This window comes from Indicator indicator, chromosome 1 (assembly GCF_027791375.1).
Source record: "Indicator indicator isolate 239-I01 chromosome 1, UM_Iind_1.1, whole genome shotgun sequence".
In the NCBI taxonomy this organism is placed as follows: Eukaryota; Metazoa; Chordata; class Aves; order Piciformes; family Indicatoridae; genus Indicator; species Indicator indicator.
In genome coordinates this window covers 117140925-117285103 of record NC_072010.1, presented here as the reverse complement: position 1 = coordinate 117285103, position 144179 = coordinate 117140925, and the positions used below count along the sequence as shown (strand labels likewise).

General features: G+C 42.0%; 1 protein-coding gene across 1 annotated transcript; it reads right to left on the bottom strand.

Moving 5' to 3' along the window:
* Window positions 1-59595: 59595 nt before the first annotated feature.
* Window positions 59596-132380, bottom strand: UMODL1 (uromodulin like 1). The gene is made up of 21 exons (XM_054394522.1): window positions 132377-132380; window positions 105866-106108; window positions 100146-100252; window positions 96593-96785; window positions 95487-95627; window positions 94584-94703; window positions 92676-92930; window positions 90883-90995; window positions 88896-89115; window positions 84583-84720; window positions 83311-84045; window positions 80004-80116; window positions 74442-74655; window positions 71614-71751; window positions 69285-69730; window positions 68501-68643; window positions 67147-67383; window positions 66157-66316; window positions 62859-62947; window positions 62687-62696; window positions 59596-59763 (listed from the first exon to the last, which is right to left on the bottom strand). Exons 1-21 carry the CDS (start codon window positions 132378-132380, stop codon window positions 59596-59598), a joined length of 3987 nt encoding a protein of 1328 aa, XP_054250497.1.
* Between the last annotated feature and the right edge of the window lie 11799 nt (window positions 132381-144179).

Here is a 144179-nt window from a genome sequence, read left to right as displayed (position 1 = left end):
AGCATGATGCACCCTGCAAAAGGTACCTGGTCACCAGGAAGCCTCCCACGGAACCAGAGCTGTCATTACCTGTGAGGGAGCCAAGCTGCAGGCCCTGAACCACACTCAAATTTGTTGCAGTTCTCAGAGTGGCAGTCTGCCAGTTTGCAGAGGTGACCACCCTGAGGTCCCTAGTACAGCTAATAGAGGCATGAGAGTTTTGCACATGTAACCCTGCAAATCATTTGGCACCATCACAAACCTCACAGCCCTAGCATTCGGTAGTGCTTTACTTCTTCAGTCAGTCCACAGGCCTGATGTGAAAGCCTTTCACCATGAGCCTTTTCTAATTCCTACATATTTGGCCTTTAATAGACTGTCACGTGTCAGACAAAGAGGCCATATCTGCTAGTCTGGTCCCTTGTATATCACTGATCCTTCAGTCATGCTCAGTTTGGGAGCCAGTAATAGCTCTCCTCTGGACAGATATCCTGGTTTTGTTTGAAGGTACTAAATGAAAGAAGGGCAAGGTTAACTTTTATAGTTTATTCCACCAGTTTGTCATTTGCTGTAGAATGATTTGTGCAGTATTTATGTGTCTACTCCAGTTCTCAACTGTTTACCCGTGTAATTAACCAGGTTAAAAAGCCCTTTACAGTTTGGCACTTTTCCCTTCCCTGGTCCCAAGAAGGCAGACACTTGGACATAATAGTCAAGTTGTATCCAATCATCTGTTAGGTAAGCTAAATCCACTGAACATTCTGGGGCTTTCTGTAAGGCAGTTCCTCCTGCCATCTGATCATCTGTGGCTCTTTTATATACCTATTTAATCTCTCTTTACAGTAGTTGATGCCAAAATTTGATGTAGCATTCTCACGCTGATCACACTAATGCCATGTTCAGAGTTAACATTATTTTACTTCTGCCCTGCTTAGGCACTGTTAATCCAAACATCCCATTAACCTTTTTTGGCCATGCCATAACCGTGGGAGCCCATGCTGGTTTGCTTATTGTTCAACTATCAGATCCTTTTCTGAGTCCGTTTCTGCTGGGATACAGCATCCTATTCTGTAGTCATGACCTTGATTCCTTGCTCCTGAAAGTGTATCTGTGTAGTCTTAGTCAGTGCTTAAATACATTTCACTTGAGTGGGTCAAGATTATCAAGAAGTCAAGACGGTTGCATGCAACAGTTGTAGCCTCTTTGTTTACCATTCTGCATAAGGCACACACCTTAATCAGCAGAGGAGTTATATTTGGCTCTGAATCACTGATGCAAGTGCTTAATACTATCTCCAGTGCAATCTTAATCAAAACATGCCCATTAGAAGCTTCCCCCTAGTGATATCTGCCTTGAGGTATGTTAGTTTACCAGTTGCTAAACTGTTTATCTTATTTTATGGTGTTGTATGATACTGGACAGATTGCCATAGGACATGAAGTCAAACCTCACATGTGCACATGCATTTATTTTCTTAAATTGAGCTTGTACCTGCCCATAGAAAAGGGCTGACCTGGCTAGGGCAGACTCAGGTAAGGACAATCTTCTCAGTGCATGCAATTACTCATCTTCTTTGATATGATAATTCATCATTAAAGCCATTCTGTTATTTTGCCTTGGGCTGGTATCACAGACACCAATTTAATCCAATCCAGCCCTTGCTCCAGCCATTTATGAATTCTGGTGCAGCCTTTTTAGGAATATTGACATTTCTTCAGGACTCCAAATTTTATTTGATGTGTTCAAGGTTCTCTGTAGGGATGTTTTTGGGAATCACAACTGTAAACTCTCAAGGACAAAGTTTTGCAAGTTTAGTGCCAGCAAGTGCTATGTAGCATAAGTTTCCATCCTACAGCTTGAAAACCTTTGCCTTCAATGTTTTACTCATGCCATGAAGCCTCCTTTCCACATTTTATTAAATTAATCTGCTGTTTTCTGCAGTGCTGTGAGTCCTGTCAGGTTCATAGTGGGCCTGTCCCATATACAGAGCACTGAAACTCTTCTCTGGTTGCCTTGCTTATGAACAGGCAGGCTGACAAAAGTGGTCCCTCAGCAACTACTGGCTTACAGTTTTGAGACAGAAAGCACCTACCTACCCTGTGTTGGACACTATGCTTTGAAATGCTGCCAAATTGATACTTTTCAAAATTCCAGCATTGCTTCACTACTGACAGCTGCAGAACACAGCACATCTCCCACATTAAAATCATTCTACTTTTATTTCCACCAAGGTGGAATCTATGTAGTGTGTGGACAATAAATTGTCCCTCTGCTTCCCTTTTCTATTTTGAACCATTCAGATCTACTTTCCATGTCACCTGTGCATACCCTGTGGACATCTGGGGTTTCCAGATGTCCAGCACCCTTGGTGAGAAGCTCCTTGAAATTGTGCATGCATATGCTCATAGCATAACAGATGCAGCAGGCTGTGTTGTTAAGGGCAAGACCACACCTGGGCATCCAAAACTAACACAGCAATTCCTCAAACTCTCCTCAGATAACTTTTCTGAGAGGAAGAGGACAGACTGGAAGGACATGGCAATATATAACCCCACAGTGGATGGAAATGTCTGTGTATCATTTTATTCAAGATATACTTCCAGTTTTGTAGCAGCCTACTAGCTCCTTCTTGAGAAAGGGAGGTGAAGGGGAGAAGAGGGTTAGAGAAAGGAAGAGTCTTCAGGCAAGTCATGAATGGAAGTTTTCACTGCTCAGCTCCCTGACAGCCTAGTTGGCCATGGTGGATTGGAGGCCAGCACCTGCAGCCTCCACAGCCAGAGACTGAGCAAGCTGACAGCAAAACAAGCAGGATCCTGCAGAGCCATTTCACTTTGACAGTCTTCCTGTGTAAGGATTTTGTTCTGAAAAAATGACAGCTAGTTGTGTATTCTGAGCCCATGTCAGGTAATTCCAAAATAGAGCAGCCATTTCACTCTCCTTTAAGCCCCTCAACAAACTGAGCTCTTTTAAGAGCTGAGTAGTCAGCTAAAAAATTAAACAAATCACTAAATGTGGTGCTTGTAACCTTAATGAAAGAAAGAAGAGTTAAATTAATCATGAAATAATTGCAAACTACATTGCACAATGTAGAGGATGAGAAAGGAGATTGTTTGCAGCTACCCTTGGAGAGATCATTTAATAAAAGAGAACAAGACATAGACAATTGCAATACAGGCTGTAGGACAAAGCAGGAAATTCCATTTTCTCATATTTAAGCTATCAATCACTTCTGACATTGCACAAGTAGAATTCTCAGTGACCCGAGAGCTTCCTTTGCTAGAAACTTTTTTTTGGCAGTGACAGCCTAGACCATATTTTCCTGAAAGTGAACTGCAAATATACCTGGCATACATTTGCACCACCATGTTGCAGAAGGCATTAAGGACAACCCAGCAAGTTCAGAACTGTTATAAAGAAGCAGGGACCAGGTATTAGCAGGAGAATGAACCACACAAGGAAGAGGGAGCTCTCAAGCATGGCATGAACTCTCATCTAAGTTTTTCAGCACTTTTTGTAGAAATGAGTTCACAGAGCTGTTCAGGGAGCCATGTGACCACACCCATTATTAATAACAGGCCAACTACAAGGCTCATACAAAACATAAAAGAAGAGAAGGAGGGATTTACCTGGTTTCCATCAGACTATCAGATGAGATATCTGCTGCTGCTAGCTTTCCTGTCTGAGGCATGCAGGTTGCTAGCAGCAAGAATCAGAACAGGCATCTCCTGGCAGCCTTGCACAGTAACAACACATCCCTGCTTCCTTGCTGCTCTGAGGGCCCCATGCAGTAAGCAAAATGAGTTTGCAAGGTTGGGTGGTGTTCTGTCATGAAGCAATCACAACTCTCCTTAACTAGTTTCCTTAGATCTACCAGTATGCACTGACTAGTTAGCATTTAAGGAATTTTCAACTTTTGCTTGCTTTCTTTTTATCTTTTTTTTTTCTTTGACCTTTCTCTTTCTTTCTCACTCTTCCTACATAACCTGCTCACAAATATACCTTTGCTAGGACCTGGGTTGCCTAGTCATTGCTGATACACATGATTTGACTGCAGCTGTGCATGCAGGCTGCATAGGGTGGAAGGCAGCAGCACTGTGATGGAGACAAGGGCACATGCAACAGTGCACTGGTGCTGCTGCATGCTGGGGTCAATGTGCCTTCTGACAGGCATGAGGTCAATATGCATTCTGACATTGGTGAGAGGGATATGGGGTGGAAGGACACCCAGGATGTATATCCTATCCCACATGTCTTCCTCCAAGGTCAAAGTCCTCCATCTCATTTATACTTGGAGCAAAGAGGGGAGGAAAGAACCCAGTCATGAATGGTGCTGTGATAAATTGACCATATGGGCCATTACTGGCAGAATCCTGGAAAAGAGAGAAGGCTTCTTACACCAGCCGTGTGCTTGCAAAGCCACATGCTTCCAGTCAGCTGCTGTTGCTGCTGAACTCCCAAGGCTTGCAAGCATTGCTACTCTTTCTCCATGACCCAATATAATGCTCTGTCTAGGCCTGTATTGCCAGAGATCTGCTGACCCCCTCACCAAGTGTTGGCATGATGGACAAAGCTGGTACCTTCTTTCAGGGCATGAAAAGTGGGGAGAGGGGTTTCTTCTGAGCATCTACAGCTGTCTTGTATTGTAGATGTCTATGAGTCAGTGTTGCTCTAGGTTCCCTTCAGAGTCAGTGGAGAGAAACAGTCATTCCTGGGTGATTTAATTTCATCTGAAGTAGACACCTAAAACAGGGCAGACGAATCACATTCTGATGATGCTCATTTTTCTCTGTTGACAACAGCCCAATGCAAGACAAATGACTTCATCCCTGGCACATGACCCAGCAAATACAGCTGCATCTCTGGGAAAGGATAAAGCCATATTTCCTGTGGAGAGGGCTCCCTCATGGACAGCCCTGCTAGGTCACAGCCCCACAGTCCCCAGCCCTAGCCGAAGGTGAGCTCCTCTTCCCAAGCCCGCTTCTTCTGGAAAGGCAGAAAGGAGAGCTCAGAGATTATACCACCCATCCCTTTAGCCCTGCAGGACTGTTCACTAGCTCATGGCTACAGGTTTATAGCCTATTACTTGTTCTACAGGATGAGTGACAGCAGTGACTGACCTGAGGCAGGCAGATAGCATCCAAGCCAGACAGGTGGCATCCTGTTGCCATATATTACCTAATGATGCATTCTTATTTCCTTGTTCTAGGATCGATTTCAGTGAGTATGTCATGGGTTTAGGCACCATTCAACAGAAGTGATAGAAAAGGACCTTTTCCTTAAACATTAATTAGGAGTTAAATCTAATGGAGCAGTATTCAGGCTCTTGTATGAGAGACCAAGCAAGCAAGCAAACAAGAGCGAGCAAGCTCACTGATAGCTGGCACTCTGCATCTATCCATTTCCTTAGACAGGAGGAGTGATTAGACATCTGAAATGGCCTTAGAGATAGCTAAGGAAAATGGCATTTGGAATATCACTTTTTTTAATCACCTGAGAGATAATTACATTCTTGATTCATAGAGTGTTTTTTACACAGATAATCTGGCCATGCTTGTAGAATTATGTCTCTTTTTTTTTTAATATTAATTTACTTAAATTGCTGATTCAGTGAATCCAAGGTAAAAATCTTTTTTAATATTAATTTACTCAAGTTATTTTTAATATTAATTTACTTAAGTTGCTGATTAAGTGAATCCAAGCTAAAAAAATCTTCTTGAGGAACAGCTGAAAAGCTTAGGAGTCTGTATGCTGCATAAACCTTCTCAGTGTGAGAAGAGAAATCAAACTAAGGTTTTGCACGTACTTGATGTACAATTAACCTTTTGTTCATAAAAATAGAATCTTTATTGTTGTAATGAGACAAATAGATTTAGGAGCTCTGTCCTTACTGGGCCACGATAACAACGAGACAGTAATTTGCATTGCCACAAAAGCAGTGTCAAAGTCCAACAAACACATCAGTCCCTTGACTCAGTCTGTCTGCAAGGGACTGCTCCATGCTCTGCCTGACCTCTGAGCTGACTTCATGCATTGCTGATGTGCCACTCTCAGTTCTCACTTCGTCTTGCACCAACCCAGAACATAATAAAGGTAAGCAAAAGAGGAGTGGGTGGACAAAACAAATCAAAACATTTTTCTTTGGGTGTTTTCACAGAGTTCAGGGCTATGCTTCAAGCTAGTAATTAAGTGCCCAAAGTGACATGTAGGATCACACTGAGATTGTGCCTACAGACACCTTTATCCCTTCCCTTTTTGACTGTAATACCCCCATAAGCTTAACCGTGTGTGTTTCTGGAGAGCTGCAAGGCATTTTGTGCCTGGGACAGCATGGCCAAAGAGTGTGCTGCCAGGGCACAGCCAAGGAGACTTGCAGGGCAGCAGGAGCTCCTGTTGCCTGTCCAGCATCAGCTCCTGTTGCCTGTCCAGCATCTCATTGCTCCATGTCACTTTGAATTTGTCCATTTCTCAACTCTTAGGCCATCCCGTGTGCTGGAAAAGAAGGCAATCGGATGGTTTTAAGACAAGACTGAAGTGCACTTGAACATTGCAGAGGCCGCTGAAGGTGAAATGAGTTTCCAGGTTGCCCTGTGCCGCAGACTGAGACAAAAATTCAGGAACTAGTGAAGATTTTCCTGCAAACAGGTCTGGGAGCAGCTGCTGCAGGTACTGGGAGCACCATCTGGTGGCCACTACTGCGCAGTGCAGCAGTTTCTTGATCTCATACCTTCGTGAATGGATTTTATGACCTTGTCTATTCGAGACATTAACAAAATTTTTGGAAGCTCAGGTGCAGTGTTATACTCATTCGGTCTCATAATTATATATATATATATAAAAGAAAAGCACTTTCTTTATGGAGCTGCAAATGTAGGAGAGGGAATAATTTCCACTAAAAGACCTTTGAAGTCCACACCCTCCTGTTTTCTAATTAAATTCATGGGGTTTTGGGGTTTTTTTTCTTAACTGTGCACATCTGCTGTGGGATCATACAGCTGCACTGTCTCACTGGAACATCTTGAACCAAAGTGAAGGGGCACAGAACTGCAGAAAAGTAGGATGAACTTGCCTTCAGTGACATGAGTAGTCGTGTAGACAGTACCGTGAGCCCTTGGCAGGTGTGTGTCTTCCTAAAAGCACCCTGAATTGTTTCTAATCCTGCTTAACCTTCAGTGATGTTAATGCCAGCACTGGATCATGGTGAGCTTAGAACAGGGCTGTGGCAGTTTTAGGCTGTGCCTAGGAAATTTTTCCACAGATTGAGTAGAAAAGCAGTAGAATGTAAATAAATTACCATTGAGTGTAAAAGGGAAAATAATGATAAAGTCTAAATAATCCCATTGGTCTGATACCTAACACAAAGTTAATTGTATAAACTATTTCTCTTTTTGGTTTCTTTGCTCTGGCAGATACTAACTGGTTGCTTGCTGACCTTGGCTGTGTTTCTTTGTTGTGGCTAAGTACTAGCAAACTACGCTCTGCTCTTCTCTTTTACCTTGTGTAGGGTGGGGGAAGGGAGCAGGGAGGGGCAAGCTGTTGATAACCCCCTGGTTTTGCCCAGGGGGGTTCTTGTGTTGTTTATAAATTGTAAATACCTGTAAATATAGTATATTTCGTACATATTCATTGCATTCCATATTTCTAGATTGTAGTGTGCTTCTAAATATAGCTTCATTTGCTTCCATCTTGTACTGGTTTGGGGCCAGACAGATCGTCTCTTGCCCCAAGAGGGACAAAAGAATGAGACTCACACAAACGGATTGGAGAGTGATGGAAAGTTTAAATGGAAAAGCAATTGGTGAAGCTACAGAAGACTACAAAGGATAGTGCCAAGAATATCCCAAAAGAATACAGAACCCCTCACAGAATTCCCAAAGCTTCCCAATCCTTCCCTTCTTCCCACCTGAGGGTAAACCCAAACCCCCCAGGGCTCTTTCTTCCCCCTCCCGCTGCTAGGCAAGTCTCAGGCTGGCCAGGTCCGAGACTGCCCCCCCCCCCTCCATTCTCCTCCTGGCATTAGGCCTAGACAGGCCTAAGAGGCCTTGAGGATACTCCCCCACCGTTACCCGATAAGAGAGCATCTCCCAGGGGAGCAGAGAGGGAAGAAAGAGCAAGAGAATGACTCTGCAGATGGCTTTATAGGGCGCAGGATTTATGGGTAGAAATACGCCGTTTCCTGTGTCCACCCCTATTGGGTGAGCACCCAGGACACCAGAGATGTATCTCATGCAGCAGTGGCAGGGGGCACCCAGCCTAAACTGCCACACATCTGAACTAGTCTGGCAGTTTTATTTTGGGGGTAATTTCAATCCACCACAAGGGTTTTTGCAACACCAGTATCCAAAGCTTATATTTCTCTGAATTAAAAAAAAAAATCTATTATTGATACCATTTCTAGCACAATTTCACTTATATTCAAGCATGCAAAGATCAAGTGTCCCCAGACAGCATGAGTAATTGAGAGATATGACCTACAGCACAAAAGAGCTTCAGCTGCTCAGAGCAAACTTTTAACTGTGGCCACAAGACAGCCAAGTGGATGTCAGCTGGCCAAATCCTACTTCCTCACTGCAAGTTTTCTAGCCACGAGTTGAGCACAGCCTGAATTTCTCAAATGTTTGTAAACTAAGTCGTTTTAAAGAGCTGGTTAACACTGGAGATAATTGGCAGATGGGCATGTTTATACAGCAAAATTTTAAACCCAACCCCCTTTCAGCAGTAATGCTGTCTGGCTCTGCTCAAAGTGGAAACTGGGTTTCCAGCAGGCAGATGCACCGGCTTGTTCCAATACATGCTATCTAAACCTACAGGCTGTTCATTTGGATTTCCAGAATGCAGTGTCCTGGGACAATCCAGCTCTCATAAAGATGAGTAAAAATGATCTAGGTCTGCTCAGATTACCAACAATAATGTTTCTATCGCTAGATTATTTCCACATTATTGCATTTAAAGCAGATGTCAACAGTTTTTTTTATTACAAAGTCAATCGCAAGGACTTGCAACAGTCCCTAGTGAAGCCAGGCAATATTATGTGCAGGCCATGTGGACCTAAGGGGCTGTCTGCCTGATGTCTCTGCAGCTTGTGCATGCTTCCTGGCACCAGCTGCCAAGATTCTATCCAGACCTAGATCCTCCAGTTTATTTTTCCAGGCCATGCTGAGTGAATGCATGCACTCCTTGGTCTATAGGTAAGTGTATACTTAGGATATCCTGAAGTCCTACAGCATCCTGCTGCTTTTCATACCTGGAATTCTGCCTCTTGGTATTTATTCAGTATGCTGCCCCTGAAATTACTTTACAGTCTTATGAATGTGAAGAGCTTCCCTTCCATCATTTTGTATTTCTTCACTACTTTTCTGCCTTCTCCTCTTAATTTTCCTCACCTTGAATACTGCACCCAGTTCTGGTGTCCCCATCATAACAAGGACACAGAGCTGTTGGAGCAAGTCCAGAGGAGGGCCACAAAGATGATCCAAGGGCTGAAACACCTCTACTATGAGGATAGGCTGAGGGAGCTGGGGTTGTTCAGCCTAGAGAAGAGAAGACTGGGGGGACCTTATAGCTGCCTTCCAGTACCTGAAGGGATGCTACAGGAAGGCTGGAGAGGGACTTTTCATAAGGGTATCCATTGACAGGACCAGGGGGAATGGTTTTAAAAGTAAACCTTATCTGACACACTCATCTGAATGACAGCTCAAAGACTCACGTGGCACACCTTGCAGAGGTTCACATAAGCAAAATTTATTGTCATCTGGCTGCATTTCCCCTGTCTCTACAAGAAATGGGTGACACATTAAGCTACAGTTGGTGTGCACTGGTCATCGTTCTCCTTTCAGACTAACACATGTGGCATGCTGTCCTGCAATATATGCTTTCTAACATTTTTTAATTTCTACTTATTTCTTAGTTTATTATCTTTCACATTTATGAACTTTAGTAATTTTACTAACTTTTACTGCTTTGGGATGGAAATCTCACCAGTCCTACAGGTGAGCTGTCCCAGAACCTACCTCCCCTCTGCAAAACCAGCATCTGCAGAATTTCTTCTGTCTCTCCTCCTGTGTGATAGACCATATACGTGGTGAGAGACTCTGACCTTCTGTATCATAACAAAGTGGTAAAACACATGCAGAGGGCTGTGGTGCTTACATCAGGCTTCAGTGAAACATGAAACAGAAGAGCTCCAGGTTGGTTGTCAGATGGGAAATAACAGTAACACTCAAGAACGAAGTACAGTCTTACATCCCAGAAGATGATGGCCCCAGTAACCCTTGTTGGCTCTCTTCCTCTCACAGCCAGGTTGCCCAGCAGGCTCCACAGCAGTCCTATTACCAACCACATGACAGATCCCAGCATGGGAGGTGTGTTTGAAAAGTCTGGGGGCACTGTGTAAGTCAAACTAATGTTCAGGCTGGTATTTCAGAGACAAGATGTGTCTGAGCTGACAATCAGTCTACCAGCCCATCTGTCTATTCAACTGTTGATCTTTCAGAAAACTTTTACAAATGTTGGCCAGTTGCAACTAAACTTGAAATTACACTGATGCTTCTAAAGAGAGGCCCAGAGCTCTCAAGTATACTGAGGTCACTGAAGTACTGTAGGAAGATAGCAAACCTTTAACAACTTTTCAGAGGGCTATGTTTTGTCTTTGAGTTGGAAAGAATGTAAACACCTTGTGACTGAAGAGAAAGACTAGGCAGAGGTTGACTGGATATGTTGAGAGGCTTGTTTGTCAGTATTAACCTATTGTATGCTTTGCTTGGACCCATGTCAGTGAAAGGAGAGACAAAGGGGATGTGACAGCTCTGTGTTAGACAAGTATGTAAGCTGACTATATGTATGTATGTAAAACAGTAGTAGGCTCTGCTTGTGCTTAGGCTTTTGCTTTGCTTTGCTTGTGCTTAGTGCTTTGCTTAGTTACACAGGCAATAAATGCTTTTGCCTTTCACAATAAGAGTTTTCTCATCTTGTCTTCCCCTGGAAACATCTTGGCATGCAGCCTAAGAAGAATAGTACATGATGCCATTATAAAGTACAGTGAAAACTGGAGGCTTTTAACTCTGCTTTTGATAAAGGAAAGCTCAACCATTACCCAGACTGTGCCATCTTTTACACAGCCAAACACGTCTAGGGGATGAGAGCAAGGAGGAAAGACTAGAGGCACTGTGGGACAAAAGCTGGAACCATGGAATGACCAGGGATTGGGCCAGGGATTGGGGCAAGGGAGGTCATGGAGACAGGAAGGTGATTGCTACAGTGATGGAGTATAGAGCATGCAGGAAGCTAGGCCCTAGAAAACTGGGCTTGTGTAATTCTGCTGTTCAGACACCAGCTCATCCCTATTTCTTGAAACCAGAGCAGCCCAGGTTTTTCTGGGTAATAATGTCAGTCAGTTCCAGGGAAAAAAGTGTGAGTCTGAAACAGGCAAAGTGCCTTTCCTTAGTCATATAGACCCTGACCCACAAAGATGTCATGGCCACTGGAATGCCACTGGTATCAACAGGAACCAGCTACCTAGATACTTTGAGTATCTTACCATCAACCATTTATTTTCCTGTTCCATCTGCTGGGCCTGCATCAGTCTAGGTAGACAACATGCAGCAGCCTGTCAGGTGCTGCTTTGGGAAGGAGGAAGCAGTCCCCAGTGGAAAGGGGAGATCTGGTTACTCCTACTCTCATTTTCAGAGTTCTCAGAGTCAGAGTATGATGGTAGAGAGATTTTTGTTGGAAGGTAAAACAAATAAGATTAGATCCATCAGATCTAACTTCTCTCATGCAATCTAGCTCAACGAAACTGTGCCTCTGTGTAATTGTGTACTGGACCAAGATCAGCTCTGTTGTTGACAGCGCTGGCTACCCTCCCCTCTTGCAGGTAGAAGAGACCCCAAATTACATGAAAAAATAAGAACAGCAGATGCCTTCAGAATGCAAAATTGTAAAAATAGATATTTTATTTGTAAACTATTTCTTGAGAAAATAATTTAAAATACCACTTTTTGTCAGAGAGTTTAAATATATTTTGCATGAACAAGTCTCAAGATTCCATAGTCTGCTGTACATGGTCTCAAGATTCCATAGCCTGCTGTACATGGTCTTTATTTCAACATTATTTGCAAGGACAACAGAAAGGTTTACTAACAATGAAAGTTTTCTATTCATAGCAGACCCCCCCAAAAAAAGGGAAAGAAAATAATATCAACATAAGCAAGAGTACTCATTTGTGTTTTCAAATAGCTTACTGGAGAAATTGTATTTACTGACAGAATACCTTGTCAAGTGACTACTCAATGAATGTAACACCAGAGCTATCTATATTTAAAAGGCACATGAAATAAGTTTAACAAATATGGATCACACTGACTTTCCATCAATGTGGTGGGCTGTGACTCCATAACCCACACCTGAGCAGAAGGACAGCCAAGCTGATACTACATGGAAGGAAAAGGAGAGCAAGTCATGCAAGACCCTTTTTCATAGGTGTCTAAAAAAAATTAAATAAATATTCCAGACAGGAACACAACTTTGTGTGCAAAGACACCCCGGGTACTCATCATGCAACCTTCCCTTCTCACCCAGCACAGCTCATTGGCCTCACACAGTGACACTGCTGCTAAACTAAAGACAGAGGAGCAAGGTTGGATGTGACTTCCCTCATTAGGGTAATGATACAGCCTGAACCAATTCAGCCTTTCTGCAGTAAGGCCAGGGCGTAAGATGGCTTCATCCTTCTGCTTAATCAGGGTCCTCAGCAAGGTTCTTCTAGGAGCCATATGGTAGCACAGGAAGGGTGGTATGAAAACAAAAAGGTTCTTGTGTGCTGCCACTCCACGGAGGTCCTTTGTCTGCTGATGTCCCACAACTTGTTACAGATCTGGACACCCTTACTGTAACCTGTGCCAACTAACCATAACATAATTTGCAAGACAAAGGGCCTGAGCCCTTTGAGGGGCATTAGCCAGGATATTCAATATCTCAACATGAATGCTGAGCATAGGAATACAGACAAAATGCACAGACACAGGGAGAACATGTTTGAGATGAAATACATAAATCCTACGCAAAAGATGTAAAGCAATATATTGCCTTTTATCATTTGTTCAACAACATGTTCCAAGAAGAAAAAATACACCTCGGGAGAAGCAGATTGTAACTTTACTGGGATTGCATCTAAGAGGAGACAAAACCAATTAGGGACTATTTCTTTTCATTGTTCTAAAGCACAAGGAAGGCTTGTCCCAGTGCCACAGAATCCTTCAGGTTGCATTTAGCAGACTCTCTTTTGGGATTATGAAAGCAAGATAAAATGACACTAAATGACATAAATGACATGTTCTTGCTCAACCAACCATTTTTGACAGGTGAAAATCATTGAGTGAAATACTTTGGCCCAAATTGATTTTGTCTCCCTTCCCCCATCTAGTCACACATCAAAGCTATGCAATTAGTGATTTCCAATTAAACCATACCTGTGTGTGACATGCTATAAATTCAGGCAGCAATTAGAGAAATTAACCTTGAATTCAGAAGCCTCCAGATCAAACTCCTACTCCACCAGAGGCTCCTTCAGCAAGCCCATATAGCCCAGACCTATCCAGACTCCTAACCAACCTGCATATGCTATAACAATTAATTTCCCCACGCGTCTTCATGTGGTGATAAAAATCACAGGTGAGGTGAATCACCCTTGGCCAAGTGCATAAACCCCAACAGGATGATTTCTGTGCTGGGCTGTGTATTCAGGTGACTTGCCATAAGTACTAAGAGTAGTCACTGCCTTTGCTGTGTCATCTAAACAGCATCAAATATTGAATAGTTTGGATCCTGTCTATCTTTATAGTCAATGGTTAGGCACCATTGCAACAGCTGTTGTGGAGAGTTTGAACAGAATTTTCACTGTGCCTCAGCCTACCACAATGTACAACAGGGAAATTTCCTCACTCTATGTGGACAGCAACGTTAACAGGGTGATTCATTGAGAGTTGTTAGGAGTTCAGGAATTTGGGGATCGACATCAGGAAGAGTTATCTTAACATAAAAAAAAATAACAGACTTTTAAGACAGATATATGAAATTTTGCCCTTACCCAAAATACGTAAATGAAATGGATGGCTTGTATTACATGTGCTTGTAGGCAAAATTCCCCAGGATTCCTTTGGATTCAACCACATATTTACCTGATCTCTTCTTCATATAGATGCAAACAGATGTTACTAGAAGAAGCAATACTAATGCAACTCCAAGTAAAACTCCAAGGACAATCACTGCCACTTTCCAGGAGGAATTTGATGACTGAATAGAGAAAGCTGGAAATTTAAAACACATTTTAGAAATATTAGCTAGAAACAGGAAAAAGTACTTTTGAATAATATTAAAAATGTTGTTGTGGTAAGGATTGGTATGTGCCCAAAGAAGAGCCATGAGGATAATCAGAGGGCTGGAGTACCTCTCCTATGGAGAAAGACTGAGAGAGTTGGGGTTATTCAGTCTGGAGAGGAGAAGACTCTGAGGAGACCTTATTGTGGCCTTCCAGTATCTGAAGGGGGCCTACAAGAAAGCTGGGGAGGGACTTTTTAGGGTGTCAAGTAGTGATAGGACTAGAAGGAATGGAACAAAAATAGAAATGGGTAGATTCATATTGGATGTTAGGAAGAAGCTCTTCATCGTGAGGGTGGTGAGATATTAGGACAGGTTGCCCCACCCCTGGATGCTTTTAAGACCAGGCTGGATGTGGCTCTGGGCAACCTGATCTATTGTGGGGTGACCCTGCCCATGGCAGGGGAGTTGGAACTGGATGATTCTTGAGGTCCCTTCCAACCCTGACAGTTCTACAATTCTACGATTTGTCAGCTAGAAAATTTTATGGACCTCTCTCTTTCTGAAGGTTCTTGTGATCTATTGGTGACATCCATGATCTATTGGTGACAGCCGTAATCAGCTCTGCTGATTGGCCTGGTGGAAAGTATCTAGAAGGCTCTGGGTGGAGAGAACTCCAGTCTGTACCTTTACAGAGTCACTCCAAGGTATGAAAAAGGGCTGTGAAATAGAGCTATGCATAATTTAACCCCCAGTCCTCCTTGTACTCACAAAAGCAACTTTGTGAAATTAATCAGGACCTAGTCTGTCAGCTGTAATGACGCCTGCCTGTGTCTTGTTCCATAAGACAGTCCACTGAAAACAAAATCTGAAAGGCCAGAACCAGAAAGCTTCCTGATTGCCAGGTACAGGCTATGAAAGGCCAGTAGCACATATAAGTATACCTCATCTCCATGAAATAGACGTGTGTAGTAATGGTGGGAGAGCACACAGACTAAATTAGAGTGCTAGGCAGCATTTTGTGAAGAGAGCATATTACCTGGGACAGAAGGAGCATATATGTTGAATGAAGAGCCCCCAGCTCAAGGCAGTAAGCACATTAGCACTACCACGAGCATGGCAGACGTTGTATGTTTGATTACTATCCTTCTGTACAATTTCTGCTTTCCATCTCAGCCTCTTGTCTTTGTGTTGCTCAATCCACACCACTTCTGGCCAAGGAAGCAGGGGCCAGAGGTTTTCAAGGGTTGTCCAAGAGAAGAGGACAACCCTTTCATGATATCTATATCTAGAGAGAAGTATTGTGGATGCCAATGCAGAAATCTCCTCATCCTCTTCACCACTTAAACCAAATCTTTTAGGATCAGTGTGGAAGATACAAAGGGGATAAATACTGCAGCAAGAAGCTCATCTAGTCCTCCTTTTATGCAAAGAGAAATCATCTTTTGAGTCTGAAAGTAGGTAGGTGTACTGGCTCTTTAAAATAGATCCATAATCTATGTGATATATGGACTATGTGTTCTGTGTTTAAATAAGTTATCTGAAATACTTGAATCTCTTAAAAGAAATAAGCTAATGTATCAGCTTTTGTGAAGAGCTGAAGAACCAATCCTTTAACCCCCACCTCATCACAGAGAAGCCATCTCAGCATCACTTACATTGTACAGTTACATCAGCTTGGTCACCAAACTTGCTCTTTAACACTTCATTTAATTGTGTTTGGATAACCACCACATCCACAGGCTCTTGGGTTTGCAGTACAGAAATAAAATCAGCAATCACACTCCCAGGTTTGAATCCAAGCACAACGATATCAAAGTGGTCATCGTTCAGCTTCATGCGCATGTCTCCAACAACCTGTTGTAAATTGAAATTGATATTGGTTTCATGTGGCAGCCAACAGAGGCAGAGCAGGAATGCTCATATCAGGATACTTATCTTCTGCTTTTATCCCTTCATAGTAACTGCTTTGGAATAACAAACAAATGATTAATGACAGTAATTTTTATCTCTACCACTAAAAATTGTACTGAAGGAGCATTCAAAACCAATTGCATGATCTGTGCTTGAAAATATGAAATCAAAGTTCAGCTTCCGAAGCAATCATCTGTTGAGCTAGCTATCAATGAATAATGCACTGAAACTAGTTATCCTCCTCCACAGCCTACAAACCCATATGGGTCCATAACTGTGCAAAATTTAGAATCTACAAAGTGCACCTAGCATTTCTAAAGTAATCTTCAGTGTCCCTCAGCTTTTTTAACACTTGCAACTAAACTGGAGGACATGGTCATGCACACGCTACCAGCACAGAGCTTGACATTGGAGGTTCAGAACAGATTAAACGTTTTTTTCTTTTCTCAACAGGTTATCAAAATCAGAGCATTTACATATCAGATGTTACAGAGTAACTATGCCAAGAGAGACAAGGGTCTGATTTGTCTCTCAATCATTCTGGCATAAACTAACAGCAACGATTTCAGCTTTATGCTGAGGTCTCCCAAAGTGCAATCTTGTCCAGTGCTTTTGTGTAGATATAGGGCAAGAAGAAACAGTCCTCCCTTCTAAGTAAGACTGGTTGAAACTTTTCTGTCAGGACTCATATTCGCAGAAAATTAGGTGTTTGATTCAACCCACTAAGAAAAAGGTATCTTCTTGCCGTGGTTAAATATGATGTTTTTACCCCAAAAGCCATACCTATTTTTCATAGACAAAAACAAATGTTGCTCTGAGTCACCACTCAGCTGTCTACATCCATCTTCCTCTGTGAGATAAACTCCCACCCCAAACTACACTTTGCAACAAGTTCTCTGGCCAGAGATCCAAAAATGCTTTCCTTTTCCTCACCACAATGAGTGGTCTTGAGAAGAAACCTGGCCTATGCAGGCAAAAGTGTAAAATTTCATCATGCCAGCTACAGTGTGGAATTTAAAAGAAATAGTTCAACATTCAAATTGCTAAAAAACCCCCAAGAAACAAATAAAAATCCAGCATGGAAATTGGCTACCTTTTCAGTCATGTCAGTACAGCATCTCTTTGACCTTGCTATTCTTTTAAAGAAAAGTAAGGCAACAATCATCCTGTTGTGTTGCATAAGGCCTGAGTGAAATCTTTGTAAAAGACAGTAAAGGGACTCCTGCTGCATTCAAGTCAGGTTGGAGGAAGCCCTCTTGAATTCACTGAAGTAAATTTTTTGTCCACGAGACGGAGATGCTAGCAGTCATAAGTTAACTCTGAATTGGTGTTGTGAGAACAAATTAATTACTACTTATGAAATCAGTGGAGATTATTAGCTTAAAGATATGCCAATTACACTAAAAATAATTTCCTGTGTTAGTTAGTTAAAAGTGCTCTGTCCAAATCTCACAGTAGTTTTGCCTTTCCAACAGGTGTATATGTATTGGGATTCCTGAGGGGTGTGGAAATTCTTAGTCCTTTAACATTGTGCTGAAGATGGCTGAGCAGCAGAATGCTCCTTCTGCAGCTACTGTCTCTAAGCTTCCACTTTCTCTACTCAGCTCCTCCCTGATACAGACCCCTCGATGCTTTCTGCAGTTCTGCAACTAACTGCTACTGTGAAGCAAATTGAAAACGATCTGGTCTAACAGTAAAGGTCCTATATTTACATACTTCTAAAGGTCCTATATTTCTAAGTATGTGTTAAAATGTTAATTTTGCTTACTATTGTTAGTTTTCCACCTCCACAGGCTTTTGTTCAATAAGGTGTGGAAAAAATAAACAGAATTTTATTTTTGTGGAATTATATGTTCCTTTGTGCTTATAAAAAGATAATTTTGAGGTGCCTTTCACTAAATATCTTACATTTGAAGATGAATTAGGGAACATAACCCTCCTCCTTGGACAAGATACTTTCTGTTTTCCAGTCAAGGCAGGTCTTGTTTTTCCTATCCTGTTTTATCAAAGAGGGATTATCTTTTTCTCCTGACACAATCTTGATTTAACAATGAATCTAGGAAACAAATGTTGCTAGTTGCAAAACTTTTTTTTTTGTTGGTTGGTTTGTTTTCAGTTCATTCATGATTGACAAAGAAGATTGCAGCAACTTACTTCTGTTTTTATACTTTTAAGCATTGCTTTGTAATCTTCACTATCAGAGTTATAAAGTGCATGATTAAACCTCTGGTTTTTTAAAAAAACACTGCAGGCAAATGCTTGGTTATCTAGAAAGAAAGAAAACAAAAAGTGAAACAGTTAGGTGAATCCCAGGGGGTGACCACACAATTGAGTTTTGAACTTTGTTATCTCCTGTATTTATAATATTAATTGATAAAAACTGAAACTAATAATGTTAAACAATAAGAACCTGTATCCTGTGTCTCATGCACTGGCTTTTAAACCTTCAGAGCTGAATCTCTTCCTCTTCAAATTTGTCAGCCATCACAATCCTCACAACTTCTTAGTCATTCCTGTATTATTCAGAATGCATTCCACTCCCTAATTCAAAAGCCATTCTCCCATTGATTTCAGCAAAAGCAAGCTCAGTCTATTAGATTTTTGCAAGGCACTAAGTATATTCCTGTGTAGGTGTATGAGCCCTAAGCCAAAATAAGTGTTCTTTACATAGAAAAGTCCAGACTAAAAATAGAGCTGGAAACTAACACTGAACTTTGATGAAGGAAGCTTCCTTACCAAAGAAGTGTGAACTTCAGATGCTATGTGAATTGACATAATAAAGCAGATGGCAAAATACTCCTGAAAGATACTATGTTGTGGAATGATATCCCATAATTATGAATAAACAAGTTTTTAAATTCTACAAAACTTACATGAGCATACAAGAGATTTGAAGTCATCACAGCCAGTATTATGTGGTGAGCAAAACTCAATTGTCCTGAAACAGGAAACTGAATCTGTAAAATAAATTTTAAAATCAAGATAATTGGCTGTGTGCATGCATGACTGCTGCTATCAAGAAAATGATGAAACAGATGAAAGCATTTAATCATGGCCAAGGAATCATCCAAGCAGCAGGGAGCACCTTTTGCCCAGGGAGAACTTAGAACTGCAGGTTATAAAAATGGAGCATATCAAAAGCGAGGCAGGTGGTGGGTGGGTAGGTGGCATTTGAGAACTTTACTGAAATAATGTTGAGAACTCTAACTCCTTGTGAGAGTTAAAGATAGAGGTTGTCCTATGCTTGTACAACTCACATAAGCTAGACAGAGTTTTCAAAAGTAAGTCACCTGCAACTTCATTCAGAAACAATATGCCCTGTGGAGTCTCAAAACCTCAGGATATTTGCCTGGACTGCCTGATCTGAATTGTTTCTAATGGGTCAAAACATCAGAAAAGGATGGTGCTGCAGTCTTGGTACTGGTGTCTCATAGGGTATGGCTCCTAGTTCTCTCTACAGAACCAGGCATAATCTTTAACAGAAGAAATTTTCCTTTAGAGGGATATCACGTGTGCTGTTCCTTGAGAATCAGTCTGGGTATAGAACTTGTACAACATTTCCCGTATAGGTCTTGCCATGAAATGAAGGAGTTTACTAATAAAATTTGTTGATGGCACAAAGCTTGTAGGTCTTATTAACACAGAGAAGAATTTGTGATGTCTTCCAGGAAGAATTGGATTAAGCTGGTGTTGGAGCAGAATCATTGAGATGACTTTCTCTGAAATTTGGGGATTAATACTAAAAATATCTTCTCTAACCTAGCAGCACAAATGCTGAGCCTGAGCTGATCACAGTTGTGACGCAGCTATGAAAAAAGCCTGTGCCGTCCTATGGTGAATCGATCAATACATTCCCAGCAGAAGTGGGAATACTAATAACACAGAAAGCACACTGGTACTGCATTGAGTGGAGGACTCTCTGTACTGTCAGTTATCCATGTTCAAGAAAGTAGGGTGACTTCTGTTTTAAAGTAATGAAGAGTGTTGGAGATCTCCAAGGCAAAGAATTCATCTCAGGCAATGAAACTAGGAAACAATGGGTCGTGTAGTCTAGCAAACAATGGGTGAGAGCACTGTCTGTAGAAAGCTTTAGAACTCTGTTAGAGAGGGAGAGAACCATGTGAGAAAAGGGAGAACAGAGAATATTTAACCTAGAGGGAATGGTAGCACAAAAGCAAATGAGTATTTCTTTGACATGAATACTTTTAGGCTGGCAATTTGATAAGGGTTTTCAGAACATTCAAGCATTGCAGTGTTGGAACTACTTTTCATTTGGAATAGTGGAGGACTAAAGCCTCTCAAAATGGTTTATAAATGAGTTGATGAGAACCCTCTATAGTTTTACCTTATAACTACATAGCTATACTTAACAGACCAATTGTTGTAAACCTTGTTAAGAGGCAGGTATGAATCTCAGGCTCAGCACCACTTTAAAGACTTCACACAGTTTTTGTGGGGGCAAAAGGAATCTTTTTTTCACAAGTTTCTGTCTGCCTGCAACATACATTGCAGAGTCACCCATGACATGATGACTATCTGCACACAGACATTTCAACTAAGAAGATCCTGCTGAGAGCTCTGGATCTAAAATGTTGGATATAAGTCATATGTACAGTCCCCAAGTGGCTTCAAAGGAAAATAATGCCACCTAGGAGGCTCTGTACATGGCATTAAAAAATCTTAGTTAAAAGCATTTGTCTGAGAGAAAGGAAGTCAGCATCCAGGATTAATTACTTCCCAAAAGATACTTTCCAAATGTATCTGAAATTCTGAGGGAAAAAAGTATAGCATATGTTCTAATTGTTATGCTTACAATGATACAATTAAACAGTCTGTCTTAATGTCTGTATCCTGGGATGAAATTTAAAAGGTAACAATGACAATTACAGACTGTCTGCATTCACAAAAAGCATGTGCAGCCTAAACTTCACATTGCCAGAACAGTTCCTGTTAAATTTACAACCAAACCATCCTGACTTTTGTACAGAATTATCTCGTTCAACAGTATAGCATGATCAGAAATTTTACAGAGTAAGCACTTAGTCTTGCAAGCTGTTTAATCCAAGTACTCCTATCCAAGTAAGAGGATTGAGTCAAAATAAATAAAGATGACTTACAGGAATAATACTCTATGAAATCAAATCCAAATCATATTGTAAAAAGATATTCTCAGAGTATATTCAATAAAAGGAATGCCAGGATGGTTGAGCAAATACCTGTGCGGACACTAACTGAACTCTCACAAGAGGATGCTGTCACTGATATTTTGTACACACGACTGGGAAGTAAATGTTCAAAGATCATTTTTGTCTCTTTTGTATTCGTTATATTTATCTCCTGGTGGGAGATGAGGGAGACGGTGTAGAGGCTGTCTCTCCTGCCACCAGTCCAGCTCAGTTGTATTGCTTCACCAGTCACATTCTGGACTTCGATAGACACTGGCACTGCAAAGCACAAAAGGTTTCGTACAATTGAAGGCAGTTCATTTTACTTCTGCAATGCTACACATTTAACATTGAAACAATAAAATGCAAATGAAACCAATATATATTTTTTCTGAGTTTTCTTAGGGTGATTTCAGCCTTACACCTTATTCTCCCACAACAGCAGAACCAAACTGTTTCCTCTATAGATGCAACTCATAGATTAGTGTACTTTACTTCATGGCTCCAAAACTCAAATGAATGACCTTCTGCTTGCTTCTAGTCTTTCTCATAGCAGAAAAGGCAGCTGCTCTGATGAGCACGAATGAATGACCTTCTGCTTGCTTCTAGTCTTTCTCATAGCAGAAAAGGCAGCTGCTCTGATGAGCATTCTGAAGTGTATTGCTATTTGACTCATACTGAAGTCATCAGGAGGATGGGTTACTAAAATGTCACTAGGAAACCATAAGTTCAGAATATTAGTTAGGAATTTAATAAATATGCTCCACAATAACATTAAGAAAAATAACCTGTCACAGTGGTTTATCACTGGAGGCAGGCACCCACTGGAGCCTCACTGAGTCCAGGAGGGCTTTACCACAGAAACTACCTTGATTAATATTTGTACAGTTACATATTTTCAGTGGTTTTCTGAAATTATATCCAGAGATATTACTCCACAGCTGGTTGCACTGACTCATGTGCAGGACCTTGTACTTGGCCATGTTGAACTGCATGAGGTTTGCACAGGCCCACCTCTCCATCCTGCCAAGGTCATCCCAGATGGCATCCCTTCCCTCCAGCTTGTTGAACACACCACAGAGCTTGGCATTGTTGGCAAACTTGCTGAGGGTGCACTTGATCCCACTGTCCATGTCACTGGCAAAGATGTTAAATAGTGCCAGTCCCACTACTGAGTCCTTAGGAACACCACTTGTCACTGGTCTCTTCTTGGACTTTGGGCCATTGTGAAAGGCCAAGTTATACCTTCTCAGGCATGAGCATATCCCCTACTGAATTCCATGAGAGCACTATGACTCCACATCAGAATGGGATTAACCTCTCAGATTTACATTCAAACTAGAAGAAAACTACTATGCTCTAAAAATTAAAATCATGTTCCCAGGTTTTGGGGCTTGTTTGGGCTTTTTTTGCTGCACAATAGAAAAAGGCTCCCCTCTTTTCTGACTTTTCTGACTTTACTTTTTTATCCATTCTGACTTTCTTTCCTGACTTTACTTTTTTATCCATTAAGAAATGATCAAAGATTCATTATTACATATTTTTGAAGTCAGCAGATGGCCATTTGGTAAAAAAAAAAAAAAAAAGCACTAGGAGAGAATTACAACTGAAACAAAGAAGAACCAAGTTAGCACAAAAAAAAAAAATTGATGGAATGCTCCCAAGGAAGGAACTGCCTCTAATATTTTATAAAAGAGTATACCATAAAAGAAACACATCACATAAATAATAGCAGCAGCTAAAGTTCCCATTGTTCTGATTTAGGCTGGGATACATCTAATTTATCTCCTTAGTAGCTGGAATAGCCCTGTGTTTTGGATTAAGGATGGCAGTTGGGGTGGATTAAAAGGAGTGTGGTCAGTAGGTCAAGAGAGGTTCCCCTCCCTCTCTACTCTGCCCTGGTGAGACTGCATCTGGAATATTGTGTCCAGTTGTGGGCCCCTCAGTTCAAGGAGGACAGGGAACTGCTTGAAAGAGGCACAAGGATGATTAAGGGAGTGGAACATCTTCCATACAAGGAGAGATTGGGGGAGCTGGGGCTATTTAGCTTGGAGAAGAGGAGACTGAGAGGTGACCTCATTCATGTTTATAAATATGTAAAGGGTGAGTGCCAAGAGGATGGAGCCAGGCTCTGCTCGGTGGTGCCCAATGACAGGACAAGGGGAAATGGGTGGAAGTTGAGGCATAGGAAGATCCATGGAAACAAGGGGAAAAATTATGTCAGTGTGAGGGTGACAGAACACTGGAACAGGCTGCCCAGGGGGTTGTGGATTCTCCCTCTCTGGAGATATTCAAAACCCACCTGGATGCGTTCTTGTGTAATCTGGTGTAGCTGATCCTGCTCTGGCAAGGGGGGTGGACTGGATGATCTTTTGATGTCTCTTCCAGCCCCTGAAATTCTGTGAGAATAATGTTGATACTATATGGATGTTTTTAGCTGTGGCTTGGAATTCAAGGACTTTTTTAACTTCCCATGTGTTGTGGGTTTAAAACCAGATGTCTTAACCATGGACATCCATCAACTGAAGGACTAGATAGTCCAGGGAGGTGGACACCAGAAACTGTAATCTTTTGTTATTCCATCCCATCATTCTTCCATCTCCCCTATATAAATGGGCATCACAGGCTATTCTGCCCTTTTCCTCTTTCTCTTTTTAGTGCACCAAGCTGTTACCTCTCTGGTATCTTTCCTGGGGGAGTTGAGGCTTTTGACCTTGAGCAGCCTGGCTAATTTTTACTGTGTCAGTTGGGCCTGGGTAGGGAGCTATGGGGGAAGATGGAAGAGGGGCATTGAGGTTTGGCATTGAGGGCTGGGGGTTTGGCCTGGTTGGGGGGCAGGTTTTGGATGACGTTAGCCTAGTGAAGTTTTGGTAAAGTCCAAGTTGGAGAGAACTAAGCTGAGGCTGAATATGAATTTGTGTATTTTGTATGTTTTTGTACTGTTATATATAGTTATGACTAGTGCTTCCATTTAAATTTCCAATTTATTCCAATCCTGTGTGAAGTGTTTTTATTTTACTCCTTTGGGAAGGGGTAAGAGAGCTTCTGTCCGCTCTAAAACCAAGGCACCATGTGCTGCTGGCGTGCAGGCATGCAAGAAGCTGGGAGGGAACATAGTCAGAGCAGAGCTGAGGAGGGCCAGGAAGCTGAGCCCTTCTGGGATTGTGGTTTTAGGATTTTCTCTGCTCCAGGATTGAAAGCCAGGGAAGGGCTGGGCATTGCTCAGTAAATAGTAAGCAATTGTTCTGTGCATCACTCATTTGTATATTCTATTATTATTATTACTATTATCATGATTTTTAAAATTTTATTTCAATTATTAAACTGGTTTTATTTCAACCTATGAGTCTCCTATCTCTGCCTCTCCAGTTCACTCCTCTCCACCTGCCCAGGGCAGGGGGAGTGTGAGTGTCTGTGTGGAATCTGGCTGCCAGCAGAGTTCAAACCATGACACTGACTAATATAAATTTGCCTATACAACATAAGTGCAGAGCATTTTACCTCTTTGTATAACCACACAGTTTGCCATTTCAAATATACATTTGCAGTTTTTGAGGAATTTATGTTGTGCACTGATTCGCATATGGGGATTAATTTGCCTCCTTAAAATATACACTGTAAAAAGCTAAAATTCCAACTGAAAATAATAGGAATGAAAGTAAATCATACTGCATTTTTCCAACAGTTAAAAAAAAAAAGAACTTAGTAGCATGTGTCAAAATACTCACAACAAGTTAAAGAAGGATCAACAGATGTTGGTTTCCTAAAATCCGTCGTAAATTCAGTCACCAGTGATGTGGCAGCCAAAGAAAGGGAAGTACTGGCCTTGGGCTCAGCAGTTGTGCTGCTTCCCTGGTCTGTGATGGCACTTTTGCCTTCATCAGGTAGAGCTGTAGCACGACTTGCTTCAGAGGCTGTGGACACAGCAGGCAAGAGGGTCCCTGTGGAAGATGAAGTATTCCCTGCCTCCACCGTGACCTGCCCCTGTGTAAAGGGTCTGGAGGTGAGCAGTGCTGTCTGTGTCTCTGCAGTGCTGACTGATGGCTTCATGCTGAGTGAGCTGGGAGCTGGGCTGGATGTCATGGTCTCTGCTGTCACAGCCCCTGACCCAGTGCTTGTAATGCCAGGCGTTGAGGAAGTAGTAGAGGAAGCAACTGCTGTGGATGTGTGGGATGTGGCATCCAAGCCTCCTTCGGTGATGCCACTGGTACTGCCCTGCAGCAAGCTGTGAGTGGAAGCTGAGGACCCTGCTGGAGTTGAAGAGGCATGAGTAGTCACTGGGAAGCCAGGACTGAGAGACTGAGAGGCAGCACTGCCACTTGCTGTGGTAGTAGTGTTGGACGTTGTTGTTGGCAAGGTGAGGCTTGTTGCCTCACTCCTGGCTGACACCCCAAGTGAGCTGTGCTCCAGAGCTGGTGTGGCTACAGTCTCTGTCCTTCCTTGTCCATCTGCCATCCTCGTTGTGGAGGGAATCACCAATGCTGTGGCAGGGAGGGAAAGGGATGTCTTGGCATTGGGCTCAGTTGTCATGACAGTGCCCTGCTTCGTGATGGGACTTTTGTCTTCAGATGGAGGAGTCGTGGCATGGCTTGCTGCAGAGGCCATGGATGCAGCAGTCAAGGGATTGCCTGTGGAAGATGAAGTGGCTGCCACCTTTGCTGTGGTCTGTCCCTGCATGAGAGGTCCGGAGGTGAGTAGCACTGCTGGTGTTGTCACACTGCCAGCCACCGTGGGCACAAGGCTGGTCTGGGTGATGCCTGAGTCAGGGGATGTGCTGGCAGCAGAATTCAATGGCTTGGGGCTGGTCATGGTCATGGTCATGGTCTGTGATGTCATGGCACCCGACCCAATGCTTGTAGTGGCAGGAGTCCTGGAAGAAGTAGAGGAAATGAGTTCCATGGATGTGTGGGTTGTGACATCTGAGCTCGCCTCAGTGGAGCCACTGGTGCTGCTTTGCTGCAGGACAGAAGTAGCGTCTGAGGAGCTTGGTGGAAATGAGGAGTGGCTCATCACTGGCAAGTTGGGGCTGAGGGTCAGGGAGGCATCACTGCCGCTTGCTGTGGACACATCAGTGGCAGTGGCGTCAGGCGTTGAGGTGAGGCTTGTCACCTCACTCCTGACTGACACCGCAAGTGAGCTGCCTTCTGGAGATAGTGTTGTGGCTGCAGTTTCAGTCCTACTTTGTCCACCTGCTGTCCCCATTGTGGAGGGAATCACCAATGATGTGGAAAGGAGGGAAAGGGATGTCTGGGAGTGGGGCACAGCTGTTGTGCCAGTCCCCTGCTTCGTGATGAGACTTTCATCATTACTGGGAGAAGTTGTGGCATGGCTTGCTGTGGAGACCAAGGATGTGACAGTCAAGGGATTGCCTGTGGAAGATGAAGTGGCTGCCACCTTTGCTGTGGTCTGTCCCTGCATGAGAGGTCCGGAGGTGAGTAGCACTGCTGGTGTTGTCACACTGCCAGCCACCGTGGGCACAAGGCTGGTCTGGGTGATGCCTGAGTCAGGGGATGTGCTGGCAGCAGAATTCAATGGCTTGGGGCTGGTCATGGTCATGGTCTGTGATGTCATGGCACCCGACCCAATGCTTGTAGTGGCAGGAGTCCTGGAAGAAGTAGAGGAAATGAGTTCCATGGATGTGTGGGTTGTGACATCTGAGCTCGCCTCAGTGGAGCCACTGGTGCTGCTTTGCTGCAGGACAGAAGTAGCATCTGAGGAGCTTGGTGGAAATGAGGAGTGGCTCATCACTGGCAAGTTGGGGCTGAGGGTCAGGGAGGCATCACTGCCGCTTGCTGTGGACACATCAGTGGCAGTGGCGTCAGGCGTTGAGGTGAGGCTTGTCACCTCACTCCTGACTGACACCGCAAGTGAGCTGCCTTCTGGAGATAGTGTTGTGGCTGCAGTTTCAGTCCTACTTTGTCCACCTGCTGTCCCCATTGTGGAGGGAATCACCAATGATGTGGAAAGGAGGGAAAGGGATGTCTGGGCAGTGGGGCACAGCTGTTGTGCCAGTGCCCTGCTTCGTGATGAGACTTTCATCATTACTGGGAGAAGTTGTGGCATGGCTTGCTGTGGAGACCAAGGATGTGACAGTCAAGGGATTGCCTGTGGAAGATGAAGTGGCTGCCACCTTTGCTGTGGTCTGTCCCTGCATGAGAGGTCCGGAGGTGAGTAGCACTGCTGGTGTTGTCACACTGCCAGCCACCGTGGGCACAAGGCTGGTCTGGGTGATGCCTGAGTCAGGGGATGTGCTGGCAGCAGAATTCAATGGCTTGGGGCTGGTCATGGTCATGGTCATGGTCTGTGATGTCATGGCACCCGACCCAATGCTTGTAGTGGCAGGAGTCCTGGAAGAAGTAGAGGAAATGAGTTCCATGGATGTGTGGGTTGTGACATCTGAGCTCGCCTCAGTGGAGCCACTGGTGCTGCTTTGCTGCAGGACAGAAGTAGCGTCTGAGGAGCTTGGTGGAAATGAGGAGTGGCTCATCACTGGCAAGTTGGGGCTGAGGGTCAGGGAGGCATCACTGCCGCTTGCTGTGGACACATCAGTGGCAGTGGCGTCAGGCGTTGAGGTGAGGCTTGTCACCTCACTCCTGACTGACACCGCAAGTGAGCTGCCTTCTGGAGATAGTGTTGTGGCTGCAGTTTCAGTCCTACTTTGTCCACCTGCTGTCCCCATTGTGGAGGGAATCACCAATGATGTGGAAAGGAGGGAAAGGGATGTCTGGGAGTGGGGCACAGCTGTTGTGCCAGTCCCCTGCTTCGTGATGAGACTTTCATCATTACTGGGAGAAGTTGTGGCATGGCTTGCTGTGGAGACCAAGGATGTGACAGTCAAGGGATTGCCTGTGGAAGATGAAGTGGCTGCCACCTTTGCTGTAACATTTTGAGTGGTGGTAGCTGTTTCACTTGTTCCTTCTCCTAGTGTTGTTGTAGCTTCTGCACCTGTTAGCATTTTAGAAATGTGGGTTGTGAATATTTGCCCCATAGTGTGAAGTTCTTTAATGCTCTACTAAATATAATTTTTTCATGTATGAAGTTTTCAATTACCTTTCTCATCTTCATTTTTTTCCTTTCCTTCCTCATTTTCAGTTACATACTTTCTTTGTTATGTTACCTCAGTATTTCTGTGCTGTTTCCTTTTGCAGTTGTGTAGAATTAAGGAGCTCTTAACCATACTCTTTTCTTGATAATAATTTTCTCCTGTGTTATTTCAGAGATTATATTACCTTATTACATGCTTTGCTGTTACTCATTCACATAGTCTTCAATTTTTTATATTTTTTTCTTCCTCTAAATACACTTAGGGACATGGATTATTGGTGCAATTGGCAGTGTTAGGTTTACAGTTGAACTCAATGATCTCCAAGGTCCTTTTCAATTTAAATGATTCTACTATGTCTCTAAACTAAAATGTCTAATGAATTAATGATTTTTTTTCATCATCATTTTCTCTTCAGCTGTTTGTGTTTTTTAATATTTCCATTTCTTTATTCTGCAGGGCAATTATGTCTTTCTTATTTACTAGCTATCAGACAGGAAAGAAAGTTTTTCTTTAGGGCATCATCTTAAATCATAATAAACACAGAATGGTCAAATGATTTAGGTTTGAAAAGACTGTTCTGTCCAACCATTAACCTAGCCTGGGAAAGTCACCATTAAACCACGTCACTAAGCACCACATCTACACATCTCTTAAATACCTCCAGGGATGGTGACTCAACCACTTCCCTGGCAGCCTGATCCAATGCTTGACAACCCTTTTAGTGAAGAAATATTTCCTAACAGCTAACGTAAACCTTCCCTGGAACAATTAGAAGTAATTTCTGTCCTATCACTTTTTACATAGGAGAACAGACTGACCTTCACCTTTCTACAGCCTCCTTTCAGGTAGTTGTAGAGCAATAAGATCTCCCCTCAGCCTCATTTCCTCCAGGTTACACAACTCCAGTACCCCTAGCTGCTTCTCATGAGACTAGTTCTCCAGACCCTTCCCCAGCTTTGTTGTTCTCTGGACACACTCCAGGAGTGTGTCTTGTAGTGAGGAGGTTAAAACTGAACACAGTATTTGAGGGGTGACCTTACCAGTGCTGATTACAGGGGCATGATCACTTCCCTGGTCCTTCCCCTAGACCAGGGTGCTCAAAGCCCCATCCAACCTGGCTTTAAACACAACCAGGGAAGGGCATCTACACACCCTCTGTGCAATCTGTTCCAGTGTCTCACCACCCTCACAGTAAAGAATTTCATCCTTACGTCTAATCTAAATCTAAATCACTGTACTCCCTGATAAACAACTCCTCAGCTTTCCTGCAGGCTCTCTGTAAGTACCAGAAGTCCACTATAAGGTCTCTCCAAAGCCTTCTCTTCTCCAGGGTGAACAATGCCAGCTCTCTCAACCTGTCCTCAAAGGGAAGGTGCTCCATCCCTGATCACCCATGGCCCTCCTCAGGACCCACTTGAGCAGATACATGCATTTCTTAAGCTAGGGGCCCCAAAGCTGGACTCAGGGCTCCAGGTGGTGTCTCACAAGAGTGGAGTAGAGGGACAGAATCACCTCCCTCAATTTGCTGGCCACACTTCTTTTGATGCAGCCCAGGATGTTAATAGCAGTCCTTAGCAACACTTTGTTATTATTCTGTGTCTTTGATTTTGGCTCAGAGAGGATAGACTGGAGGAGCTCTATCAAATTCTTAAGAACCCCATTAATTCACTTCTTTTGACTCTACTTGCTTGTAAAACTAAAGTAGTATTTTCATATCATTCGGTGCATACATAAACATTTGCAATATAAACATACTTTTACATTGCAAAATTCCTCCAACAGACTGATATATTTCCTACATCCCAACACAGCCTGAATGTAAGACCCTGTGCTTGTATCCCTTGGATTATTAAGAGCAAGTACTGATCACTCAAGAGACTTCCACTCCTCTGCATTGAATTACATGAAACTTGACAACAAGAATAAAATAACTCAGCCCTCTGAATTCCTAGATCTTATTTTAACAAACTCATGCAGTACAATGAGAATACAGCAAAACACCATCTAGTCCATGCTTTCTTATCAGTCTTTTCCTAAAAGATCAATCATGGGAGAAAAGCTGGAAAATAGATCACCTATTGGTCTCATAACTAAGCTTGAGGCTGAAAAAATAATAAAACCTCATCAGACACTGTGTATTTCATCTTTTAGATGAGATTTTTCCAAATGCCTTGCTCACATTCTTTTATCTACTTACAGCTTTACATCCCTACTAAAGTATTTGTTAAAATGCTACACATTCAAGAGAAATAAAAACTGAATAATCAACTCTTAAAATTGCATGCTATCGAATTTTATATCAATTTGTAGCCTTACAGCCCCTCCAGCCCCCCAGTTACTGTTTCAAACTTATCTCAGGGACATCCTCTAAATATCTATCGATGGTAAATAATCAAACAGATTTTAACTTACAGAGATAAAACAAGAAAATGGTATGCCAAAGGTAATTCCAAGTCCCCATGCTGAGTCTTCAGCTCCTTGCAGTACTCTTTCCATTTGTAAAACTGGCATTTTGAAGTGAAGGCTTCGGTCATTTAAACAGGGGTGGGACTGTGTCGTTACGTCTCTGCCTCAGCTAATCCCTCACACAAGTGGGATCACAGCCAAGGTAATGAAATTCTCACACCTGACCAGTACTGTAATAAAATCCAAAGTTTTTTTTTTGTTGAAGTATGTTTGCTTTACTTTAATGGAGAAAACTCTGAATGTGGCCCAACGCTAGGGAGTCAAAAGACAGGCAGAATTCAGTGAGCAGTGCATCACACTTGAATATCTTTTTCTTTTTTTTTTGTCCAGAAATATTATACTCAGATATAGTCTCTTACTTTGTTATTAACAATGTTAAGAATATTATTCTCTTATTTTATTCAGAATGTTTTAACAATATTAGGGTCTGAGCAATGCATGACTGAGATACAGAGCTGAGGAGCCCTGAGTCCAATAATACTGCTCTGAGCAAGAGAGATGAGGGTTTTTTCCCTTCACATTTTCCTGTATTTTTAATTATTTAGGAGTAAATGTTTAACTATTCAATTCTATCTTATATTTTTATTGTGTTAGAATGGCAAAGTGCCAGCAATGCACCAGACATCAGCTTTTGGTTTGATAAAAGGCTGGAGGGGCTGTAAATCTCTGCTACTTCACCTCTTTGAACTAGGTGGAAAATACTGGATAAGCAGGACCCTCATTCTTAGCTGAGTTTATCCACCTTTTTTTGTTTGTTTGGTTGGGTTTTTTAGCAGGTAAGCCCCTCCTGGCTATAGGCAGTTGATACTAAGAGTCACTGCTGGTTGTGTGCTTTGAGTCACAACTTTACCCTAAAGACACCATACCTGCCTGCCTTCATCACAGAAACCCCAGGTCTCCAAGTGCCCAGACAGACCCACTTGCTATCAACGAATCAAACAGTCATGTCTTTCATCTTTTATACCATTTCCTGTGTCAAGTTTATGCTGATAAAACCTTCATTAAATCGTTTTCAGTGAGATTTATTTTTTTTTTCAGCCGCACTGTGTGTAGAGGAATGCTGCTAAACAGAGCACTTGTGGTTGTTTGCAAAGGGAAGGGGCTCCCTCTTACTCTGCAGTGCACCAGGTGTTGATACTTGCCCCTCTGAGGGATGTTATCAGTGCTGGCACAGCAAAAGCATTGAATGTGTCTAAGTTTCCTGCAGTCCTGGAGTGGAGTGAGGTGGAGTTGGGTGAAGCAAATCACAATGAGGCCTGAAGGAGGAAGACCATTATTTTATCTGAAATTTTTTCAAGTGTTTAATAGAATACACCATGACCTGGCATACCTCTAGTTACATAAATTCTAGATTTTAACTCCAACAGCTATGTTCTCTAAAACTGGATTCGTTTCAGTTTTACTTTGACAAAGGATAAAGAAGAAGGAACACAGCCCTTGAAATTAACCCAGGAAAATGTGTTGTTGTTCTCTGCTGGGATGTGCCATGTTTGATGCAGATACTCCTGAGGCAGTCAGGTGTTTTCTGAGCAATCATTTGCATACAGCTGTGACTGAAATGTTTAAAGAATGCGTATGAGCTATTTCCTTTTACTTAGGAGGCCAATGTCTTTAGGTTCTTCTCTCTCTCTCTTGGACTCCCATTAACCTAATGTCAGTCTTCAACACGTACTCAACTTGGGCACTTTTGGTGGTATCATTCTACACAGGAGGGTAGTATTTGGTTATAATCCAGTCCCAGACATCAGTCTGCAGTCCTTACTCATCTGTGAACAACGTGAAAGCATCGATGCTCTTAAAAACTAGAGCCTTCTGTTCCTATCATGATAAGAGCAGGACATGCCACCCCCTGTTCATAATCAGCATCATCCTCTATGAAATGACAGAAATAGAAAAACAGCTGCAAATCTGTTTAAGTCCAGTTTGCAACTACCTTAGAAAAATAATCACTGTTTTTTAGTGCATAATGACACTTAACTCATACAAAGGGAGAAGTTCTTTATGAACCAAAAGAACACCCCAAGTTCAGATTTAGCAGTATAAACCCCATTTTTATTAACATACAGCAGATGACTTTTCTCTTTTTCAAGGGAAAATATACAGCACTGTGACTGATTTTGTCATTACAGCCAGTTGTCAGAGCTGAAGTCCCGGTGAGCCTCTCAGGCACTCTCGATTCCTGTTTCTCTTTTTATACCTGTGGCAATTTTTGCCCCCAAAGCAAACTAACTTCTAATTCAGCTTGCCATATATTTTGCAACAGAAGTTATTTTTCTGGCAAAAGCAGAACAAGTTTTATCACGTGCCTTAAAGTTAGAGTTCTCAGTATGAAATCGATGACTCTTCTCAAATTTTTTAAATGCCTTTTGACTCATCTCACCAGCTTACAAATTCCACGTTTGGCTGACTACCTACTTCTTCCATGTATTTTTTTAAAGCTTGTGAGGAAACTTGAATTACACCAAGAGGTAGGAGGTGAAGATACACAAGGAAATAACAAGGTGTACTAGGAAATAACAGAGAACAGATGAATTATCAAAGGCAGTATGTTTTATGAAGTCAAAGGGTATAACTGGGAGAAAAACAAAAGTCTTGTGGACATCTAAGCCTCTCAGTCAGCTTGGGTCACAAGCACTTTGGGGAGAAATGCCACTTGCTTCACAGCTGAAAGACAAACATTTTGAGGCACTCGGTTTTCTAATGTAGCCTTCTACCAGCTATCATCAAACACTTCCAGACTTTCATTTGCCCATTTACTGGGGAAATCAGAATTCAGGACAAGAGGAGAATATTCTTTTTTGACTTTAATCGTGACGCAGCACTTCTTTAATCATGTTGCAGTAACATAGCCAAGAACCTCCAAAAACAAGCCAGTACTGTCAGTGAGGATGTGTATTGCTCTGTGGGTGTTGGAAGTGAAAGAAAAAGGGGGGGTTAGGTAGGAACTGCACTTTCCACATGTTTAAGAATGTCTGTGAGGCCACATCACTGTGACTGCTAAAAATCAAAATCTGTTCTGCCATCTTCTCAGAGTAACACAAAAAGAGGTCTCTAATCAACCTGTTCCCATACAGTCACACCTGCAAATGAACAGCCTTAGTCAGAAGCAGGATGTACCTGCACTGTCACAAAGTACAGCCACAATACAGATCACACACATTCAAACCCTCTGTGCTGATTTGAGGCCAGACAGATCCTGTCTTGCCCTGAGAGGGACAAAAGAATGACACTCACCCAAACAGATTGGAGAGTGATGGAAAGTTTAAATGGAAAAGACATTGGTGAAACTACAGAAACTACAAGCACGGTGGCAAAGATATCCCAAAGTGTACAGAGTCCCTTACATAACCCCAAAGGCTTCCCAGCACTTCCCTTCTCCCCACCTGAGGGTATACCCAAAACCCCCAGGGCTCTTTCTTCACCCCCACTGCTAGACTAGCCTCAGGTTGGCCAGGTCTGAGAGATTCCCCCCTGCCCCTTTCTCCTCCTGGCATTAGGCTAGACAGGCCTACGAGTCCTTGATATGCTCCCTCACCGTTACCCGATAGAGGAGCATCTCCCACAGGAGCAGAGAGGGAAGAAAGAGGAGAATGACTTTGCAGATGGATTGATAGGGGGCAGGATTTATGGGTCGAAATACACCGTTTCCTCTGTCCACCTTATTGGGTTGGACACTTGGGACACTGGAGGTGTAACTTATGTGGCAGTAACAGGAGGCACCCAGCCTGAACTGCCACAAACTCCTGTTTTGTATGGTCACTCCAGAAGTTTTTTGCTGTAGAGATCGAATGTTACTATCTTTTTATTGCTAGCTGTGGGTCATTGACATTTACCACCCACATTCTGTGGAAGAAGTGCCCTGTCACAGAATTTTCTCGTCCATTTTTAATTTGTGAACTTCATTTCAGAGAGTTCATCCCACCCAAACAATGCATCATTCAGTGGACATCATTAGGTTTGTTTCAACGTCAGCCCATTAGATATTAACTCAGCGATGGCTCTTAAGTTTTTATTTCATGTTTGCTTTCTCATTAATCATGAATGGAAATGAGTTTCTTCCTTGTTCAAAACTGCTTTCAGAAAAACTACCTTCTCATTGTGGAATTTCAGTGTCAGAGAGTATGTGGGCTGTTATGGTTGGGACCTGGTACTTTAGTCCAGTTCCTAATTGCAAAATAAGAGTAAGAATTTTCCAGAGTAAGAATTTTCTGGAGACTTTGAGTAAAAGGTAAATAATGTTGGGGATTGGACACAAAATAATAATAACTGACAAGTTTATGTAATTCCATTGGTGTGGTGGATAGCTTATACTTTGCTTCACTGCCATTTTCTTCCCCTTTTTTTTTTTTTTTGTTTTTGCTTCTTCTCTCTCTTTGTGGCTTTTGCTTTGCTTGCATGGCTCCCTTATCTCCCTTCTGACCTTCTACTGGCTCAACTGACTCATATTGTGCCTATGAAGGTACCAGGGAGAGTAGGTCGGCTGTGTACAGCCTCCTTTGGGGTGGGGGGAAGAGCTGAATTTGTATAAGGGACTGTTTCTGATGGTTGTTGAATTGTGAATATATGGAAATATATCCAGTATATATTTATTGTCTTTTACACTTTTATATTTAGTCCACTTTTTGTAAATATAACTTCATTTTGTTTCCAAATCTTTCTGAGCTGGTCTGGTGATTTATTGTGGAGGTAACTGTCTGTCCTGGGGATGAATCTCCGACTGTTGGGAGGGGGGCAAATTTATTTTCATTAGCTCCCCTATTTGCAACCAATTCATGCGTTTCTAATTTGGTGTGACCCCAAACAGCACAGATATGCTGTGTATTTTCTACTGGTTGCAAAAGTCCAAAAAACATTCAAAGTGTGTGTGTGTTTAAATGTGCACTCAAAACTTATTGGCCGTGAGATTTTAAAGTGTTTCAGAGGAAAATAAGTAACGTTGAGGAGCATTAAAAGTTAATTTGGTATAAGGAAATTAGATGGTATTAGCATTAGGTGTTCAAAGAGTACATGATATGTTGGCCAGAAACCTAGACAGCATACCGTTCTCCAGCAGGTGCCCTACTCCTGTATCATCCAAACTGAAGATTTGGTTGAAACAAGATGGATTTCTCCTTGCCTCTTTGCATTTGGTGAGAAAGCACTGGCAGGCCCCTAAGACAATCCAGTTGATAAGAAAGAAGGAAATTTGTCTCTTGTGCTACACCAGACTCCCACATACCTTTAGAATAGGAGTTCACTAAGGCTCACCTATGCTTCACTGCAGACATGCCTGTGCCTGCTAGTATGTAGAGGAACTACAGAAAATGAAGTAATTTATGAGCCATTAGGCCACAAACCACACTGCCATTTCTGAAATGATCTGGTAATGCTCCTTGACAATGAATCACAGTGGGCTTTCTGCACAGCCCATTTGCATATTGGATAAATGGTGAGACAGTTCTGAGGTACGCTTTGTGAAGACGATGACCTACTAAAAAAATATATTGCATACACCTGGGCTGTTTGGGCCTTTGTGCAACATGGAGGGAGGGAAGGGGAAGGACACTCCCAAGTGACTAAAACACCTTTGTGGCTCCCTGACCACAGAATCACAAAAAAAAAAAAAATATTACCTAATTCAGAGAAACAATTCATAGGAACTTTGAATTCTTTTGACTTCCATCTCTCCATACCTAACTATTCAATGCTCATCCCTATCAGGCTAAGAAAAATTGTGATCTTGTCTTGAAAACTGTAATGAAAGAAACAAAAAGGAAACAAGAGCAAGAGTTCTTCTGATACTTCTATTTGCCTCCTAGCTTTGGAGAACTTTGAAGCTCATGCTGAGATGCTTTTTGCTGCATTATAATGATTGAAAATTCAGGACAGAATGTTGAAAATTCAGGACAGGAATGATGAGGACCTATGTTTCCATGTGAGCTTGAGGCTTTACAAACAAATGTCATCAAACAAGGTGTGTCAGGCTTGTGATGAAAGAAAATGTGTTTCCTAGAACCACTCCTGGTTAAAGCTAGCAAAGCATAGTGCCTTCTGTGGATAGCTAACATGCTATGGTGCTGTAACAGTTTGAAAATGTCTTTTTAATTTTTTCCTTGCAAAGTTCAGAACAGAGAAAGTGAAAGAGCATAAATAAGTCACTATTGGGTGTAAGAAAGCAAAATACTGATTGTTCTAAACACTTCCATTGGATAGATAGAAATGTTTAAGAACTATTACCCAAAACAAAGTAGGCACTCTGCACATTCTGCGTTCGGCAGTGGGGGCAGTTGCTGGGCTGTCTGGCTGCTGTTTCTTCTTCTCTTCTGGCTGAAGATAACACACTGACCTTGGCAGCTAAGTTAACAACTTTCTGCTTAACTAACTCTGCTTCTCTGTCCAGGGGGGTCTGGGGGGAAGCTCCTGGTAGAGAGAGGCCCCTTTGGGAGGGTCCCCTTGAGGGGAAGCAAAGGGAGCTTGGTTGTGCTTTTCTGTTGATTGTATATATTTGTAAATGTTGTGAATTTTGTATATTTGTACATATTCATTGCATTTCATCATAGATTTTAGACTCTGCTTGTAATTACAGCCTTCATTTGCTTCCAGACTGGGCTAGCCTGGTTACTTGTTGGTGGGGAGGGAATTTCAGCTCACACCGACACAAGTGCTGAAGGGAGAGCTGCAGAGATAATGAGTTCACTTCTGTGGTGGATTGAAGTTGACCCCAAAATAAAATTGCCAGACCAGCTCAGCTGGAAAGCAAATGAAGCTGCATTTACAAGCAAAACAACAATCTAGAAATATGGAATGCAAGGAATATGTACAAAATACACAATATTTACATGTATTTACAGTTTACAAACAACACAAGAACCCCCCTGGACAAAATCAGGGGGTTACCAACAGCTTTCCCCTCTCCCAGACAAGGGAAAAAGAAAGAGGAGAAAAGCATAGAGTAGCTTGTTAGTACTTAGCCACAAGAAGAACGCAGCCAAGGTCAACAATAGCTAAGCAAAAGCTACCAACTAGTATCAGCTGGAGCGAGGAAGCTGAACAGAGAGTTAGTTTATGCAACTAACTTTATGTTAGTTATCAGACCAATTTGATTATTTAGACCTTATCATTATTTTCTCTTCTACATCTGACGATAATTTATTTATATTCTACTGCTTTTCTACTCAATCTGTGGAAAATTTTCCTAGGCATCATCCTAAAACTACCACAACTTTAAAACAAGTTCTGATGAAGTGAAACACGCATTTTCCATCTCAGACTTGCATGAGATTGTCTTGGAAAGAGCAAATAGGAGAGAAATCAAGTACAAAATCCCATGACCATAGCAAAGAGTGCAGATAAGGACTCAGAGATACAGCTGAAACAAGGCAATTCCCAGTGTTCACAGTCTAACCTGGAAACTCTGGGGCTTCCAAATAGGCATCTTATGGATTAATTGAAATGCTCTACTCTGGAAATACGAACAGCAGGATATAGAAAGAAGCTTTCTGTGCAGAAGAGGCTGTATGGTTTCTTGGAGAGGTGAGTTACCTTCTGCATTGGGGCAGGACACAAAACCAAAATCACACCATCCTCAGATAACATCTGCCTCACCCAGCAGCACTCCACAAAGAGAACCCTGAGATAGCACCAGCCAAGGTGGCTTTAGAATCATGTTGTGGGTTTGAGTGGACCAGAAGCTCTTTTACACCTCCCCAAAGGAGTAAAAGAAAAACACTCCATACAAGATTGGAAAGAATGGGAAATTTAAATGGAAGTACTAATCACAACTCTATACAACAGTACAAAAACATATAAAATACACAAATTGATATTCAGCCTCAGCCCTGTTCTCTCCAACCTGGGCTTTACCAAGACCTCACTAGGCCAACATAATCCAAAACCCCTCCCCCAACCAGGCCAAAAATCCAAGCCTCAATGCCTCCCCCAATATTTCTTTCCACCCCTCCACCCCCCTCACCAACCAGGCCCAAACTACACAGCAAAAATTAGCCAGGCTCCTCAAGGCTGAAAGCCTCAACTCCCCCAAGAAAGTACCAGAGAGATAAGAGCTCAGCAGGCTGAGATGAGAGCAGAGAGAGGAAAAGGGCAGAACAAAAAATGATGCCCATTTATATAGGGGAATAGATGCAGGATTATGGGAATGAAAATAACAAGGATTACACTTTTTCCAGTGTCCACCCACTGGGCTGTCTAGTCCTTCTGGAGGACCTCTCTGTGGTTAAGACATCCAGTCTTAAACCCACAACAAACCAGGATCAGAAAAGTCCTAGTAATCTTACTGTTCTACTACAGATAATTAATCCTGAAAACAAAACAAAAGTACCACTGCACTATGCTGCTTCTGGGACTTCATTAGCAGCTTCTCTTGATATTCTTCTGTGCTGTGCAGACGCATCATTTTGGTTATAGTTATACTAGGAAATTTTTAACCCAGCAAAATTTTTAACCCAGCAATGCATAAAGCTGTGTAGTCCCTGTAAAACTGGACAGGAAAGGGAAGAGGAGAAAACTACTTCAGAGAGGAAAGTCCAATTCTTCACCAAGCAGCATCACTGAGACAATGTCTGCTTCAGAAATACATTGAAACAGCCTACTGCCAAAGAACAGATATTAATCTTAATCATAAACTACAGATGAACATTAAGAATTTAGCTGTGAGTTCCAGGGTAGAATTCAAAAGACAGCACTCAGCCAACACTGATTTCATTGAGAGTACCTTCGTCTTGACACCCACCACTCAGATGCTTATAGACATTAATAAGATCCCCTCTCAGCCTTCTCTTCTCAAAACTAAACAGCACCAGGTCTCTCAGTCTTTCTTCATAGGAGAGGTGTTCAAGTCCCTTAATCATCCTCACAGCTCTCTATTGGAGTCTCTCCAGCAGATTCCTATTCCTCTTGAACCGGGGACCCCAAAACTGGACATAGTATTCCAGGTGTGGTCTCACCAGGGCAAAGTAGAGGGAGAGGAGAACCATGCTACACCTGCTCAACACCCTTTTCTTGATGCACCCAAGGATGCCATTGGTCTTCTTGGCCACAAGGACACATTGCTGTCCTATGGATAATCTACTACGACTTCAAGGCCTTTCTCCATGGAGCTGCCTTCCAGCAGGACAATCCCTAGACTGTACTCTTGCCTGGTGTTATTACTCCCCAGATGCAGGACTCTCTGCTTGTCCTTAATGAAATCATGAGGTTCCCCTTTGCCCAGATCTCTAGCCTGTCCAGATCTCATTAGATGGCAGCACAGATGTATGCAAGAAAGCCTTGCTCCAGCTGAGGTTACCCTTTTTCATATCTTTCATTAGAAAGCATTAGCTCTACTACAAAACAATGCAGAGAATACCACCACATCCAGCATCAGGATTTTCAGCCTTCCATTGCCTTTCTCCTAAAGACCAGTGATTAGCTTCATGTGGCTGCACAAAGGGCACAAGGTGAATGTTTTACAGATGAAGAGTCTGTCTTTCTAGAATTGGGAAATGAAAAAGGAAAGGAGATGCCAGAAGATCACCATCTACACAAATATTGCTAAATAGAAGTTATGGACTGCTCCTGGGCCCCAAAGCCAGAGACAGCAGCTGGTTCAAAATTAGAAATCCCAGATTAGCTCATCCTCTAAAGAAGGTTTGTTTTGGAGAGAACAAGGCAGTGAGGTAAGAGTCAACTACTGTGAAAGATAAAAGGCTTAGTGACTCAACTCTTTCCCTGGCCCACTTCTATTTAGAAGCACAGATGTCACAGGTGGGAACATGTTATCTCTTTTTGTTCAGAGAAGACATTTTTGGAAGCTTTTCTCTGATCTTTGAGGGGAAAGGCTCCCATCATGCCCTTTCTCACTGACATGTGCAAGACCTAGAAGGTTTCAGGACCAGAATCAGAAGATGAGACCATCATGAATAAAACACATGCTAAGGGTATGTGGGGATCTCTTTTGGTTAAGGACTAAACAGTGAACTGTAACTAGTTGTTGAGTTAAATAAGCTATTTCTTTCCAAGAATCCACACTACACCTTCGGTTTAACCAGCTGTCTGTAGCAGCTAGGTGTTCCTTGTTTCCCTTGGAATTCAGCAGAGTTCTTAGAGTCTGAGCTGGATCCTCCTACATGAACAGCACAAGGGCAGCAGAACTGCTACCTGCTAAACATTCAGTGGTAGAGTCACCGTCTTTCTCTGGTCAGCAGAAGAACATACAGGATGTTAAAGTTTTCTTTCACTGATTTAATTTTTCTTTCACAAAGAATTATTACTTTTTCTCACTAGATACAAGACAGCTGCAGCCTTTTTTTCTAGGCAGGAAGCCTTTATTTGGAATCATTCCAAGGAAAACCTGTGCTCTTTCCTCCTTAAATAGAGTAAGTAAATGAAGGCAGAGTTTGGGTAAACAACAACATGATTAACACCTTCAGAGGACTGAGCACGTACAAAAACGAGATCAATAAGTGGTGCATATAATTATGCATGTATAAATATTATATGCATCAGAACACACATCTGAAAGTGTGCACAGCATCTATACAAACATGCAATAGGAGTCTCCCACCACTCTGCCTATCCTCAACACCACAAAGCAACATCAGTGTCAATTACATTCATTCCCTGAGTATGTGAATTATTGAATGCTTCCAGCTGCTTTTCTACTCCCTATGAAATAACAATCCCAAGCTTTGTGGACTTTGAAAAAAAATAATTACCTGTAATAACTACTTAATATACCTGGCATGGCAGTACAATCCTCTTTTGTACTCCAGAGCTACACAAAATAACGACCCTGTGCAAGACAGGTGTGGGAACAAGAAGTTGGTGAGATTTGTGAACAGGATGCACATACCTTAAACAGTCTTGGCTTGCTACCATCCCAACAAGGACAGCCATTTTTTCAGTGTTCTTCATAAGTTCGTGCAGGATGACTTAGCATAAGGAATGACTTTTGATTTGCCTGTGATGTTGCTCTAGGGCAACTCAAAGCTGTCAAACCCCTTCCTAGGTTGATATAACTGCCAGGCAAGGGCAGCTAGGCCTCAACTATCGATGCCTGTTCCAGTATTATTTGTGAGGAACCATTTCCACATATGGCAAAAGCAAGGGGTTTGTTGGAATGCAAATCACTTTTATGGGGCTTGCCAGAATTAATGGGAGGACAATGTGACCTATATTCTTGTTTTGTTCAGTTTCAGGATTGAATATAGTAGAAGACTCTGTGTCCTCATTATTGTCTTCCTGGTAGACTCCAGCAGGAGATCAATGAGTAAGATTTTTATGTCTCAGTCTTTAGAAAGTTTTTTTCTTTCCTCTCTTTAATTTGGTCTGATTTGCTCTCCAGAGGGTAACAATTTAATGATTTAACAATTTAATAAATTTCTAGCCTACCTTCTGACTTTGGAGAGCTGCTCTTCCACCAGGCTTATCGGGAGGTAGTGGAGTTGCCATCCCTGGAGGTGTTTAAGGAAAGATTGGATGTGGCACTTACTGACATGATCTAGACCATGTGGTGGTGTTAGGTCATAGGCTGGCCTTGATGATCTCAGAGGTCTATTCCAACCTCAATAATTCTGTGATTCTCTGTTTCTGTGATTCTGTTCTTAGCTGTCAAAATACACGTTTAATAAGTGGAATCTTTATCTAACAAAGATATTGCCAGAAACAAAGACATCTTATCCTATGTAAATTTAGCTAATGATCCTTCCCTAAAGCATCAATTCTTTCAAAAAATCATAATAAAAAAATCTTCAAATTCCTGTATGAGGCCTGCAAAGGAAATAAGCTTCAGAAAGTGCAAACCATACATCAGACACCATACCTGAAACATTTCTTCAGATCGTTCATTTGAATCTAGCTATGGTTACAAACCTCCTCTTGAATCCTTCAGGTATTTAAGTATTCTGCTGCTTTTTGAAACAAAAATCCTGAATGCCCAATGCTGGCTATTACTGCTATGACTTTGAAAAGTCATACCAGTTTACTGATAACAGCATAGCTACTTCAAGGATCTAGATAAGCCACATGGCAGCACATTACTGATGGTGAGGAATCATAGCTCTGCAAGGTGCTGGAGTGCTTAAGTGCAGAGGAAAGGCCACAAGCACATGTTTGCAATCAAGCAGGTACTGCTTGACAACTTGACAACACAGAATTGAGTGAGGAAAACATTTCAAGTGTAGAATGCAAAGGATAACAAGAGTATCTATGAACACTAACAAATAAAACACTAAAATAATTTAAAATATTAACAATCAGCAGAGCATACTTCAAGTCCTCCAAGTGCTGACATTGGCAAAGTCATTTGATTCCAATGCCTAAGGATTGTGAAACATGACCTTAAAGTTTGCATCTCTGTAACACTTGTCATTTGAGATTTTTCAGAATGTTGTACAAACATGATTTGCACCTGCCCCAGGGGTTTCTGTAAGCTTCATTTACCTGATTTTGTGAACAAAGTACTCACACAATACCACTACTTAGAGGCCAGAAATCTCTCCAAGGATAGCTTTCAAGTGAACAATGCAGCAGAGCAATTGGTACAATGGGAAGTGAAGATCTGGTATGTTGAAATTTCAAACACTTCGAAACATTTAAGATTTCTTCAGGGAAACAGAAAAGCCAAATAAATTTAAGTGATTAAACAGTGTCTCCTGTTTATTTACTTCTACAATAGATACTTCTACAATAAATACTTTTACAATAGTTCTACAATGTGAGTTGGTGAGAGCTGTAGGTAGAAAGTCTTACTATGTGGCAGGTGACCAGAACTGGAAAAGCTTTAGCAGTAATCCTGTGTTCCTGTATTAAGAAAATCCCATTTGGTTTTGAGAAAAAAAATCTGCACTGGCTCCTTATGATTTATGTATTGCAGTCACGGTGTGAAACCTGCCATTCCACTGAATGCATTCAACTTCTGGACTTGTCATTCAATGACTGACAACACACAAGTCATGTTACAGCCTGTCTTAGAATCTCTCTCTCTCTCAAGGATTTTATACAAGACGAGGCTGTCACTCCTTTTAGTCCTGGTATGAACACAAAGGCAACCTGTAGGCACTGAGAGTGGACAGAGGAATTTTTTGCAGGACACTGTCTGACATACAAACTTCACTCAAGACCCCACAATTTCTAACTGATCACATATGGGTAGAGACAACCCTCCAGATTCTCATTGTCAGATCACAATGGCTGCTACCACAACAAAGCTGGCAGTCTGTGAGCTCTGCTCCTGTGCAGGAAGACTGATCACTGAAGTGTCACGCCAAGTTCACTCTCAACAGTCGTCACCAAGGGTGGTGGTAAAGTGGGTTTCAAAATGAGAGATCCCAGTTTTCAGAGCTCTTAGCCACTCTCAATTTATGTTTTTCTCTTAATGAATCTGTTTTTCTGGAATTTATTTCCCCAGAGAGGAAAGTAGGGAAAATCCAGATATTGGTGGCAGATCCCTCTACCAATCATTTTTCAAGACAAGGTTTCCATGAGATCCTCCTCAGGTTCCAAAAGTTGCACCTGAACCAAACAGTTCACCATTTTGTGCATCCAAAGCTGTACCATACCTGCAGGCCTTGGATTTTAGAAGAACTGTCTCTTGGTCACTCAACAGAAAGTCACTTGCGGGTCTTCACTGATGTTTGTGTCCGTGCCGATACTATTTTCTATACTCAGACTGTCAAACTCGATGACAGCCCCACTTGCTGTCAAAGCACTGAAATGGATTAATAATCAGCATTGCAGAACAGGTCAGGATACTTTGGTGGCCTCCTTGCAGACGCCTGCAACCATATACAAGCGTGGCACAGATGCTTAGACTTTTAGTTCACTTTACCCAGTAGTGCATCATTTCAGAGCCATGTCAACATGACTTAGTATCTGATAGTAAGTTCTCACAAGTGCCATTCACTAAAGACTTTGTGATATACTCCTCTCCAGATGGATTAAAAAGGGAGTGTTTTACCCATATCATGACCGAATCATAAATGCTTCCTCGAGAAAGGAAGAGATGGTTACCTACAGATCACTAGGGTACTCTGAGGTACATTGTCCATATACACATTTATTACTCATTCACCACCATCTGTCTCTCTGATCAACAGGTTTCTGCAGGTGAATGGGAACCACACAGTGCATAAAATAGACTGAGTGGAGGGCGGGGTGTGCCCCTTTGTGTGTAACGTAAGGGACGGGGGCCCAGAAGTTGCTGAAATGAAAAAGCCTCAGGGATGAGATCTTTATGATGTGTGCCCTTACAGTACACAAGTACACAGGGAATATGTAAATATCTGCACACATGAAATACAAACCACAAAGAACATTAGCTGTTGATAAGTAACTTCCTTCTTTTTTTTTTTATGGTGTGGCGTGTTACTGAATAAAAGACACATTAGCATATAGCTTAAAAATAAACAAAATTCTTTTTTAGATCTGCAGTTGGATATTTTGCTTAATGCTCATTTCTTCCTCTGTCACACTGAAATCTCTCTGGAAAAGGGACAGCTGTGTCCTACAAAGTGAGGACCAAGTACAGTGACTCCACAGCCAACATGGCCTCCTTCCTCTACAGTAACACAAATGATTGAAAACAGTTGTTCAGCATTTCTATCAACCTTTTCTTCTAGTTACTGCTGAAGATAGGAAAGAAACTGTGAATTCAGACTCAAGAATTGAAAACTGTCTGCACAAATCAGAAAATTCTGAATTAACCTTGCAATGAGCTGCTGACAGCTCGCTCTTCACAGCTCTCTCTTCAGCTCTGCTGAAGTAAGAGAGGTGGGGAAAATCACACTGGTGGGTGGAGAGGAAGGGAATGAGGAAACAAGCCAAGGAAGGGACCTCTCCTTCCTTGTATAATCCTGAGCACACACCTCACTGCAGGGCTAACCGTAAGGTGATGACTGCCTTCTAACCTGACAGTTAATACCAGTCTATAAAGTTAATCTACAAAGGTCAGAACCTGCATTCATCTAAGGAGAAAAAAATGCAGGTGCCAATTTTGGTGTTATCATTGAAAATCTAGGTTTGTTCTTTCTTCGTACATTCTTTTTCTCCTCGTTCCTGGAGCTGAGACATGTCTAAGTGCCTCATGGCATAGCTTGACAGCATAGCTTGACAGCAGGATTGTAGAGATCTTTTCCCACTGTCCATTGCTGTGGTGGCGTGTTGTGGCTGACTGCACTTCATTGGCAGAAGGTACACATAAGGAAGAAAAGAGAGGATCAGGACTACACTATTTGAGAGGAAGTTTGGTACAAAACCATAGGTCAGTCACAGCCAGCTCCTCCAGCCACAGGAGTACAGATCTCAGCTAAGGACATGTTCAGATGATATGTGTTGTCTAGAAGGTGATAGCAAGACAAAGTCATTCTCTATCTCTTCCCTCCAAGTCTCCAAGCTAAAAAGGTATCACAGCACTGTACTAGGACAAAACCCTAAAGCTATGCCTGAATGCTAACAGTTGTCTTTGCTCTAGTTACTTTATAAAGCACTTTGCTTTGCACTCTGATGTGCAGACATGTAAAGCCATCCTTTCTCCAAAATGTTGCTCTTTCTCCTCATTGCTACACATGCAGGAAAGAAGTTGTGCGTTGGGTCTTTCTCCAACTACGTAAACTCTTTGCTTCTCCAAGCATCCCTCTGTGGATAAGAGAACAAAACCATGGAGAGATCTGGTGACTTTTACCACCCAAATTGTTATTTCTTGCCAAGCTTGATGGGTTTACTTAGCTTATGGAGTGAATTTATCTGCTACACTCCAGCCTTGCTAGAAAGCTCAGTATTGCAGTTTTCAAAAGTACCTTAAGCCAAACTGCTGTTAGCTGAAGGAGGAGAGGAGTCTGTCCACTACAAGAGAAAAGCAGGTAGAAGGGAAAGGGAAGAGCTTTGTATCAGGAATCACTGAATGAAAAATTAGTTTTCAATAGTGATGCAGTCATATGGCAAGATACCTTAAGTTCTAGTTTTAAATGAATATGGTTCCTTCTCACCTTCTAGCTGATCAAAGCTGGAAAGAAAAGAACAGGTGTAGGACAGAACCAAGGACACACCTAATCTTGATGTTGGCTCACTCACACTTTTCTGTGGCTTGTCCTCTTAACCTGGTGAAATTCCCTGTAAAAATTTGAGCAGACAGTTAACAGCTTTGGCCAGATGGTTATCAACAGGGAAGTGAAATTACAAAATGAGTCATTTTGTCATCTCTGCAGGCCAGTAACAAATGTTTTGTTGCTCATAAATATGGGAATTGCAAAACATGAATGCAGTAGCTGGAAGAGCTAAAATATTGCATACATGTGTCAGGCCTCAAACCCTCTATATGCTTTCCAGAGAGATGATGGGCTTATAGATAAGCAGGAAACACATTCACCATATGGAAGGGGCAAAGCTACATAAAGGAAAGCCCACACTACCCCTGCCCTCCAAAATTTGGGCCTTCACTTCTAGCAGAGGTCATACTATGCTCTAAAGAGGGTTGCATTTCCTCTTTGATTTCAATCCGTCTGACCATTCTGGCTGCAATAATGGAAGAATTATTTAAGTGACTTAAAGGTACATAAAGGACAAGATCTGTGTTATGGAAGGTATTTCCATTTGAAGAAGCATAAGAATTATTCAGTGTCCAGTTCTGGAAAGAAGTGGTGTGGCCTTTGATCTGTATGACATCACGTGTACAGAATGTGTCATTTGCCACAGGAGAAACAAACAAACAAACAAAAAAAAAAAAAAGAGGGAAAGCCATAACAGGCTTTGTGTATTTATCAGATGAAAGTACACAGCAAGCAGCAATAAACTGAACTATGAACAACTGAACTATGGTATCTGTTGCTACTTTAAAGGAAGTGGTTGAGAAAGATGTGGAGGAATGAGTGAGAAAACTCTTTCCTGAGGTCAGAACCACTGGCTTAGACTTAAAAGCTAGTTATAGATCAGGCAGATAGGGAGAAAGCTCTTGATGTGTTTTGTGTATAACCTCTGTACCACAGATGGATTATGAATGATGAGTTTCTCACACGAGGCTCTGCAAATCCTTTTGACAGATAAAACCACACAGTGAGAATTTACATCTGTGTGTGGTACAAAGGTGTATGACATGTATTATGCAGTAACAAGTGCACCTTACCAAGACATGCCAAGTCATTAAGCTTTCAGGTCTGCCATAAAAACTAATACTTTCAGTAGTATGTATTGGAAACATTAAACATGTTCACAATGGGAAAAACAAAACCAAACCAAATTATTTTTGTTGTTTACCTGTAAAGACTGTGGTAACCTGTGGTATTCTTAGCATCTATGTCTAGCACCTACTCAGCAATACAGGAACATGGATGTGTTTTTACTCAGCATTGCACTTGTGAAAGGCAAAGGCACCATCACATTATGTTCAGCTGCATTTTTTTCTCTTAAGTTCAAATTTCCTTTTCCCCCGTTAAATAATTGAGCAGATGATTGTGTGGGCCTGGATGAAGTCTTCTCTGAGGGAATGTATGGCATATTTTGCTCTTAGTGACAAGTGGCTGAGGCAGTCACAGCAGCTGAATGAATATGAATGGCACTGGTGCTTTGCTGGGGAATTGAAGGCAGTAAAAGCAGTATACCAAGACACCACCATTTGTGGTTACAACAAAAGAAGCAGTTAGTCAATAAGGAGGGCCATCTCAGGTGGTTTTTCTCTGATGTGTATGGCTTTGCTCCATGAAAATACCAATATCAATTTAAGAAAACAAATTCTGGGGGAAGTGCTAGAAATAACAAACCTGGATGTTATTAAACATGTAACTCCCCAGGGAGGCCATGCAGCAGCCTCCAATGGTCTGTTTCAGGGAGTACCAAAAAAGGGATAGTATGCTGTCAGAAGAGGGATAGTCTGTAGTACTGTCTCATAAAAGAAGTCCAGGATATAGGACACCTAGGGCATACTGACTTTGGCTGTCATATAAGTCAGCTGAGAGTTAGATGTCATTTCATGGGAGAGACTAAACTTCACAAGGGGGTTCTTATTATACACATGCAAGAAAAAAATAACTGAAAAGGAGGACAACAGGTAGTCAAATAAATGCTGAGAACCTTAAGTTGGTAGGGGCCTCTAGTACCTTGTGAGAATAAGCCAGCTGATTTTCAAATGGACTGCAAACTATAACCTCAAGCAACTTGTCAGCTGAAATGAGACATAAAGAAAACACCTCCAGAAGCCAACAGTATCTTGTTCAAGTCTAACTCCTGACTTGAGTCCTACCGACACAGAAAAGAGCTGTGGCATTTGGCTTGATCCTGTGCTCTGTAATGTTGGCTTCAGCAAACAACCCATTCCAAATCCCAGTTCAGCTGTGTTTTCACATTCTTTGCTGTGCAACTCAGTGGACAATGTTGCATTCTCACTGAGCAGGTATGATACAGTGCACAATTAAATGTACTAGACTAAGCATAATGAAGCTATTCATATATAACACTTAGTCTCCTAAGGCTGGCACTAGAACAAACAAGATCCTTCTATCTCCATGTGCTGGTAATAGTCACATTTGTTCAAAATATTGATGTGAAGCACTCCCTTCATCTTTTCAAACTGCCAGATGCCAAAGGCAGCTAATAAATGGGAGCGTTGTTTGTGGATGGCAGTTCACATCAAAGGACTAGGCAGTACAAGAGGCAAAGCCAGCTATTTCCTGAATGGATCTGAAGGGTTCAAGTATTACTAAATGTGAGATATGAAGAACCCACACTGTCAGCAGTGTAATTAGCAGCAAACACATTGCCAAGGTGTAGTGATATGATTTGCAGGAAAGATTTTTCCTAAAAGAAAATTCTACCCAAATGCCTCTGTCAGAAAGGCAGTCTCTTCTTACACCATCCTGGAGTGAGAAAACTTTCTTTGCTGTAGGATGGATTTGGGTCAGCCTGTTGAGAATACTGCTACACCATAACCAACTGCACTGTGCCTGACCCATGTCTAAGTATCAGTGAAAGTAGCTCTATAATCATAGAATGCTTTGGGTTGGAAGGGACCCCCAAAGGTCATCTAGTCCACCCCACCCCTGCAGTCAGCAGGGATAGCCTCCATTAGAACAGGTTGCCCAGAGCCCTGTTGAGCCTGATCTTGAACATATTCAAGGACGGGGCCTCCCTTGGCAACCTGTTTCAGTGTTCCACTGCCCTCATATTAAAGAACTTCCTCCTAGTGTCCAATTTAAATCAACTCTTCTCTAATTTAAAGCCACTGCACCTTGTCCTATCACTACAGGCCTTTGGACACAGTCTCTTTCCAGCCTTCTTGTAGGCTCCTTTCAGGTACTGGAAGGTTGCTATCAGGTCTGCCCTGAGCCTCCTCTTCTCCAGGCTGAACAACCCCAGCTCCCTCAGCCTGTCCTCGTAGCAGAGGTGTTCCAGCCCCTTGATAATTTTTGTGGCCCTCCTTTGGACCTGCTCCATCAGATCTGTGTCCTTGTGTTGAGGGCACCAGAGCTGGATGCAGCACTGCAGGTGAGGTCTTACCAGAGCAGAATGCCACCGTACTTAGGAGTTCCCCAGCACTCCTCAAGGCTTAGATCAAGCTTTCCTATTTTTCCCTTGAATTTTCCCAGAGGCTCCAGCCTTTAGAGAAAAATGTTCCATGTAGCAAGGTGCCAAATATTCACTGTACGATCAACAAACTAACTGAGACATGTTTTCTCTTCCTGTTGTCCTTAGGTTCTGATTCTTCACAGTTATCTGTAGCAAGAGCAGACACAGAGCAGCCAAAGAAAAGCAAGTGTCAAGAGATTGTGTTCTTCACAGGGTTGAACACAGAGGCCATGGGAGAGAAATGCCACTTTTCTTCTGAAATTGATTACTTCCATAGAAGAGCAGGATAGGGAGAAACTCACTGTTTAAATGAAGTTCCATCTGTGCCTACAAATGCAACTTTCTAGAATTTATCAAATATTTTTGTATATAACAAACTTGCACAGGGAAAAACACTTCTACTAATACTTTCTGTGAAAGGGCAGGGAGAGGAAAAGGGAGAAAAGCAGAAATGAATCAAGTTGTTTGCATGGTATAATTGCAGTATTCATGCAGTAAACGTGCTGAATTTTATCTAACACACACTCAAACACACACAAAGGTAGGCTGATACAACTACTATATTTTTTTTGGTTCCTTTACAGTCATTATATCAACAACAAATCCAGTTTCTAGGCAGCAACATGCATTTACCCTAATCATCCCAATAATTTTATAGCCTTCATTACAGGGAGGGCTGAGTACCAGCTGATTGAAAGAAAATAGTGTGGGCTGACATTTCAGCATCCATTGCAAGCACTACACCAGTGATTTATTACTGACACTTCCATACAACATTTGACCTTCATTGGTTTGGTACTTTCCTGTTCCTTTCCTTGCCATGTTCAAATGTTTTGGCTTTTTCTCTATTCCTCTTTTATGCTAGTGCCTGATTTAAGTCTCTGAAACTCTTCCTTCTGTGGATTTCAGAGGAGAAGTCTCTGCTTTGGGAAAGAATGGCAGGAGAGGCAGAGAGTACTTTCAAGGGAATTTGCCACATGTGGAAATGTACTGCATTGACAAGTCTCCTGTGTTACCCCCAGACTATGTACCCAAGAGTGCCTTCAGCACCAGGTGGTAGCTGTCCCCACAGCCAGAGGGAGGAGAGTTGAAGAAACAGGCAGAGATTTCCTGAAAACTCTGAAGTACTGTCTGCAATGGGCCTGCTAGGGTCAGGAGATAGCAAGAAGAGAAGAGAAAACTGCAAAACAAATGGAGAGGTCTTGAAGAAAAGCATTACCTCTATAGAGAAGATACTACTCAGTTGTAGGTTTGCCACAAGCCCTGCAGGAGAGACCCCCAGGCAGAGCAGAGCAAATTAAAGAAGTCATTAGGCAGCTCCATGCTCCAGGCTTTCTACATCACAGGTCTAGAACCATTGTAGTTAAACATTTTCAGTTCCTTTAGTTTGTTTCCTTCCACAGCCCTACAAGAGAACTTTCCAAGCAGGCATTAATTAGTCAGCTCCTCTATATTTTAATGGACAAGGAAGTTTTCCAATTCTCTCAGTTTTTCCCCAGCTCTGCTGGGACCAGAATTTGGCAAAGCTCTAATATGACAGAAAGGAACAAGCATGAGTGCTTTGCGTCAGGGGACCACAGTGTTGTGTTCTCAGTGAACAACAGGGACATTAGGCACACATACCACTGGTCTGAAGTGCTTGTGAGGAAATAATGCAAGAGGTCAAACACAAATCTTCACTTGTACACATTTTTCAGCCACTGTCTCAAATAATTATCTAGAGCCAGTGCTTCCTTATGAGGACAAAAGGTGGGCAACACCAGACTGGAAAGGGGAGATAATACTACTCCTCTAGTAGATTTCTACTTGGTCTCAGAACTGAAAGAACTGGGGCTATTTAATCTTGAGAAGAGAAGGCTGAAAGGGCATCTCATCCACATCTATAAATATCTGAGGGATGGGTGTCAAGATGAAGGTGCCAGTCTCTTTTCAGTGGTGCTCAGGACGAGGAACAACAGGTACAAGCTAGAACATTGGAGGCTCCACCTCAACATGAGGAGACACCTCCGTGCAGTGAGGGTGATGGAGCACTGCAGCAGGCTGCCCAGAGAGGTTGTGGAGTCTCCTTCTCTGGAGACTTTCAAAACCCACCTGGATTCATTCCTGTGTGGCCTGCCCAGGTGATCCTCTTTAGGCAGGAGGGTTGTACTCAATGATCTCTGGAGGTCCCTTCCAACTCCTAACATTCTTTGATTAAGTGATTCTTGCTTGGTGATATTACCTGGTCACTGATATGGAAAACTGATCACAGCAGTCTAAAACAAGCCCTCAAAAGCCATCAGAACTTGTCTGAGCAACAAATGGGATGAAATGGTAGAGACAGAGGGAACCTGCTATGCCTCATACATTTTCTCCTTCACAGGAAACACCTGTCAAATGCCTCAAAGGCATTAGGGTGTGTTCCTGTAAAAAGGTGACATGGCCAATAGTCCAACTTACATACCTCTGTACCAACACACACAGAGTGGTAAATAAACAGGAGGAGTTGGAAGCCACTGTGCAGCTAGCATAAGATGATCTAATCCCTGTCACTGTAAGATGGTGGAAAGAATTGTATGCTGAATCACTGCAGTTGATGGCTACAAAAAGATCAGAAGGGTCCAGCAAGGAAAAGGAGTGGGGGGTTGCTCACTGTGTAAAAAAATGTTTTGACTTCATGGAGCTGGTTTAAAAAAGCAATGATGAATAAGTCAAGAGCTTATGGGTAAAAATTAGAGGCCAGGCTGACAAAGGAAATCTTGTGGGTGGTGTTTACTACAGGCAGCTTGATCAGAGGGAGCCTGCTGTCAAAGCATTCCTATTTCATACTTGCAGGCTCTGATCCTGCTCAAAGACTTCAGTCAGCCTGGTGGAAAAGCATCACAGCATGCTGTAAGCAATCCAGCAGACTCTTGGAGTGTACCAAGGCTAACTTCTTAATTCAGATGATAGACAGCTCAACCAGAGGAGAAGTATTACTTAGAACTGTTGCTTACCAAGGCGGATGAACTAGATGAGTCAAGATGGGCAGTAGTCTGGGCTATAGTGGTCATGCCCTGGTGGCATTCACAGTCTCAAGGTATGTGGGCCAGATGAAGAGTCCAGTCAGCACACTGTATTTTAGGAGAGCAGACTTTCAATTGTTTAAGTAGTTAGTAGATGGGACTCCCTGGAACACTGCCCTGAGGGATGAATGACCTGAACGGAGCTGGCTACTCTTTAGGACCATATTTCTTAGAGCACAAGAGCTCTGTGTGTAAGAAACCAGAAAAGTAAGGCAAGAGACCATCATGGTTGAGTAAGGACCTCCTAGTGACACTGAAGTGTAAGAAGAAAGTACACAGATGGTGGAACCAGGGACTTACATATTGGGAAGAATATAGGAATACTGCCCAAATGTGTAGGGATCAAGAAAGCTAATGCACAGCTGAAGCTGACTTTGGCAAGAGATGTGAAGAATAACAAGAAAGACTTCCACCAGTCCATCAGCCAGGAAAGGAAAACTACAGAAAATGTCTCCCTCAGTAAAGATGACACGAAAACTAGTGACAAGCATCATGGAGAAGGTTGAGACATTCCACAAATTTTCTGCCTCAGTTTCATGGGTAATCTCCCTTCCCACATCTCTCAAGCCCCTGACCCTCAAGGCAGGGACTGGGGGAATGAAGTTACCTCAAAAGTGAAGATCAGGTTTGTGATCGCCTGAAGAACTTGAATATACATGTCCATGGGGCCCAACAAAATGCAGGCCATTCAGCCTCACCTCTGTGCCCAGAAAGATCATGGAAGAGATTCTCCTGGAAGATATGTCAAAACATAGGGAAGACTGCTAGGTGATTAGACAGCAGAAGTGGCTTCACCAAGGGCAAACCCTGCCTGACTAATCTAGTGACCTTCTATGATGCAGTGGCTTCATGTGTGGGCAAGGGAAGAACAATGGATTTCATCTACCTGGACTTATGTAAGACCTTTGACATAGTCCCCCACAATATTCTTGCCATTAAATTGGCAAGATATGAGGTTGATGGATGGACTGTTAGATCAGGCATTGGCTGGATGGCCATGTTCAATGAATTACAGCCAATGGCTCAATGTCTGAGTAGAAATCAATAATGGGTGGTTCTCCCCAGGGACCATACTGGGACCAATACTATTTAAATCTCTATCAGTGACAAAGTGGGACTGAGGACACCCTCAGCAAGTTTGCAGATGACACCAAGCTGAATGGAGCTGTTGATTCACTAGAGGGAAGGGAAGCCATCCAGAGGAACCTTGACAGGCTTGAAGAGTGTGCCCATGTGAACCTCATGAAGTGCAACAAGGTCAAGTTCAAGGCCAACCATCTGGGTCAGGACAATTCCCAATATCAGTATAGACTGGGATATGAATGTATTGAGAACAGCCCTGCAGGGAAGGACTTGGGTATACTGGTGCATGAGAAATTGCATATGAGCTAGCAATGTGCACTTGCAGCCTAGAAAGGCAGTTGTATCCTGGGCTGTATAAAAAGCATCGTGGCCAACAAGTTGAGGAAGGTGATGCTTCCCCTCTAGTCCACTCCATGTGTTCCTGGCTGGAGCACTGCACCCTGTTACGTGGTCCCGAGTACAAGAAAGACAAGGACCCGTTAGAGAGGGTCCAGAAGAGTGCCACAAAACTGACCAGTGGGCTGGAACACCTATCCTAGGAAGAGAGGACAATACATTTCAGACTGGATCATTACATTGCTGCAATTGTATTACTGAACTGGGGATGCTGGATGCTCTTTTGGTTCTTTGCTGAAAATCATGAAAGTAAAAACACATCTGCCCTGTGCAATGCTGAAAAAAGAGATCCTTAGTAAGTGTGCCTATGCAGCTGTTGGTAATTGCAGTCCAGTGGTGTTTGGATAGGTCATGGATTGAGTTTTAAGTGATGTATGAACTGATTACACTGATACTTGAACAATTCATCAGAAGCTGCCACGTACACACGACACAGGTCTTAATGCCTGTGAGTAAATCATAGAAGGAAAATATAACAGTAGTACAAAAGTCAACAATAAGTGGCAAGAATGCTTTTATTAAGACACCAAAACTCAGATAAACCACTTCAGACAGCCACGACAGCAGTTTCTGCTGAGCATGCAAGGTTTCAAATACAAGCTACTGATTTGCATTTCATCCTGAAGAGTAATGCTGAGCTTTTGTAAATGGTGTAACACCACTGAAATCAATAAGCAAACCTCTGGTTCTGTTACACTCAAGCAGTTCAGGATTGTCAGTACTAAATACTAGAAAAATATTTATAGCAAAACAGCTTAATCCTTTCTCTGTGTGCAGAAGGCAAACGTTACATATTTGAGAGGAAACTGAGCAAAAAGTGAGACTCCTACACATAAAAAGCTAATGGTTATGTTCATCAGGCTCTAAGATTGCAAAGATAACTTGAATTGCAATCAAATGGATCTTACTTTTATATCAGGACCTGGTAACTGATATTTCAGTAAGGAAAATACAAGTTTTTTACTTCTAGTAGAGTCACTTATATCAAAAGCAGAATGCAAAAGATTATTCTGAAATGCACTGATGTATTTAAAAGCTGTATATGTAACCTCTAAGCTCAACCAACATGACCTTTTGCAAAATGTAGAAGTCTTTTACCCAGTAATCTTATTAACTAACAGAAATTGGACTAGAGGAATAGAAAAGCATCTTTTCAATGCTATTCTGTACCAAAAAGTCAGTACCTAAGTGCTATGGCTAATGACAGTATTTATTTATAAGTTCAGTTAGTGACCAGTTTCCAGTAAGAGTTTCATAGTTCCTGGAATGTGTCCAGGGAAGGGCCACAAGGATGATCAGAGGGCTGGAGCACCTCTCCTACGAGGACAGACTGAAAGAGTTGGGGTTGTTCAGTTTGGAGAAGAGAAGGCTCCGAGGAGACCTTATTGTGGCCTTCCAATATCTCAAGGGGGCTACAAGAAAGCTGGGGAGGGACTTTTTAGTCCCTCATGTCATGGAGTGATAGGACTAGGGGGAATGGATCCAAGATAGAGAAGGGGAGATTTAGATTAGACATCAGGAAGAAGTTCTTTACCATAAAGGTGGTGAGACACTGGAACAGGTTGCCCAGGGAGGTGGTGGAAGCCCCATCCCTGGATGTTTTTAAGGCCAGGCTGGGTGTAGCTCTGGGCAACCTGATCTAGTGGAAAGTGTCCCTGCATATGTCGGGGGTGGGATATTGGAATTTGATGATCCTTGATGTCCCTTCCAACCCTGACAGTTCTGTGATTCTGTGATGATGGCATTCATTGAGTTTAAAGAGGAATTAGCTTGTTCATGGCAAATTGCTGAAACGCATGTGACCCAGAAACAGCTGACCCTTACTTATCACTGGTGCAGGAGGAGTACATGCAGCAATCAGAACCAAAGTGTGGTGAAGACAAGATACCACACTGCTTTACTCCCCATCTTCTAAGACACTTCCTGAAGTCTGGGGCAATGGAATGAAGAAGAGCACTCTGAGAAAGAGGGTGCTGCAGGAAATGTTTACTTTGTGGAGAAGACTTTTGTTAGTTTATCCAGCTGAGCAGGCTGTTGTTGGATCCAGTGGAGCATGTGAACTAAACCCTTGCTTCTGCACAAATGCTAAGGTCCTGCAGCCAGGCAAAATTCAGCTCACATTTATAACTACTCTGTTCCAATTGGCTGCCTTGGCTTGGGTGGGTAGCACACTCTGTGGCTTGACTGCACAATCATTTTGGTCTAATCAAACAGAATATATAGGCACCAGTTGACTTATTTGGACAAACATGGGCTGCCAGTAGCAAAAATAGTTTCTTTTTTTTTTTCTTTTTCTTACATTTCACTGAGTCTTTGTTGATTAAGGCATTTATAGTCAAATCTCAAAACTCATGCTGAAGCAGGTTAAACCCCAGATTCATGATGCCTTTTCTTTTTTTTTTTTTGGTGACAAATTCAACACATGTTCTCCAGTTTCTGTATACTTAAGGTGTTGCACAATTAGGTCTTCAGTGTTGCTGCAGCACAAAGTTTCAACCTCACCTTAAGTAAATAGTGAATTACAAACTAAAAAGGTGATCTCTCTAAGGGTTTTCTGATTTACTTCCTGGAATATAGTAACATGCAGCTTCTCAGTATTAACACTAAGTGACACTAAGATGGGCAGATAGCAGCGTGGCATAGTGGGAGAGCCAAACCTTGGAACTTAAATAAAGAATGATAAAGTCTTTCTTTCTTCCCTTCTATTTTATCCAGGGGGAAGAAAACTTGCCAAAATTCACTCCAACCTGGAGCTGCAGTCAGAAATAGCAGGGAAAAGCTAGACTGGAAGAAAAGATAATAAATAAATAAAGGGGGCAGGGGGTGGATAGAAGCCTTTCCTTTCATATGAAGCATTCTTTGGAAGAGTCAGTGTTTCAGCCAGTCATGACCACTGTTGTGAAGAGTAACAAAAACCAAATGCTAAGTGAAGACAAGCTGCAGTTCTCCATGTGATGAGATAGGATCCAACTAGAAAAAGAAACCAAACAAGGTAATCATGATTGAGAAAGGTAGCAAGGAACAGGTACACAGGAAAGAACCAAGTAGTTCCAGCATCTAAAAGCAGCAGTTCGCTGAGACTCCAACACAATGTAGGAGTTATGTGCCTGACAATATCCTTTATGCTACAATCTCATTGTACAGCTCCAGAATTCCCATTACTATCAAGTACTGCAGTCACCTATGACCACTCATGAGAGGAGAATGAGGAATGAAAACAAGCCATTCTCTCTGTGGAGAGACTCAGAGGCTTGATAGAGAGGTTTCAGTTTAATGGACCTAGACAGGTCCTTTGTGCTGGACTATGGCTCTCTAGGGGGACCTGTATCATTGACAGGACTGTACAGCTGCTGACACTGCATCAACCTTACCTTTAGGGTCCCAACAGGAAGCCCTGTCCAGCCTTTGGGAAGCAATCAGACCATCACCCACACCTACACCTAGGATATGCCCATAGATGACTACAGAGAGCTGTCTCCATACTGTAACAGAAGGCAAAATAGAGCTCTTAGTGATTTTCCAAGACCTTACAAGCAGATAGCTGGGATGCCACCTTCCCTGTCCTTTCTCTGTGAGATGTATTAAGTGTTATTGTACTTAGTGAAGCAAACTACATTATCTGCAAATATCATCGTGTCATCCTGTCATCGAGTCTGCACTGTCATGCATGAGGCCTCCACCAGGAAACAGTTACTGACAAACTCTGGTAACAAGGTCAAATAAGCCTGTTCCCAGAAACAGAATTCATTCAGATCTGCAGTAAACATTGGAGTTGTGAAGCAATGGAAGTTTTCTTTTTCAGCAAGCCAGATTCCTCATCTTTCTCTTCTTGCGGTAGTTTTAGGCTGTACCTTTAAAATTTTCCACAGATCTTGAACAGAAAGTGGTAGAATGTAAATAAATTACTATTACTATTACACTTCTCCTCTTAAAGGGACAAACACACGAATGGTGGTGAGCAGCCAGAGCATATTTTACAGCAAAAGTGCTGAGTCTTTTCAGAGTCTCTGAGGGCACTTGTAAGCACAGCTGATGCACTACCAATATTTCAAGCTCTTGAATAGAATTGAATCAAGTTTATTTGTCAGAATCCAAACTAATGGCTGACAAAACGAGTAAGCCCCATGCTCATGAAAATGATAAATGCAGAACGAGGTTGCTGCACAGCCTAGGTTCTAGCATCCAACTATGTTATTGAAAAAGAACCCCTCCAAAAAGAAAAACAAATTAAACCCAGGCTTTTGCAGAAAATAATAACTTCTGAAGCAAATTAGCTTCTGAAGTATATTTTTAAAGAGAGTGGTGAAGTTTCTGTCCTTTATTATACCAGTTCATGATCCAAATCCCAAAGTAATGTTCTTTGTCTGGAAATAGTTATTGGTGTTCTTTTAAAGTGGTGCATTGTTTATTCTGAGGCCAAAGCCATGAAGGAAGATGAAGAAGAGGATGCTGTCTTCCTCCTTGGTAGTCTGCAGTGTTTTGAAATGGGCAAGAATAGGAGGCATTTTGCTCTTATGTCCATGAACTTCACCCATAGCAAACTGGACAGGAGATTCAAATACTTTTAAACAGAGGATGCTCATCTCAAGTATTGATTTCATTAAGAGAAAAACAGCTAAATAAAGTGATGATAATTCAGTACTTACATCTGGTAGCCTGGAAATCACTAACCATGGAACACTTGGTAGCTGAAGTTGTCAGACTTGATTCTGAAGTTGTAACTACCCATCTTTCGCTGGTACAGGAAAATGAGAAGGCTCACAATTCCCAGCACAAAACCAAACACAGCAAAGGTAATGAGGATAATGAACCCAGCTTCCATCCCAGCATCCTTCTCTCTCTTCAAATCAGATGCTAAAAAAAAAAAAAAAAAAAAAAAAGAGGTGAAATTTAGAAAGCTTTGGAATTTTTAAATCTTTTCCTAGAGTAAGAAAGGAGCCTTGCCTACAAATCAGCCAACATGCATGTTGAAGCACCAAGCTGTGATACAGAAGTGAATCAGCTTTTTGAGCAGAGTGATTCTCATGGAAAGGTCTGTGAGCCACAGCCCAAGTTCTCTTTTTGCATACAGGTGTAAACTCTTTTTGCAGACATGAGTGTGATGTGTCTTTGGAATTTAACTCTACAGTTTTCTGTTCAAATAAAGAATCAGCATGGGTGAGCTTTTGAGATGCTGCCATACTTTCAGAATGACCCCAGCAGTGAAGCATTCTCCCATGTTAATCCTGCTCCCATTCATCTGTGATATTGAAAGACATTTCCTTTGCTCTTATCTCATATGTAACACTTCTTTAAATACTAAGAGAGAAGGGTTCTCCATGTGTGATGGGTCTCCAAGTCCCCATTCTAGTCAGCAGAGATCTAGCTGGGGCAGTCAGTGGAGGCAGGCAAGTCACACTGAAGTGACTACCATGGGCTCAAGTCTGTAGCCTGGGTGTAGGTAAGGGTCTCTACAATGTCTGCAGAGGTCTGGAAGGCATGGGCATGGCATCTGCAGGAAATCTATAGTCTTTTGCTATAGGCTCCCCAAAGAGGTTGTGGCGTCTCCTCTGGAGACTTTCAAGCCCCATCTGGATGTGTTCCTGTGTGACCTGCACTAGATTCTATGGTCCTGCTCTGGCAGGGGGGTTGGACTCAATGGTCTCCGGAGGTCCCTTCCAACCCCTCACATCCCGTGATCCTGTGATCCTGTGATAATAAGTTTAGGCTTATTTCTGAATTTCAATATGAAACAAAGGAACAAAAAGAGTAAGCACAAGGGAAAGGGCAGTCTGTAGCCAGACATAGATAGCACAGGCCTTCCTGAGGACATTTATCACTGGCTTTTGCTATAGAATGTGGCGAAGCAGTATAGGCAGAGCAGTTAAAGCTTTTTTCATGTTTCACTAGCCTCACACTTAAAATGCAAATCATAGAATCACAGAATGGTAGAGGAACCTCTAAAAATCATCTAGTCCAACTCCCCTGCCAGAGCAGGTTCATGTAGAGCAGGTTACACAGGGCTGCATCCAGGTGGGTTTTGAAAGACTCCAGAGATGGAGACTCCACCATTTCTCTGGGCAGCATGTTCCAGTGCTCCACCACCTTCAAAGTAAAGAAATTCCTCCTCATATTTAGATGGAGCATCCTATATTCAAGTTCCTATGTTCAAGAAGTGACTATCCGAATTGGAAATAGGAGGTAACACCTAGTAGTGTCACCTTTCCCCAGGAATCGGTGCAGTAGAACCCAAATAAAGCTCTCCTCACCAGAGACCCTTTTGTGTAATGACCATTTTTCAATATTAGAAATACATTGGGGTCTCCAGTGAAAATGGGAATGAGATCTACTTCATGTAAGTGCTGTACAAAGACAGCTGTGTAAATTGCTAGGCTTAAAAATCCTAATTCAGAAATGAAGGCCTATTCCAACAGACAAATGCTTGCATATTATGGAAGAAAAATACAATACAATACACCAGGACCAGTTTCTAAGCCCCAAAGAACAATACACCAGGACCAGTTTCTAAGCCCCAAAGAACAATATGGCTATCACAGTAGAGGAGAAAAAAGTACCCTGGAGCCAACACCATTCCAGCAGAATGTTAAGATACTGGTAAAACAGGCAACCAGCATGAGGAATGAGGGGTGACTTCTGTCTGCAATGTGACTTCATGGTAGCCATGTGTCAAAGCTCTGATAGTGGTGTGTACAAATATTCACCAGGAGTGTTTTACACTAATAAGATACAAATGCAAATGGCTGGAGCAGGCCAAATGACTGTAAATGTCAGAGGCCACAGACACCCTTGATAACATCACTCAGGATAAATGAAGATTAGGCAGATGCATAACCTCCTCTGGAGTACTGTGTCCATCTCTGGGGCTCTCAACACAAGAAGAACATGGACCTGAAGGAGAGGGTGCAGAGGAGGGTCATAAAAGTGATGCAAGGGCTGGAGCACCCCTGCTAAAAAGACAGGCTGAGAGAGTTAGGGTTGTTCAGCCTGGAGAAGAGAATATTCCAGGAAGACCTAATAGCAGCCTGTAGGGGGCCTTCAAGAAAGCTGGGGAGGGACTAATTACAAAGGCCTGTAGTGATAGGACAAAGGGCAATGGTTTTAAACAAGAGAAGGGTAAATTTAGATTGGACATTAGGAAGAAGTTCTTTAATATGAGGGTGGTGGAACACTGGAACAGGTTGCCCAGGGAGTTGTTGGAGACCCCGTACCTGGAGACACTCAAGGTCAGGCTTGATGGGGCTCTGAGCAACTTGATCTAATTGGGGCTGTCCCTGCTTACTGGAGGGGCATTGAACTAAATGTCTTTGAAGGGCCCTTCCAACCCAGTGCACTGTGATTCAGGTGAGACCTTGCTTGTATACAGTGCTGGTATTTGCTCTCTATTAACCTGCACTATACCACTCCACCACATTAACAAAGGTTCTGTGCATCAGCTGTGCTCCACCACTTCCATTCATGGTAGTAAAGAAGCCAGTACCAGGTAGTCTAAGGAAACACAACAGTGCAATCTTTTATCTCCTCTGATTACAGACTTCAGACCTCAAATATTAACTGCAGTCTGAACAACAGTGTAAACACTTGAAAAACTGATTGCAACCTGTAAGATTCAAGCTGCTTTCACACTTTACAATTGTAATAACTGTTTGATTTTGTGTCTGTTGTACTTGCTACCTTGTGCTAATAGCTACACAAAGCACTTTATCCTCTCCCTTTCTACGCTCCCTTGACAATCTGGCAGTCACTTCACCAAGGAGGACGCAAGGAGGGCTTTCCACACTGCCATATAATTTTGGTAAGAACAGTAAGAACACCTGCTCCACAAACATATATCAGAGTAGCACAAAAACCTTCTATCACAGGTCTTCAGCTGAAAAAGAATCTTGAAGTCATAGTTACTTTGTGTCCTTCTTGTAAACATCTCTTCATAACTCACCAGCTGATTTACAGAGAGGTCCCCAGGATGTTCTGTGCATAGCGATGGTTTCTCCAGTTTTCAGGGATCGAACTGCATGGCATCTCTGCAACAATCAATTCAAAATCCAACAAGTAATATGGCTTACTAATTAAAAACACAAAGCCTTCTGATGAGCATGTGAAAGCACAGTGCTATTCTCACTCATTGCAGTTTTTTGTTTCTTACCATTATGCTTTGTCAAAATGAAATGAGAACCAAAAGAAAGTGTGATGGTTTTAAGACTGTCTTTTTAACTTTTCTGCACAAAGTTCAAGCAAAGAAAGTGAAAGAATGTAAATAAATCACCATTGGGTGTAAGAAACAAAATAATGATTATTCTAAACACTTCCACTGGAGAGAGAGAAATGTTTAAGAACTACTACTCAAAACAAGGTTGAGGAGTTGGGCAGTCTGGAACTCAGCTTGCTCGATTTCTGTCTGTCTGCTGTTTCTTCTTTTCTGGCTGAGGATAACACACTGACCTTGACAAGCTAAGTCTAACAGCCTCTCTGCTTCTTGACTCTCTGCCTTCTGCCAGGGAGGCCTGGAGGGAGTCCTTCTGGTTGGGGGGGAGGCCCCTTGGGGAAAGCAAAGGGAGCTTGGTTGTGCTTTTCTGTTGATTGTACATATTTTTAAATGTTGTGAATAGTGTCTATTTGTACATATTCATTGCATTTCATCATAGAGTATAGTTTTGCTTGTCAATACAACTTTCATTTGCCTCCAGACTGAGCTAGCCTGGTTATTGTCAGTGTGGGACGGGGATTTCAGCTCTCATACTGCTACAGAAAGTTAAAAGTAAATGGCATCAAGGAAACACCAGTATAAAATCAGTAACTAGTCACACTGGAAAACACTGCTGTGAACAGACATTTCACACAATCTCCTCCTTTTCATTAACTTTTGGTTTGTTTTAGAGCAACCTTAGGGAAGAACAAACTTCTCCCTGCATGCCAGGGTTTTGCAAACATTATTATTTGGATGTTTCTACTGCCCATGGCAGAGGCACAGCTCTTCAGTGGTGTGTGAACTACTAATCTGAGAATTACTAGTTTGCAAGCCCTGCCCTGTGACATGCTGGGAATCAGCTGCTGTAGCTTCATATGAGCAGCTCTTGCGAAACACAACACACTCATCTTCTGCACGCTCCCTCGGTAGCACCCTAAGGCATTTGTTACTTTTCTTTGTTTTAAGTTGCAACCTAGAGGTCCGTGATGGGAATTGCAGCCTGTTGATGTTATTCAAGAGATACTGTGGTTCTCCTGAAAGTGCACATAAAACCAGAGAAACTGCAGTACTGTACTGTAATCACCAAAAGACAGCAGGAAGGCACAAGAATGTCTTACCAACTTGTCTGCACAAGAATGTCTTACCAACTTTTCTACACAAGAATGTCTCACTGGTGCTAACCAGCATGCTTACTGTAAAACCTCTGCAATCCACTGTCAGTAAGTGTCTTTAACTGGCTTAGAAATAATACAAGAGGTAAGTCTTCATTTTGTGATCAAAGAGATGAAGTAAACCTTCCCTGAAGCGAGTAAACATTCTCCAGTGTAGCAGACAAGTCAGATCCCAGACCTGGGGCACTTTCCCAGCCATATCACAATTTTTTCCAGCTTTGCTCTTTGATTTTGCACCTGCTGCAGCTCCTTCTCTCTTCTTTGTAAAAGCCACTGTCATCCTGTATGAATGTGCCTAGCACTTGTCTTCTCCATATGACATTTTAATCTTAGTCTAAGATAACAAATTCAGTAACTTCATAGGGGGCAAATTTTGCATAGAAGAAAGAAAAATATGTCCTGTATATATACATATATGAGTAGCAGAGAAATTAATAACATAGAATATATGAAAGAAGAGAGCCTCACTGATTAACTCTGCTGTGCCTTGTTTACTACAGATGTCAATCTCAATCAAACTTCACTTTGGGCTAGCAGAATTACCCCATCACAGACCTCTGAAATTCAGATCAAAGTTAGTCCTTAAGTTAACCATGTTCTAAAACTCTAACCCATATAGCTGAAGCCTTCTCTAACAGCAGCCATACCAGCCTACAGAGTTCCTTTTTTGCCCATCTCTTATTCTTCTGCCTTGCATCCATCACCAGACCCTCCTCAGCTGTTCAGGGGACACAGTGAACTCAGAGAGGGCACTACCTCCTTTAAAGGAGGGCATAAGCTGGGGTTTGATGAAGCACTGATTTTTAACACACAAATTCAGCTGTGAAAACTGGAGCCACCTTTCCATCTGTCAGTCATGTTTCCTGTCCCTACTTTTTTTTTTTAAACTGGAGGAAGATTTATACTTTGAGAAAGGAAACAAGTATCTTCTGCTAGCCATTTTTAATCTCTTAGGAAGAGATCACTTGCTTTACAGTGAGCTTAAACTGAGTTATTTAGAGCTAGAGGAAAGTGTTAAACAATGGAGGAACACCAAACTGCTAATGAAAACATCCTTGATAGAAAAAGGCACAGGAAGGCTGGCAGTGGGAGAGGAGAATTCCTGTGTGACTGCTATGAAGTAAAAAAAGATTAGAAAGCCATCAGAAAAACTTATTTTTTATTGTTTCTATGGTAGCAACACCTCTTTAGATGAAGCACTGTGTATCACTTAATTAAAAGCAAAAGAAATAAAGCAATGCTTTGCAGCAGAAACAATTAGAAACTGAAGTTCTCACCAGAACATTGCTTGCTTTACTGCATTTAAAAGCAATAGGGGTTTAAAAAGCTGGAATAAACTCCCTTTGAATCACAGCCCTAGAAACTTAATACCACTGAGCTTCCTTTCCTGAAGATGCAAATCTCTAGGGTGAAAAAATAATCATAATAATTTTTTAAAAAGGACAGAAAAACATCCCAAATTAATTTACTCAGACTTGCCTGCTGACACTGCCAATATGGGTGCTCACTTTTTGTGACATACTCATCTGAGCTGACACGTTTCTGAGCAGCCTATCTCATTGTGACTTCTGTTCATGGCCTTCTAGCCACGCCTGTGCAGAGGTGAAAGGTTCATTCTTAGGCTCCCCAACTTTGATTTCCCCACTTCTATGCAAGCTCTGTACTTTTAGCTATGAGGATGAGGAACAGGAAGAAAAGCAGACACTTCCATACAGTTCTATCACTTCCCACTCCCCTCTGCTCTCAGCAGAGAATGGAGAGAAACTTCAGGAGCTATTTTAAATCCTGTTTGGAAACATTACTCCTTCTGCCCCACTGCAGGACTGCATATGGCATGTTGGAGACAAACAGCATATTGGTACAAAACACTTACTGTCCTGCAGGTGCTTCCTGGGGTCTCCATACAAATACGGATTTTACAGTGTAAGTAAACCACAGAATTGTTGATGAAGGAAAAAATTTTCATCTTAAACTGTGCTTTGCTTGAATTCCCATTTTCTATCAGTGTGGTATACGTGTTTGGGATGGGACAGCTGAAAAGGAAAAGAAAAGAATATAGCAGCCAGGGCTATAGAAGGCTTGTTGTAGTTTTACAGCACAGAACAGGTTCTCAGGCTCTTTTAGAAAGTCACAGCCAGATCTTCCATGAAGCAACTCTCCAGCAGTGCAGGGGTGATAAGGGGATATTTGCTGCTTTATTCTCACAGTAACCAAACAGAACAGGAGATTCAAAAAGTGTTTGGAGAGTTGAAGAAGAAGGGAAAGAGTGACAGAGAAGAATTTAAGCTTGCTTCACCAAACATGAATTGAAATAATGTCATACTAAAAAGAATAGCTTTTGTTACTAAGTGAAAGGATCATACTGTATTTTAAGGTGGCGAGTGAGACCAAGGATCTCATCATCAGGGTGAGATGAGTGGCCTAGACAGGAACAAACTTCCTCTTTTACCAGGGGCTGCAGCAATATTGCGTATGAGTCAGGACACGTAGGAATCAACTAACCTACACCGTCATTGATGAGAGCTACATAAGCTCTTTGTAATATCTGAACCTCAGAGAGATAGACAAAGCACACACTCTTCAGTCTTCTTTCAGTACTGACCACCAAAACCACGTATTTCTTCAGGTAAAAGGTACAAAACTGTGTGGAAAACAACCAAATCCAAATAACTTCTACAGTACCCTTTGAAAATATTTTCTTTTCATATCTGTCTTCCTTGTTCAAAGGTGTGACCATTCAGAATGGTAAGGGACTGTGACTGTGTATATGTCAGTGATAGGAACACACATAAAAGGTAACAAAGTAGTGATTAGTGCCACTAGAGGTATGGCACTATGCCATGGGCAAGTGTCATTGCTTTACCTGTTGCTGATAAAAGTAAATGAGAGGGGATCCACTGAATTATTAGTTGGAGTTGCCCAGCAGTCAGTGAGGACCACCTTGAGCTTGCTGTCTGCTCTCTGGATCCCCACTTCAATCAGGACATCATCACTGGCAGAGACACTGAAATTTTTTGGTATTGGGGAGTTTCCAATAAACAACTGCATTTCTGTTCTGAAGTGTCCAGATCCATGCAAATCCTCAAAGATGGTGTAAAGTCTGAAAAGACAATGAACCTTCTATAAAGACCACAGATTTGACTGTGTGTTTCTATACATGAGTGCACACCTCTTGAACAGTTAAGTAGTAAAGAGCTCTCTGCAGTCCAGTATGTTAGGAGTCCGTTCAAGAAGAAATGAGCTTTTCATTGGGAAGGTAAGAAGCATGTTAAAACAAGCAGCAGAATCCAAAGAGTGGAATGTCTTGCCAATACAAGTAGAGCAGAGAGAAATATTTTCATGGAGATGAAGGCGAACGAGAGTATGAGCTGTCTTGAAGTTCAAAATATAGTAAAACATAGAGAAGAAGAGTCACACATTAAGGAGACAGGTAAAATCTGAACAGTAAATGAGGGACATAAGAAAAATACAGAGAGAAGGGACCTGACAATGATTTTGCAGGGGGTTAGAAAGGAAAATACAGTGTTTGGAAAGATAGGAAATAGAAAGTGATTTGGTGATGATAGCTTAAGTGTGGTGCTACATAAAAGAAAGGAGGTGCACTTGTATGAAGGAAGAACATTCATCATCAGAGCAAACCTTGTGCTGCTACCTCTTCTGTGAGCATGGGTTTGATTTTCTGTGAGCAGTGGAGGATTTGCCTCCATCTCACTTGAAAATGGAGCCCTCCATAAAAAAAAAGCATTTGCATTACAGATCGCTTTTTTCCCCAAGTTGATCAGATAAGTATTTGTGGGGGTTAAATTTGCCATCCTCAGCACCCACAAGAGCAGTGAGCATGTGGGCAGTCTGATGTAGACATCAATTGAAAAGATATGTCATTGTTATTTACAAAAGGAGGAAAAATAGCTGTTGCTACAGGTGGTTGCCCAGGAAGGCAAAGAGAAGACAGGAATTCTGACTCCAAAACCTCCACCAGTAACTCCCACAGGTTTGTTTTTGTCTGTGGTTTATCCAGGCAGTGGCCAAGGTTGTTGACTGTTGAATCTATTGATATGTCAGGAGAGAAGCTCATAGCAGGGACTTGCAGGAGAGCAGACTACTTAGCATATGAAGCACTGTCATTGGATACAGCTAAAGCCCCTGGGGATTCTTCTTGTGTTGTGCAGCACTCAGCCACACAACAGCATTTCAAATCACAAAATGTTGTTACTTACCCTTCTGCAGTGTATCCAGAGGAAGTCAAGAGATCATTCTGAAACACACAGTGAATGGGACTGGAAACTTTTAAGTGGTGGATTACTCCCTGAGCTGAATTGTCATTCCGAAGGATGTTTTTCACTATGGTATTGGTCATGTTCTGCAACACAGAAAGAAGAAAGTACAACTTGTGAACATCCATGTTTCTAGGAATATAGCAGAGCTACTGTTACAAGCTTCAAGTGTTTAGGTATTCTCCAGTCTCTGGATGAAAAAAAAATCAAACAACTTAAGCCTTTCATCTCTTAGTTGCTGTACAGTGACATATCCACCACCTCTCTTCTTCTTCCTTAGTCTGCAATGATCATTGCTCCACAAGGGAACTTCTGTACTTTAACATGGCCTAGGCATAGCCTTTGGTTTGGCATCCAAAGAGACATTGTGTTTGTCTAATACAATGATTAATTTGGTTTTAAGAAAAGGGGGGCTTCTGACAGCTGTAAAGGGAACACAGAGAGTTGTGAGGAATGACTCACAGTTCAGAGAGGCCTTTAAGCTTTGCTGCCTGACCTTAAAGATTCTCCTTCTCTTAATTGCTTTCTTCCTGTGCCAAACAGAGAGGCAATTTCCATCACAGGAAGAGGGTTTCTTCCTTCAAAGAAATTTCTTAGTCCAACATTTCAGCAACAAATAGATGGTACTCCTAGCTAAGGATCTGCCATTGCCCCTCCCTTCATCCCCCTAAGAGAGAAAAAAAAGTTTTTCAGGAGTTCTCCACACTGGCCGGCGCAGAGGACTTACGGTCTCCACTTCAGTGCCACAGTCTCTCCAGCCTGCCTGCAGCACAACGTGAGTGCCATTGCTAAAGCTCACATTGCAGTGAGGCTTCCCCAGGTACAGGGAGGTTTCAGGGATAGACTCCTGCTGTAAAAATCTCTTCTGGACAGCCAGGATAACCTTCTCAATTTCACAAGACACTGTCACTGCATCTTTGATGGAAACTGCCTGGACAGGTTTAACGAGGGGGGCAGGAGATGCTTGAGGAGAAACATCGTGAGTTGACACAGGATCCATGGTGAGAGGAGGCTGCAACGTGGTGTTCCCTGGAGCTTTGTGCTCAGTAGTAGAGAAGTTCAGTGAATCAGGAGAAGAAACATGAGTTGAAGTTTCCAAAGATGTCATAGGTGGAGCTGTGTTGTGTACAGTGTTCTTATCTGTCACTGTTGCCTTCTGGCTGATAGAAAATGCTGAAGAGTGTGAAAAATAAAGGTATTGTTGTAATGTACAAGGTCAGATTGATTTCACAAGGTAAAGTCAAACTCATAGGAGGAAACTGGAAATTAGTGGCAGGCAAGTAGCTCCTTTTGTCTGATTTTTTTTTTTTAACACACTCTACTTACTACCAAAGCCTTTTTCTAATATAAAACCCAAGAGATACATAAAGTGCCTGTGAGTAAAGCTGAAGTGCTCTGCTTCCTGAGAGCTGCAATAATTAGTGTCCTCAAGTAAAACATATATAAACAGCTTTTGGAAGATCAGTGCTTCCAAGAGATCCCCAACTGTTAAGCTGCTCAGCAGGTCTTCATATGTTTTTGTCTAGTACTGTACAAGACTGCACACTTCTGGATGTGGGTTATAAACAGGAGCAGAATCTGCTTAAAAAAACCTGGCCCCACTTGTGACCACAGAATCACACACAGAATCACAGAATGGTCTGGATTGGAAGGGACCTCTGAAGGTCATCTAATCCAACCCCCTCTGCAGTCAGCAGGGGAATCCTCAGCTAGATCAGGTTGCCCAGAGCCCTGTCCAGCCTCACCTTGAATATCTCCAGGCATGGGGCCCCAACCACCTCCCTGGGCAACCTTTTCCAGTGCTCTACTACCCTCATGGTAAAGATACCAGTTGGTATCCAAAATATATGATCCTGAGTGCTTTAGAAAACCCATCTGGGGGAAGGTGCAGGACAAATATCATGTAGCAGGACCAGACTGCACAGGTGTCCTGAGAGATGCATCAGGGAGTTGAACAAATGTGATGGCAGCAATTTTTAATAGTTTTGGAAAGAAAGCAAGCAGTGGAAAAGGGGAAGCACAAATGGAGATCAATGTGTAGGTCAAACACCTGATATCTAAGAGAGGCTCTGGTGTTACCCCATAGATTTTTGCTGGTGGAAACAACATGAGTATTCATCCACCACTGATTTAGAGAGCACCAAGATAATAAACTCTGTTTGCAGTGAAACACAAAAGATGTGTCTCATTGCACTAAAATTCTCTTATATTATTTAATGGGTTGTACGGACAAATAGCTCTGTTTCCCAAGCAACATATAAAATCTGTAAACATATATATCTGTAAATAGATATATTTGGAACTCCCCAGCTTTTCAAAATGCCTCAAATTAAAATGTTGCTGATTTGAATGTAAGAGGAAGAAAAAGAAAAGTCTGAGCTCTTTCAGAGATGAATTTCCCCAAAGCTCATCATCATAATGTTAAATATCTTAACTAAAACAGAGCAAAGGTTGGTGTCAGTGGACAAATCCTTGTGACTTCTGCCAAAGGGTAGCTTATCACTGTGGTTACAAAACCAAATACAAATTATTGAGGAAGCCTATAAGAATTTAGGGTTTTAAATACCTGTCATATGTCATTTAACAAATGACTTGAGGAAAGAGTGAAACCAAATGAACTGACTCATACATAAAAGTAGTTTATAATGCCAATGTTTCATCCCTGCTGCCACACAGAGGGCAAACCACGTACCCAGTGCTTTCTGCTACCTTCTCTATTATCTCTGCTGTTCCCTCTGCTACTGTTAATGAAAATAATTAACAATCTTGACAATCCTATCTAATTTTAATGGCAAATATAAGAAAACAGAACTGTTAAAAGAACCTTACAAAGACAGCATTTAATATTAATAAAGTAAACTCTCATGACAGACTGTTACAGTCAGAAATACTTCAAGTCCACTGCAAGATATTTCCCATTAGAATCCAGCTGAAAACAACAAACTAAATACATCTATGGCAAAATTCCAAGACCTGTGCCAAGTGTGACCATGACCCAGTAAAGATCACATCAATAAGCATTCAGTTAGCCATTAAATAATAAAATATTCTTTTGCCTTCACAGCTTCTTCCAGGCCTTTCTGGATGAACATCAGCAAATCCTTCATTGCAGCTGCACTGGTAAAACCCAACTGTGTTATGGCATGATGCATCTGGGGAGCAGTCATCTTCCTCACTTTTGCACTCATCATAATCTGTTTGGTATATTTAAGCAAAAGGTAAAAGTGGAGAGCATATAAATAACAATGTGGTGGTTCTGAAACTGGAGCACAGAGATATCATCACGATATTATGGAGGAATGACACCTCCTAGGTGTGATATTCTACTGCATGTCAAGCAGTTAGTGGGTCTAGAAGAGGTGGGATGCTAGAAACACTGCTTAGAGGGCTATTTGCAAGACACCGAGAAAACCCTTCAGGAGCTGTGCTACCAATGATGCTCAGCAGACACTCACATAAATCTCACCGTTGTGTGGGCCACAGCAATGCCATGCAACACTAAAGGCTTGGAGAAGAGTGGTTCAAAAACTGCCCAGTGGAAATGAGCTTGGGGTTGTCAGTCAACAGCTGGATGAACATGAGCCAACAGTGTGCCCAGGTGGCGAAGAAGGCCAACAGCACCCTGGCTTGAGTCACAAATAATGTGGCCAGCAAGACTAGGGAAGCGATCATGCCCCTGTACTCAGCACTGGTGAGGCTGCACCTCAAATACTGTGTTCAGTTTTGGGACTCTTGCTACAAGAAGGACATTGAGGTGCTGGAAGGTGTCCAAAGAAGGGCAACGAGGCTGGTGAAGGATCTAGAGAACAAGTATTACGAGGAGCAGCTGAGGGGAATTAGGTTGTTTAATGTGGAGAAAAGGAGGCTGAGGGAAGACTTTAGGGAAGACCTTACCACTCTCTACAACAGGCTAAAAGGAGCTTGCATTGAGGTGGGGGTTGGTCTCTTCTCTCAAGTAACAAGTGATAGGAAAAGAGGAAACCACCTCAGGTTACAGCAGAGGAGGTTTAGGTTGGGTATTAGAAAAAATGAATTCACCAAAAGGGTTGTCAAGAACTAGAATAGGCTGCTCAGGGAAGTGAAGGAGTCACCATCACTGGAAGTATTTCAAAGATGCAGATATGGCACTTAGGGATATGAATAGGTTAATAGTTGGACTTGATGATCTTCAAGGTCTTTTCCAAACTAAATTACTCTACAATGCTGTGAAATGCAGACACCCTGCTGCAGAGCTCCTATCCTCTTGAACTGATCAATGGTCCAAGGGGATGCTTCTAACCCAATGAGCTTCCTTAGCTGCTTCCCTCATTTCAAACTCCTAAGGATATGACTAGTAACTGCCCAGAAGGAGTGAAGCAGGTTTGTGTGAGTGGTCCAAGTTGCAGTCTAGTTGCTTGCTAGCTAAAATTTCCACTTTTGAAAGGAAAAAAAAATGCTTTCCTTCCCTTTCTATTCCTCAGGTCTACTTGTAAATGTGCAAATAAAGATGTAGGTGGGACTCAGAAAGCAGTGCTAACCACCTGCTCTCCGGGGATTTGTCCCTGAAACAAATCATTTGTTTTCACAGAATCACAGACACGTTCAGGTTGGAAAAGACCCTCAGGAGCACTGAGTCCAACCAATAACCCTACTCTACAAGGTTCACCCCTAAACCAGATCCCCAAGCACCACATCCAAACAACCTTTAAACACATCCAGGGTTGGTGACTCAATCACCACCCTGGGCAGCCCACCCCAATGCCTGACCACTCTTGCTGTGAAAAAAAAAATTCCTAATGCCCAGTCTAAGCCTACCCAGTCACAGCTTGAGGCCATTTCCTCTTGTTCTATCACTAATTACCTGTGAGAAGAGACCAGCACCAGCCTCTCTACAACATCCTTTCATGTAGTTGTAGAGAGCAATGAGGTCTCCCCTCAGCCTCCTCTTTTTCAAACTAAACAGCCCCAGCTCCTTCAGTCACTCTTCACAAGATTTATCCTCCAGGCCCTTCACCAGCTTCATTGTCTCCCCCTGCACATGTTCGAGGTGGGCACACACTGTCCAAAGTATTACCACTAAATAGTTGTGATCTTACTAATTAATAGGATGTGTAACTTTCCAGGTTCACAGCTGGAAGGTTTACAGGCAAAAACAATGTACAGGGCAGACCACATACACATTTCTGAAGTCATTTTGCACGAGATTCTAAGTGACAGCTTATAACAGTATTCTTTGGACAAGGATATAGAAGTTTATATTTATTTCAGAGGTGACACATTGACCTGTGAAACATGATTCAACAGTAATTGGTCAGGAGACTAGTGCTTCTTGTAACCAACTTAAGGAAGTTATACAGTCACACATTCTGCTGGTCTTGGCGAAGAGAGGACTTTCATCTGAAGTTCTGACCCACAGCCATGTGAGGAAAACACATACTCCCAGTGCAGAAAAATTCATATTCATTCACTTGGGTTTTGGGGGTTATATCTTGTGCAAATTATCAGCACAAAGCAGAGGGTGATTTGTTTCACAATCATTTTAAACAGCCAGTTATGGCTGTGTACAGGGACCTGTTTCCACTGGTAACTTACAAAACCCTCAGTTTGTGACCACTGTTTATAACATCTCCACAGCTTTGTCACTAGAAAACTCATGCTAGCTACAGACAAAAAAAATGAGTTGGATTTGTCCTTTTGGATAAGGAACACATCATGCCATATTTCATCTTTGGATGTTCTCTGAAAAAATTGATTGGAAGGATAAGCAGGAGCAACACAAGCAGAGAAAATGGCTTTTCACCCATCTGTTTTCCAGATACTTCCACCTCAAAAACATACAGATTAATAATAGGCTTTATCATCTTCCTAGTTCTGAAGAATTATTGGGATACAAGCTGCTCCTTACCGTTTATGGAGAGACTGCTCTTGTCAACTGTGAAATAGGAGCTGTGTTCAAAGGCGTCACGAAACGTGGGGATGATGTAGGAGATATCCATGTCTGCTGCAATCAGTAAATTGAAACTTACCACTGTGCTCCCATTAGTAATACCCATTATCATCACTTTAATCAGACCAGCATCCATCTGCTGAAGAACCTCAAGAGGAAGAGATTTATGTACCTGAAATAAAAACAAAATGTACGTGGAGATGGACAGATAGAGCAAGGTATATTTTAGGCTTTGTACACTGCCCAGAAGAGAACACTGTGCTTCATATTCTGGAGAGAAGCAGCAAAAAATTGACCATTTGCTTTATAACGTTTCCATTCTGCAGCAGCTACAGATGGATATGGTATATATTTCACCATGAGTATTAAATAAGCTAAGCAATTAAGATAACTATCCTTTCTTTAGGGTACATCACTCACTTCCTTCCCTGGCTCAAATTTCCAGAGGATTAAAGGGGCAGGTGGGGGCTACGCTATGGGCACCTCCAATCCCTTCTTTCTCTACACATCTTCTGCAGGAACTATGTGGAGGGCTGGATTTCAGCCATGAGTTTAAGGCAGAGCTTATGTCAGTGATGCTCATGGGGCAGGCAGTGGATCCTACCAATGAGAGCCTAGGGAAGAGTCAAGGCACAGACCTTGTGCATTTTGTACTGGATTCTCCCAGGTGATCAGAGATTTTGCACACCTGTGTGCCCAGCCTGAGTGCCATGCAGTCTTTACTTACTTGCCTGCCACATACTATGCAACTCTGCAGATGTCCCCAGATTCTGAAGGCAAGCTGCAGCCCTTTTCTGAGTCATCAGAGATGATGTGTGTTGCATGCCCTTGGTGGCAAGGTGACATGGCACAGAGCAAAGCCCCTGTGTGCACTTAGAAAGGGCTCCCATGCACCTGGAAGTGCCATGCAGCAAGCCTTGCAGTGTCCCTTGGGGCACACTGGAAGAGCCAGGAGGATGAAAAGGGCTAATTTTCCTATGAAAGCTAGAGCAGACCATAGGCTGTTCTTGTCAGCCCCCAAACTTCCTGTTTCACCAAGCCAGGGGGCTCTTGGGTCCCTTCTCCTCTCTTTTTCTGCTGTTTCACAAGCATGTACAGAAAAGTTGGAGGCCAGTCCTAAGTTTTCATCTTTCATAGTTTTTGTCTGAACTTCTGGGCATTAAACACACACATCTGTAACATCTTTTAGCCCAGTCTCAATTTCAACGATATTCCCTTCTCAAGTATACTGAAGATTTTATTTTAGGTGCCTTTTTTCACCTAAGGCTTAGGACATTGTTTATTTATGTATTTTTGTCTGGTTTGTTTGTTTGTTTATTTGTCTCGTTTCTGCCCTTATTCCTCTTTTTCCACACACAGCAGGACTCGGAGCGTGGAAGGCGTCAGGAGACGTTGACGGTACTGGTGTTTAGCCACTAGGTGGCACTACAAAACCCTCTATCCAGACGGCTACACGCTACCAGAACTGGTACCACACCCTAGGTTATCAAAAGAGTGAGTGATGAAGTGGGGCTAGAAAAGAAAGAGTGAACATTTTAGAATTAAATATTCAAGAAATAATTCCCTTTTCTGTATTTATAAGGGCAAGTGTAGAGTCTTGAACCTGGGAAAGAACAACCCGAGTATCAGTATAGGTTTGGGACTGACCTGTTGGAGAGCAGTGAAGGGGAAGAGGACCTGGGGGTCCTAGTGGATGGAAGGTTGACAAAGAGCCAGCATGTGCTCTTGTGGCCAAGAAGGCCAATGCCATTCTAGGGTGTATTAGAAGGGCTGTGGTTAGTAGGTCGAGAGAGGTTCCCCTCCCTCTCTACTCTGCCCTGGTGAGGCCACATCTGGAATATCGTGTCCAGTTCTGGGCCCCTCAGTTCAGGAAGGACAGGGAACTACTTGAAAGTGTCCAGTGCAGAGCCACAAAAATTATTAAGTAACTGGAACATCTTCCTTACAAGGAGAGACTGAGGGAGCTGGGGCTATTAGTTTGGAGAAGAGGAGACTAAGGAGTGACCTGATTAATGTTTATAAATATGTAAAGGGTGAGTGCCAAGAGGATGGAGCCAGGCTCTGCTCAGTGATGCCCAGTGACAGGACAAGGGGCAATGGGTGGAAGTTAAGGCATAGGAAATTCCATGGAAACAAGAGGAAGAATTTTTTCATTCTGAGGGTGACAGAACATTGGACAGGCTGCCCAGGGAGGTTGTAGAGTCTCCCTCTCTGGAGATATTCAAGACCTGCCTGGATGCATTCCTGTGTGACCTGGTATAGGTGATCCTGCTCGGACAGGGGCATTGCACTAGATGATCTTTTGAGGTCCCTTCCAGCCCCTAATGTTCTGTGATTTTGTGATTCTGTATAAGAGATTTTCTTACTAGACAAATTGTCTTGGGATCCATCTCTGTGTCTACAATCTCTGCAGCACACAAAGGAAATATGAGCAATGCCAGACCAGCAGAAGTCAGTATGCCAAAAGAAGAGACACAAGAAAAGAAGAGAACGTGAGCAAAATTAACACCAGCATCGAGGGAAGGACATGTCCATTGCTCAGGCAAGAAAAACAGGAGGCAGAAAAAGTCCAAGTTCAGGGCCAGATGGAAGCTACACTAACATTTATTTAACAGGATGGGAAAGGCCAAGAGGTGAGCAGATCCAGGCATCCAGGCTCACTCTGTGGGTGACTGTGGCATGTTTGATAGGATTTCTGGGACTATTTCATAAGTCCCAGGCAAAATGTCAGCAGCTTGTTGGTGCTATTGTTGGTACCTGTACAGGATCTCATGTGGCCAGTAGAGCAGGGAATGCACTGGCAGCCTGGAAACAAGTAAAAGTCACATTGACTTGAAAAAAACTTGCATGAAGCCTCTTTTTTTTTTTTCCTTTCACGTAAAGACAAAAAAAAAAATTATCTCCCCACTGTGCATGCTTTGCCTGCACCTTCAGAGAGAAGGTACTAGAACACACATCTACACAGCTACCATCAACAGCTCTAAGGACATCCCAAGCTGCAAATAAACTCAAATAACAAAAAAGGTGAAATTACACTGGAATAAAGAAACTGCTTTAACTTCTGTATCAACACTAATTCCACATTCAGATAGCTTTAACTGCAATTATTTTAAGTGCATTATGCAACATCAAACAAAGGCTGTGCCATTCCCAAATTGGGGCATCACCTTGATAAGGCAATACTATTTAGTAGTTTCCCACTTTTTGTCAGTTGAGACACCCAAGTTTGAAACTACTTCCTCCACTCGGGAATTTAATGCACCTCAGTGGATACATTTTCAATTCAAACCTTTTGTTTTCCTGAGCTGTTTTCTCGAGGATAAATCCTAGCTGCCATGGTGTTCTTCTTGGGTGTTGCAAAAGGCAGGGTGAGCAAACCCAAAGAGGACTAAAATACTCCCTATCCCTTAGATATGTTGGTTTTCAGTAGCATTGCAAAAGTGATGGTGCAAATAACCTGGGAAGTGAGAGTACAAGTTGTCACATCAAGTTTTTAACCTCATTCTCCTCTACACATCATTTAAAGGATGATATTTCCATTTGCTGTGCTGATAATTTAATTACATGGCACTTAAAGACTGGGGCAGCTCTATGCTAAAGTACATTACACACATTAAGATTTAGAAATCCTCTGAATTGTAGATGGTGACTGCAAACAGGTTTTAAAAATAAAAGAAATCTCTGGCAATGTTTATTTAACTGGAACTTGAGAGTGCTTTTAAAGCCCGTGAAACCTTCCTCACTTTCTTAAAAGGATCAATTAGACTGGATATTAGGAAGAAATTCTTTAGAGTAAGGGTAGTAAGACACTGGAACAGGTTCCCCAGGGAGATGGTAGATGCTCCCTTCCTGAAGGTGTTCAAGGCCAGGTTGGATGAGGCTTTGAGCAACCTGATCTGGTAAAAGGTATCCCTGCCCATGGCAGGGGCGTTGGAACTAGGTGATCTTTAAAGTCCTTTCCAAACCATTCTATGAATTTCTGTCCCTCATAACCCAAAATGAAAATATATGTAAATCTTTCTGTTATCCTAAACTGCATTTTTCTAGAAACACAACAGTTGTGATAAAACATTTGCATCACATTTTGTTATATCAGTAGCTAAAGAAACATTAGCCTATATATAGCAGCTGAGAGATAAATGGAATCAACACTAACAAACCTGATCCACAAAACCAATGGAACTAGAAAAAGAAATTACTCTCTTATTGTCACAAGTGATCATTTCCTGGCTGAAACTTTAAAAACTGGGTAAAACTGACACAAAGCCTTATTTCAGTTGCTTGTTTTGGTAATTATTTTACAAAATTTCCAAAGGTATTTGTAACCATGAACGAACAAAGAAAATAAATTCAATGTGGTCCATTTCATAGCATGCTATTCCAAAACAGCCTCAGGCAGAGAGTGGGACTGAATGAGAGTGAGGTCAGTGGAGAATTGCTCCCTTTTCACTTTGCTAATCATGTCACTCTCATTTTGGGACTGTTTTCCTGATGTGACAGCTTGGGGCCAAAACAACTCCAAGAAAGCTGTGCTCCACTAACACATCCAAAAAGGTGCAAACCAGTAATGATCAGTGGGAAACATATGTGATATCCAAGAAAACATCATGCACAGCTAAACTGGGTCACATTTTTCCCTCCTTACAGTTGTTTCTAACCCTGTGCTGGCTTGACCGCTGCCTGAACGCAGGCTGCTGTCAGGGCACCTGCTGTGGACAGCTGTATGTCAGTGACAGGCTGTAACTCTGTACAGAGTTGGGGTCTGGGGAGGCCTCTGCAGGGTTTGGAAATTCATACAATTATCAGTGATGGATTCATCACCACAGCTATCAAGGCCTCTGAAAACACAGACAGTTAAGGGGAGATAAGGAAGGCAATAAAGCAGCCCAGCATAACCAGCAGTTTTTCAAGCACAGGTGTGCTTCAGTAAACACTACAAGGAAAAGAAAATGATAAATTCACTAAGAAAATAGAAGAGTGATGCTGTCAAAGGCAGTGCTTGAGAGTTATCAGACCATTAAAAGTACAGCTGATATTGCAGTGTGCATTGATATCCTGCACTTAAATTAGAAGTGAGAGCAGAGGTGACTTATCAGGAAACCACTCCCTTTCCAGATATGAGAATACAAAACCAAGGATGGTTAGAAGAAATTTCAGCCTTCAGGTACTATAACAAAGGGTAATAACAATCATTCAGTTAATTAATATACTGCTGTGTGGGGCAAGGATCACAGAGCACTTTGTAAATATCCATTAGCTTTTCACCACACCCCTGGAAGGAAATCAGTAAACCAGTATAAATAGGTATGAGAGGAAATGGAAGCACCAGAGAATCCCCAGATTCTGATCTCACTCTAAAACACAGCTGCATGCTCATCCTGCTGTCTCAGATGCCATGGGGAATTCAGCCCCTACATGTGTCTCAAGGGGTGCATGTGGCATACAGCCTTCGTGTGAACAAGATCATGGATGTGGCTTCAGTGAGCCTGGTAACAGGTCATGTCCTTCTTAGTCACTTACTTCATCAACAAAGAGCTGTGCAAACGTCTGGTATTCCTCACTGCTTGTATTGCTAAAGCCTGGAGAGAATTTCACATTTGTTATCCGTACTGTGCCACGAAGTTTCTGGATAGCTGCAAAGTAAGAAAAAGACAGTTTAAGTATATGTTCCATGGAATGTAGTCCATGGAGGAGTATGTGACAGCCACTGGCATTCCTGGCCACAGGGGGTATGTATCAATTCAGAACAGCCAAAGGTCAGCCCTCTGAAATACAGCCAAAGCCCCAAATGCCCCAATATAGTCATCCAGCACCTTAGTCTGCCCTCTCTGACCCCCCCAAATGACTCTCAAGAAGGGCACTGACATCCTCTAGGTCTTATATCTGCCTGCTCTGTCTTGGATGCTCTGGGGCATCTGAAATGTTGTTCTATGGCTATGTTCAGACACCTGAATTTTTCCCCTAGGCTCAGCTATCTGTCCCAGCTCCCTCTACAGGCAGTGGGGTGACACCAGTCATTCCAGAGAGCAAATCATTGCAACACCAAGGTCCTCTCTTCAACTTCAGAGGAAGGCTAGAGAGCTGCCTGAGATATCTACACTCTAGACAGCTCTTGTGAGATAAGATGAACCCTAACAGGGTGCATGTTCCTCCAAGTTGTGTCTGCTGAATCACATTAAGGCAGTCTCAAATGTTTTAGGTTATTTCTCTGTATCACTGGTTTTGGCATCATTACTGCAGACTGAAAGTGATCACAATCAGGACAAAAAAGACTTGTCAAGACATGATTCATTCCTCTAGCATCCTTTTAGTGGCCAGCCAGGCAAGCTGACTGCCATCATCCAATACCATGACCATTGTCAGCCAAATGTCTTCACACTGCCTTCTAGCTGCTACAGATCATGATCATCATTCCTAGCACACCAAGATCTAATATTTCAATGTTTTATATGAATACAGGAGAGTCTTCAAGAACTCTATCATCTAGCTAGAGATTCTGTTTAAAACTGTTTCTGGATCAAATCATCAGTCTTTATCTTCTGGTGTACCAATTTGCTTTCCTCCTACACACCTCTGTCTGGATTTCAACAGTATAGAAGTCACCAGATTCCAGCTTTGAGGCTGTCAGACTCCTATACTGAGTTTTAGTCTCCTATAATGGCAAAAATTGAAAAACAGCATACTCTGTTGACCATGTTACACGGAAGTTGGTTCTAGTCACAATGGGGACAGTAATCCTTTGAACTGTGACAGGTACTAGAGGGAAAGAAAGAGTCATCAAGTAAAACTTTGCAAGGGAGAGGAGAAAGCTGTGCCTGCTTAAAGCAAGTTACCAAAGCAGTCTTCCTTTATCCCACAATATTTCTGATCCCTGGAATAGGGTGCCCAGAGAGGTTGTAGAGTCTCCTTCTCTGGAGACTTTCAAAGCCAATCTGGGTTTGTTCCTGTGTGGCCTGCCCTAGGTGGTCCTGCTTTGGCAGGGGGATTGGACCCAATGATCTCTGGAGGTCCCTTCCAACCTCTAATATTATGTGATTCTGTGATCACAAAGGAATCCTTACTACCACCAGTCAGATCAAAGGATTTGGGATTGCTTTGTGCTATGGCTTTTCCTGTCATATGAGCATAGGTACTTAGGAGATAAACCACATTCACTTATCTGATGGTGAGAAGGGAAAATGTTCTGAACAATGTTTGAAAAACAAAAACCCAATTGGTATTTAAAAGCCACAACAGACTATGAAGAGATGGCTGAGCTTGGCCCTCCAGGTCAGAGAAGTTACCACAGGGAGGAGCTATATAGTAAATTTCAAACATGGATTTTTGCCCCCTGAATTTCCTACATCAAGCTATGAAATACTATTATGGTGGCTCTTCCCCTTGTTCCAGGCATAATTCCTTCACAAGTTTCAGTCTCAGCAAAAACACCTGCTGAATATTTGGTTCATCAGGAAAAGAAAACAAGTTGTTGTAAAACTGAACTGGTTTGTTTTCCAGCTTTTGGGTTTTGTCAGTTAAATTTAGCTATTTAGATTTTTTTCTTAATGAACATTTCTTACTTTCTTAAAAAAAACACAAACAAAAAAAAAAAAAACCACCACTTTTTTTTAGCTCTTCATTGGAAGGGGCAAAATTATTTGTTTCTTCCATTTCATCACTGAGGTCCCAAATTAGTTATTTGCCCAGCTCTGTTCCCAGGTCTCACTCATGATCCACAGAGTGAAGGATACAATATGAAGAAAAGATAAGACAAAAGCTGAACAGGGACATCAGTATGGCTGCCCAAAGCTTAGAAGGACTGGAGAAGTAGCATTGTGGCACTAGTGATCAGGAATAGTGGTATAAGAGAGGCTGGAGTAGCAGCAGAGCTGGCCTGACACAGCTGGAAAAGGTTTTCCAGGGAGAAATGAATGAGGGAGAACCTGAGATGGAACTGGATGAGTGGAGACTGCTAAGAACAGGAGATACTAGGGGACGGGAAGAGAACAGTGCAGAGGGGAGTGTGGCTTGGGATCAGAGAGATATGGAGGGCATGGCAGACAGAATGAAAACAGACAGAAACAAAAGTGAAATAGGTATCACTTACTAACACACTGAAGAAAAACATTATTTAGTGCTGGACAGAGACAGCAGCATCCCTGTCCCAAACAAAAACATCATTTAAAGACCAAATCTGGTTCTAACCTTGAGATATGACTCAGCTCCAAGCAAAATAAAAATCCTCTAATTAGCTGCCACACATCTGCACAAACCCAAACAGATTAAGCCCTCACTGTCAGCCTAGCTACTCTCAGTTACTGCTTTTTAAAAAGTGGCTTACAGGTTTCCACACAGCTCCTGCCCCACAGGGGATTTTCAAGGCTCTGCCTAATCCATGCTGTGCTGAAAGGAATAGGAAGGCAGATCGTTGCCTTCCCTGGTCTCTAAGGTAACTGTAGGCAGCTGCTGCTGCACCACCCTGGTGCCAGAATATGCAGGAGAAATCAAGATGTGTGGCAAGAGGACAAGCAGCAGGTTTCACAGAGCCATGGTCAGTGCACTGTATGATTTTCTTCATCTGCTTTGAGATGAAGAAATGCAACTTCAGTAAAACTAACTGCTAAATTACCAGAAAGGGAAATTATTTTGTGTTTGTATACAGTGATTTATTTAAAAAGTGCTAATTTTGTCAAGAAAATAATTTTGACAGCATAAAACCCCCAGTTTCAGATGCCTCCACCCCAGATCACAGGCTCCAGCTGTGCATCTCTCCCAACTGTGAGTGAGGCTTTGCTTCTCATACAGCCAAATTACCATGAATGTATGTTCCTGTGGGATGCATACTCACTGTGGTCCGTGGCTGGGCCTGGAGTTGGGCTGGGAGCTGGAGAGGTGCTTGACAATGTTGATGACCCCAGGGCTGCAGAGTAGTTCTCAGACCAAGAGCTGTTCTCTCTTCCCATCTCTACATGTGCTGTGAGAGTAGCATTGAGGGTAGGAATACCATCAATCCCTGAGGGTGGCAGAGCTGTACTGGAGCCATCTTGAGAGCTGGCTTGAGGCACATCAAAAGTTATTCGACTTCTGGTGTCAGCAGGGGCTGTTTGATTCAGAAACACCAGCGATGTTGTACTAAGTTGCTCTTGATCAGCTGTGCCCATGGGTGCATTTGTGAGAGCAGACACTGGTTGTGATCCACTGGGAGAAGCCTCTGCCATAGAGCTGTGCTGTGATGGACTCACAGCCTCCTTCTGCTGTGTGCTCATGGCCAGTTCCTTAACGGTTGTGACTCCTGGGGCTGTGGGACCACTGTCACTGCCAGAGCCCATCTGTGGTGTTAGGCCTTCTTTCCAAGAAACTGCAGGAGCATTGGTGGGAGAATGACTGTGGGACACTTGCCTGTCGTCCAGGGGCAGTGTGGCAGAGAGATGTATGGCAGTACTCATCTCAGAGCCTCCAGCAGCCACCATCTCAGTGGTGGCAGGGGGAGCATGTCCTGCAGAGCTCACTTCTTCTACAGCAAATGCTGTGCTGTTTGTTATTTCAGGAGCCACCGTTTCAGTGAGAGGGTCCACAATCTCACCTGCACACAGCAAATACACATTGAAGTGGGACCTCAAAGGGGGTGAGGAAGCATCAGGGTCTGACCTGAAATCAGGACTGAGACCACTCAGCCATATCCAATAGTGTTTCACACAGGTCTTGGATTTTTCATTAACACATTGTAGCATACATGATTTTTATGGTGTTGAATCTGGTTTGTCCCTACATAAAAATACAGATTTGATTCCTGGGTCTCCTCTTCTGTCTGGATCAATTTAGTGAGAGGAAACTATCTGCAGACATACCAAAAGAGGAAAATGCACACCTCATGCTGCTCAGCAGTCAGTTATTAGGCTAATCAAGGAGGAGTTCAGAGAGAGTTTGTCTTAAGATGTTTATAAAGTTCACCTTCATGCTCAGAGACAGATTGTGTCTACTTCACCCAGAAACTGCAGAGCAGCATCTATATATATATTGTGTGCTGCATAAACTGTTGCTGTAAAAGAAGAGGTAAAAACCTACAACCTCTTCCAGTCTTTCACAGTAAAGGGAAAATACATGTCAGTCTTTTGCTCACCCTCACAGTTTCTTCCAGGTCGGGATGGATTAGCATCCATGGCTGTCTTACATCTGCAGAGGTATGAGCCCATCAAATTGATACACTCCGCAAACACAGAGCAGTCATTCTCGGTGTGAGAAGCACATTCATCCCAGTCTGTAAGGTCAAAGTCAGAACATCAGTCAGACAGCCTCCCTTCTGGCTGCATGAAGACAGAAATAATCATAAAGCAGTCCTTTCTTCAGTCCTTTTGAATTTATGAATGTGGTCTTCCTTTTTCATAGTTTACGTGACAGCCAAGTTCTGAGTGATACACAACACTGTCTACGTTGCTATTCTCTCCCACAGAAATCAGCCTTTGTCCTTGTACTCTGAAAAATATTTTCTGTAGGTAAAGGTTTTTTAACATTTTGGGGGGGTTAGGTAAACACTTACTGGAAATGAAAAAAAAAATAGTATTGTAGGTTTGCACTACAGCTACATCAAAAGCATACATTATACAAGGTTCTGCATACAGTACCTCCAGCTACACCAGATAATGAATAGATCTGTTACCACTAGCTACCAGTAGAGAGAATACTAAGCAGAGACTTAATCCAAATAATCTTCTGCTTCACATAAAAGATAAGTGCAAGTAACTCCCATGAGAAGCAGTCTTCAATTCTTAACAGAGGAAGTGCTAGGAGCAAAAACACTTTCTATAAAAGATTTCTTCTCAAAGGCAACACTAAAACTGTGACTCTCTTTCTGGTAGTCTCAGAAAAGAAATCCTGGTTCATCAATGCCTTAATATGTTCTAAGGGTGTTCCCTATGTCTCATTTCAGCTGGTGATGGACAGTTAGAGATGCTTATTTCATGCAGTTATAGACCTATTTTATTGATGAGTCTCTTTACTCTTGAGGGATTTAGATCTGAAGTCTTATATTAGCAAAGAAGCAAAGGCTGAGTTAATGCTTTTGACAGGAATAGAATCACAGAATCATAGAGTTGTTAGGGGTGGAAGGGACCTTAAGGATCATCTAGTTCCAACCCCCCTGCCATGTGCAGGGACACCTCACACTAGATCAGGTTGCCCAGAGACACATCTAGCCTGACCTTAAAAACATCCAGTGATGGGGCTTCTACCACCTCCCTGGGCAACCTGTTCCAGTTCCAGTCTCACTACCCTCATGGTGAAAAACTTCTTCCTAACATTTAATCTGAATCTACCCATTTCTATTTTTTTTTCCATTCCCCCTAGTCCTATCCCTACCTGCCACCCTAAAAATGTCCCTCCCCAGCTTTCTTGTAGGCCCCCTTTAGACACTGGAAGGCCACAATAAGGTCTCCTCGGAGCCTTCTTTTCTCCAGACTGAACACCCCCAACTCTTTCAGTCTGTCCTCATAGGAGAGATGCTCCAGCCCTCTGATCATCCTCATGGCCCTTCTATGGACACGTTCCAGCACGTCCCTATCTTTCCTGTAATAGGGACTCCAGAACTGGATGCAGTACTCCAGTTGGGGTCTCACCAGAGTGGACTAGAGGGGTAGAATCACCTCCCTTGACCTGCTGGCTATGCTTCTCTTGATGAAGCCCAGGATGTGATTGGCTTTCTGGGCTGCAAGTGCACGCTGGTGACTCACGTTGAGTTTCTAATCCACCAGCACCCCCAAGTCCTTTTCTTCAGGGCTCCTGAGCCCTCCCTGCGTGCCCTCCCTTGTGCATACATCTCCACTGCCTTGGGAAGAGCAGAATACTAGACCAAAAACTGTCTTGGAACAAGTAATTCTGATCAGAGGCTAAAAAAAATTTTGGTTTGAACAGTGCATTATTTTAAGTGCTTGTCCTGCAGACATGCTGAGATCACCATGATTATTTCTCCAAAATGAAAGGAAGCCCCATTTTAGAAACAGAAAGTGCTGAGCAGGTGTGTACATGCCTCCATCGTTCTGTTTACAGACAGTCTTCCCTTTTTATTCCTTTCCAGCTAATACTTAAGTTTTTACTTTCTTCATCATTACATAATTGTTTTGTCCATGATTGTTTCCACTAGACAATTTCATGTGCCTATGGCCAGCATCTGCCTAAGACACTTAGCAGGAAAACAAAAGTATACAGGATTGACTAAAGCACCAGCAAGAAAAGTGCTCTCATTAATGCCTTATTGTGCTATGAAATAATTGTGACTCTTGATGGCTTCAAACACCATCTGAGAGATGCCCCGGTGCTAAATGCCAAATAACTTACATTCACTGGCTCCATTGTCTCTGAGGGTTTCCTTTCTCACCACTTAGCACGGCTTTTTAAGCAAATTCCTTCACCTCTGATGGCCACATTCAATCATGCATCAGGCCAAAACACTTAAGATTCTCTTCTCAGCACCCAGGGGCACTAGCACATCACCCATGCACATACACACAGGCTGCACTTGGTTTCTCTACAACTATTACATCTCAGCCAAGGTGTGCTCTGTGCTCTCTTTCTGCACTCTTGTTCTCTCTGTGGCCTTTATGTTTGTCAAGTGCCTTTCCCCTCAACACACCTCAAGCAACATCCCTAATCACAAAATTATGAAGAAAACACCTTTGTGTTTGCTGATTGTTCATTATACCTGTGAGAGGTACGTGTAATGGGTGAAAATCTGTAGAATTTCATCCTTGCCTAATGATGTCACAGGTGCCAAAGGTTTGCATGAGGAGAAACTCAAAGATATCTCTTTGGATTCAGGAAGTCCTGGAGCTGAAAACAGTTGGTGGCTAAGACAGTGAGAGGCACTGTCCACACTTCTTGTATTCTTATGCTTGTCTAGGAAGTGGCTCTTGGCTGCTACTAAGGACATGATGTCATGCTAGATGGATCTTGGGCCTGACTCAGCACACACTCCTTTCTCTTTTCTTACCATGCCTCACACAACAGACAGAATTTCTACTGTGTCTATTCATCATGGCACTAAACTTGATAATTTATAAGTCTTCAAAGAGAGGTGCAACTTCTCCACTCCCTTCAGTTGTGCTATCCCTTCTGACTTCTTGTCCTTGCTGTTTCAAAGTTGAATTCTCTGCTCTGCCACTGTTGCTAAACCAAGCACATTGCCTTTAGGGGGTCCAGGCTCCACAGAGAACCCAGGTGGCATAGCTCCATGGGTGCAAAGAGGATCTGTGTGGGCTTACTGTCAAAGTGCATGTTGCCAGGGCTCTTGGGGGTCAGGAAACAAAACAGCCCACTATACAAATCCTTCCTTGATGCGCCGCATGCCTTCACCTTATTTTCCACATTTGACTTTAGCAAACTCATGTCAAACAAATGCTTATTTGGACAAAGCTGAGAAAGAGACCCTTTTTTTTCATCCCTAGGGAAGAGTGGAGCAGTTGGCTGTACTCCTGGCTGAAAGTGGTGCTACTGGAAGCCATCTGATTTCCTGCAATTAAAGCAACAGTCCAGAGCTATTGCCACCTTCTTCTCCACTCTATCAGTCCCAAGGTCAATAACATTTTAAAGTATTTTGGCACATAGCAGCCTCTGCTACTACTGTGATATACGTAGGCTTCAGGTGCAATTTGTCTCTTGTGCTTTTTTTTCTCTTGATCTGCTCTCCTTAACTTCCATAAGCTCTAAAACTCCAAAGGGTGTTTTCCATTATCATAGTAAATAAGCTTCTAAGTGCTCAATACAGCAGGAGAGAAGAACAACCCATCCTCTTGGCTTTGGCAACTTTCTGAACTCTGGCAGGATCTGCCAGCTGGGAAAACCAAAGCCAGAATTTAGCCCTTTGAAGATTAAAATGGTGATTACTGAAGATCAAACAAAAGCCTAGTTTAACATAAATTACATGTGTGATTCTTTAGCCCTATTCGCTGAGAGGACATTTGGGGATTTCTCAGGATGGTTTTCTATAGTAAAGGTGTTAGATTTCTTTTCTTACACCTTGCCCCAAACACAGCCCTGGAGCCTTGAAACACAAAACCATGTGGAGGAACTGTGTTTCTAAAGGCTACAAATATTCCACAGTAATCCCACCTACAATTCAGTGCTAAAATGATATGGCAAGCTTCCAACTGCTCGCAGAGAGGAGGAAAACTAATAGGAAAACCAAGAGCTCCACTCCTTTCTAAAAAGTGGAAGAAAGGAGTGTCTGCAGGTACCTGGGGACAGACAATACTCCTTTGACCAACCCATTCTGGGCTTATGGATAAAAGACCATGGAGGAGTTCTCACATCATGGTTTTCATTCCAGCAAACCACGTACTTTATCTCTTTAAGTACTTTTCTTGAAGAATGCTGGCGTTACTGTGTGTGATCAAGACACAAACCCTATTGTCTTGTTTGGAAAAACAAAATAAATGAAATTACCTCCTACTACAGTGTTTTGTTCATCCACCAAAAGTGTAGAGCCATTTTGTAGGTAAGAAAGCACTGGGGCAAATGTGAAGGCATCAACTGGAAACTCGGGATCCTGCACAGTGATTTTGAGCTTCACAATGATGCTTCCAGCCTGCAGGGATTCCATCTGCACTTTCACCTTCCCAGATTTGTATAAAGCAGAAATGTTGGGTGGAAATGAATTTTCAAGCTGAGCAAAGGGAGAGAAGCATCAGTAATGAGGAACCCAACAGGAGTAGCTGAACTATAGTGATACCTTTTTAAAGATTTATACAAGCACAACGGAGAAAATGTTGTGTGTGTGTATATATATATATATATATATATATACACACTCACATATAAAAAGGTTTAAAGGTTTCAAAAATTTTAATTTTCAGAGATTATTGAGGCACAGAGAAATGTGGGTCTCCTTGGTGCATCTAGATACCCTTGACAATGGTACCTGATTGACCACTGGTCTTCCAAACCAAATTTCATTTTGGCTTATGGGACCAGAATTCCTTCTGCCCTTGTTTGCCTGCATCAGAGCTGAAGTGGCCCAGTAAGTCTGCATGGATCAGACCCCTGATGTTAGCTCTGTATGTCACATAACCTTTCTGATATGTTCACTTCCTCAATCTCAGACACTGGAATTTGGTCATCTCCACTGTTGCTGGAACAAATTCTGGCTTGTTTTTAACTACTACCAGCTAGCAGTTCCCCGCAGACACTGCACTGGCCAAGGGCCAGTTGCAACAGGAAATCTGAATGTAACCACTGCACTCTGGAAGAATTAACTGCACAAATCCAAGTTGGTCTGTGCCAGTGTGTTTCAGGAAATCACCTTGCTTGAGCCTTCTGTTCCTACATACACCGCTAAGTATGTGTTTGAGCACACAACACAGCACCGTAAGTCAACACAGCTTTGTCCAATTCAATCAGAGCTTGCTCAAAAAACTCCTATAAACAAGTTGTTTACCTTGTCTAAGCTCATGACAGAGTTGGGAGGCAGGAAAAAGAGAGAAGGGGGATGTTGTGCTCCCAAACACACAAGGAGGCAGAAACAACACAGATGGGCAACCCTTTTTCCTTTCCATCTCCATGATGCTAGTAAGGCCTGCATTACACTCAAAAAAGATTCACTCAAAAAAATCCCTGCACAACAAATACAAATCATTTGCAGCTGCAGGAAATAAAACCATGTCAGGAGGTTCAGCTTGAAATTTCTCATGAGCAAATGCCTCTTCTGTATTGCCTTTAAAAGTATAGCTCCATTACTGGCTTTTTTAAATTTTTTTTAACCTTGGATTTATATTCACAGATGCTTATGAGTCCCCATTTGTTTGGGGAAAGTCTTGTTTTGGGTGGAGATCTCAATTCCTCTGTATGGGCCCTAATCTTTATAGCAAAGCTGTAAGAGATTGCAGCATATGAAACATCCCCCCCTGTTTGGCAGGAAAGTTGAGAGTTGGTAATAGACTTCAGGACTCTAGTTTTGTTTATGGCTGTTTATACCTGAGCATGGAAAAGTGGCTACACATGTATATGCAATTAAGAAGAAAGCCTGACTTGGTCACTTTTCCTTAAAGAGGAAAGAACTTTGAAAGCAGTCACACACTTATTGAGAAGACAGCCCTGAAACAAATGCCAGCAATGTTATTTCATAATCCATTAAAAAGCCTCAGGTCAATTGAGCATGAGTTTATTGCCAAACTAAAGATTGAAAGAAAGGAGTGCCTGTTGCATGCCTGCATTTTTAATTCCTTTGCTCTTCTGTAGAGGAAAATTCTCATTGGCTCCCTTGCTGATAAGGCTAAGGGCTTGATCTGTCTAGTCAGTGGAAGTTTGTTTTAATTGTAAAGAAAGGGCATGGGAACAGTATGATGATTTTCAAGGGATATTTCAGCCAAGCATAAAATCCACCATAACATTAAATAAATTACATATATATCACTCACAGATATTTTAGCATTACCTCTGTAAACAACAGTCTTGAAAATTCTTGATACGCTGAGCTGCTGGCATTATGGAAATCATCAGTGAAGTTGTAGTTGAGAATCCTCAGTGTAACTCCAAATATCTTGGCCTCTGTAAAACATGATATTGAAACAGATACTGAAAAAGAAGAAAATTAAAAGGTTCAGTCAAAACTGATACACCCAGACCAAAATCTCAAAGGATGGAGGAAGAAGGAAGGAAGAACATCAAGACAATTTGGTATAAAACCAACAAAATAAAGCAAATATTCTACTACAAACTTCCTATACATTAAGGAGATGCACTTACATCAGGTCCATAAATTACATTGCATAAGAACTGGATATACACATATCCTTGTGAACATGACCTTAAATAACTCCTGCATTTGAATTACATCCAGGATTGAATTGCCTGTGAGCTCATCTTTGATACACTAGTCACAATTTTTTCCCCTGGTCTTGGCAGAACGGTTAATAAATATATTCTTAAAATGAAAATAATAACAAAAAAACAGTGCATGGCAATTCTTTGTCTGACAGGTAACATACAGAGCACCCAAGCCAAAACCAAGAGCCAAGGCATTTATAACCACCTTAAACTCTATAAACAATATGAGGCTGTTACTCTTTGGACTGATCTTTGTAAAAATTTTCTTTTTCTCAAGGGCTCCAGATTCATATCTGAAGTTCAGCCCCCTGTTTCTGTAACCATTAAGCCTCCTGCTTTCCCTCTACAAAGACAGTAATTTCCTCTGACTCAAATAGAAATCATCCCACATCTGATTAAAGGGAAGGCTGTTATGGATAAATATAACCAGTAGCATTCTAACTGTGGCCAGTATTAAGTAGCTCACTGCCTACATTTCAAAGAAAATGGGGAGAGATTTAATTTTTTATTTGCATGAAGGTTTAGGCAATAATTTAATAATAATAATAATTTTGTAAAAAGCAAAATTATGTTTGATTAACATATCAGGGTCTAAGGGAGCTAGTATCACTACCAAATTGAACAAAATGATGCATTCTGCAAGTTTTCAAACATAGCCCTTGTTATTATTATTATATCTTGGTCAGTCACAAATATTAAGATGAATCTGGCCTTCCTCTGGACACTCTCGTTAGCTCAGCTGAGCCCTTGACAAATCAGTTAACTGGATTTCTTACTGGCCACAGCAATCAACCAGGAAAAATGGAGCCTGATGAGAGATGGGTGGCAGTAGAATGAAGTGCTAGACACAAACAAAACAAAATAAATCAAAACAAAACAAAAAGTATCACCTCTTAGCCTGGCATCTGTAATAGTCTGAGTCAGCTCCAGCACTGCTTTATCAACTAAGGCCAGAGCTCTGCTGCCTCATAGTCCAGGTTACATAAATGCTAGGGAATCACAGAATGTTAAGGGCTGGAAAGGACCTCAAGAGATCATCCAGTCCAACCCACCTGCCAGAGCAGGATCACCTATGTCAGATCACACAGGACCTCATCCAGGTGGGTCTTGAATATCTCCAGAGAGGGAGAATCCACAACCCCCCAGGTCAGTCTGTTCCTGTGTTCTGTCACCTTCACAGTGAAATAATTCTTCCTCCTGTTTCCATGGAACTTCCTATGCCTCAACTTCCACCCATTGCCCCTTGTCCTGTCATTGGGCAGAGGAGAGAAAAAGTGCTAAAGAATGTGTGAAACAATTCAGAGAGACCCAAATATGTCATTGCTGAACTGCAAGTCAGTGGAAAGAGAGGGGGGCTGAGAGGGAGAGAGAACATATGTCTATTTTAAAGAGGCTGTTTACCTGTTTTAACATTTTGACGGGAGGTGCTGGTTTTTCCACAGGTCTCATAGCTGATCTCTACTGAATACATCACACCTGCTTCCAGCTGAGACACGTCCATTTTCATTTCCTCTGTCTTCAGGTTTTGTACAATCTCCTTGCCCTTGAACACTTGGACTTGGAAAGTATGGTTCAGAGTAGAAGCGGCATTCCAGGACATTTCAAAACTGTTGCTGGTAACACTGACGATTCGGTGGTTTCTGACTGCTGGGGGATCTATCGCAGTCCCAGGAAAAGTCATCACAGAACAAGGAACATTTCATCTTTAAAGTATTCTGCTAATCTAAATCCATTACAGACAAGCATTTTGACAATCAATAGGGGACACTCCTCTTTGCATTACATCAGAACAGAATCTGCCCCTCTCACACTACCAGGTGCCCTTGTCCATGAACGATTCTACCAGAGTAATTGATTTGATGCTTACTCTTTTTATTTCCTTTTACTACACCTATTTGTGCTGAATCTCTACTAACTCGAATAATCAGCCAGTGAGATACAAATTCAAGCAACAGGATTATGTGTGAAATAGTGAACGTGTGTACTCAACACACTTTGACACCTGCTGTGCCTGAAAAGGCTGCATGTGGAAAACCTCCGCAGATCCCACCTTCTGAGAGGCTGGCGGCAGAGTGCTAGGCAGCATTTCACCTGTTTAAACCACTCTAGTCGACTTCAATAATTGTCATATCAGTGGGAAAAGACAAGGACCCTTCAGAGATGATTCTTCTCTTGAAAGAGGAGGAGGTGTCTAAACTGGGTAGGATGAATCACCCTCCAGCAGAGCCTGTCTGTCTCCACTAACTAGAGAGAGAGCTCAGACTAGATGCCTCTGGCGACAGCTGAGGTCAGGTGAGATGAACATCAGCCCCCATGTTCACCTAGAGACCATGGCCTGCTGCTGCCACAACTTCAATTCTTTCATGCTAATGGTTAGCCTGAGGAAAAAAACTGTGTTTTCTTAAATTTTTCAATAAAACACAGTTGTTTCCATGAATCTGAGCCGTGCTGGCTGCCAAACACCCCCAAAGCTCCTGAACTACAGACATTTCAGTTTAATTCCTCTTGCTGAAGCTTGGATTGGAAGTCATGGATGAAGATCTCCAGTGTCTCTCTGAACTAGGCAAAGAACTACTTAAAGCTATTTCCTTTCACAAGAAGATTTGTTGAAAGGATCATGATAAATCTTGCCTGAAAGGGCAGAAGTCACCCATATAAAGACAAATCTACTGGAGTATGTTCCCATCATAGTCCTTCAGATTGCTGTTATGTATAGCAGGAAAAGTATTCGTAAAGATTGATTCTAGTGTAGTATAGCCACAGCCAATTTCCCTTACTCATGTACCCTTACCAACACCTTCACAGACTCAAAAAACTAGAGGCCTGCATCATGGTGGTTGTGGCCAGGAGGAGTTTCTGTTCTGTGGGCAGTCCTGGGACATGCAGTGAGCTGGGTCTGGGGCAGGTGGTGCTGGCCTTGCACAGCCCTCACTGGCATCATCTCACACTGGAGGTTTACCCAACACAAGCCCTATGATGGGATCTGCACTTGAATGGTTCACCAGACATAAGTGGCTCAAGAAGCCCAGTGCAGCAACATCCACTTCCAGAAGATCATTTCCCTTCATTAGTCATGGGAATAACAGTAGGGTTTCTCTAGTGGTCACTTTACAGCACCATAGCGTCCAATCTCAACGTCTTGTTGGGGAAGCCTCTCTCTTTCTGCTTCCATAGACATAGATTCACTCCAAAACTATTACCAGCTTCTCTGAACACTCTCCTGTACCTCAACCAGCCTCAGGACGAAAGGGTCAAAAAGTGGCTAAATTAAAAGCAGGACTATATTCATTTATATCCAAGGTTACTTACAGCACTCAGCATCTCTGGATTGGTTAGTGATGGACAAGACACTTGAATTACTTATAGACAGAGAGGTATTGCTAGTGTTGGTGAGATTCAGTGCTGAACTTGGAGTAGAAACTGACATGCCTAGGAGGAAAAATAGTATTATCAAAGAATTAAAGCATTCCTAACAAAGTAAATCCAAAATAATACCATTCATGATTTACACAGCTAGGAAACAGCAATAGAAGTTTTAGAAACAGAAATAAAAATAAGTGTATTATCATGTCACAAAAGCACAAAGTAATACATTATCTTCACTTTTGAGATTAAAGGATTGTAAAATTGTTTTCCAATTGAAGCACTAAATCTGAAAGTACTTATTTATCTCATTATCTTTAAGCCTATTACCAGGCCTACTGATATCTACACATACTTTGCTGAACTTGTAACACTAAGTATTATTTCACCCATTGTGAAGCTCAAGCTGCTTCCAGCAGAGAACTATGTGTAATCCAGAGTGAGATAACAAAACCACTGAGTCCTGGCTGCAGTTACCCAGACAAAATGGGATGGAGACTTTGTGTATAAATAGCATCTGAATAGTATTTCCCCAGGAGGCTTGGGTGGTGTACTGACAGTCAGTGACTTGCTCTGAAAAGCAGGCAGGGCCTGAAGCTTGAGTGTTTGGCAAGTGAGTGAGGGCAGCTGAGGGTGAGGCAGAAGAATGAGCCAGGTACTGTGAAAAAAATACACTGCATTTCAATCAGAAATAGCTAACAGCTGGTTTATCTAGCATCTTCTCCCAACAGGAGGAGAAGGGGCATTGTATGCTCCAGAAATCTTTACCTTGTAGGCTCCTGCAGTAGACCACAAAGTCCTGCAGAAGCATTCTCAGTGTTTCTCAAGGCGAGACTTAATGTTTCTTACCTTCTTTTCTTTGGTTCAGCCAGTGCTGGATGACATCTGCATGTTCATACTGAGGGTCACAGCTGTAATAACCCTCCAGATTCACACAGGAGTTTTTCATGGGACAATCATTAAATTCAGCATAGGAACATTCATCGACATCTAAGAAGAGGAACACAGCTTGTACAGACTGACAGCAGCATTAAGATTGATCTACAATGTGTGTAGACTGTGCTTTGAATATGATAAATAGAGTGTACATCTGCAGTAACTCTCCTGAAGCAGTTCTGGGTATGTATAGGTGCAATGAAATCAGAATGCTGCCCTTCCCCCAGATAGTGATAACACTACCATTTTTTACTCCAACTCCTTGAAACACAAGGACAGTGGCAGCTTCTGCTTACGCTTGCAGGATGTCATCCAAACCTGAGAGATGCCAGCAGCAAAAAGAAGATTTACCCAGTGATTTCAGTGGAAGTTGGACTGAGTTTTCAAAAGCAAGCCCAGAATAAGAAGCGATGGCAATGATGCATATGGATGCACTTCAGGAGTTAAAATGTTCAGATAACTACACAACAATAAGTAGATTAAAATAATTACAACTGAATATATTTAAATATTTACCTAACATTTTAAAAGTAGGTAGCAATATGCTGTAGTAATTAACACACTATGAATACAACTCGTTTTGTCCAAGCTACTAGAAGTGATACGTGTATAAAAACAGAGTGTGTCTGCTACCCAAGAAAACACTATTTTTAAGATCCTGTTTAATACAACTAATGATTGTGCTATAAATATGGACACATTTCCTTTTTCATCTGAAAATCATAGAGCCATAGAATCATTAAGGTTGGAAAAGACCTTTAAGATCATCGAGTCCAACCGTAGCCCAACTACCATGACCACTAAACTATATTCTCCTCTACAAACTATTCACTCCAAAGTAATTATTGACAATCTTCTCCACCCTATAATGGAAAACTTAGGGCTATATTTGCAAAGTTTACAAGATCCAATATGCTATTTTTGGAAGCAAGTTTATAGACAGATAGATGAAATCCCAAGATAAGAGGAATGAAATCCTCTAGAAAAGCTTCCCCTGTGAAAGGATTACAATAAATTACCTTGCACTTCTGTGTCAATCACCTCATACGTGCGCTTCACGATGTCCTTCAAGGAAAAAGAAACCTCCACTAGTGGAGCTGGCTGCTGCAGTCCAATGAGAACCTGAGAGGTCACTGTCCCAGCATATACCTCTGCACGGTTACTCTGAATATGGTGCACAGAGGCATTCAAGGGCAGTAGTGCACCAGTAATCTGCAAGGCAGAGGAACGAACACTTCAGTATCTTGTTCCTTTCTCAGCACAGCTGTATGACAATGAGGCATAAGTTATGCAGTTATTATCTTCATCATCTGAGTGTAGAAAGCACCAATTCAGAAACCATAACAGTGGCAATTTTGAAGCCTGTATTTATGCAAGGTGAATTCTTATTACGACGACTCACAACAGAGTTATGGTATCATAATGACAAGCTAAGGGAGGTGCAAAGCTGCATGTCAGATCTCAAATGCTTAGGCAGGAGGATGCAACCCATAAAGATATGGGAAAATTCTCTTTGGCTTGTAATGCTTAAACACCAAAATCTCAATAGAAAGAATACACATTAGACATGCTGTTACAGTTCAGCTGTCTAACACTTTTTACTTTAAGCAACCAAAATACTGCTGACAAAGGAAATAGAAAGAAAAAAAGAAAAGCAGTAGACTGAAGAAGAAGGCTGAGACTAAGAGCCATAAGGACTGACCAAATCATGACAACTGTATGTCAGGAATGAGGGAAGGGACATAGTGGTGGGCTGAGCACTATGAGCCAGTGGAGCAGATAGGGCCTGGAAAACATTCCTCATCACAAAGCTCCATTTGAGTCTTTGACTTTGCCACAGTGTGCTTTAGACTAAGATATAAAAGTCTTGGTAGGTCATTGCTCTCTACTCCTTTCCATAGAGCCAAAGGACCAGAATTTCCTGCTTTCTTAGGATACGAGAAGGGCAAATCCAGGTAGAAGGAAGTAAATTCATGCAACATCCCCATGCTACTGCTATCATTTGTAATCTCCTGCCCATCAGTGCTAGTTTAAGACATGAGAAGGGTTTCCTGTGCTGTCTGCCCTTTCCCACCTTGAAACTGGGGAAGAGTAGAAATAAAAATGTAGGCAAATAGGGACTTGCCCTCTTGGATACCTTTCAAAGGCCACATCCAAGCCTGGTTTTCTCCATGGCATGGTGATATGTAGTAGGGAAATGTGTCTGGTTTATGGCCTGGAGGATCTCTGTCCTAGTTGATCAATCCATTTCCTAACTATCACTGAGACAGTCTGAGCATTGTTTGCAACTTTGCTAGGGCTGTGTTTTCCTTGGTCAGCTCAGACTCTTCCTACCTGCCTTGCAGGGACAAGTTAGGTTACCACAAGCTGGGTTACCACAGCACACTCTCACAAGATGTACCCTTCCCACACACACACAGATGGGAGGGAGAAGGACCTGACAGGCAGAGATGTTAATTGATATAAGAACAGTTTACTACTCTATTGCAGGGATGTCAGAGTACATGAAAGAAAAAAAAAAAAACGGTGTATGCAGCAGCAGAGGAACAGACAGAATGTGAACCACTAGCAAACCACACAAACAGAAAACCAGAAGAAAAGGGACACACCCCTGCTTGTAAGCAAGGGGAAAACCACAGAAACCAGAATATAATTCAAGTCCCATAAGCCCCAGCCAACCCCTTCCTGTCATGCAGCAAGCACGTTAGCATGGTGTAGAATATATGATCTAGCTGGCACTGCACCACCATAGGGTGGGCAGTAGCCCCATCCCCTGTCCCTCATCCCTTCTAGTGGGGCCAGTCAGCTTAAACCAATACAGAATCACAGAATGTTAGAGGTTGGAAGGGACCTCCAGAGATCAAGTCCAAACCCCCTGCCAAAAGCAGGATCACCTGCAGGGTAGTCTGCACAGGAATGCATCCAGGTAAATTTCGATAGGCTCCAGAGAAGGAGACTCCACAACCTCCCTGGGCAGCCTGTTCCAGTGCTCTGTCACCCTCACTATAAAGAAGTTTCTCCTCATGTTGAGGTGAAACCTTCTATGTTCAAGTTTGCATCCATTGTTCCTTGTCTTATTACTGTGCACCACCAAAAAGAGACTGGCTCCCTCCACTTGTCACCCACCCCTCAGATATTTATAGGCATTGATGAGATCCCCTCTCAGTCTTCTCCACACTAAACAGCCTCAGATCTCTCAGTCTCTCTTCATAGGGGAGGAGCTCAAGTCCCTTAATCATCCTTATGGCTTTCCATTGGACTCTCTCTAGAGATCCCTGTCTCTCTTGAACTGGGAAGCCTAAGACTGGACACAATACTTGAGGTGTGGTGTCACTGGGGCAGAGTAGAGGGGGAGAAGAACTTCCCTAGACCTGCTGGAAGCACAGAGAGGCACATCACGCTGCTGTCATGTGGTTGTGCACACATTGCTGCCAATGCTGCTGCTAAGCCATGTGTGAAGCAGAGCCTCAGTCCCAACAGCAAAAGCAACACCTTGCTGTCTCCCCAAGCACTGCTGCTGTGGCAAGAATGACAACAAAATGCCCTTAACCCAGACACGATCTCCTGCTGTAATCCTGAAGTTTTGTGGCAAAATTTTTATCAATGCTGAATCTACCTGCTGTGTAGGTCCCAGTGCTATAGATCATCTGGCTCTTGAAATGTTTAACTCAAAACTCCTTATCAGAAAATGTTTTTCAAGTCTTGAAATCTGGACCCAGTCAGTCATGGACCCCAAACTGATCTGTGACAGCTGAATGAAGAATCATTTAAGCAGGTAAAAACACCTATATTTCAAACTGTCTTTAAATTGCCCTTGAAAAAGACATGAATATTTTCTAAAGAAGCTGACAAATAGTGGTGGGTTGAAAATTTCCCCAACATTAAATTGCCAGACCAGCCCAGTTGGAAGCAAATGAAGTTGTATTTACAAGCAAAGCTACAATCAACAACGAAATGCAACGAATATGTACAAAACATACAATATTTACATGTATTTACAATTTACAAACAGCACAAGAACCCCCCTGGCCAAAAAACAGGGGAGCTAGTAGCTCTCCAAACCCTGCCCCCTCCTTACCCCCCTGGACACAAAGGGAGAAGAGGAAAGAGCAGAGAGTTATTTTGTTAGGATACTCAGCCAAAGCAAAGAACACAGCCAAGGTCAAGCAGAAGCAACTTAGTCTCTCCCAGAGCAAGGAAGCCAAAAGAGAGAAAGATTTTTTACCAAACTAATTTTTATGGTATATATCTGTCCAATGGAATGTTTAGAACTTATCATTATTTTCCTTTTTACACCCAATAGTGATTTATTTACATTTTACCACGTTCTGTTCAAGATCTGTGGGAAAATTGTAATGGTACAGCCTAAAACTACTACACGAGTTGATCCTACTTGAGCTGCTTGAGGATTCAGCTGCCATTAAGCAATCAGGAAGAAATCAGGGTCAAAAAGGCCAGTCTGGCTGGCAAGGTTACGCTCTCCGCTGAGGACTATGAAGCAAGTGCTGGTTACTGAGTACGGAAATGTGGATGCAACAAGCAACACAAAGGAGTGTTCCTGTTTGTACATACCATGGAGTGCAAAAGGCGTGAATGATTCAGAAATTGGGAGTCAACTCTGATTAATTCATTAAAATCCATTTTCACAAGTACTGTCACGTTGTACCAGAATGTTCTTCCTGAAGTGTACAAAATAAAACAGCCAAGTCATCTGATGCCTGATGCTATAGAAAGTGACAGAGCTATAGAAAGGCTATGAAAAACTGAAGCAAGCTTAAACTTGGCAAATATGGAAGACCCACAAACAGTGATCAGCTACAACTTTGTTCACCATATACCACAGGCAGCAGCACCAGCAAAGGACAAGAACTTGAGCAAGGCCCACTGGACTTACAGCACCCTGGTTCAGTACTCACTGGTGCAAGTACTAAAGCTGAATGTTCTGGAATTGATTCATGGCAGATTCCTGGGGGTTTTGTTTGTTTGTTTTTTAATGGAGAGCTATGCTAACAGTTTTTCTGCCTCAGAAGGAAAAAAATAAGTATATTTCTATTGGAAGCAGTCTTGAATTTATCAGTAACATACCCTCTGGCACTGGATCCACACAGCCTGCTCCTTTGGATGAGTTGCAGCATTTTTTAAGCCCTGGACATTCAGTATCAAACGTACAAGGATAATCAGATGTTTCCATAATATCCACTGGACAAATACCAGGTCTTGAGGCAAATACACTGGATCTATTAAGTGCTAAGTAATAAAAACATTTTTGAGAACAAAAATACAGAAAATTGTTTCCATTAAATTGTGCTATTTAATTTATAGCAAACACCTCCTCCTCATTATAGAAGCTCATCTGTTCTGAGGTTTCCATGTGGAGAAAATAGCAGCCCAACATACCATTATCTCATTTCAAAAGTGCAAATGTTCTCAGACTTTTCTGTCATTCAAGACATTTCTGTTACCGAAATTTTGAATTTATACTTATCCATTAATAATGATAGATGGATGGATGGTTGAGTAGATAGATCAATCAATTGATCAATCTATCTGTCATTTGTTTCTGAATGTGGAGACATTGAAGTACTGCAAAACAGAAAATGTGCCTTTTCTTGGTGACTCCCCCACTTCCCTGGGCAGCTTGTTCCAGTGCTTGACAACACTTTCAGTGAAGAATTTGTAACTCATATCCAATCTACACCCTCACCCCCAGCACAACTCGAGGTCATTTCTTCTCATCTTTTTACTTTTTACTTGGGAAAAGAGACCTCCATTCAGGTCTCACCTGAGCCTCGTCTTCTCCAGGATAAACAGCCCCAGTTCCCTCAGCTGTTCCTCACAAGACTTGTGATTTAGACCCTTGGACAACTTTGTTGCCATTCTTTGGACATGTTTCCACACCTCAATGTCTTTCTTGTAGTGAGTGGCCCAAAGCCAAGCGCAGTATCTAGGTGAAGCCTCACCAGCACTAACTGCAATCCCTTACATAGTCTTGCTGGCCTAATTGCACCAGACGCACTTAGAAAATTTGATTTATGCTCTCCACTTCAATTGCCTTGGGGACAGTCACCTACTAAGCAACACTGTCAGCACTGTGGAGCAAGCCAGCCAGCTGCACTGTCAGGTGGATAAAGCACAGGCTTTTCCCCACTGTTATTTGCACAAACATACAGAAGGAGAGAGGCAGCACCCAGTGCTTAGCAACAAAAGCTCCATTACCAGCCTGCCCACATGAGAGCTGCCTGGTCTGCTGTTGACTGCAGGGTGTAGGATCTCCCAGGAGACAGATGCTGAAGGACAACGTTACCTCAGATGTAACTCCCCTTTATCTCTCTCTCTCCATCTGGAGAGGCCAAGTTTCATGTAGAGAGTGAAGCACAGCCAGGGACCAAATCTCTGCATTTATCTCAAGCATCAGAAGTTGGAGACAAATCTATGAGAGTATAGAAGAAGCTCCTGGCAAAGCCTGTTAAAATGGCAGACTGGCAGTTTCCATCATACGACCTTGGTTCTGAGGTCTTTGAGCACTGCTAGACTTAACCTGCAACATCCTGATTGCCTGTCCAGGGGTTAATTGGGATGGGGAGCAGCATCAGGGTGCGCTAATTCAGCATCTGACAAATATTTAACACCCTTTTGTATGCAAAGACATATAATTCACTAGAACATATTCAGGAGCCATGGGCTGAAATTTGTCAAGGGGGCAGCCATTGCACAATGGGTGAAGATGGCATCTGAAACACAAAAGCAGTCTGTGTACACTCAGAAGAAATTTAATGAAATTTAGCCACTACCACTTCCAATGAGTTCATCCTGCCAGCAGCACCTCAATGTGGCTATGCTCTGCCCCACCAGTGCTCACACTGACAATTGGTGGAGAACCATCAGGGACCTGTGGTGAGCCTGCAGCTCAGATATGACTCTGGTTTCATCTTATGTAGTAAGGTAGAAGGTGGGCCACAAACCAGTCACCTGGAGAAGTAACCATACCATTGATTCATGCAAATGGAAACTAACCTGTAGAACTGGACCCTGTCTGTAGAACTGGCCTCTACCTAAAAAAAAAATTCCTGCAAGTACAGTTTTGTACAACAAATGCACAACAACCTTTCAGAGCTGAGGGTTTCATAGGCTTGGGAACCTGACCTGCAGCTCTGAGATCTGCTTAACAATCAGAGGACCACTCACAGTTACCATCAAGGATCTGAGGCTTTGCATTTCCAGCCACACAAGTGGTTAAAGGCAGTGTTAAGCATTCTGAAAATCAAAATAAACCTGGGGGAAAATTTAAACCACACCCTAGGTGACTGAGAGTGGGCACACAAAATTACTTGATTGCAGTTTCTCTGTAGCTCAGTTGCCCAGTTGTGTAAGACAGAGAACCTCCCTCCCTTCCCACAGGCTTCAGGAAGACAAATTGCTGTCTGTGAATCACCCCAGGATTTACCTTATGAGGTGATAAATAATTCTCTGTTCTGAAAGGGGCTCAGTACAGCACTGAACCATATACTGAATGCAGAGACTAGGATGATGTGCTGCTGGGGAGCTCCATAGTCCCTGAGCACCACAGGGAAACATGGTCCTTGGGACAAGGCAGTGCCATATCAGGTAATTAAATGACTTTACTAATCTGCAAGTCTAAGCACAAAGAGAAGAAGCAAAGGTCATTTTATTTCATTCTACCTTCAGAATTAGTTCTAGCACTTCCTAACTTTTAGGTACCTAACTTTTCAATTTTTGTTTTAAAAAATTTCAAAGTAGTAGTGTGTGCGTGTTTAATACTACGCTAATGGATTGATGGGCAACTAGAGAGAATTACCAGAGTAACTTGACTAATGATCTGGACATTTTTTTTCCCAACAGTAAAGAAATAAGAAAAATGGGACCTGTCATATCCCAGGCAGAGGTAAATATTTCCTTCTCTGAAGAAAAGGCAAGGGAGTGTCCAAGAGCAGCAGGTTGCTGTGAAAGGTCATGGAGGCCTTTCTGTTCCTAGCAGGATGGAGAGCGTGCCAGTATGGATAACATCAAGAAGAAAATAACAGTAGTTCAACAGCATGCTGTGCAGTAATTTCAGCAGTTCCAGTTTCTCTTCTCATCATTTATTTAAGACTATGTCTAGACAGTGCATTACCATTCATACAATTTATGACTAATGCCCTGAGAAGCAAAGATGTTGGAATAATGTAAACACAGAAATCACCTAGAAGCTATACAAATCTTCTTATGATTTAAAATATTCCCAAACTGACTTTGACAGAAAAAGAAAAAGAGTCAAGGCGACCACAGTATTTCATGGACAAACCTGCGTAGCATGCCCATCAAAAATGTGTCAAGGGCAGAGCAGGAATTCTGCAGCTAAGCATTACAGGAGTTTTACAAAATTGTTAATGCTAGATGAAATAAGCTCATCAACAGCATCTAAGCCTAAAATATCCCTAGAGATGCTTTTAAAAGGCATAGAATTATACTGGGAAAAAATATTTCGAGTGTTACCAGGGTAACACCCAAGAAGATGATCTTGATTCTCAGAAGATCTGAAACACCCTGAAAATCCTGTTTACTCATAGAGTTTCTTGTGCAAATAGAAACAACCATAACCAGCTAGTGACTTTTCAACATTTAGCTGACATATTCTTTCTTTGCACTACAGAATTAAAAAGCTATTTCCTCTGATTGCTTCTCAGTCTTGTCATTTGATACACATGTGCACACATGGATGCACATGCATGTATATCAAAAAGACCTTACTGAAGTAACTTTTCAACAGTAACTTGATGCACTGGAAAATTCAGATGATCAACAGTAGGTCCTTTGCTAGTCTCACAAGACTGCCTTGGACATATCGTAACCTGCTGATTAATTTTGCCCTGGCTGACACTCACAACTGCCAGAGAGCCAAAAATGTCAGGATATAATAAATGAAGAATGATGTGCATCTAATTATGCCTTCATTTCTCTTCTCTAGCAAGCCATTTTAAAAATAAGTAAAACACAATGACCACTTGTGTGTCCCTGTCTTTCTGTTAAATTAATTTTCCTGCTAGACACAATATTCTACTAGTAACCATTGAAAAAAAATCTTGCAAAAATTATGTAGAGGTTCATTTTCCAGTGCTCTGAAGCAACTTATAAGTAGGATGAACACAATATTCTTTACAGATCCCATGACAAGACATATGGCTCATACGCCCTCATGTCACGTTACATGATCCGATGCAGGAGCAGGTTCAGGGACATTCCTATATAGCTGAGTCATCCAAGTCTTATGACCCAAAGCAAGGGCCAGGGCTGCAACAGGACCTTTCTTTTTCATTCTTTTGTTACAGTGTTGAGACTATGTAAATTGCCAGGATGATAACTTGAAAAGGGGAAATGGAGAAAATGAAATGTCATACCGAAAACAGAAGACAAACTTACATCCTCCAGGGCTTTTCTGGATGCTGAAACAGTTCAATGCTGGCCTAGCTAATCTGTTCATTTTTAAAGTATGTGACTCTGTCCGTGAAAAGAAGATAAAAATGTTCCTTTTTCCCAAGGAAATCTCTTCCACCTATGACTTCAGTTCTGCTAAAAATGAGCGATTTCTTTTTATCAACTGGTAACCCTGATGTGGAAAGGGAAAAAAGCTTCCGTCTTGAGTCAGATGATTAAGTCTTCTCAAGCAGAGACTTGTTAAAACTCAGAAGTTAGATCAGATCCAGCAAAAGGTTCACCAGTTTCTAGTTGTCCAACATAGCCCTAAGCAACCAAGGAAGCCATGAGAAAAAGGCCCCTTGATGTAGTTTTGATTGGAAAGTCAGTGCCAACTTGTCCTGAGGCCACAGGGTGTTTTAACACCAAAACTGGTGTTAAAACTGGAACTGACCCTGCTCAAAATCAAAGGAGATGGTATCCTAAGTGCATCCTGAATACTTTTGAGAAGAAGGCTCCCACTGTAAATGCAAACATGTTCAGAATAGACAGCACCAGGCAAGGCTGCACGAGCGACTGCACTTGGCCACAGCTATCAGCCTAAATTGGGACCAGTAATGAGCCCTTGCAGGGGTAGGAAGCAGGTTGCTTCTTCATGCTCTTCTGGAACTTCAGTGAGTGTGTGACGAGGAGTGACAAACAGCAATAATTAGGAACATTAGGCTTTCATGTTGGACCAAATTCACCACAGATTTTTGCAGGCTTACTGATTTCAGTGTACAGGAACCTAATACACAGAACTGAATTAAGTCTTTACATTTTAAGTGAGACTTCTTCCATCAGAAGCATTTATTTCAACTATCAATCTGACTAAAACTTACCTAAAGAGCAGTAGAGTCCAACTTGCTCATATCCTTCACAGCAATCAGTAAAAGTGATGGTTTCAGGGACTTCAACCGTATGATACTGTGTTTTATAATACGTTCGGGGACACACCATCCATGGTATCCATCCTCCACAGGAAGTGCTTTTCTCATAGGACTTTTGGTAGGCAACCATTTTAAACACATTTTTGGTCAGGCTATAGTTGCACAGATGGTACCCTAGCAAAGAGAGGCCCTTTTCTAGGGAAGCAAATAAAAACAAAACAAAAGAAAAACAGAAAATAAGGAGATCAGAACTAACTTGTCACTCCAGAGCATAAGTTCCCTGCAGGACCTAGTTAAAAATAACATTATGAGAAAGCAATGACAGAATCAACACAGATTAATGATTTCCAGGAAGGCTGATGTTAGGTAAGTTTCACATCAGAAAACAGACAGAAGAAAGAATTGGTAGTGACTGCTTGTCATAGGCATCATTTCGGTCATGAAAGAATGCAGACTGGCAGAAAATGTAGAGTTCTCAGTGACTTCAGGTGCAAAGCAGAAAAGGCAATTTGACACAAGGAAGTATAAAGGAAATTAATATGTTAATAGAAATTAACAGTAAAGCAGAACAGGCACTTCCAGGGCAGAGTCATGCAAGCACTCCAGGCTCATGCTGCCAAAGCGTTCATCTGTCTCCTCTAACTATAAAGGGAATGTAGGGTGAGGAACTCATGGGCAAATGAGTCACAGTAGATGTCTGGAAAACACATCCTTCAGACACTGCTCTAGGCTAAAACTGGGTACTTGTTGGTCACTGGGAAGGACTTCCAGGTATCTGACACAAAAGGTATTCTCGATGCTTTTATGTTGCCTGTCTGCATTTGTAGCAGATCATAATAGACCAGGCCCTTTGAGAGCTGCAGTGGTTCGCTCACTTCAGTATAAATGAAGTCAGTGATAAGTTAATTAACTACGTAATTTCACCCAGGTCTGGGAATGGGAGTCAGTTTCTGGAGTTCTGAAACCAAAAATGATGAGAAGCAAACTTGTTACATGCTTCAAACTGAAACACTTGAGAAGGATCAGGGGAAAACAAACAAGACCAAAAAACCAACAAAACAACCAACAACAAAGAAACCCACACAACAACAGCAACCAAACCAGATGGAGTGTAAGAATTAGCAGCAAGCAACCTGCATTCATGTCACAGACATCATGGGATGTTAGAGAAGCCAGAGAGGCTGAGCCATTCTGTGTGCCATTTGGGAAATAGATGGGACAGAATTAAAATGCTTATACCATCCTTTAGACAAAGCAAAAGAAACTTTAATAAGGATAAATATTTTTTTCCTCTTTATTTTGGGACCTGAATGTTTAAATACCCAAAGTGGAACGGAAAGAATATCTAAATCATTTGGGACCTAGCCCTTATCTGGAGAAAATGAACATCTGATGGTGATTAGGGAAGGTGGAAGGAGCAGGTCAAATTTTGTTCTATGAAGATGAGAAAAAGAAACTATTGTAGTAAGAAATCATAGTGCTATAGCATAAAATTATGTTAGAAAAGTGTAGGACAGACAAGGAAGAAGAGCTCAGCCTGGTTTCTTGTCACTCTGATCCCTCCATTTCTCCAGAGCTCACGTATGGGCATGGCTAGAGCAAAGCAGGGACTGGAAGAGAATAACCAAGTAATGAGAACACTGAAGATTCATGTCATCTGTGCAGAGCTGCGGCTGCAGTGAGGACATAGCAATGGAAAGCTGAAAATTCCAGAGTCAGCTGAGCTGGCTTAGGCTCTACAGCAATGTGCAACAGAAATACAGGTATGAAACTGAGAATAAAATGGTATAGAATTAGACAGTTTATAATTAGTAACTACAGCTGTTAGATATGAAATCATATTTCATACTTAAACATTGATATTAGGTATAGAATGAGACTGCCAAAGCCTAAAGAGAAGGTTTAAGAAATGGCTATGCTGGTACAAAAAGACACCCTCTCTAGAAGAAGTTAGACTGAAAGTGACAGGGAAAGGTGCTGCACCATCAACCTTACTATCATCCATCACTTCCATACAGTTTAAAATAAGCTTTGACACTCACAATTATTTGCTGACAGCAGCTTCCCCTGCTGAGCAATGTGACTTAGATCAATTTTGGCTCTTAAGCAAATTGGCTTTCTGTTCTCATTACCTCCATCTATGGGATTATGGCACTATCAAATGGAATTAAAATGCACTGGCTGTTGTTTCCAGCAACACAAAACTGAAGTCAATCACAAAGCAGTAGAAGGTGAGTCTCCTGACTGTAGGGCTATGTCATGCCTATCATCTCTGGAGTTTATCTTAGCAACCACCAGCTCTCACCACTATCAGGGAAAGCAAAAATTTTATTATGTCAAGCAGGAGCAGAAACAATTGAAGAAAATACTATATTAATAGAAATAAATACCCAGAGGAAAGGCCGAGAGGAAAGTCTGTGTAGGACCAGGCTGGTTGTAACTCAAGGTCAAACTCAGATCCAAACTGAAAATATGATCAAGTCATCAGCAATAAAAAAATGCTTGATAACATTTATGGCACAGACTTAACTGCAATTCTGGACACTTCACTGCTCAAGTGACAGAAAAGGTACGGTGAGATGGGGGCTGCAGAATCTTTTCTGACTGGAGAACAGCAAGAGCCAAAGACAAGCCCCTTTTTTGTCTTGACACAGCCTTAAAAGTAATCTATTGGAACAGGTTTGCAAAAGGCAGATTCAAATTCAACTTTAAAAGGCAAAAGCTCCAAAAAAAAAATTATTGAGGGCTTGATTTTCCTCAGGTTGCCCAGAGCCATATCCAGCCTGGCCTTAAAAACATCCAGGGATGGGGCTTCCACCAGCTCCCTGGACAGCCTGTTCCAGTGTCTCACTACCTTTATGGTGAAGAACTTCATCCTAATGTCTAACCTAAACCTCCCCTCTTCTAGCTTGGATCCATTCCCCCTAGCCCTATCACTACCTGACACCCTAAAAAGTCCCTCCCCAGCTTTCTTGCAGGCCCCCTTCAGATACTGGAAGGCCACAATAAGGTTTCCTCAGAGCCTTCCCTTCTCCAAACTGAACCACCCCAACTCTCTCAGACTGTCCTCATAGGAGAGGAGCCCCAGCCCTCTGATCATCCTTCTGCAAGTCAATACAATCGACTTTAAATTGCACTACAATTTAGATTTTTCTGACCCTCAATCTGTAGAAACCTCTTTTTAAGTTGTGACTTTTACACAATAAAAGTCTTCAAGGATTTAAGAAATACAGTTTGTATTTTAACTGAGACTTGCAAAACCACTTAAGTAAAAAAATGCAATAAAGAGCAGACAAAAATCACAATCTTTTTTCATCTGAATAAATCAGATGGAAATTAGGAGCAAATTAGGATTTAATTTAGTAGTTACAATCTAGCAACTGGGTTAGGTTTTTCCAAGTTACACCCCATAACATAGACATACATGTCTATACACCCCATAACATGTCTTCTACAGCTTCTTTTTATGCATTTCAAGGAATCTGGCAGGTACCTTGCAGCACAATTTCCTCCAAAAGTTGCTTTCAAAGACAGTTTTCATAAAAACTTGCATATTTCTGAACAGAAAGAAGCAAGTCAGTAAATTAATTTCTGCTTCAAAGGAAATTACAAGGGATAAAGATTTGGAGACAAAAGTATTTTGTATGGATTAGATTTTCTTTAATTATCAAGAGAGCCTTTTCAAATGGTCACCAAGACATTGGCACTTCTCCAGAGAGTGGCCACATTGGCTGGTTTATTTAAAATAAAGAGTTATTCCACATCCTAACTACGTTGTCCTACATAACAGCCACGGTCCTCTCAATGGGTTTGCATCACTCACCTGTAATTTCACTTCCTCTTCCCTGTTGTGTAGCTGCCCAGAGGATAAGAACAGAAATAAGAGTGATCCTGGCCATCATATTGCCCATCCTGGATAAGCCCTTCTTATCACTTCACTTCCTAGGTGGTGGAGCGTGATCTTCCTTACATGTAGCCTTTTGGATTAGGGAAAAAGGTGCTCTAGTTTTTTTATCTTTGGCAGGTGTGTGTGATAACTACTGGCAACAGAAACAAAGAGGCTCCAGTGGGAATTTTGCCAGTTCTCTCTCCTTTGCACTCTCCCCAGGGAACCTGCCTCTTCTGACTGCTCAGCTTGGCTCCCTTGCCCCTATCTGTCTCAAAGAAAAAGGCATTTCAAAATTCCTGATGTAGTCTGTGTTTATCCTTCTGAAGACTTATTCCCTCTTACACTTTGAACATCTGACATCTTGGAGCCAGATTTACATTCATTGAATGTCAGGTTTATGTATCTTGAATTTTGTTTCTGTCCACATATCAGGCAATACAACTTTGCAGGTCTTTAATTCTGTACCTTGTAAACAAAGAGTAAAAACAAACATCTATTTCAATTATTTTTCCTGAATTTAATCTGTTTCACTATCTGTTTTTACTGTGCTCCTCATTTCTTTGCAATTTCAGCATCACATAAACCATAGTAGTGCTAGGCAAACAAGAACATTATTAGGCAGGAGACGTGAAAAACCAAAATCCATTTCTCTTCATTCTGTATATCTTGAAGATATGTCCCCAGGATAGCTGTGCCTGCAGGTTTACGATGCAGGACAAGAAATTCAGCTCAATATCACTTGGTTCATGCAAAGAAAATGAGTAAACACAGTATTATTTGCTATTGGGGGGCTGACACTAAAGTGTGGAATATCACAGGTACAGTGTTTGGAGCTGAGGCAGCAGACCATAGACAATTTCAGTGGATGAAAAAGCCAGATGTAAGGGAACTGAAACTACATGCTCCCTCATCTGCATACGTTCAGAATACCAGTAACATTGCTTCTGTAAAATAATGTTGGCACTAATAAGCAGGAGAGCTGGGGCCCTGGAACATGTGGGGCCAAAGGGGAGTTGCAGGATGGCTCAGACCTTCTGGCAGAGTACAGAGCCAGAGCTCCATGTAGTTTTGCGGCACTTGTGAGCTGGTCTTACGGCTTGGAAAATAAAACAGCAAGATTATCAGGGATAAAAAAAAAAAAAGGGAGAGAAAAATAAGAAAAGGAAAAAAGAAGAAGAAAGGAATACTAAGGCTTGTCCAAACTGAAAAATGCTTTTATTAAAATAGGAAAATGGGTAGAGGAGATCTCAATTGAAAAAAAAAGTCCCCCTAAACGAAAATGTATTTTGGTTTGGAAGTATTTCTGCTATGTCAAAGGAGAAACTGTACCTTAGTACCTCTTCACCAGGATAGCTGATCAGGCTGTACCCTCCAGGTGCACCATTTACATCTGTCAGCACAGGCAGGCATTAGGGAGACCCTGACTGTAGGCTGTACAGAGGATGCCATTTGACTTAAACATCCCACTAATAAATAAATAAATTAATTAAATAATTTTTTTAAAACCCAAACTTTAAAAAAAGAAAATTAAAAAAAATTAAAAGGACTTGAGTCAGTGGCATCAATCTTCCATATTTTCATTCCTAACTTTTTTTTTTTCCAACAATCTAAACTTTCTGGAAAAAAAAATATCTTGATTGCAATTTTTCAGCTAGCACTCACCAAAAAAAATTATTTATATGTCCTGGCCAAAGTCAAATATAGGTAATTTCAAATTGGATTGCATCTGAGGTCTTCCACTTACAATCCTAAATATACCCTAAGATTTTTTGCACCCTGGAATTCAATCTCACCATCTTCACCACCGAGCACTTCTATGACTGAAGATCATCCAAATTGCAGTAAAGGACCAACATTCTTGTTCTCAAAGATTTAAATATATGCACTCATTTTCAGGACTGCTGAAAAACATAGATAAAACTTTGCATTTACAGCTCAGTCTTATGTCTGGAAGTTGTAGCAGGCCTGTGTTCAGAGCAGGGTAACTAATAGTGAGTCGTCACTTTATTGCAGCAGTGAATGAAAGGGTTCCTAAATACAAATTATGCAGAACCTTCTTTTCAAACAAAACTGTAAGCCAAGTCAGTAGGTGTTTAACCTAAACAAGTAGTGGATCATATGTATTTCAGGATTTACCTTCTAATTTCCACTTCTTTGTGATCCTGATTCATCTCCAAATTGTTTCTTCAGTTAGAATCCTTTAGGCACACAGCGAATTACTTTTTTAGAAATGCAGATACTAGAAGAGACCACTCAGACAATTAAACACGTGCCCTATGGCCTATACAACCTTTTTCACGTCTTCCACACATACTTCTTGGACTGCATTAACTACAGTAAGATGATGCCCAGCACCCCAGGCAGTAGCATGTGCTCTTCATATTACTGCAGCCACTGAACTGAGTTGCACTTACTCAGCACAGGTCAATACACAAATATAGATCCATCCAGTATTTCAGAAAACTGATCACCTGTACATGCATGGCTGGTTAAATGCATTTTTTGTAAGGATTGTTGTATTTCACTGAAAAACTTTTGGTCTTTTTTTTTTTTTTTCTTATTCCTTTCAACTAGGTGTTATCTTAGGACCCTAGTAAAAAACATTTGCTCACACTTGCTTTGGTAGTGAAGAAGGTCAATGAAGAGAGGCACAGAGAAGGAAACATTTAGTGGAATAAAAGTCCTGGCTGTGTTGTGCTAGTAGTGAGCTGGACTCTACTCTGGAAGGAGCTAATCACAGTCCTCCTGGCCCAGCCATCTGGAGCTAGTCAGCACTCCTGGCTCTGCTGTTTACATTTTCTGTAGTTACATTTGTAATGTCTGAATTGATCTGAAGTATGCAATTTATACCAAAAAAGGACTGTGCCAATAAAAGACATGTCAAAATCCATTAATGGGTAATTTATAGGATCAAGAATCAAATTTTTGGAAATGAGATTTGACTCTCCTAGACAGTACTATCCGTAACTGGAATATTGTGGCTTTCAGAAGAAGGCTTTCTCCTTGTACCTTTTGAGCATTTATTTCTTTAGACAGATTCACTTTTGATTTGATTAATCACTTAGAAGATCGTGATCTTCTTTAGGCTAGGAATTTCACACAGAAACATCAGCTGCTGGAACACTTCTTTCTTGCTTTGCATTATTTTCTTTATGAGGTAATCACTATTTCAATTGCCCCAAATGGTCATGGCATTTCAAAACACTGTGGTTTGCATGCAGGAAGCAGAATTATGCAGTTGGGCTCCAAGAGATTCTCACAAAAGCTGTTCTCTGCTCCAGAAGCCAGCACATCTTCCTGTAGATCTACAGTACCTGAAGCTTGAGAATCATTAAATCAGTCAACCTGATCTCTCAAAATCAGTTGTCAGTATATCTCTCCCAGACACTTCTTCCAGACTCCCACCATTTCAATCTCATTAATCCCATCAGTCTGAGAAGGCCCAGCCTATGGCCACTGTGGGACTGTGGGAATGAATGGAGGTGCCACCAACCCTGAGGATCTCAAAGTGGAAATAAACCGATCCACATAGGAACACGGAGGTGAGACTGTGATACTAGCTGCCAATAAAAGGGAGAAGTTGTTCACATGGACATGATTTCCACCTGATTTCTGCCTCAAAACTGCATTACCTGGAGCCTGTGACTCCCATGTTAATTTTGTCTCACTATCAGAGCAGTCTCAAAAGTGGCCTTGCAGTGACATTTCAGGTATTTGTCAAGGGTTGAGCTCAAACCACTCTTTCCCTTAGTGGGACACTGATAGAGGCCTGGTCTTTGTGAAGTCTGCAGAAGCTTAATCGCCTTTGAGCCTGCAGCTACCTGTCAAAACTGGCTTAAATCAGTTAGCAAGGCCAGAAGTGTGTTAGAAGAGAGCGACAACTTGACATGGCCAGAAGTAACATTTTTGCAAACAAATCACTCCTGTCATCAAGATGAAAACTTATTCCAGCTTCTGAAAACCAATACATATAATGGACACATTAAAGTCTACTCCCCACAGAGAACTGAACTTCTCATAAACTCTTGGACTCCCGGAGTTAACACACTAGTCCACAACTCCCCTCCCCTACTCTGCTCTTGTGAGACCCCACTTGGAGTACTGCATCCAGTTCTGGTGCCCCCAGCATAAGAGGAACACTGACCTGCTGTCCAGAGGACAGCCACAAAGATAATCAGAAGGCTGGAGCACCTCCTCTGTGGGGACAGGCTGGGAGAGCTGAGGTTGTTCAGCCTAGAGAAAACAAGGCTCCAGGGAGACCTTACAGAGGTCTTCCTGTACCTGAGAGGGGCCTACAAGAAAGCCAGGAAGGAACTTTTTACAAGGGCTTGTAGTGATGGTATGAGAGGGAAGGGCATTAAACTTGAGGAGGGTAGATTTAGACTAGATATTAGGAAGAAATTCTTCACAGTGAGGGTGGTGAGACATTGGAGCAGGTTGCCGAGGGAGGTCATGAATGCCACCTCCCTGGAGGAGTTCAAGGCCATGTTGGATGAGGCCTTGAGCGACCTGGTCCAGTGGAAGGTGTCCCTGCCCATGGCAGGGGGGTTGGAACTAGATGGTCTTTAAGGTCCCTTTCAACCCAACCCATTCTATGAATCTATGAATTTCAAGGAACTTGAATTCCCTGCCTCTGCCACAGATCTTTTGTGCAGATACAAGCAGGTCAAACAGGTCAAATCTGCCACCACAATGAAAGTGAGGGGTGGGGGCATGGTGTAGCTGCTCTTTAAACTACGACACATGGTCAGAAAACCCAAGTATTTCACACCTTGTGAAAGCCATGGCTGCAAAACCATAAATATGGTTTTGCTTAAGTTACCTGAGAAAAAAGGAGAACAGAAAAAGTACTTTTCTGCCAACATATGCTAGGCCTATGTTAGGATGGGGGACAGATAAACTGGCAATTTTTTGAAGGGTACTTTCTTCCCTGAGCTTCAGATGCACATCCAAAAAGTGCAACAGTAACATTTGCTTATTTCAATGATGTGTTTCAGAGAAAAATGCATTAAAGACAAAGGGACATACACAAATGACAGTAAAAAAACATTCCTCTAAAGCCTGAAGAGTTAATTAGCTCAACTGTGCAGACAGAACAGTTCCTGACTGCATACAGTGATTTGTTCTGTCTCACCAACAAACTGTTCCTCAGGAAAATCTTTGAGTTTTGTTTTTTTTCCTGAACATGAACAGTTTTAGAGTGACTCATGAGGGAAAAGTTCTTATTGGTAACAGGAGGAAAAAATATGAGTCAGGCGGTGGTCATGCTGAACCTCTGCCTGGCCTTGCTCCTCCAACCAAGTTCCACTGTGCAATATCAGCACAGAGAAGCTCTTGTTTGCTCCAGTGCTTTGATGGCATGGTCCCATTTCTAGCACCAAGTTAGATACCATATGAGACTGTTGATCAGGCCTCATTCATGATTTGTCATTACTGCAGGGAAGTAAATCCCATATAAGATATTTCATACTGTGCTGCTTAACTCTACAACCAGGGATTCTTGAAAGAGAGCAGTCCAGATGGTAGATATTGATTGCCCTTTGCTATGAAGGCTTACTTGGAAGAAAAGTCAGTCTCCTGCTCAGCATGCCCCCATGGGGTACACAAGGGCAAAGTCCACCTGAAGGTCCCATTCAGCAAAGATTATTGTAGCTGGACTGTATCAGTATTTAGTGACGGAGCCAGAGCTCCCTCCTTGCTCTACCTTGCTGGCTGGACCATCAGGTCCCTGCAGGAAAGAGTTGGGAACACAGGGCCAACACTGATGTCAAGTTTTCTTGCTGATCCAATGCCATGGTGCTCAGAATAGCAAGGTCTTGCAAACACCAGTGACCAGCCCACAGATGTGGCCAGTCTTCACTGGTTTATGCCAGCATCACTGCCTGTAACCCATTTTTGACTAAAGGTACTCACCACTCCCCTTAGAATAAGAATGATTTCTCATTTATTATCCCTCATAAACCCATCTGTCATACACCCAGGACATGCTGGGAAGGACAGAGGACTGTTGCATGCACAGAAATTCCCCTTGTGAAACCATCTCTTGCACACGTATGGAACCTGCCTCTGTTAAGCAGATCCAAAGCACAAAATAAACCAACCAAAATACACAATCCACTTTTCACTTGCTCAGTATATGATTTGGCCCACTTCCAGCTAAGAGATATACACACAGACCCAAGTACCTATTTCTGATGAGAGATTTTTCTAAATTGTGGTAGAAGCTGATCTATAATCCAAGTTCACAATTTGTGCAAGATCTTTTATTGATGCACTAGATCTACATATTTCTGTGTCCTCCTGAGCCAGCTCAACTGAAAACAAAGAAGCTTATGAAGCAGCGGAAGCCTTCGCAAGTAGAAACAATAGACTAAGGGATCTATACAGACCAGGCAAGTGATGGTACCCTGCTCCTGTTGTGTGAATACTGGTAAAGGACTTCAAGAAATGTATAGAAGAAAACCACCACATTTTAACCCAGTTAAAAGGCACAAACACATGAACAGATTTATTTAGAAGGAATGCAGTAAATTGTTTTGTGGGGGCGTACTTTTTTCTTGCCATAAATACCTGTAATTATGATTAACCCAGACAAACATTGGACTACTATAAGTACAAAAGAGGCAGGGAGCTTTTAAAGTGGGCAGAAAACCACCAAATGACTAAAGCATCAAATGATTAAGACCAGTATAGAGTGCATGTTTGAGGTAAAACTTGTGCTGCAAGAAAAAGAATAAGAGTTTGAATCTTTCCTCCAAAAGGTAATGAGCAGACAAGTTAAGAACCCAAATCTATCTCTCTGAGGGAATATGAAAAAACAGAAGATTTGCTGGTAGTTTCAGAGACCTCACTGCAAGCAGTGAGGAAACACTTTTCAGAGAAAATTCTGGCCTGCTGTCAAGTGTAGCTGTTGGTATGAAATTATTTGAGGTTGATACTAAATCATCAGTGTCATTAAAATCAAAGGATCTATGGGTTTTCCATGCCCTTGCTCATACTCTTTCCCTAAATAAAGATTACAAACTACTTGTAAGAACTTCTGCACACCAGGTGTCTGCCAGAACCAAGCCAAGTCTGAATAAATATTCAGATTTGCATAGAAGGCACTACATGGCTAAACTGTCCTTTAAATTACTCAGCAGGAGGCTGTTAGCATCCTGCTTGACTCTGCATTTTGACACATACATTTGCCATGTTTTCACCCACCAAGTCACTACTGTCACCTAAAGCATTTGTTGAGTTCAAGCTTTTGCTTAAACAAAGGAGAGCAAAGCTCCAGACTGCACAGTGTTATCCAGCAGACTAGCAGGATTTATTCTAACAGTACCAGTGAATTAGTAATGAAAGAATGGAAGCCTAATTTTAGCCCACAGGTCTCTCACAGGGGGATCTTTGTGGGACTGTGCAGCCAGGAGGAAGCCTCCATCCTTGTAGCCTCCTTTAGAACATGAGTTTCACATTATAATGGGAAAGAACCAGACTCCATCTCATCAGAGTTCTCAGCACTGATATTTCGCCTTTTGATGACAGGAAAACTGATGTTCTTTCTTCACCCTCTCCTGCATGCAGCCCCTACCTCAGTTAGACAGCACAGTCTGCTTTTTCAGGTATTCAGAAAATCATTTCTCTCTCCTAACAGCATCAACTGCTGAGACAAACATTGGCAATTTCTCTACAATACCATAGTGCTGAAAGGGCAACAAAAATCTAAATCTAAATCCTTGTTTTGGAATAAAGATTATGTTGTATCACTGGCTTGGTAATCCATAGAAGAATCAATTTATTGTCTTTGTTGCATACCTAGTTAGGAAAAAGGAGAGAGATCTGTCAAGAATGTTTGGTGTTTGGAATGCATAGAGACTTCACACCAGGTTTTGGCATTCTCGGGTGAAGAGAAATACATAGTCATGCACTGCAAAATAGAAGGAAAACAATGGTCTTGATTTTTTCTCTCCTTCCAGTTTTCAGACCACAAAAATCCCATCTAAAATCATTGCACTCTATTTAACTAAAAAAATACAAATCACATTTTGCCAGGTATTGAAAGCTGATAAAGCCCAGAAGGAGATGCTTTTCAAAATGTTTATTGGCTTATGAAAACAGTGAGTTATTTACTGAATCTGTTCTGCACCCTTAATTAGCACAAATGCCAGTAGGGAAACTTCCTGCATGCTTTCTCCCATGCTGACCTTCCACATGAGAAAAATTTTCTAGTGAAAATAGATTTTAATTCCCTCCTTGAAGTCAAACATCTGCCTTTGGTTAAGGAGGCACATAACCCTGTTCTTTGCAATGTTTGGACTGCAAGTGCTTTGGGGCAGAGAGTATTTTCTTTGCTATTTGCTACTGAAAATGACAATGATATAGCAATGATAATGCTACCACTACAGGATGATAAGAACATGATTGTCATCATGATTAATATTCATTTATCAAATTCCAAATCATAGAAATCATAGAAATCATAGAATCAAGAAGGCTGGAAGAGACCTCAAAGATCATCGAGTCCAACCTGTCACCCTAAACCTCATGACTATCTAAACCATGGCACCAAGTGCCACGTCCAATCCCCTCTTGAACACTTCCAGGGATGGTGACTCCACCACCTCCCTGGGCAGCACATTCCAAGGGCCAACCACTCTCTCTGTGAAGAACTTTCTCCTCACCTCCAGCCTATACCTCCCCTGGCACAGCTTGAGACTGTGTCCTCTTGTTCTGCTGCTGGTTGCCTGGGAGAAGAGACCAACCCCCTCCTGGCTACAACTTCCCTTCAGGTAGTTGTAGACAGCAATGAGGTCACCCTTGAGCCTCCTCTTCAGGCTAAACAGCCCCAGCTCCCTCAGCCTCTCCTCATAGGGCTTGTGCTCAAGGCCTCTCACCAGCCTCGTTTCCCTTCTCTGGACATGCTCCAGCAATTCAACATCTTTCCTAAACTGAGGGGCCCAGAACTGGACACAGTACTCAAGGTGTGGCCTAACCAGTGCTGTGTACAGGGGTACAATGACCTCCCTGCTCCTGCTGGCCACACTATTCCTGATGCAGGCCAGGATGCCATTGGCTCTCTTGGCCACCTGGGCACACTGCTGGCTCATGTTCAGGTGGCTGTCAACCAGTACCCGCAGGTCCCTTTCTGCCTGGCTGCTCTCCAGCCACTCTGACCCCAGCCTGTAGCTCTGCATGGGGTTGTTGTGGCCGAAGTGCAGCACCCGGCACTTGGACTTGTTGAATGCCATCATGTTGGACTCTGCCCATCTGTCCAGCCTGTCAAGGTCCCTCTGCAGAGCCCTTCTACCTTCTAACAGATCAACATCTGCTCCCAGCTTGGTGTCATCTGCAAATTTACTGATGATGGACTCAATCCCCTCATCCAGATCATCAATAAAGATATTGAACAGGATGGGTCCCAGCACTGATCCCTGGGGGACACCACTAGTGACAGGCTGCCAGCTGGATGTGGCACCATTCACCACCACTCTCTGGGCTCTGCCCTCCAGCCAGTTCCTAACCCAGCAGAGTGCTGCTGTCCAAGCCACAGGCTGACAGCTTGGCCAGGAGTTTGCTGTGGGGGACAGTGTCAAAGGCCTTGCTGAAGTCCAGGTAGACTACATCCACAGCCTTTCCTACGTCCACCAGGTGGGTCACCTGATCATAGAAGGAGATCAGGTTGGTGAGGCAGGACCTGCCCTTCCTAAATCCATGTTGGCTGGGCCTGATTCCTTGGCCATCCTTCAGGTGCGCAGTGATTGCCCCCAAGACAATCTGCTCCATGATTTTCCCTGGCACTGAGGTCAGGCTGACAGGCCTGTAGTTCCCAGGTTCTTCTGTGCGTCCCTTCTTGTGGATGGGTGTCACATTGGCCAGTTTCCAATCTTCTGGGACCTCTCCAGTGAGCCACGACTGGTGGAAAATGATGCACACATATATCTGCACACATATTCCATCACTCTTTATCTTTGCAATGAATTTCTCTATCATATCCTCATGATCTGAACTAGTATCTCAAATTTGCATTGAAAGGTGGGAGTCAAAGGTAGGTCAGTCCCCCCCAAAAGACAGTACCTTTGATACAACTATGTGCATCAGCTGCATCAGCTTAAAGAGAGAGAATATGTGCACACTTTTTGAAAAGTAGAAGAAAGTAGAAGGCAAATTAAATAGGATTGCATCAGGCACATTTTCATTTAGTTCACTGTTCCTTTCTTCTCAGATATCTGATGGGATGGATAGTTGGGTGATGGCATGGATCAGGGCCCAACGGCAAAGGCAGAAAAGTCTGTAGGACTGTCTAGAAAACTTCCATGCCTCACCTGACGACAACAGTAAATGAATGCTTTGCCTATATGCCCCTCATTCTAAGCAATCATACACCTAAGAGGAAAAATGTCATTCCCCGCTTGTAAAAATTCTGGGTTTGATAGACCTTGTACTGTCAAAAGTAAGAGGGACAAGAATACTTAACACAACTTTAGGCACTGTAGAAGTTTATATGATGAGCCCTGAGGCCTTATAAACAGCAGCAGATAGTTAGACCCTTAATCATCAGTCTGAGAAAATCACCTTGATGTCAGCGCTGGAATTTGATGCTTCCTCCAGGATATGGCAAGTATGTTTCCTCAGCAGCAAGGTTAAAAGCTCATGCTGTGTATCCTTATGGCAAAAACTATCATCTTTATGATAACAAGATCCCAGTAGGAAAGGATTTATCATATGGTGCACAATTAAAGCAATATGTCCATCTAAAAAAATCGCATAGGTAAGGCAGTTTTACACTCTGAAGAGCTGCTGCAAGTGACAGAAAGCAGCGAAAGCTCAGTAAATTACCTCGAGTTTCGTTTGGCACAAGTGCAATGTAGACCTGGAAAAATGGACTCTGTGTAATTCTCTGGTCCTTCTGGCAGAGAAAAGAAGGAATAGTCAGAACGTTTTTGCCTTTAAGATGATGCCAACCCACACTCTGAAGGAGATAGGATGAAGAGGAGGCAAAGGCAAATTCCAAAAACACTGGTATTCCCTTTTCTTCTGGTGTGCCAAGTACAAAAATGGGAGGTCTAGCTTTTTTTAAAAAACAAACATTTGAATTTTGAAGAGTCATGTGCCTGTATTATGTAACTACCTAGTCCCTAACAAAATGGGCTGATTTTCAATCTAGAGTTGTCTAAAAATAAAATTGGGAGGATTGTTTTCCCAAAAGGGTAAGAGCGATGTAGATAACTCAGTGCCCACTTAGAAAAATCTTTTCTGCATTCCTACAAACAGCACTGATGATTATCCAAGCAGAAAGCTCTTTTTAATCTAATTTACTTTTAGGTCCTCTTCTGTCCTTCCCTTTTCATCATTCTATCAGTCTGAATAGTAAATGCAGATGAATGTTTTGCTTAGGATTTTTTCTTATCATCTCTTCCATTACATATATTTATTTTTATATGCATACATGTTTATATTCATACACAAATGCACATATAAGCACATGCATATAGATCCATGCATACATATTTATGTGTACATACACATGCATGCAAAGATACAGCCACTGCAAGAGGAATTCTATTTGATTCAACACTGATAATAGTTATGGAACTGTTTCAGCCATGATTATTATACTCTTTAAGCACCACAATTTATACAGAATGCAATTGTGACAAGGGCAGGCCAGTACTGGCACAGGTAGATGAGACAAAGGAGAGACAAAAGAAAAAGAAACAGTGGCCTGTGTTACAGTCTCTGGCAACTGTGTGCAATCAGTGAGGAGGGAAATGGCTCCCTGCACAATAGATGCTTCAGCTGGGTGTTGTAAACACCCTCCAGAAGCTTTTATCAATCAGTTTGTCCTTAACAAGTTTCTACATGCACACCATAAAGCCAAGTCCCATAGCACCTTATTAAACTTGTTTATTCTTTCCAGCTCTCTGCATTCAAGTGAAATCACATTATGCAATTAGCTGCTATGAAAACAAATGAAACTTATTTTGTTTTTTGCATGTTTAAGGATCAGTTTAAAACCTCTTTTTTTCAAAAAGTGTTTGACAGGGTGATTTATGATCAGTTTGATGTCTGAATTATTTTCCTATACTACAGAAAGAAGCTGCAGCTGAGGTTATGTTTAAAAACATTGAGATGGTGCAAAAAAATATCTGTGACTCAAATAGTGAATTTTGATGATCTGGATAACTTCATCAAATTTCCTTTAGAAACAAAATAACTAATTACTTCTAGGAGGTATGTGTGACAGGGTGTTTTTGACATAACACAAAGTTCATCCTGTAGCACATTAATATTTTTTCTGTTGAAAAGTCTTGCCTCTCAATTTCAGGGTTCAAGTGATTCAATTATCAGCAACTTCTGGCAAATGAAAGGCAGGACATCTCAGCTATGCTACACGGCATTTATTTGTATGGGAAATGGAAAGAGACAGTTACCATGTAAACAAAAGGAAAACAAGAACAAAATTTCACTCTCTCAGCTGATCTCATCACCAGCTAAGCCTAATTTTGATTAGCTCACCCATCAACAGCATGATCCAGTCTAATAGAATTTACCATAAAAGGAGATTTGGGGGTTGTTATCAGAGGGATTGACCAAATATTAAAATACCAACATTGAGAAGGAACTCAAACTATTTGAAACTGTTGATTGTAGTATGTGTTTTCTAAATGTGTAATAGGTCCACCGTGGCTGTCATCAGAATGGCTCTGCATGATTGATTACATGACCTTCTTCATGGAGTCAGTTCTACAAGCCTATTTCCAGTGTTAATGTATTCCCTAAAAAACAGACAGAAGGCCTGTGTATCCCAGGTGATAGGAAAAACTTACCCAGCCCAAGAAAAAATTAAGGGTTTTATCCTCATCAGTATGTTCCAGAAGAACAAAGATATCCAACGTATTCTTTCTGTGGTTGAAATCAATCACTGGAAAATATCCCAGTGTTAGAAGTGATGGTAAATACTACTGTTCAGGGGATATGCAGCAGCTTACTTGCCTTAAGCACACTATGAAATTAGGGTCTTCACTTTTTATCAAGCACAGAACATCATGGGTATATGAGGTTCCTTTTAAACAAAATCATGCATACTTTATGGGTAATAAAATGTCATCTAGAGATAGATTAGAAAAATTCTTAGTACTCCTTGAAGAAAAGGGAAAATATTTTTCCATGTCATGTGAAGACAGGATTATCAAAAAGAAGAATTTAATAGTAAACTAAAATTTAAGAAGCTATTTATAGTAAGTTTAAGCAAATTGCCACTGAAAACAAGTGGGATGAATTTGAGAAAACACAAGGATGTCTTCCAGTAAATATTTATGGAAATATAGAAAGAACAGAAACTTGGTCATAAATTTGCCAAGATGAATAGAAGGTGTCATTACTGCTTGCTCTCTCCATATGAGCCATGGGTTCTTCCTCTTGGGAGAATCACAGTGGAAAACTGTAAACAAATTTTTCTGCACAGCATCATGAAATAAATTTCCAGTTTTGTATTCAGTGCTGGAGATATTGCCAGGCAACAGGAAATGATTGTTATACCTTGAGAGAATGTCATGAGTTTATTATTTTTAGATCATTCATTAAGTGACACAAAGCAAAGTTTTGCCTAGGTTTTACTTCAGTGAGCCCATACTTGAAGCTAAACAGATGTCCAGAAATTTCAATACATTCAAAAACACAAACAAATCTCTTTAGCTCACTAAAATCCATAGCAATCAAGTGACAACAATCAGTATGCAGTTTAGCAGCAATTAAGTTTGGCTATACCCACTCAATATTACCCTTCAAGCAGCCTCTTTCAGAGCTTCAAGAAGACCTGTGATGGCCAGTTCTCCTTTCCATGGGTTGCAGACACACTGCCACGCCTGTGGGAATGTGCCAGGAACATGCACAGGCTGCAATACAACATCCAGACAAGAACCTGGTCTTGATGACAGGGAAGCCACCATAACCTTCAGCAAATCTTTCCAGTGGTTAATAAACCTTGTTGTTCAAAGAACCCAGCATTTTCCTTCTTTCTCAAAATTCTGGAAACTTGTTAGGTTTTTTGCTATAACATTAATCACCTTTTTTTTTTTTTTTCCATTTTCAAAGGAAATGCTCCTTTATTTTCTAAGTTTTGGGTTTTTTGTTTTGGTTTAATTGGAGAGGAAATGATTTTGAATGGTCCAAGTCTTTCAAGCAAAAAAGGTAACGCTCTACCAGAAGCTATACTTTCAATGCAGGGTAAATGAAGGGCGTTGTGGACTACTTACATGAAGAAGTTTATTACATGATTGCAGTACTCCTCTTTAACTTCAGAATTTTAAAATCCCAAACAGAGAGTTCTGTGTAAATAGTAATGACAAGTTACTTCATTTTCAAATGCTTCCTTTAAAATGTAAATAATCTCTGAACACAAATCTAGTCACAATTTGACACCATAGATGACATTTTAAAATATTAAATGTGGGGATTAAATACTTTGCTGTTCATCTTTCTTAGTGGTATTTCTTTTCATCCATCACTGGCTAAAAACATGTCTCCAGACAGACTGTCCTGCTTAGGTCCAAGTGGTAATCTGTTAAACTATGGTCAGCTACAACATTTGCAACTGCTTCTCCAAATCCACAAACTGCACCCAACTGACATGTGGAATTAGGAGATGCAATTAGGTTGAACTAAGTTTTTAATCACTGTACACTGAAGCAATCTCTGTCCCTGAGTTGGTATATGCTCAGGTGGAGGGGTGGTTCTTGGTGGCTGAAAGCATGCCTTGGTGAGAAAAGGTCAGAGCTGGAAAAGTGGCCACGTCACCCTCTGTGCAATGAGATCTGCTGCTAAAAAAAATGAGTAGCAGTAACTGTTGACATAGTATCTGAAATATTCAGCAAATGTGCTGGTCCAGGACATCTCCTGACATCTTTTGCCTGTAAGAGCTTTGTAGGTAACTTAAAACAGCATAAAAAGCCATGAGGACTTTCCTGTGAGCTAACTCATGGCTAAAGGAAACAAGCTACATTTTGACTGCACAGTGAACAAAACTCCTGAACTGCTGTAATGCAGTAAAAACACGAAGAAAGAAGCCACCTGGAACTGAGGAAGGTGAGGAGGGAAAATGAGGCAATGAAGAGGGAGAGAGGAAGGGAAGCAGAGGAGGGAGGCAGGCTGTGGATAAATCTGTATGTTATTTGAAATAGCATTTGTCAATTCCATATAGACTGTAATGCCTCCAAAAGACCAAATTAAGGCAATGGAAATGCAGAAGCATTAATGCAGAGATGAATCATCTGACCTAAAATACACAGAATGATGAAACACATAAAGGAAGAAAGTGTGACAGTTTAGCTTTAACAGATAGAATCTTTCAAAAGTGTTTGGTCAACAGAAATCACAAGACAGGGTTGCTTACTACAACTTTATCCAGGCAGAGAAGAGAATTTTCCTATTACAAGCTATAGTATAAAATGGACAGGTCTGCCTTTCTACAGGTCCCGTACACAAAAGCTAGGCAATGCCCGAAGTACCACATATGCCAGACAGTCTCCCAGAGTGACATGCCAATTAAGGACACAATCTAAAGATCAACTCAGCAGCTTCTGAAAACAGGATGTCAAATACGTCATGAATTCCAGAATTCCCTCTCACTTTTTCTCTTCCAGGTCAGCGTTGTACTAATAAATAAAATGAGACCAGAAAGTAGCTTTCATTGCAATGCAGGTCTGTGGCAGTTGTAAAGCAATGGAAAAAGTTTCCAATGCAGAGAGCCTGTACATATTCCTGGAACTTTTATAGATCTAATTTAAATGAAAAAATCTCCAGCTCAAGAGAAGAAAAACCATATCCAGGCTGCTCAGCAGCCTGCCAGAGAAGAGAGGACAAAATTTCTGTTCCACGTCACATATTTCTGCAGATTCCTGGGAACAAATACACCCTTTCACTAACTCCAGAGTCCACTGACAAGGGACTGCAGGGGTCAGATTCCTCAGCCACAGATGCCAGGATGCAAGACTAGCTCCCAATCATTCAAACCTATCCTCTCCTCTAGCCTGGAAAATGCTGAACTAACCTCCCCTGTGTCTCAGGTTCCATCAGCTATTCCCCCATATGCCATCCTGGTGGTATGGCACCCTCTGTTTTTCCTACTCTGACTACCTCTGTTGTCTACATACAAAGAGAAATGTGCATTTTCCCCAAGTTCTCTTCAACAAGGAATTTCCCTTTGGTATTTAAAGACAACTTTAATATCACTTCGGAAATAGCAGAAGACCTTCAGAGGAAAAAGAACAGCCACATAAACTGACACACTAGAGCTAGATCCTCCTACACTTTGAGACTCAGTATTTTCTGTGTTTTAATTAGTCACCTGGCAAGCCCTATCATCTATTAACTCATCACTAAAATACACCTGCATAATCTTGAAGCCGATTTCAACCTAAGGGCTAACATCAGCTTAAGATTTCTCAAGTCTTGAGCCATCACATATCATAGGTAGTGAAACATGTTCTTGTATAGGCAGCACAAAACTGTGTGTCTTTATCCTACTTTGAATGATTCTGTTTAGATTCATAACTTGCACAGAAAAATGTAAGATACTGAGTGTCTTGTGGCAACATGTCACATTGAATATAATGCTGAGGCTTGACTGCAGTCTGCTCAGAAGTCCACATTAACTATGAGGTGGAAGTCCAGAGCTGCAACAAAATTGATGCTTAGATACAGTGTGCTGATACACATTTGCACCACTATACAACCCTATCTGAGACCGAAGAAATGAGGTACAGTCTGAGATCTTTCTCTCTATCATTTCCATCTCACTCACCCTAGCTATTTCTAAATCTGATGCCAAGCAAGGCTTCTTGGTGAGAAACCCACTGCTTAGCTAGCTATGTAGGCATCTCCCTTAGGTTTTCAAACTTTGGCAAAAGGAAGATGTTGGAATCACAGAATGGTAGGGGTTAGAAGGGATCTCTGAAAATCATCGAATCCAACCCTCCTGCCAAAGCAGGATTACCTAGGGTAGATCACACAGGAATGCATCCAGATGGGTCTTGAAAGTCTCCAGAAGAGACTCCACAACCTCTCTGAGCAGCCTGTTCCAGTGCTCCATCACCCTCATATTGATGTGGAACTTCCTGTATTCTAGTTTGTATTCATTGCCCCTTGTCTTATTACAGGACACCATTAAAAAGAGACCAGCATCATCTTCTTGACACCCACTGTATTGGTTTAAACTGAGTGGCCACACTAGAAGGGACGACGGACAGAGGATGGGGCTACACCCTGTCACCCCTGCAATGGTACAGTGCCAGCTAGGTTGTATATTCTACACCATACTAACATCATGCTCACTGCATGACAGGAAGGGGTTGGTCAGGGCTTATGGGACTTGAAATACACTCTGTAGATTGTAGTTTCCTGTTCCAGGTTTTTTTGGGTTTTCTCCAGCTTACACGCAGGGGTGCATTCCTTTTCTTCTGATTTTCAGTTTAAGCAGTTCACGGGTGGTTCACATTCTGTCTGTTCCTCTGCTGCTGCATATGCTGGTGGGTGTCTTTCTGGTTTATTGTGCGTATTCTGTTATCCTTGAAATAGAGTAGTAAAAATTGTCCTTATCTCAACTAACATCTCTGCCTCTTGGGTCCTTCTCTCTCCTGTGTTTGGGAAATGGGGTTGGGGGGCACCTGTGAAAGGAAGCTGTGTTAACACAGGACACCCATCCTTCAGACATTTATAAAGATTAGTAACATCTCCTCTCAGTCTTCTGTTTTCCAGACCAAACAGCCCCACGTCTCTCAGCCTTTCACAGATTGCATAGGGCTGGAAGGGACCCTCAAAGGTCATCTTGTCCACCACCCCTGCAGTGAGCAGGAACACCTCCAACTAGATCAGGCTGCTCAGGGCCACATCTAGTTTGATCTTGAGTGTCTCCAGGGACAGGACCTCAACCACATCCCTGGGAAACCTGTTCCAGTATTTCACTGCCCTCATTGTGAAGAACTTCCTCCTTATGTCTAACCTAAATCCACCCTGCTCAGTTTCAGACCATTGCCCCTCATCCTATCACTACATGCCCTTCTAAACAGTCCTTCCCCAGCTTTCCTGTAGGTCTCTTTCAGATATTGAAATGTAGCTATAAGGTCTGCCAGGTCTGCCCTGAGCCACCTTCTCTCCAGGCTGAACAGCCCCAATTCTTTCAGATAGTCTTCATAGTACAGGTGCTCCAGCCCTCTGATCATCTTTATGGCTCTCCTCTGGAGCCACTCCATCAGGTCCATAAAACAGATGTTCCAGTCCCTTCATCATCCCTATAGCCCTGTGTTGGACATTCAGAACTGGACACAATACTCCAGATGTGGCCTCACCAGGGCAGAGTAGAGGGGGAGAATTTCCCTTGACCTGCTGGACACACTTCTCTTAATGCACCCCAGAATACCATTGGCCTTCTTCACCACAAGGGAACATTGCTGTCCCATGGATAACTCATCATCCACCAGAACTCCAAGGTCCTTCTCCATGGAGCTGCATTCCAGCAAGTCTGCCCTCAATCTGTGCTGAAGCATGGTGTTGTTCCTCCCTAGGCGCAGGACTCTACACTTAACTTTTGTTGAAAAAGTTGTAAGAAGCCAGCAGTGTGTGAAGAATCTGTCAAATAGTGCAGCTCATGTACTTGATTTTACCATAGGAGTTGTTCTCAACTAGAAACACTTGTCCTGAGGCTCTCCAGTAAGTATTTCAGTTGTATTAGTCACATGGCCTCTATGATCTCAGCCAACCTATCTGAGAATGACACTGGAGAGAGTAATGTTTGTATAATTGAGGGAGGGGAAGCCAATTGTGTAATGGCATGGCCAATTTTACTTCTTCCCATTCAGCATTCAAAACTACATGTATACATAGTGCTGCTGTACAAATGCATGCACCTACCAGATTCCTAGAATGTAACAGATTACAACCAGTGAGCTCCCAAGCAAGGTTATTTGTACTGGAGCCTTTCTGTTGTTCATACATTAATTGGCTCCTATATAATGAACTACCATAGGGAACTGGAAGGAACACTGTCACAGTAACAGAAGAGGTCAGGTGAAAAAACCTCTTCCAGAGCACTGTTTCTGTGCTTCAGAACTGCAAAGCAACATTTACTAAAGAAATTCCCACTCTGTTTTGGGTCTGCAATTGTCACACAAAGAATGGCATTTGACAGTACAAAACTGACAATAGTAAGTTCAGTCAGCAGCCTGAACATAAAGACATCAATAATTTAGCATCTTGGTTATTTTGGCCATGCCACTTGGATTTTCTACTCAGTAATGAATAAATCAGTACAAAGATGACATCAGTAAGACTGCACAGGCCATAGTAGTGCAAAAGCTGGCCCACAGCTGTTACAGGGCAACACTTCTGTATTCATAGCCTGAAAGTTTCAGTTCTTCATCTCAAAATCAGCATGTCTTTTGTAGTGCACAGAAAGGCAGGAGAATAAGCTCAAGGCTGTTACAAATTGCAGCCCCTATTTGAAATACACAATTTGTAGCCTTAGAACCAGCATGTTAACATTATATATGAAATGACCTAGTGACACAACAGCACCCTCAGCCTCCATATGTATGAGAACCCAAAGATAACTTTTTGGCTGCAGAAACGAAAAAACTACATCTAGAAATAACATTTCTGGCACTACTTGGTGAAACAAAGAAACATAAGACAATTTTTCAGCAAACCAACATGTTTACTTCCTAACTTCTCATCTTTTTTACTTAATGAAAACATAACATAAATCACCTCTAACATTTAGACACAATCTTCTGAAAAGAAAAATAACCTATTTGACATATACATTTTTCCAGTATCTTAGCAATGCACAAACACAAATGCACTTCTTGTGGCAATTCCAAAAATTGTTATCCACCTCTGTGTAATCTCTAACCCTAGTAGACTGTTGTTCCAGGACAAACTGTCTGATACTGAGGCATTAAAGCATCAAGCTGACTGATAAAATATACCATAGCACTAATAGCTCTTTGTTGGTCTGATTCACTTATATAAAGCTTCTAGTGCACTGAGGCTACAGTCACAGCGCTTTCTGCCAAGAAATTTGATCCCCAAAGCAGCATTTACAGGAAGAGGGGATGATAAATGTAATTATCGTATTAATACAAAGTTTCTCACTATCATTCCATTTATTCTTCCAGAAAATAAATTTTGCTGAACATGAATAAAAGCATGATTTTTTTTTTTTAAACAAGCACAAGACACTTCATTTTTCTTTGTTTCTCCTTGCTTGGACTAAGTGTATGGACAGAATTATAGATTAAGCTTGCAATCTGCTATTTCCTCAATTTCTTTACATAATTTCTCTAAAATAAAGAGCCAGGATGCACACACTTGTAACTAGTAAATCAAAGCCACTTTTTAATATTAGCACACTTCCACTGTATTCAGAATACTCAGGACTTCATTTTTACAAGACTCACACTGACTCTGAAGTTATTCAGAGCTGCAGAGACTGGGAACATGAAATTGTGCCCTATCTGCTGCACTATGGCAGATTTTCTATTTCAGTTATTCCTGCAGCCTTTTATCATGTTGGTTTTTGTTTGGTTTTGGTTTTGTTTTGTTTTTTAACTACCCATGAATGTCTTACTAGTTGGAAAAGAAGATACATCGTTCTTTTAAGCAATAATAGTTCCAGGACCATCTGCTCACTTAGAGCAGCATGCCTTGATACATGTAGCACATCTTTGTCTGAATCATTGTCCGAACTGTGGAACTCTTGCCTTTTTAAGTAGTTACGTCTTCACTACTACTTAGCAGTTTTCTATGGCAATATTACTGTATCATTTGTCGTTGTCTGTCAGAGCTGCTACACATGTGGATTCTGAGTGGAAATAGTAACTGCACTGGGCTATTTGCACAGGAACGAGGGTGATGGCTAAAAGGGCCCAAGACTTGGCACTTAGAAACTGCAATACCAGGAAGGAAGAGTTTTTGTATTACACTGTATAACAGTTACTTTCCTGGTAAGAAATTTACATCTTCAGAAAGTCTTGACTGTGTATGTTGCTTCACACCAGTTACACAAACACTGTGATTTTTGTCATATTTTCATTGTGTGCCTTACTGCCTGTTTTATTCTCCGAATACCGTTAAGTGTCTGCACTTTTGTGGCAAGGTGACAGGTTTTAACTAGAAAAAATAAGATTTCTTTTTACCTGCCAGCACTCATTATGGGAGGTTTCATACAAACATATTAGAAAAAGAAAAATAAAAATACACAGCATGCACAGCAGCCAGCAACAAGAATCTGGTAGAAAATTCTGTGGAAAGTCATTAAGTTACCTTCTGCTTTGGCAGAATATTTGGAATCAATAAAGCCAGGCCTCTAGTGTTGCCAGAAACATTTACTGCATTCAACTGTGGCTGAAGGGAACTGATTCATTCAAGTGTTTTCTGTGATTGCAGGTAACAGAGCTCCACTTCTGAGAAGTTCTGGGACAGAAGCTGGCCACTGAAGGAAGAAGGTAACAGCCATAGCATGTCCTGCAGCACTAAGCTCCACTGATAAGATTTTCAGGGCCAACTGAGGAGGCAGTTTCTTAGAGATTAATTATCTCCCTCTGCAATACGTCCTTAGCAATAGTAACTCCAGAGGTTTGGTTGGAAACAAGAAAGACATAACACGCTGGCTCTTGGGTTCTGCTGTTACAGCAGCTACAAAACCTTAGGGTTTAAAAAGCCATGCTGCCTAGAAGGAAAGGACATAACAGCAGCATATACTTCTAAAGCTATTAAAGCACAGAATGCACCCCCATGTACAGGTGGGCACAAGACTTAAAAGAAAATTTACCAAGATTAAAGATTTTAGGTCCCCCCGAAATGAAGCAAAATTAGATTGCATGACCTTCTTTCTGAGGTGCATTAAAGTATCCATACAACTTTAGTACACCATCGATCAGATGCAAACATTAATTACAATTGAGTTTTTAAAAACACAAAATCTTTTGAAAATTCTATTCAAAATTTTCCCAAATCATCTGCATAAGCTTAGAATTAGAGACTTGACTGCTGTCTGGTGCCAATATTATACAAGCCATTAAATGGGCTCCATTCTATGGGCTGCACTTTCAGTAGGGAAATTAGCAACTGAAAAATACTGATAATAAATACCTGCCCCATGAGACATATCTACACACGTGTGTAAGAGAACAGACTTTTTTCAGCAGAGTAATTTCAGCACATGGGTTCCTCATCTGTGACACAGGCCGTCTTGGAGAAATGTGGATGAGAAAATAATTATGCAAGACCAGTTTGTTTCTGCTTGGCTGAGAAATAACTGATTACACATGAGAAAAGCCAGCGTGGCCTTGATAGATTTACAAGCTCAAGGTTAGTTTCACAAATGCTTTGCTGGCAGCACAGCCAGTGTCACTGCATAAACTGGTTTATGCAAACAGATCCAACTGCTTTCCCAGTTGTTTGCTCCCATCACCACATCAGGCTGTATTGTGCCTGAGCAGTTGTCTGCATACCCACCCAACGAACCAGATCAAGGAACTATACCAGATGAAACCAAGCAGCATATTTGGTTTTTATGCTGGCTCATCACACACGCATGCTCGCATCACAACAGAAGCAGCAGTGGCACAGGGCCTTGAATGCAAAAACTCACTCCTTTTACAGGCAGCTTAGCACCAAGGGACAGCAATGACAAAAACGACATGTGGAGAGGAGAGATTGGAGCTGCACACAGCGAGGTACTTTGCTGTTTTTCTTATACAGGGCTAGCCCATTTGCAGCAAAACCTTGGCAAAAAGGTTTAAAAATGCCTTTAGAGAGAGTCTAGTAGCTACTCCAGGGGGGTTGTGACTTAAGTTTGAATACCTAAAAGCACCATGTTTGAAAATGTGTATGCAGATTAGATATAAATCTCTAGAATTTGGTCTATCCTTAATGAAATGATAATGGGCCGGAGGAGCTTTCAACACAAAGAGAACTCTTCTAATTCTGATTTCTATTGTAGTGATTGTGTTTTGCAATAAAAAGCCCTATTTCAGGTATTTAATTCACAGTGGATAATTTCAATGAGAAGCAAGCCTAAAGCAGTGATAGCGTCTACTACTGACTTTTCAAATCACATCAAGACTTAGTTACAAAGGGTCCGAGCTAAACCCACCCGGGCGTGAGGAAGGTGCCTCCCTGCTAATACCGGGCAACAGTGGACTAGTGTGCAAACGCACCACGTGCATGCCACTAGAAACTCAGCTTCTTTGCATACCGACCAGGACCTCCCCCCTTCTCTGTGTTAGAATAACATGGGTTAAAATAATAATTAAAGAACCGCAACAAACCAGACTAATACATCAGGTGAACTGCAAATTCGCCCCGCAGTACACGGGGAGCCAAGAAGGGGGTGTGGGTTACAGGATGCACCCTACCAAATCCGGTCGGTCGTCACTGGCCCACCGATAACCCCGGCCCCATAATGGCAGGAGTGCGGCGGCGGGCTGAGACCGTACCGCGACACAATGGGACAGGAGAACGGGCACTTGCCTCTTAATGTCGTTCCCTCAATACCCCCAATGCATGCCCTCTCCCTGGTGTCTCGGCCCTCCCTTCTCCCCCCAGCTGCCTCAGTTTCCCTTCCGCGCGCGCCAAGCCGTTAGCGGCCTGGGGAAGGGAGAGGAGAAGGGACGGAGTGAAGGCATCAGCCGCGGACGTGTCCGAGGACGCCGACGCAAGCCGCCGTCCCAGCCGCGCGGCCCCGAGCGCTTCAGGCCCGCCCGCCCGCCGCACTACCTGGTGGGGGAGGGGCGGCGGGTGGGGGATCCCCCGTAAACCGTCGCCAACCGCGACCCTCCCCGCCGCGCCAGCGCCTCGCCCCCCGCTGCCCCACCGGCCAATCGGAGCGCTGCGCACGTGACGAGCGTTCCCTTCGATGACCTCATCCCTGGTGTGGGATGACGTCAAATTCAAGATGGATGGAATCACGGCGGTGGCAGCAGCGCGCGCGGCTGAACCCTGAAAGGAGGCGCCGAGGGGGGCAACAGAGGGGGGCGCGGCTGGCGGCGGAGAGGGTGAGTAACGGCCGCGTCTCGCGCCCGTTTCGGGGGCTGCCCGCGCCGTATGGGTCTCCCCGTGTACAAAGGCGTCTTTTCCTGACGTAACTCTGAGGTGTTTTTTTTTTTCCCCCACCGAGCGGGGCTGCGGTCCCCGAGCAGCGCAGTGCGCCTGCGCCGGTTACGAAACTCCTATCCCTCCTCTTCGCGCATGCTCCCTTTCCTCTGAGGAAAGGGCTGGTACCCGTTGCGCCGGCAGCCACCCGCCACATAGACCCGCCGGGCCGTCTTCTGCGCATGCTCCGCACCCGCACGCCGCTTCAGCTGTCCCTTATGCGCGTGTGCCGCGCCCCGCCTCCTTCCTCTCCGGCCGGGATCCCGCGGAACTGCTCCTCCGCGGCGGCCGGAGCAGGGGGCAGCGCCTGCCGTTGGTTTCCCTCACGGCGCATGCGGAGCGGCGCCGTTGCCGGGAGGGCGGGACAGGAGCGGCGTGGGGAGCGGAGTGGCGTGGGGTGCGCGCGCGCGCGCCTGCGCCCCGCAGGGGCTGGGCTTGGTGGGGTGGGATGGGGGGACGGAACACTCGGTCGCCTGCGCGCCCCATGCGCGCATGTGTCCCGCGCCGGCGGCGTGCGGTCTCGGGCGGGGTGGTTACCCCGTGCCGCCGTGTCAGCAGTGGCAGAGACACCCGGGGGCATCTCGGTGGTACTGGTGCTTCCTCCTCCACCTGCGGGACCTGTGGATTGCGACTGTCCCCGCTCATATATATGGGCTCTGATCCGAACTGTAAAACATGGCACAGGATCCGGGAGGGCTGTCCTTCAGTGCCATGGATCCTCCCCCGTCGGTCTGGCAGGGAGAGCCGCCGCAGCCTTCAAATTTCGGGGTGGAAAGCAATCCAGCAAGGTTGCTGCGACGTGTATAAGTACATGCAGGTATTAAAGTGTCGCTTTACTAGCTTAAACGCTCCTTGGCTCTATTATTCATGAGCGGGCAAAAGCACATCTTGGTGCCTGCCAGCATGTGCTGGGCATTTGCAGAAAGCTGTCAAAGGTACTCTACCTCATCACACCCGTCAGAATTTTCCTTTAATGCTCCTTGAAGTCCAAACTGCCAGCATATGCCTGGTGTTACTGTGACCCAGGAAACACTCTGGAATTTCGTTGTGCACTGACTAAGCTCATGTTAGTAATTAAATGGCACTTACTTTAAAACCTTTTGTTGTTGTTGTTGGACTCAGTGGAAATAAGAGGTAGGAAGGCAGAAGGTACGATAAGAGATTGTGATGAATTACATCATCCCACAGCTTTTATTGAATAAAGAGCATGTAGTTATTTTTATCCTTAAGTGATGGGAGGATTTTTATTATTTTTATACTACTTTATGATTTCGATATTAAATCAAGAGCAATAAATTTGTATTACAGGTAAATCTAGTACCGCTTCATGTTTGTGCTGCCCAAATACTGCCAGTTATAATGTTCTTTTCTGACACTCAAACTGACAAACTTAACTGCTTTGACTAAAATTTTCCACCAGGGCTATGCTGATGTTCTTGAGGGGAAGTTTTGAGCAAGCTTTATCCACTGTTTTCACAAACTTTGTTTGCAAAAAACAAATGATGTGGACATCTCTTGCATGGAAGGAAATCTGACATCCCTTTTCTCTCAAAAATTTTATTGCCCATATGCTGTACAGTTGTAGCCTCATAAGAGTATTTGGTTTATTCTACCTGTAGAAGATCTGCCCAACCTGACTAAAACACTGTCATTTGCATGTTCTTGGTAGGGATTTAAGAGGAGCATGTCACAAGTTACAGTCCCTAGAGTTTCCAGGTACAACAATGTGTGCCAGAATGGGATTTAGTGCAGGTTTCTCCAGCTGTGAACTTCTCTGAGTCTGCTGGAGCCAAGGTAACCCCTGAGGATCAGAACTGAGAGTGAGTGACCATGGTGCTTGCTTTCAGAGGTGCTCTTGCTCTTCCACTGATTTCAACATAGCCCTGTGATCCAAAACAGCATTAAGGTCCTAATAAGTTGGCTGCATTTTTTAAGGCTTAAGGTGACTTGTCCTTGAGTACCTAATTAGCATTCTTAGGTAATACAAAGAAATGATAGCTTGTAAGGAGTTCCTGAAGTCCTCTTTATGCTGTACTTGTAATGGTGCACAAGTGTGATCAATGTGAACGTGCTTCATTTTGCTGATGCTGTAGGTTCCAAAGTGACAGGGTGATACTATCAGCTGGATCAAATTCAAGTTCTTAGAACCCTCCAGATCACTAGAAGCTTGATATTACTAACATAAGAGGTTTGTGTGTGTGATGCTAGAGAATACTGATAATTAAATATCCTGTGATAATTAAATGATCCTGTGATCATTTTCATAGTAATGGCTGACTATGCTTTTCTTAAATTAATGAGACATGCCAACTTTTGGGTTTAAAAGGACAACTTTACAGAGAGCTTTTTGCGAGCTTTCGTACTGTGATGAAGTTATTTCTTTTTGAACTGTGGTAGCTGTGAAGCAGTTACTGTAAAAAACATCAAGTAATTTCGCAGTATGGTTTTCAAGGTTCTGAAAGTTGTTTTATCTGCAAAATAGGGTTAAATATGGCCTCTATACAAGTGTAGGCTTAGAGGATGGAGGAGCTGGGGAGAGGAAGTCGGGCTGTAACCACCACGTGCTGTGGACTGCACTGGGAGGTATTATGCTGTGAGTCACACATTACAGTTGCAGCAATTTGCCGCTCTCATTAAAAGAAATTCTCAACTTTTGAGCAAGTGAGCTATTTCATAATGAACTCTGCTACATTTACTGATCTGAGATCCTGGGAAGGGAAGAAAAAGAAATCTTTAGAGGCAGCAACATCACTTGTTGCAAGTGAAAAGACTGTGGTATGCTCTGCTTGTAAAATAGCCATTCTATGCAGAAGGAATTGCTTTCCCCAAATATTTATGGTTTATATTTAATATTAGTCTATGTACTGTAATATTTTTCCAGTTTGTTACTTAACAATAGTATTTAAGACAGCAGTTCTCCTATATTTTCTTTCATTCAGCAGTGAAATGAAAAAAAATAGTCTGTTATCTTTGCTCATTGGCTGCCTTATGTCGTTCTAGAACACTTCAGGGATATTTTAGGCACAAAAACCAAGAAAGTGTTGGGCAATTCTTTTACCATCCTAAACTCATTCTACCTCCAGCATACCACCACCAGTTTGCAAGTCTTGCAGTCCATCAAAAAAAAGAAAATATTTAAATCTTAGTCCCGATTGATGAGGGGATCTTCCCTCTGAGATACGTGAAGCACCACATCTTTGCTGTGCAAAATCTTTCCAAAATCTGTACGAAAAGGCATGAAAAATGCTTTGGCTAAATATTTTTTTTAAAAAGGGGAAATTTGGCCTTTCATAGTAATTTGTATACAATTAACGTGCATTCCTCAAGAGAGGATGAAATATTTTTCCCTTTTTTATTTCAGAGCATTAATCTCCTTATCCATGATTTATTTTACACCGCTTCTTTGCAGTGGTCAGAATATATTTGTGAGTATCTTTGGAACGTTTTTCCAAAACAAAAGTATTTGGTATAGTAAATATGCCTCTCAACAGTCTCTTTTTAAAGTAAATTAAGAAACATGGAAGGAAAAGCAGCACATTACAGTGATTTCTAATCACTGTTTGCCACAACTTATTCTACCTGTCACAACCAAAGGAATTAGTGTACTTTGTGCCAGGATATAACTTTGAGTGCAGTCCTTCTGCTGTTGAAGTCAGTGGCCAAATTCCCTGGAAGTTCCGTAAGAATAGAACCACTTCCTTTCTCAAATACTTTTGAGGAACAAAGGACAAATGCACAGTGTTCTTGGTCATAGAGGAGGATATTTTAAAAATTATTTTTCTTTTTAAGTATATGAGATGTCACCTACCTCCAAATGCATGTAGACTTTGAGTAAGCTGAACATGAGTAAGCATGAACACAGTCTGTTCATGTCTTTGTAAATCTCTTATGTAAAACTCATGTAAAAATTGCTGTTGCCTTTCCACTTTTACAGTATCCTGTATGATCTTTCCAGTATCTTGCCTGTATGAAATGATGGCTGAATGGCATTTTCACTGGATCCCTTTGTTTTTCCAAATCTCGGTTCTTTACCTGGTATGCAGAAAACCAATCTACACACAGAGCTGAGATATACCAGTTCTGCATGGAAAAAAGTGCTTAGGCAATAACTCACAAAGCCAGTGCACCCCAGGCATCACAGAGGGTCCTGCATAGCACAAGGTAACTGAGGAAAAATCACGCTGCAACACCTGATTGGTCACCTACCATTATATGACAAAAGTGCATTTGCGTGTCTTGACTCCTCTCCAGCTCATTGTGTTAAGGTGGTCCTATGTTTATGTGCAAAGTCCCCTCCCAGAGCTGTGGAGCTTGGTGTTGTGATGCATTACAATCATCTTATAGTAACTGAAGGTTATGTTTTGATTCTATGATCCATCACTAAATCTTTGATCAACTTTCTGTTCTGTACAGTTTCTGCTCAAACTTCATAAAAACAATGCTTGACCTTTGCTAACAAAGGCTGACTAGAAACTAATTGGAGTGTTATGATCTTGAGGACCTTTCATTCGAGTTGCAGTGGACACCACACAGCTTCTTCATGGTTGTCTAACTTGGTAATTCTGTGCTTGCCTGTTTTTGATAATTTTTAACTTGACATCACCTTCAGTGGGTAGAAGATCCTTGCATTTTCTTAATCATGTTTCTCACTTGGCAATTTTTTGGGCTCAACTTCTACATTAGTTCTGCACGTTTCAGAATAAGGGCATGACTTTTCCTTCCGTCTCTTGTTTTCTTACAGAAACCTTAGTGTAAACACAATTATGTTGATAGAAAGTTATCTTATGTGGTTATAATTGGCTTTTCTTTCCCATTTAAAATATACTATGCCTGTAAAAGCACCTGTATTTTAATAGAAATATGCCCACATCTACACTATACCAGCAAAATTAAAAGCAGTATGTAGCCAGTTAAGTAAAAAAAGAATGGCTCACACAGCAGATGATGGAATATATTATTATATTTGTTAAGTGTATCTCAGCATTACAATAAAGTCAACCTGTGGAAAGAGTACAGGTGTACACATTTGGTATGTATCTCCACTGTCTTTGTTTCATGCACCTCTTAGTAAAAAAATGGTATGAAATATGTATGAGTATGAGGGGTTTGTAGGTGTTTAAATTATATGGACCTTGAGCCTTTCGATCTTGTCCTATCAGAGAGTTTAACGGCAACATTAAAAAAGTCAAGAGAACAAAAACTGAAGAACTGGAGAAGGTATTTTAAAACTCTTCTGTTTCTTGATTTTACAGCAGTTTGGATTTTGAGTTACACACCTTTCAGCTGAGACATTGAGGCCTGGAGAAATATTTTACCAAACTGTTTACTGTGCTTTAATTTGCATCAGCTCTTTCAAGATGAATTGGAAAAGCTCACAACCAGCGCACATTCCTGCCCTCTCCATTACATCCAGTAGTTGTGCAATCCCATGGTCAACTGGATTAGTTTACTCATCTGACAGCAAGCTGCTCCTTCCTTAGTGGGGGAGGAGACAGGCACTGCTCTTTGCAGGAGCAATCCCTAGTTAGATTGGGCTAAGAATAAAATGAAACTACACCCTTAGCTGCTGCTTGTTTGCAAAGAAGAATGAGAGGGGCAAGTGGAGGTTGTGGTGTTGCTCTGACATTTTGTAGTTTGCTGTAAGTTGGGAGCTGTTTTGAATATCAGTTGGCAAAACTACAGGTGTGATCTGAATGTGAAAAATATCCTCTAATTCCTGAAATAATACCTTCAAGAAGAAGTCTGCAAGACTGATTTCTAGTCTTGTATCAAGATAACTGAAAATTATTTATCTCTAGTAGAGGTAAAAATAGAGACTGCACAATGGTATAGAATTTCTCCTTTTCTTCTCCCTAAATTTCTGCTTCTGTATGCGTAGAGAATAAATAATTGGAAATTTACACGTCAGTGTCACACACTTAAAAGTTACATTATTTATCTGATTTTATGCCTGTCTGCATACCAGTGAGTCTCTCCTTGCTGCTGACTTACTGGAACTGAAAAACATTTATCTTCATGGAGACAGTTCACGTACATTCTGTGGTGGAAAACAGCTATGGCAGATGAAATCACATATCGTCCAGGAAGACAGAATCCCCGAACTTGCAGTAAGAGATTACTCAAATATTTAGTTAGAAAAAACATTATTGAAGCACAAACAATCTTGCTCTGTAGGTTTGGAGCTTTTACTTACAGCATTTAGGGGTGTGTATCTGTAAATATATATGGACTGTAGGCGAGTAAATATGTTACAAAAGCTATGGAAAGGGGAAGAAGGATTTAAACTGTTGTTTAAATAAATAAACTCAATAAAATGTTGTTTAAATAAATAAACTGAATAAAATGCAGCATAGGATCCCTGAGTACAAGTTTAAGCAGTGTAGGTTTCTTTTGCATGGAGACTCTTGATGAGCACTGGGGCTCCCCACCGCTTCCCCCTTGTGTCTGAAACAGCACACGATTTATTAAAGCCACCAAATCTTCTGCAGAGCGCTCACAACTGAGCATGTTTCTGCATTTACCTGAGGATACTCCAGTATGTCACTGATACTTCTTGGCTGAATCTTGCAATCTGTGTTGCCTTGTGTTTTGGGGTTTTTTTGCAGTCAGTTTGTCCCCACCACACTTTTCATGTATGTTTTCCCTGCTGTTCAGTCTCTGTGGCTGCCTGTCTCTTCTGTGTGCTTCCTCCTACTTCTCCACTTCTAGCTGTCGTTTCTCACAGCCCTGGCGCCTCCTTGCTGCAACAAATGCATCTCACTAAGCATTTCAGAACACGTCTTTCCCACTGCCTTCCCCAACATACTATTAACACAGCTTTAGCTGGCCAGCTGTGTTGTGATAAGAGAAGTGAGCAGGCAAGATCGTCTTATCTTGTTGCTTGTGTATTTACAAGTATAAGCTGTTCTGCTGAAGTTGTTCACACATATCAGCCTGATTCTATTTGTAAAGTTTCAGCATCGGTGACTTGTGTCTGAAGGTGAAGTTTCAGATGGGCAAAGCTGATCGAACAACTTGCTGATAAAGAATAGGTAGTTTCAGGACTTCCCTTGCTGCAACACTGATACTCATCTGACCTCTCAGTGAGCTGATTTAAGTTCCTAACCTATAAAATAGCAAACATATAAAAAGATGGATTGATTTTGTTTGGTTGTTTCCTGCTTCCTTTTAGGGAACTGAAGCAACTTACTGGGAGGTCAAATGAGCAGCAGAGCTGGTGAAAGGAAGAGGATGGTACCACCAGGCTTTGAGCAGGAGATGTAAGACAGAGGAAAGGAAGGGAAACTGCCACTTCAAAGACAGGTACCTGTTGAAGATCAATGAGTTGCTGGGCCAAAGATTAAGCTTTTTCATTGTTTCTTTATGAAAAGCTTTTCTTAGTAAAGACTTTTTTTTTTTGTTTGTTTGCAGAAAGTAATTTTCAAATAGTGGAGGTTCTTTTCCTATCCTTGTTAAATAAAAAAATAAAATAAAATAAAATAAAATAAAATAAAATAAAATAAAATAAAATAAAATAATTCATGTACCAAATAATGGTACTTAGGTTTTAGAAATCTAGATTGCTGAGAACAGTGGAGGGCTGTTGAAGATCAACACTAAAATCTCTTCTCGGTGTTCTGAAGGAAATCTTCAGGTGCACCTGGATCTGGAGTTTTGCTGAGGTCCTAAGGACCTGCACCTGCTAGATAGCATGTGGCACCTGAACACAGATAATGGGAGATTTCCTGATGTAGTCCAACTTTTTCCTTGATGTCACCTGAACATCATGAAAGAAAAGAAAAGAGGGTTTTGTTTCCAGTCGGTAGTGAAGATGGCTGGAAAAATGGTAGGAGAGAATAGAAGTAGATTAGCTGGAGGAAAGACCATAGGTGGTTAATAACAAAACAATCTTTAGATAAGGCAGTATGAGTCCTCAAACACCTGGAATCAAATCTAGTATTAGAAGAGATTGCCATAGTTCTGTTACCTACACCATATCTATGTGCACCTTTTGTGTCAGGGTTGAGCACAATCAGCCAAGCACTGGCTTTGATGGTAAACTGTTGAAAAGAGGTTCTTGTCTTCCTGTAGCTGCTCTACTGACAGAGTTTGCTGCCTCTTCAGTTATGCCTGTGTAATTGTTCTTGAGCTTGTGTTTAATGTAAAAGTTGATCAGCATTTGAAAAGAAATACTATTTGTTTTTTTTACATGTTGTCTGATCTGCTGTGTAATATAGGCCTGCAAATACTTGTACTGACACAGATGAAGGAGTGAACTGCAGTGTGCAGCTAAGATGAACAAAAGAGAGCAGGAATGTGTTGGATCAATTCTGTTATTGAAAAGTGTCCATATAGAAAAAATTGATTACACTGTACATTTACCATAGTAGGTTTTTTTACATCAAAATATTCCAGGCTTTAAGATGATCTGTGTAGATGTCCTAAAATGGTTCTGCAAGCCAGTTCTGGTTTTGTTTCTCAACCTATCATAGCTTGTTTTATTCCTGCCTGTTGTATTTAAAGGCTATTAGGCTGAAAGTCAAGCACTGGAATTGGGAAATACCAGGATTAAAGCTGCCTTTGCAGGATTAATTTGGTCACTTGCCATGTGTGTATGTTGCAGCCTTGGTTACTGTTAAAGTGACAGAGTTAAATTGCACCAAGCGGCTCTGCCTTCTTCACTGCATAGAACAGACTATGCTCTGAGAATGAAAGGGATGGTTATAGTTGGATGTTTATCCCTGTCTTGTTTAATGTGATAAATTGAAGGTGTTCTATGTATGAAAAAGGAGACTGTAGTGAGAAGGATGGGTGACTACTGAATTCTGCTTTAGATGTGTAGATTTTATACCAGTCTCTACCCCATAGCATTACTGTGTTACAGTGGACAGAGGAATACATGGTAATTACATGGCATTTACTCTGCAAGTGTCTTACACAAAACACAAGACCTGGGTAAGGCAAATTAAATGAAAGATTGGAAAATATTTAAAACCATTTGACTAATATACTCCTTTCCTTGTATTCTTGAAGTACGGGTTCTGCAGCAACTCCGACTGGGTGTCTCTACAATACTGTTTTAGTTCAAGTTTCTTTCATAAGCATGCTGTTGATCTCTTACCTCCATATACCATGCTGCATCTTGCATCCCAGATGAATCATTTGAGTTTCCAAACTCAGTTCCTTTCAGATGAAGCTAAAGGAAAAGATGCATTCCTGAAACATTTGTTCTAATACACTTCAAGTCTTAACAAGCGCTCACACCACAAGACTGGACTACCACCAGTCAGACTCCACCACTTTAAATTGCACTGGCATCCTCAAGTAGAGATCCTCAAAGGAGACTGGTAGTGCACCCCTGCTCCCACTCACTCAGTGCTTTTAAGCAAAACATAGAAAGCAAACTAAACCAGATTGTTTTCTTATATTCAGGGTAGTTTGAATGATCTGCCTTTTTTTTTTTTTAGATGAGGGGAGGAGCATTATACATCATAACTATCTGAAACACTCAGTAGAGACAGATCTAGTGAAGAATTCTGCTTTTGCTAGTGCTGTGTGACACATCATTCAGTAGTTTCAGAGGCAGAAGTGGTAGCTCAATACTGTGACATGTGGCACCCTTTAAGTGATTTCTCAATAATATCAATCACTTATTTATATCCATTAGTTGTAACATTTACCACCCTCATTTATTAATAATGGGCTTAGGGTTTCTTTTTATTTTTATGAACTTCTCAGGGTTTTTTGTAAGCTGATGCAGCCTTTTTGTAGTAGCAGCATACAGTATGTATAAATCATAAACTGTTTTTGGTTCACCTGGGGTAGAGTTAATTTTCACAAGAAGCTGGGAGGGGACATAGTCAGGACAGCTGACCTAATCTAGCCAAGGGGATATTCCATATTATATGATGTCATGCTCAGTATATAAACTAATAGAGATGGCCAGGGGTGGGAGATCTGGAGGTGGGGGATTCATGGCTTGGAAACAGGCTGAGCATCGGGTTTTGGGTGGTGAGCAATTGCATTGTGAATCACTTGATTCATTATTCTTCTATTACTACTACTATTATTTCTTTACTCCTTGTGTTGTCATATTAAACTGTCATCTCACTCCAGGAATTTTTACCTTTTTCTTCCAATTCTTCTCATCCCACTGGGATATAAGCAAATGGCCACGTAGAGCTTAGTTGCTGGCTGGGCCTAAATCACAACATAGACTAAAGAGCAGTTACTCAAATCACCTGCAAAAAAAAAAGATAATTG

Excerpts from the sequence above, each read along its gene's own strand:
- UMODL1 (XM_054394522.1), bottom strand. Across the intron at positions 95,628-96,592 it reads GATTGACACAGAAGTGCAAG|ATGTCGATGAATGTTCCTAT; the intron begins GTAATTTATTGT and ends TCCTCTTCTTAG. Across the intron at positions 92,931-94,583 it reads ATCCAGAGATGCTGAGTGCT|ATCCCCCAGCAGTCAGAAAC; the intron begins GTAAGTAACCTT and ends GGACTGCGATAG.